The sequence below is a fragment of the Sparus aurata genome, chromosome 23, assembly GCF_900880675.1.
Source record: "Sparus aurata chromosome 23, fSpaAur1.1, whole genome shotgun sequence".
Classification (NCBI taxonomy): domain Eukaryota; kingdom Metazoa; phylum Chordata; class Actinopteri; order Spariformes; family Sparidae; genus Sparus; species Sparus aurata.
The window spans coordinates 18,192,774-18,336,952 of record NC_044209.1 but is presented as its reverse complement, the minus strand read 5'-3'; the positions used below and the strand labels follow the sequence as shown (position 1 = coordinate 18,336,952).

The following is a 144,179-nucleotide window of genomic DNA, read 5'->3' as shown; positions in this document are numbered from 1 at the left end:
GTGTAAGCACAGTCGTGTGAAAACAAATTAGGACTATGATTAATGAACACTTCTAACAACTCCCAGACTGACCACAGTGATGGGACTCCCAGTAAAGACTGCCTCCTGCCCTCAGAGCTGACATTAACCCCCTCAGCATCAACACCGATGCTCCCTCGACTCTCATCAATGCAGCGCCGACAACTGTACAGCTCATTCTCCCCATCAGCACTTTATAGTTCCTTCACTTCCAGGGTGCCTGTCTGCTGTGAGGCCTCACATGTCACAGAGTTTTCTCTCCGAAACAGAAGAAAAAAAGTAGTTTTGATCGGCCGCATAGAAAGCTTCTTTTTTTTTTCTTTTTTACATCCTTCCTTCTTTTACACCTTTCAGTGTATTTTTCGCTTTGTTATGAACTGACAGGGTTTCATTACCTCAACATGGGAACACGCTAACACACAAATAATCAGCGTCCACACATAAACATCCTCGAGCAGGATCCACGTGTGCCAACATGCAGCATTTATTTTGATTTATATCCCTGGTGGTGATGATCCTTCAGCACTTTACTTAAATGCAATCAAACTGAGTGCGTGTCAATACCGGCTAAAAGACATCTTTGTCTGCTCTACAGTGCTCTTGTCTCTCGGCCCGGTCCGCTGATACTGTACAACTGGCTGGCAGGGATGGTGCGCTCTGTGCTGACAGCCGTGTTAGGGTTGATAGACGTGGGGTGTCAGCACCCCGAGTGCCCTGGTGGCCTTTACAAGGATGTCTTTCTGCAAATCACTCGCTGGGCAAATATACAAAGACTGCCCAATGCCTGGCAAGCAGGTTGTCCATCAGTGCTCGGAGTCCCTCAGTGCCAGTTTGGGTAATTACTGAGCCTAAAAAGGTCCATTTAATATTGAAGAAGACATCATATTAGCTTGATCTACCTCCTGCTACTTTTGAGCATGTTTCATCACACAGTAGCATAAATCTGGGAAAAAGAGAGGCAAGCTAAAATTGGCGTGGTGTAAACTGCTGTCAGACACCTTAAACATCAAAACTAATGGAAAGTTAGTTCACTGCAAAAGGTAATTCAATAAAATCCATCCTCAAAAACTCTTTGAACTTTGAGTGGAGCACATACTGGAAACAAGAGGGAGCAAACTATTAAAAACACACAGTCTATGTGTGTGAAATCCAAATTATAAAACAGTGTGAAGCTTTAGGCGGTGAAGTATATTGCTTACAATACAAGGTAATTACTCACATTCATCACTCTGGGTTTTTAATGGAAATCTTTCCCTCCTCAAGGCAAGCTGTAAAATAATGTAAACATTTACCTATAACCCAGCTACTTTATTAGTATAAAACACGCCATATTTTCTCAACCTGCAGCTCTTTTCCAAGCATGTATTATGCAGTAATCTGCCTATTTTACAGTAATAGGTTTTAAATGTAATAAAAGAAACACCAAGGGCACGTTTTGCTGCATGGGAAAAGTCATAAATCATAGTGTGTCTGCAGAGTGACAAATTACTGATGTCATCAACACGGCATGCCAAAAGCAGAATCTTGCATTGGCTGGTGAGCGCTGACTTATAGGCCAACACTGCCTAACTGTGTGGTACTTAAAGAGCGAACCTTAAAAAGCATGAAGCACATGTAGCGATTGAGGATTTGGATATTTGGATTGAAATATTTAATAATATACTATTATAATATACTCATAAACAGCTATAAATATAGCCTATACATATATATATATATAGGGTTAGGGTTAGGGGTTAGGGTTAGTGTGTATAATATATATATATATATATATATATATATATATATATATATATACATATATATATACACACATATATATACACATATATATACACACACACTAGTATTTAAGGTTTGTAGTTGGTAGCTGCACAATATGACATCTTTACTTGAAGGTACACAAAAGGAGTATCTAATGTTTGTGTAATTAGTAATAATGGAGTCATCACTAATTTGTGCTGATCAGCAGATGGTTGATAGGTAATCAGGAACAACACATAAGAAAAGTGATCAGTATGTTGATTCACATATATTAATGAACTAATCATTACCTAATGATTCATTAATGCTGTATCTCCCAGTCTGTTCTAATCAGTAACTCATTATCGACTATATATTCCTTGAATCCCGGTTATTGAGAAATTTCTCATTAACGACTCATTACCTATCAAGTCATTCCCAGCACCGTAACGTAAACGTGCGGGGCGCCCCCGCAACTATCCTTGAGTGGGCCCCTATTGAAAACATTTTTTATTTTTAAGGTTGACGGGGTGGGGGGCTGTCTGCGGTCTGCAACATGTGTCTTAGAGGCTCTTTACACCTAGTATTATCACTTTTTTTATCACCTTTGTGATCAGATGACAAGTGGAAAGCTCTAAGTACGTCTGTTCACACAGACATTAAAATACATCTCGACAGACCACTTGGATCTCACTTCCCTGCTGATAAGCAAATGCAACATGTACATCATGTCAAGACTGGTGGGACAGAATTGTAATCAGTAAATTTACCGACCAACACTTGCTAGATAACACACATTAAATCAAATTTTTTTTGTATGTGGTAAACTGCGACTGCTGCTACACATAAAGACACACATCATTAGTGCGTGTGGCCGGTAATGATGCCAGGAGCTGCCTGTGACACTGTCCATGGTCCTGTGAATTTTACTCCTCCTCATTACTAATTGTCGCAGAGTAGAGGATTTCATAATGAAAGGTACTGTAAAAAGCCCATTCAGATTGTTACACAACTGTACTGTGAGGACAAAACAAGCTGTTCTCTTACAGCCAAGTTATTTTTATTTCAAATCACTTAATCCAACAGGTCAATAAATTGTCAATTGTAAATACACGTTCACAAGACAACATGTTTTTTTACCGGCTTGCAGGTGAGTATACATGCTTTGATCTTTGGGCGTATCGATGAGCAAAAAGTTTAAGTATTGAGAAGGATCTTTCAGCCCTTGCGACAGTTACAGGTAGAATAAGATATAGTTCCATAGCCGTGGATACATCATGCACACTTGGTAATATGGAGTGGTGCTTTATGAATAGAGTGTGTGCCAAATCTTGAGCTTAAGTTAAGCTCGATTTCTTTTATGGTGGACACGAATGCGCCTCTAAATGAGAGAACTTATTCTGGAAAATCCACAGACAAGTCATCTTTGTATTGGTCTGCCAAAGCACTTGCTGATGTATACAGTTCACCATCGGATTTTAACAAAAGTTCAACCTCCGTGCCACCTCTTGCATGCCCTGAAACCTGTGTGTTACCTGCGCAATGGCAGTGTCTAGAGCTGCTTAAAATACTGACACTTTGAAGTGCTCCTCTATATTTGATAACCTTTCATCCTCGAATAACTCATCAAAATGTCTTGGTGTGGATGAGGGCAGGGCCCAGGGATGCGGAGCCCCCCGCATGACAGGGGCGGCCTAGGTCATTCCTGATTCAATTACTACTCAAGTAATTTTCTGTGGGTACTTTTGTAGACTAACTCAAGTAGTTATTTTGATGACTACTTTTGCCTATATAAAGCAATCTTTTTGAAGAGTAACATTACTTTCACTTGGCTATTCTACCTACCCATGCATAATATATATAAACGGTAATTAATATACAGAGTAGCCTCTGACATCCTGTTATTAATAGTCTGTAAAAACTTGCAAAACCACCAGTCGAAGCAGAGCTGCCCCTAATTTCTTCACCGGGAAAGGGAATATTGAAATGAGCAATCCCACCCTGGTAGATGGTTACAAATGACGGAGAACCGCTGGAAAGATTTCCACTCAGCACTCTACCTGCATAAGTGCGACTACTGTACAGACCAGAAATTATACAGAGACAAAAAGTAAACATTTATAAGCGATGTTTACTTTGCAGCACACCTCATTTACCATGAAAAAAACGTTTACTGAATTGAGCCAAGACCTGGTGAGAATGGGAAGTGGCAGAAGAGAAAGGAGAGCCAGAGGGCTGAGGAGAGATACTGGCCATCCTGTGTGCAGACATAAATCAATCTTTTAAGAGATATGTAAGAAAGTGTGAGGTTGTATTTTACTGGCAGGAGGCGATATCGCTCATACAGGTGTGAGTCCCGATTCTCTCAGATGCATGCTCGACCACGGCTCCTCTCTGCCACAAACGCTCAGACATGTTTATTTGGACACATGCCATAAATCCCAAGCTGTCGAGGAGGCAGGGGTGGCCCTGGTTATGGTGCAGGAGGCCTGTACTGCTCCAATGATAATTTGTGGTTTGGTGCATGTTCGACTGCCTACAAAGAGGCTTCAGACTGCCACTGGCTGGCTGCAACTGTGGCCACGTCCACTACAAATAATCCAAGGACCCTTATTCTGCGGAGGGAAATATCATTAATTTACCTTCAGGCTGTCTTAATTTAAGTGTGTGCATACTGTTTAAATTATAGAACAAGTTCGGTGAGAGCAGGAAGGAATTAACTAAAAGCAATCTGGAAGCTGATTTTATCTTCTTTTTCATACAAAATAAAAGATTTTTTGAAATGTTGACAGTGACTGAGTACTAGTTAGATAATAATGGGGTTTATATATGAATGTTCACTGGATGGTAAAACATCCCAAGCCTCCTCCTCGAGCCCTCTTAACCTCTGCTCTCCTCCCAGGTCAACACACTCTGGACAAAGTCAATTTCCTCCCAACACTCCCTCATCCACTCGCAGTGTTTACAAACCTCCCTCTGCAGAAAAGGGCCGCTAATTTAAAAGCTATGCCCGCGTCACCTGGTGAACCTCATGCCCCTGGACCCCGATCGGAACTGCTATGGGTCAGAGGTTACTGTCTGGCCCCTAGCTTATCAAAGCTGTGTTTATTTAAAGTCTATGTGCGGCAATGGGCGACAACAAACAGAAGGACCACAGGCAATGGAGCAATTTGGAGACAAATCCTGCTTAGGGATACAGATTAGGCATGTGTGTTTCAGAGTGCGTATCTGGAGAAAACGTCAGCGTTGTCACTCTCAATCCCGGTGACAATGGCTTGCTTTGCTCTGGATTACTGTAAGGTGAATGCTCCTCGGCACCTTGTGAGAACCTGCAGAGGGACTGAACTTGGGTGCACGTTTACAGGCTTTTCCTGGATAAACAATCTGTCTTGATTGGCACCCACTAAAATACCTGACTTAGATCTGATCCATGTGCATTTAAACCTGGATAGTCCATGATTTTCAACCTCTGGTTAAACATTCACGGCCAGAATTATCTGTCAAGAGGAAACTCCAGAGCTCTCCAAACCAGATTTTCCCATCACATGGTTTTACTAGATAAATCTAACACTCCTTCACACTTCTTGCACCTTTAACCCCACAGCATAAGATTATGGAAACACTTCTAATGCTAACATAAGCCCAGTCGTAAATACATCAGCTGAGCAGCTCGAAGCACCATACGTTCATCTGCTCCAGCCAAACTTCAGTAATTTATCAAACTAATTTACAATGTGCTTAAAGTCTATCTACAGACTCTTACAAACTATTTGCTCTCAATCATCACTTATAAACTCTGTTATTTGCCAATATTTTCTTAAAATGTTGCTGTTCAGGATGTAAACCCTTGTGTTGTGTCGCCCCAGGCAATAACAGTGCTGGGTGAGGACTTTAAGAACATAGCAACCAGGTCACAACGCTTTCTTGTCCATCTCATTCTTTGTCTATGTGAGCTGCGGGTCGGGGTTGAGCAACACGCACACACACAGAGCAGAGAGGTAGGTAAGCTGTTGATGGGGGGCAACTTTTGTGTGTGTGTGTATGTGTGTTTTCAAGCAGCAACAGATAAGTGTTTCATATTATGCCCCTAAGAATTAAAAAGAAGACAAACATCACAGAATCAGTCGGTCTTTCCCAGACCCTAACAAAGTCATTTTGGTTTTTGTGTTGAAAAAACTTTGATTTACTTTTTGGTTGATTGCTTGACAAATGATGTCGACCTGCCAGAAGGAGCATCAGATCAGAGAACACTTCTTGAGGGCATGAAAACCAGAGACAAAATATGTTTCCCATTGTTCTGATACCATGTTTCCCATCACCATAATTGTACTTAGTCAGCAATTATCTGCTGGAGTCTCTTGCACACAAACTAAATTCAGAATACTTAGATTATTTGAAGGTTTACGTATAATTTCAAAGAACATAAAATATGTAACAACACATTTTTTTTCGGGGATTTTACACATGAATATTCAACATTTTAAGATTTTTAATGTTATATTGGTAAAGATCAATTGTAAACTGACAGCGAAGTCGACGGATCAAACCGCCACACACGACCATGACGGAGCATCCTGAGAAAAGGTGAGGTGTTAATCATGCTTGACCCAGCTTTGTTTTCCCACCAGTCTGCACTGTACGCAGCCACACATGGTGTCAAGGATGGCTCCCCCGGTTTATTTACTCTCATCTCGGGGATCTCTGGCAGCTGTGTGTGGCCTCCATGCCTCTGTGTTGTAAAGGCACTGCCAGAGGAAACGTAACGTTTTACAGTACTCTCTGCTGGTGACAGATCCAGCACACATGGCTGGCGGAGCTCGGAGACAACGTAGCGAGATGGGGATCAGGATTCAGCTGTGACTGCATGTCTGAGATGAGGGAAGCATCCAGAGGTCAGGGCTGTAAGCTAACCTCTGGATGTTTTCTTTATGTTACATGTGATTATTATTTTATATCATCATATTTAAACCCTCATATGCATGGCATACAAAAGTGCACTGTATAACATGAAACTGCTGCCGAGCCAGTAGTTTGACTTTTTTTTAATAATGAACAGATCCATGTGGAGCGAGGTGGAAGAAAGTCGCCCCCTTTGTGCTTCACTTTGCTCTCTTTCAGCCAGCAGTATCAGGTCGCCCATCGTCTGTTGGATTGATTTTAGATGATCTCTCCTTCCCGGCCTGCTGTGATTGTTTGGCAATGGAGGCAGGTTTTTATTATGCAGTGGCAGGACCTGACTCCGTCTCATTATGAAGGGCAGGGGGGAGGGACGGAGGGGTGCGAGGGAGAGGGCGGGGGCCTCGGGATAAGTTCTCCTTTGTGTACACCCAAGGAGGTAAAAGGCAGACTGTATGCGGCGGCTAGGGGATCACTCGGGTGGCTCCACAGGTCCTGTCGCGTGGCCCGGAGGGCTTCCTTTGGTTAGCACGCTCAGCCCGCCCTGTTCACAGCTGCAGAATTGCGCCGCACTGTACGGCCACCCATCGCTCTGCCTCTCGTTGACACACATACAGTGCAACTGCTGTGGAGAGTAATTAGACGGAGAAATACCAGCTGCTGTTAAATTATAATAGCGGTCATGAAAGTGGGCATGTTTACTGTATGTGCACGGTTAAACTCCTGTTACTTAAGGTTATGGGAAGGTTACGGCGAGGTCAGGGTCCATGGTGATTTGTGTTTTACGTGCACAATGGTGATGTAATAACAGGGAAAACTCAAATAATGTGTCGACAAGAGATAAGCAATTATTTGATTACTTGGGGGGGAAAGTGTATCCTTTAAATAATGTAATATTATGCACTCTTAATATCCAGTTCATCATTAATTTTCATAGGGATGTCAATGGAGACAACATTTAATCATTACTTACTTAAATACTGCAGACATACAAGGTTTACTGTGAATGTTATACAAGCTCAGCAGCTGAATACAATATGAGTTAGCAGTGAATTTGTTTCTGAGTCACATCAACCTGTTTTTTTTTTTCTCAGTTTATACACCAGAGAGACCCAACGTAAGTGTTTTGAGACACTTTTGTTTTACGTTCCCTGCTAACTGTCTCAGACATTCCCCTCTTCCTATTCAGAAGAACATTTGTGGGCACATGTGGTCTAAATTATGATGTTATATGATGCAAAAAAAACGCTGTGGCACGGAGAATCAATGAGGTATGAAGCTTTGCCATGTCTAGTGTCGGACCCCATCATTCAATCCAGGAAACTGGGCAGAATGCAGCGTTCTTGTGCCCTTCCTCAGCACACGCACCACTCCCTGCATTCGACAGTAAAAGCTTAATGAGATGTTAGATGCATGTAATCACTGCAAATTATTATTGAATGTGACTGTTGTCCTCTTTAAAGAGATCACACCAGTGTATGGCAATAAGAGAGCAAATTCGTCATTGAAATTTACTTCATCATGCAGCAGTATTTACAAAACTGAAGTTCCTCTACAACAGAGGTCTCAGGCAACGGAGAAGGGCTAACATGCCTCACCTTTGTCTGCGAGCTTTGGTACATGACGACCAGCATGATAGTGGTGCTCCGTACAGGTCTGCCACCCTCACCCTGCCTTTCAGCACCTTCTGGCCCACAGAAAGGGCCTCTTTGTTCAGTCTTGTGCTTGTGACGTCCACTCGAGACCATGCTTCCATTAGCAGCAGCCTGCCAAATAACCAGGGATTGTGATGGAGCCTAATATCCACTGCATATGTAGTATTTACTTAAGGAGGAATAGAAAATTGTCCCTCCCATGGCGTCCACACACAAGACCACTTTTATAACTCACCTTAGTCACACTCACTGGCTTGTGCCGGGGTGATTGACTGATTGATTTTACTAGCAAAGGGTCTCCCCCTTTACAATAAAGTGAATATTTTTGATTTATCATCATCACCCTCCTCACGGGGTCGACAATAGTTATAATGTTAGATGTCAATCAGTTTTGATTATAATAAAAATTATAAGGCAAGAGGCCAAAAAACTGGTGACCGACATTCAAAAATAAAAAGTAATTCATAAAAATATATATATATATCTTTAAAAGGCATTTACTTAATATTATGCCTAAATAATTAAGAAGCTTTAAAAGAGAAAAAACTTACACTTTTTAAAAATGTGTTTAAAGATGCTTGTTTACAACAGCCTGAATACTCAGTTTGTTCTGATTGGTCAGCACTAGGGATGTCCCGATCCGATCTGTAGGATCGGGATCGGAGCCGATCTGGGCATTTTTCCGCTGATCGGAATCGGCAGTTTTGAACGTGGACCCAAGCCCGATTTTTTTTTTTTTTTTAACGTCAGAGCACAATTTGTGGCGGAACACAGACGCGCGCGTGGTGTTACTCTGTGAAAACCTGTGAATAAAATGTCTGCCGTGTGGAAATAACGTCAATTAGAAAGCGAAAGCAGTCCAACGGTGACATGTAACATCTGCTTTACGGCCGTTTCGCGGAGCTGCATTTTACTACTCATTTGATACAGCATATACAAAACAAAAACTCAAAGAATACAACGTGTTCACTCGAGAGTGAAGGCAAGGAGACCGAAGCAGCAAACAGTCGCGGATACTTTCAGTTATGAGAAATATCCTCAGCGACATGTCCACAAATAATACAGAGAGGGTCATCAAATTAATCGCTCTGGAAAACCAGCTCATCTCCGTGGTATAGGATCAGGGTTTTCTTCGTCACCTGGAGTTTTTGAATCCCCGGTATGCCCTACCATCTCTGCATTACATTTATTCCACTTTCGAGTTACAACATGCCGGTATATGCGCACTAGTTTCGTGGGTCCCATACAGCAGAGCATGTAAAGCAGGCAATCCAGGAGATGCTGAACGCGTTAATAGACAAGCAACGTGTCCACGTCATTTTATGTGACAACGTAAAGTACATGAAATAAGCAAAGGATTATATGGAGGTACCAAGCGTGAGCTGCGTCTCACACACACACTTCAGCTGGCTGTACACGAGGGTCTGCTGTCACAATGCAGCATCACACACTCACCTGCTAACACAAGGAAGGTGGAGGCCAATGTTGTAATAGCATATGCAGAATAATTAAGAGCTATATTAAAGTATATACTTTGTTTCAACAAAATAATAAAAACCTATTAAGGAACAGCTTGGATGCAGGTACTTTTTTTCTTAATACAGCTGTATTATCTAGGAAAATATTAGTTAAGGCCAAGTATCGGATCGGGACTCGGTATCGGCAGATACTAAATATTAAAGGACTCGGATCGGGATCGGGGTAAAAAAAACCTGACCGGGACATCCCTAGTCAGCACACACACGCCTGAGACTGCCCCACTAACAACAACAACAACAACAACAACAACAACAGAGCAGCAGTGCTAAATCTGTTTTTACATTTCAAACTAGTTGCTAGGTGTTAATAATGTGAATGTGTTACATTGTGACATAACAAAGTCACGGTATTAAAGGTGAGACTACTGTCAAGCAGTGTTTGTGAAAAGACATAAAGAGATATTTGGAGGCACTTGAGTGCATGACTATAAAATGACGATTGTGTTCATGAACATAAAAATAAATACTGTCCTACAGCTGGCCAGCAGCAGCAGCCTTTTGAGTTGTACAATCTACCATTTAGACAGAATTTTAGTTGAGTCAGCAGTGGACACACAAGAACTTCATATTTTATTGGGTGTACTCAAAAACGTGTTTTATTGCATATGAAACACAATCCTGTGCAAACCTCAAGAAATGGAAATTCAAATTCCCAAACAAACTTTTAGAAAGACTAAAGAAGTGACACCCTGGTTTGGATCTGAGGTGTTTTTCCACCGGGCAGGGCTGATATTCAGTGGCCATGTTCGAAAATAAAGTATGCCAGTCTTGTGCTTATTTAACTTGTATACGGTGACACGGATTCTCTTATCACAGCTTTCCTCTTTACTCACATTGTCCCCGGTACAGGTTCTTACAGTATATGAATTGAATCCAGGCACTCATTTTAAACAAGTCTCAGAGAGAGAGACTAACCTGCTGAGCCAAGTCCACAAGTATATGGAAATAAAACAATATTCAAACATCACTTTTAAAATAAACATTTGCACTTGGTCGACATACTTGGCAAGTGTTCCTCCATGCTGTCTCTATTTGAGGAAATCCAATACATGTGTCTCTTCATATTTTCATGGATTCATAATGATCTCCATGCGGCATCGAATCATCATGTAATATAAACCCACAAACTCACTGGTTTTATTTAGGATACTTTTTTTTCTCTCACTATGTGAGTTATGCACTGGGCCTAAACACACTTGTAATAAAGGCTAAAGACAGCAGTTGGCATCAGAAAAATGTAAGATACTATAAGTTATTCTACTTTTATTGTTAACAATAATAACATAAACCAAAGGAGCCCTAAGAATGAATTACCATTGCAAAAAGCAAACTGGATTTTCATAGTATATTAGCTTGCTAGCTGTCAATTTAGTCAGCCCCCCATGGCAAGAGGATGACGTTCAATACAACCAACAGCAAAACGACTCCACCTTCCATGGTCATATCCCTTCAGCCACCTTATTTACGTTTAGTTAAAGCTGCTGTAAGCATTGTTTTTGATGTTTCATCTAACTTCCTGTCCATTTTGCAGTTAGCAATCCCCTCCCTCCTCTCTGCGTCATCACATTAATTTAACACGCAGCGGTAATCGGAAGACAGGAATCAAACAGGGGGATCCTGCACGTGACGTGCTCGTGAGCAGACAGGACCGCCTCTTTATAGAATCCTGATTGGGTGACGTGGGCAGGGATACCAGAAAATGTATTTTCTCCTTTACCGAGCAGGGGGAGGAGCAACAATGGTCTCTGACCAAAGTTACGGCCACAACAAAACACAGTCAGCAGTAACATATTGAAAAATACCTAAGTATAAGTTTACAAAAGAAAGTGCTTTTTTGATCTGGAGGCCTGTCCAAAATGAACAAAGAGATGGAGGAAGCCTGGGTCGGCCACGTAGTGGGCTGTAGGACCCAGAACTTCACTCCCTCAGCTCAGAAAAGACTACAACTTAACTTACAAAGCCTGGATAACAGGACTACCAGACCTCCGTTCTCAAAAGAAAGCTTCTTCTCCACCCTCCCTTAAATATGGGGCAGGGCTAATTGCCTGATGAGCAACACCTGAGAGCAAAGGAGGGGGGAGCATGTCACACCAAACACTCTGTAACACTGAGTGATATTGGAATAAAGAGCTATTTAATGCTTACTTTCATACATGATATCACTTAGAGCAGCGTTAAGTGAGGCAGGTAACTCTTCATTTAACGTCATGAATTAACCATTCTTCATCCATGATGCAGCATTTTAAAATGTGAGCCACTGGAATTAACTGAAACAATGCGTCTGGCAAAAAATTGTAAAGATTCGACTGAATTACTGTCACCAACTAAGACGCAATGGCTGAGAAACTGTTTGTACTGGCTTCACCAGGAGTATGAAGAAAGAACGAGCGATCATTAGAGTACACAGGTCGACTTGGGGTGGCATCTTCCTCGCTGTCTCGTTTCTTTTTTTATTACCTTCAACTTCAATTTTCCGCTTTCACAGCTCAACCAACTTGCGCTTCATTGAATTTCCCCGGGAAAATAATTAAGGTGAAGGAGCTTCATAAAGAGGCTTATTCTTGAAAAGTCTGTTAATAGAAACAAATCGAGGGTTTATTTTTGTGTATTTTTCTCCAAGACGGGAAACCCTGCCCATCTCTGCTTTTACTGGAAGTCTGTTCAGGTGTTTCGCTTTAAATGTTGAGCGGTTGACAATATTACGGCCCTTCCTCCCTCAAGGTCTGATGATGCTGGCTGTGCATGTGTAGCACAAGTCGTGTAGTATTAACTGCTCATCTCATACGCGTTATTGTAATGAAACCAAGCACATACTGCACAGTCTTAGTCCTTTTTTCTTGACTTAAACTTTTTGGGGAAAGACAAAGTGAAGAAGGATTGAGTGCACATTTGCAAATATTACGTGACAGCACCACCAAGAGCCTGGTGTTTTTGATATACTGTGCCTGTTTTGTGCGATGACAACCAGTGTGTGTGGTTCGGCAGCCACCCACCCGTTTGGACATAATCTGAAAATATTTTAAATGCAGTACAAATTTAGGCAGAGTTCTGGTGAAAAGTAAATTGTGGTTAAAACATAAATTGGCTTATTCAAACCCGGGCATGGCCGTCACCACAGAGACTATTTTGGTTCATTTTCAAGACCCTTTCAAATAGTGAAAGAAAAGGAGCGAGGTTGTTTATCGGTGGTAACTGGCTAAGTAACCAAGTGTCAGATGTTGAAATTAAGCCTTGTTTTACATGCTTCTCAAAAGTCTGACCACTGTGGTGTGTCCGACATACTTGGTTATAAATCTTGCAGGTACTGCAGAGGGATGCCATGCATGCATTAATTCTTCAGGCCCACCACACACCTTTCCACAGGCCAGAAAAACAAGGAGTGTGGTCAGTTTTTCCAGTCCGGCCTAATTAAAGGGGAGGAATATGAAACATGTGTCCTGTGCTTACAAAAGGGCAATCGAATGCATCACCAAGATCAACACACCTTTCGACAAGCAACAGCCATTTCATTGTTTACAGAGAATCACATATCATAATGGAGAAAGGGTAGGCTATACTTTGAATGCAACACCTCAGATGGAATCAAGCAAGAAAGACACGAGAACTCACTATTTATTAAAAAAGTCTTTCAAGATAAAACAAATCAAATGAAAGAGTTTTGGTAATTTTAAAGGGACGACAGTTTCTAGTCGACCCCAGCATTTCTTTCTGGGAAATCAGGAAGAAAATCCTTGTTATTAGGTCAAATCTGCACCTCGTTTGTTGGGTGCTAAAGTTTTACTTGACTATTCTATTTCGTGTTTATAACTAAGTAACCACAAGTTATTGCCTCGTAAAAGGAATTACACAGTTGCTTGCAAATACATGGCCTTACTCTAAAACAAATCCCTTTACGTGTCATTGTAATGATCATGCTTAAAGTGGGCTGGTACTCACTCCGTCCTCAAACAACGATTCGGTAAGTCAACCATATTTAAGTTTGTCGTTAGGTGGAGACCTCTAGTGACTGATTATTAAGGCAGCAATGGAGGATATCAGGCGAAAGTATAAAACGCGACAAGTCCGTATAAGGACAAGGTTTGGGACAAATAGTTGGGACAAACAAGTCCAGGACTTTAATCCAGCACATTGCCATTCGCATCTCAAGTCACATAAGTAACCTTTTTTTTTTTTTTTCTACCCAATCCAAGATCTTTCCCAAACACCTGTCTCTGCAATGGTCATGTTTGTTTTGGGAACAGTGACGAATGTTGTTTCAGGAGTCGCTGTCAATCAACGTACTCAGTTGTTTCAGCATGACGTGTTGCACCAGCAGTTTTACATTTTACTCTTTGTAAACAGCACAGTGATGTTTTCTTGCTTACAGGCACATCTCACAAGCTGCCAGCACTCTTCTGCCCTCTCTACATGCTGGTGGTGGAAGTGTTGCCTGCTTCATATTGGGGCCCATGTTAACCAATTGGGATGTTCATACAGAGGCTGCTGGAGATCCACAGCAGGCTGACAATCAGCAACAATCGTTTCAGCGTCTGTTCTGTATTCGTCTCGTCACAAGCAAGCATGCCAACATAAGGCACTATCCAATTCCAGCACTGATTACAACTACATTTTAGCATAAATGGAGTAAATGTTATGTTAAATATATGAGTTAAAATAAACAGTTCCAAATATTTTCAGTTATTCCAATAATTAAAAGCACTTTATCTTATCAAAAGGATCATTTGTAAGAAATTATGTACACAGAAAAATGTCAGTTTAGGAATGCCGTATGCTGCGGTACTTGTGGCTTTGACCTGGAGTAGCAGTCCACCTTCATGTATAATAAGTTTATTCACATAATAATTGCTGCATGGGAATACCTTGGGTAAACTATTCGAGACATATCAAAAACAATCGGGTGGTTGCAGTAAATTCCTGCTTCACCATGAGCACTCTGGAACAGAGGTGCTCAGTGAGAGTTTCAGTCCCATCTGCCAGCGAGCCCATCAGGACCTGGAAACCAGACTGCTTTCTCTCACAGAATGTCTGGAGGAATAAGGCTGCTGGGAGGTTGTGGCAGAGCCCAGCTCACCTCAGATCATCTCAGCAGTACATTTGTAATATACTGGTGTTTTTGAAGATACTCTTTTACTTATAGTACAAATGCACACAGAATAATGATAAAAATGCAAACTTGAATGTTCTTTTGAAAGCTGCGTCATGATGGGAGTGCCATTTCCATGTTTCCTTGGAGGAGGGTCAAATCATATTTTGAGCCCCGCTGTGAGGTGAGCAGTATCCCATACTCATGATGAATGAGGCTCCTAGCGGGAAGGTGGCAAGGAGGACAGCTCCAGTGTTATCGCACAGCGCCTTGAAGCGCTGCACTTCTGAGGGCCCGTTCACCTGGGAGGGCCCGGTACATTAGGGCCTTCATCAATCACACCTAGGCAGGTTTCCACAGGCAGGAGCATGGACAGGCCTGCCACAGCATTAAACAGGGGGCTGCTGCCAAAATATAATACAAGAAATCATGTTCTGACCAGGGAAAATCAGGGTAAATGTATGACCATCGTGTAGATGAGCAAGCTACTGCAAGCCATATGTATTTTGGAGGCGTTGTTATTGTTAATTTAGCTCCAAAAGCACAAAGAACTTTTACCGACTCTTGCACAATGAAGAAAAGTTACTGGTAATGCAAAATAAACACCTCCTTGTTATGATAATTTGTAGGTTAATAGCAATCATTAGTCAAACAAGACTTCTCATAATTTAAATTGAAGAAATGTGCATTTTATACGAGGCACACCTTTAAACCTTTACAAACCTACTCGTCTGTGCCATAATTAGTCTTCGGGGACTCCCAATGCCTTTTCATTGAGTCATATTATCCCTGCCGTCGCCGGACGTTTTCAAAGCTCCAGCAATCAATGCAGAGTTAATGAACCCAGTCCTGGGGCTCCTGTAGCCCGCTGGAGGCACACGTTGAGAGGCCCCAATACCTAAGAGATCCATTTAAGGGTGAGATATCCAAGCGGAAAAGCCCATTGGTAGCCAGGCCATGGTTTATAGGGGTCAGAACAATTGGGAGAAAAGCACACCCAATCTTTCAGGGGTCCGTGTGCGCAGTAACACTGTCAACACACAAGGGAGAGCAGGACCCCTGAGGGTCGGTCATGGGGCAGAGCCTATGCCAGAGCCTCTCACCTTCTCTCATAAATCCTTACAATCTGAACTCCCACTGAATGTTGTGGGAAGGTCAGGTGTTTGGTGCTCGCCCTGGAGAGGTTATCCTGTTCTCCCCTATTACTGCAGAAAAGAAACTCTTGACCTCAGCACGCTACTGGTTTCATCTGATACTTAAGGCACCACAACTTGGTCCTGAATAGTTTCAGTAAAAACATAGAAACTGAGAACATGAGCCGAATTACCAAATGTAAGAAACAGAAAGCTGAAGAAAAGACACTGATTACCAGTAAGGAGTCAAATTATCAAAATATTCTGTAGGCCTGTATTGTATGGTTAACATAATATATTTCTCATTTAGATTGGCCGTGGTGAGAAAAAGAAACAAAAATGCACTTGTGTTACTTCTTGTAATAAAACCTTCCACCAAATGGCCAATGCTGTCAAATGACTCTTCCAGCACACTGTGGTACATTGTGGTACACTGTTATGTACTGCGAGCAAGGTGTGCTGTGGTATCTGGACTCTGGTTTTTCTAAGAGGTGGAGCGTGCCTGTCTGCTGTCTGCTGGTCCGGCTCGGAGGCTGTGGGAGAATAGGAGGGTAAGCAGTTGTTTGGCTTGGCCCGGACGGGATATGTGTACTGCAGCTACAGTTCGCTGGATAGGTGGATGTGGGCACTGGAAGTTGGCATGGTACATACATACTCATTATGACAGGCACACACTCACATGTCCACACACAGGCTACACCACACACAGACACTCTCACACTCTGGTGGATCCATTCCCAGAATATTTTGGAACCGAACCAGCAGCATGTACTGTGTGGACTGTATGCAGGTTGGCCGTTTGGTTTGGCATTGGCAACAGACTGGAAACATGTCATGTGACTTCTGGAAAAAGTGGTTCCCACCAGCCTTATGTCTGCATGCCAAACTTTAGACATGGGCGATAGAATGCAGTCAGGTCTGTGAGCTCCAAAGCAAGGTCGGTAATTTTATATATCTGCTGAAAGTAGGTGGGTACATTCAACTATACGTTTTGTAAGGTATCCACAATTGTTGTCAAAAGTTATACGGACGCTCTATAATTCAAGCTCTTGACTGACTGCTTGTGGATTTGTATTACCTCTATGCCCAATCCCAATACATCCCTTGACCTGACCACTTAGTCCAACCCTACAGTTTCTGCACTGAAGCCTACGGGTAAGGTTCCCCAATTCTCATTGGGATAGAGGGGTAGGGTGAAGGGCTGCAGCCACATGGCCCTCCAAACCTCAACCAAAGGTGGCAAAATTTTTTTGGCCCAGATCTGGCGCGTACCAGACGCGTTCATCGGGCCCACATACCGTGTGGATGATGTCACTTGGGCGGTCCACTCCTGTATTCCAGATCTGAGCCACAAGCAGGCAATACCATGGCCACATGTCAGCAAAGAGCAAACTGAATAAACCAGAAACGGCCCAATTTTGGGTCCGATGGTGTGGTTCTTTTCTTTAAAACAAGCATAAAACAATCAATAGCTGATGTTGCGGTAGCTAACTACCTGGCCAGCATCATGTTTGCGCAGTCATGCACTTTGTCGATTTCAATTTTGTACCCACCACTATCCGTTATATCACGCCCAAATGTGGACGTCCAGCAGTGAGGTTGCTGCACTTGGTAATGCTTCTCTCACAGTGCAGACTGGCAGGTTAGGAGCCCAGGTTGCAAATGTTGGCCTGTACAGCACCGCCAGTGGCAAGTGATAAAACAGCATTCATTTTATATGATGACATGGTTAATAGCCTCAAATTGTGAACAAATTCCGAGCATCCATGTTTTTCTATATGCATCACATGCATGGCAGATGGCATTGCAATAATACCAGGATTGCCACAGTAAAGCAGGAGAATTCACCACAGCTGAAGACCACATTGATGACCACTGATAACAGATGTGGATCCATTTCATAGGTGGAGGCTTCAACCACCACCCAATTTTGCAACTCTGTTCTGAAAGGCAAGGAGTCCGTCGAAAGGTATATGTTAAAATCAGCCTTGGAATAAACTGTGCTGGAGCTTGCTTGAGTTGAAATAGCTTATGTGACTGCCAAGAAACATGGTGCTAACAGGCCTACAGCACTTAGCTGACCCAGCAAGGTGGCAGTTCATCTGAGCTGATAAACAGGTCCACAGAAACACAAGTGTGTTGCCTTTTAGAGGGATTTAAACCAGCAGACTTGCAGGGGCCTACAGTGACACTGACAGCTTTATAGAGGCATGACACTGGCAGACTGAAACACTAAAAGCACTAAGACAACATACAGTACACCTTAGGAAATAATGATTCCACCAGCAAGTGTACCCATGTGTGTGTTAGACGGCAATTATTTGGCATACAAATACACTAATCTCCATGTGTACATGTGTGTTCATGCAAATGCAAACCGCTTGGTGTGGAGAAAGCAACCTCTCTGTTCGCTCAGGGTCAAGTGAGCGAATAATTATAGGAGGTGGCCTTCTATGGAGTCCGTTTATAACTCTAATAACGGAGCATGTGAGTGGCAGAATAAATGTCATGCTTGCTTCATAAATACAATGCATCCTTGCCTTTTCCGAAGTGAGCTAAGAGCGTGACAAACCTTTAAGTGACACCCATGCTTCCACAGAAGCACACACACACACGCACACACACACACTGGAACACAAAACCAACAATTTAAGTCTAAATCAGTGAACACAAACAAAGAGGCACGCACACGCGAGCACGCATGAAAATACAAACATGGTGGTAAAAAATAAATAAATTGGCTGATGTCAGAGTCGCCGGCACGTTTGGGCTGACACCTCCTGGGTGACACGCTGCTGTTTGCAGGCCAGGGCTGCAGTGTTAGCGAGCTACATTACCACAGCCACAGAGGACAAAGACGGCCTTCATGTGGTGTTCATTCAGCCCTGGAGACTACTTCTGGTTTTGTGTGTCTGGAAATGAGAATGTGAGGTGGCAGTGAGGCTCAATCGTACACAGGAATTATTCATGCATTTGTGCTGGAGTTTGCGTTGTCCCTCTTCACTTTGCATGTATACACTACCTATATATAGGATGGAATAATAGCAAAGGAGCAGGAAAGGAAACAGTGTGATTTCTCCAACGTGCAAAGACTGATTTCCCTCAGTGGGACATGGTTTCAGTTTTCAGTAAATTCTATAATGACAAAGACAAGGCCATCACCAAGGTAACTCCAAATTTCAACAAGTAACGGTTTCGATTTCTGATACACAAAACCTCCCTCCATCTCGAAACACCACTGAGGAGGAAATATTAGTTCCCTAATAAAACATAATTTTGTCTGGAGGCTGAGCCCGGAGGCCCAATGAAAACAGATGTTGTCTTGTCCTGTTAGCAATACCAGGCGTACGACCGGGATCCATTTCATTCTGTTTTCATAATGAGAGGATTTCTCCCTCGCCGTCCGCTGTCTCTCACGTCAGTTTGTCTTGAAATGGAGCCACATTCCACGCACACTGTCTCCTTAATTTGCCAGCCTGATTTGAGGCCTGTACTTGAGATGACAATATTAATTAAGGGCTAATTAAAGTTATGCAAACAAAAGCTCATATTCATATTTTCTCTGCAAAGGTAGCCATATTAAACCAGATGAAGGCTAAGGGGTGGCCCCCGTAGGCGGACAGGAGTTGTAAGCTGTATGTAATTAAATAACGTGACACCTCTAGGAAACCCTCCACAACATGAGACACATTCCACCACATGCGTTTGTATGTCTTGGAGTCAGTCAGCCCTCAGCCATTGTTAAAGCATGACCAGGCCACCAGAGTAGGGAGGGAGTAATAGAAAACCTCCAAACATATGACATGACTGACGAGAGGGATTCTCCTGCGCTCAGTGTGGTGGCTGGGCAGCAATGCTATATTTATTTTGACGGGATCTTTTCTCAGTGCGGTGTGTAGTTTACTGGCTTCTAGAAATCTGTGTCACTGCATTGTCTGACTCATAAGTCTTGGTTGAAGTGTCCAAGATTGCTGCAGGGAGAAGGGGCTGACATTTCTATTTTCTTACAAGACCCGGCCAACAAGAGAAGCAACGAGAATCCTGCAATGGCAATGTTAGCACGGCCGCCATTTTCCTCTGACGTCGCGCTGAGGGTGGGATGCTCAAATGTTTTAATGATGTTACGCTGCACGTTCCAGGTTGCAAGTCATCTAAATGTTGGGAATCTGAAAAACTGTTATCAATTTACTGTTTACTAGATGATGGATAATGAAAATCTGGAGGGACATCAGGCCTTATTTCAAATTAAAGCGATATCTTTGATTAGACACATTAGCTAACGTCAGCGTTCAACCACTTCCAAGCTAACAGTCACATTACATTCAGCGTGTTTTCCTCCCGGAATTAAATAAATGTGTTGAAAATGTGAGTTGATATTTTAGAATCAGTTTATATCGTGCTTTGGCCATCATAGCCTATCATGCGACTGTCATACAGCATTGCTAATGTTAGCTGTTGGCTGATGAAAGGTAGCAGTTTATCCCTGCAGATTTTCGCTATTCAATATGAAAGTGTTCCCTGTTATGATTACTATCCGTCAGATTTTGCAACCTGGAAAAAAGCAGTACGTGCTTCCCATCCTGACTGTGATCTCAGAGGAAAATGGCCGCCGTGTGAATATGGTCTATTGCTAAGGCCGGGGCACCTCAGACTAAACACACCGCCAACTATTGTTTTTAAAGTGAGCCATGACTCAATACCAAAAGGCTAAAACCAGGTCAATATGTCTGTGAAGAAGGACCCACAGGACAGTGCTGTGGTCAAACATTGGTCAAAAACAGATGAAGGCAGATGGTCAAAGGTACCGAATTATATGGACTCGACTGCAGCTATCTTTGCAGGTCCGTCTTTGAAGTGATCCCACAAGAGCAGCTCGAGACCCCGTCAAAGCTCTTCCCCGTCTCTTTTCCTGTTTCCTTTGATGTGAGTCCAGCTGAGACATCTCTCTCTCTTTCTTTCTCCGGAAGTGATAGGGGAAGGAGGGGGTGGAAGCTGCAGGCCTGACCAGCAGCGGAGACAGGCTCCGTGGTGTTGAAATGCTGTCTGAGCTTGTGCAGGGCTTCTCTCTGGAAACACCAAGCGTACTAAATAAAGAGAAGTTGCAGGCCTCTGGCTGTCCGCCCACGCACCTCGGTAAAGGCACCGATGGCTGTCATAGGAACAGTTTAGAGTGATAAGACGCCCGATGTCCCCAAAGCCTTCCTCAATAAGACTGTTATCAACGGCTCCAGAGACCTGTTCAGCTTGTGGCCATTCAGTCTCAGTGAAGTCAGTGAGGTCACATGGGTAAGAGTCGGAGTCTGAAGTACAATAGAGTATATATATTCGCTCTCTTGTGTACATTGGCATGATCATGCAGAGTGTGTATGTTTAACCCAAGTCCGATGCTGACATGTAAGGCTTAACACTAAGTCTTACAGCTGGACCTCTTACCAGCCCATCGTCCTCAGCAGTTCATCAGGCCCAGTACTGCACTCTTCCTGTTTTGCTTAATTAGCACATGGCTACAAATCAAAATATTAGCAGTGTCAGGTTCCTGCTGCCCAAAATGCTTGTCTCTGAAACAAACTGTTGCTGGGAAAGCAAAACGGTGGTGTGGCGGTGCCAGTAAGTGTTGTGGGCGGTGCTTTTGGCAGCAGTGCGGCCCTGTGGGCTTGGAGGTCCACTGTGTTTATGCTTTTGTCAGACACTGTGTTGGTCCCCGGGCCAGGCCCCTGGAGGACACCTCCTGGCTGCCGCTCTCGCTCCTGTCTGCTTGCTCCATAGTAAATAAGCAGCTGTAGGCCTGGACCTGCGCTCTGCATACTCTCACACAACTAACTGTAAATGAGAGGGAAAGCTGCCCCAGCCCCAGCACTTCACACACTTACAGCTTGCCACACTTACTGTGTTACACAACACTGGATGAAGCCAGCGCTTGAGTTGCTTTATACTGAATGTGAATCATATACTGAACATAGGGCCCTCTCCTCCAGTAGGTCGCAATTCAGTGTCAAGCGTGTCAATCTCACTTGCATTATGTTGCAATTTAAAGGGCATAGTACCTGTTTGATAATATTATTGGCCAGTCATCTGTTAAAAAATAATGACAATGAATTTAATTTGTATTACACTTATTCAAATTCAGCTACATAAATGTAATGAAACCAAAAATAAATAACTTTATCAAAGCCTATTTATTTTCTTCATTTCCTCAAATTCAAAAAAGACTCCCAATCCATCAACTTTAAAGCCAGATATAAAGAAAATATGGGAAATATGCTGCCTTCTGGACCCATTTACACGTCACTGCAGCATAAACTGCGGTTTCAACACCTCTTTAGAGATCATTAAGCTCCAGAAATCTCTTTTGTGAAAATTGTTTAGTTTGAACACCATTTCCACAATCCTCTGATCCATACTCCCCTGGACCCTATCAGAGCAAGCTAGCCGGAGGGCTCTTCCACGCATCAGAGAGGTATCAAAACTTTGACATCAGCAGAGGAGCCTCCGTCACGGCGCTGAGTCTTGCCCTTTTCCTGACAGATATAAACACAGAGATATAAGTCGGCTCCTCGCAGTCAGGGGTTCATTTACAGGGAAGGCCCACAGCTGGCTGGAACCACAAAGCAGTCATATAATGCACACAGAGCATAAAAGCTCTGGTCAAATGGGCCCTGGAAGGCACCTTGGGTGCGATTCCCTTTCAGTCGAAACTCACTCTGGATGCTGAGGGGTTAACCTGGTCTTATAAGAGCCCCTGATGACATTCACACTGAGTTTAGTTAGAAACGTGAACAAGATTTCATTGTGGTTAGGGCTGTCAACATTTAGTTTTACGATGATGTTAATGTGTGACTAGAATTGGTCATATGTCAAATTCCTGCTCCAAACAAGCAGAAGCACAGTGTATAAAAAGAGTGAACATTAACTGTAATGCAGTTAGCTAGTAAGCTCAGTAAGCCATGCAGCTAGCAGTCTTCAAACAGGACTCTCTGGCGCATCCAGAGGCCTTAGCGCTACTATCGAACTATCACCTCTTTAGGTACAAAGCTGTATTATGAGCGTGGTTGGGCCGGGGCTAGCTGATTAGCATGCTAACTTCAGTAGATATCATTGCGTCACAACACTGAGATATCTTTGACATTACATCAAAACTGTTTTTTTTTTCATAATCTGTTGATAATGTTAGGTTATGTTCTGAACTAATGGCTGTCATTTCAGTGTCATTATCATTGTCATCTCTTCACACAATAGCCCCGTCAATAGAATCAACTTTTCATGAGTAGTTAAGGGTAATAAATGGCCACTTAATATATAAAGTCCACGGTAGGAGAAGGCTGACTAACCCTCCCTGACCCTCCACAACCTACCCACATTCACACATTCTCTGGCACGCCGCGTGAATATAAAATGCAAAGAAAACTTCGGGCTGGGTAAGCATCATTAACGTGTTGCTCGTTATTCCAAGAATCAAATGCCCCCCCCCCCGCTGCCTCGGTTATTACATAACATGTAAATCCTGTCTGCTCCTTCGTTTATGGGACCCTCGCGTTTTATATGTTTTTCGCGGTAGTTGACAACGACAAGAAGCCCGGATCTCTAGGTGTGTTTGTGTCTGCAGAGCTGAGCCGGCGGCGCAGACCTACTCTATCATGCCAGATGTGTTGGAGTTAGCCCACGCAGCGTCCACTGAGGCTCAGGGGACAGGCCAGACGTGAGGGAGAGGATTGTGAGGCTTCCTTTGCATGAACATCTTTCTAGTTACTGTAGCATCTAAGGGCCAGTGTGGCGTAGCGGATATCTTTCAGAATAGCTGGTTTATAGTCCTGTGTGAATCCAATAATTTCTCCCTCGCAATTAAACTCAGATTGTGGATGTTGCAACACAACATCTGGTGCTGGTGGCGATCAGCTGGGAGATGTTAGTATCCGTGTGTGTGTGTGTGTGTGTGTGTGTGTGTGTGTGTGTGTGTGTGTGTTTTCCCCAGCCTGTGAGTATTTACATGTGTACACTTGAGGGAAGCAAGGGCCTCCAGGAATTTGATACACCGTCCCACTCAGGAAGAAAGCCCAAGTCACACACCAGATAACACCCCAGTAGAGTCGGGCGCTGGATGTTTGGTTAAAGCTGCATGCATTATGCATGCCCTCTCACTGTAAAAGTACACATGTGTCAGAAGGCTCCCATCATCATCACTCCACTCGACAGATCCGCTTCCATGGTACAGGGGGTCCCTCAAGGAGACCCGAGCTCAATATCGGAGGGGAAATCAGTCATGACACTAATGAGGCCCAAGAAAAATGCTCTGAGATCCAGTCAAATTCTCCTTCTTCATAATATTCTGTGGAGCGGGTTGATTCGCAGATTGATTTCATCTGTCAAGTCATTTTCAGAGAACATCCTGTACTCCAAACATAGTGTATTGTCAAGACAACAATCATGTGACGTGTCCTTTCCATCAGCGCTGCCTTCTTCCCACCTGGCGTCTCTCTCCTTTACGTCTGCTCACCTCCTCCTGGTGTCAGTCGATGGTTATTAATTCTTTGTTTGTGTCTCGGCTTGTTTCAGTGAACGCATCCGTATTTGCATCAAGATTTTATCAGGTTTGTGCTACACAAAGTTTACTGCTGCTCTCTTCCACCGCGTAGGTTTCAGAGTGAGTCCAGAAGAGCTGCAGTGGGAAACGCTTCGCCAGCATGCCGTCGCCTTTGACCTGCAAATAGCAGGAAGAGGAGGAAGAAGCCGAGGTTTGACCCTCAGGGGGCCATTCCCAGACAGGGAATCTGGAGTGCTGAAGGAACATGTGTGGTTTTGATATCCGCTGTGTTGCAGGACAGGAAGCAGAGGTGAGTGGCATGGGGGAATCATCTGTTGATCATCTGGGATAATGGGCCCAAAAAGGGCGCCACCTGTAGCCTATAGAGAACCTTGACACAAGAGTTTTACAGCGTGTGAAAAACAGAACATTCAGGGACTACTGTTTTGCTACAGAAGACTTGAAGCTTACATTCAATGTCAGTTTGGGATCTTGGGTCTTCCGAAGACTTGGATTGTTTGACAAGCTTTCTTTTCCTGTTGTTGTTTTTTTCTATGTGTCAATCAAGTCAACTTCAACTTATCCTTTAAAGACTGTCGACGTAGCGACAACAATCTTGCTGTAACTTTTCGACCGCGAGAGTATGAGGCCTTCGACAAACTGAATGAATCCATCCAAAAAAAGAAGTCAGAAAGTACAGGTTACAGACATTTAGACTATAAATTGTGTATGATTGAGACGCCCAGTAGACTTAAAATTGAAATATCAAAATCATGAGAAAGCCAAAAAAAAAAAGCCAAATCAAGTGTATTTCAGCAATGAAAAAAATGATGGACGAGCTTTGAATCCTTTGAATATTCAGATTTTTATATGCTAGATGTGAAGCCATGTCTCGGTGTGAGGTTGCTTCTATTTTAAGGGAGGCTCGGGGGCTGCAGCAGACACTGTGGCGCTGAGACTCCCGGGCAATGTTAGCCTGGCTGTGCTGCTCGAGGGGTTTTACACCTGAATGTGAGAGGGCCTGGGGACGTCAGGAGCTTGTATGCCAGAAGACCCCCTACGGCGCCTGTCCCAGCCTCAGCTGTGCCTGACTCCTGAACGCCTGTCAAAACAGGGATTTCTAAGTGAGTCGCTGCTCTGACAGTGATAAATGGCCTTGTCCGTCCAATATGAATTCGCGCCCCCAGAAATTACAAGCTATATAACTCTATTTGTACAACGGGGCTGACGATAAATATAAAATCCTGATTCAACCCTTGATGAATCAGTGCATGAGTGATCCGCGCTCTGTAAGGAAGTTCTCCTCGTGATCCAGAGAACAGAAGAGCGACAGTGTGGTGTTTCTGGTGTATAATAGCCTGTTTGCTTTCAGTAGCTTTTAGAGTGATTAGCCTCCTCTACGCTAACAAAAGCATGTCTGTCACTCGCAATAGAATCGTGCTACGGTTAGAAAAACATTCTGCTGAGCTGTGAACTGCGCCTTTATTGATTTTTTTTCTCAGTGGGAGGCGGCTGATATTGTCACATTTAGAACAAGCCGGCGTATATGTTTCACGAGTTTAGCCATGTGCGCCAAAGCAAACAAACCGAGTGACTGGGGTATACGGCAGGGTTTTCGCAGGGGGTGGTGTCACGCTGTAGGTTGTGACACTTGCACATCTTGTCAGGATCGGGAGGAGCATGTTGGGTTGATGACAAGGCAGAGGTGGTCAGGAAAACATGATCCCCTCCCTCAGGGAGGACCAGTGTACTGTGGCTTCCTGTTTAGGGGGGCACAAAGCCGCGGTGTACCTCGAGACGCTGTATCACCTCGACTGTCCCACGTCAAGCCGCATCACCTCCCACTCTACCCCATGCATCCCCACCTCCACTCGCGCTTTGATTCCCGGCCAAGGCAAACACCGAACCTGCTGGCAGCCGAAGCCCCCCCGTTCCCATGGCGACGGCGCACAAGGGCACAGCGTTGGCCTTGATGATTTGGATCTGCAGGGACAGACAAAGAGGCCAATTCAGAGCCGGGGCGCAAGATCTGGAGGCAGGCAGAGCGTTCTGCTGGACACCGGGCCTGAATACACAAGAAAAAAAAGAAAAAAAATCAGCAGCGTGCAAAGACTTATCGCATCCAATCAACCAAGTGATATTAACACATCCTGTCACTTGGAGGAGACCCGGCGAACAAAGAGGGAGCTTGTCAGGGTTGGATGGGACCAGTAATAGGGGTGTAATGGGTAAGGATACAACTTCAGCAAGTGTAATCAACTCTGTGTACTGTTGAGAGAGTCATGCTGTGTCTGGTCTAAAAATACAGCGGGGTCGTCACAGTAAGAGACGGAAAAAACTTACAGTGAGCCATCTACTCTCTGGCGTCAGTTTATAGAGATTTGTGTGACAAGAAAATCTGAAAAATATAAATCAAAAGGACCACTTACAAGGATTTCATCTCATTTCTTTTTTCTTTTCTTTTTTTAAGAGTATGACCACAAATAAACGTGATTTGTTTGCTTTCATTTTGAAAGCATAAGCGGCTTATCTAAATTTTGTTTAGCTCATTCTTTGTTTAGATCGACGATGCATCGTTATTTATATCATCGAAAAATATTGACGCCGTTACTCGCGTTGTGCTTCTTACATTACTATAAATCACAATTATTATCTAATTAGTATCAAAAACAAGGACATAGGTGTTTTTCTTCATACCCACCCAGTTACAGTAAAATGGTAATCCTGTAAAAATATTAATTTTGATTCCAGTAAAAAGGGGTTTCGAGGGTCAATACGGCACAAAACCCCCCCTTTCAGAAATGTCCATGAAACATCACTCAGGTCTGCACGTTTCCCACAAATTCCTTAATACCTATTAGCTGAAATGTAAAGTTATTCCAAGTCTGTTAAAGTTCTCCAAAGTTATTTATATCCTGGGTGTCATTCTAGAAAAAAGTGAAGGAGCCGTAGTCTGAAACCAGCAGACTATAATAGCAAAAGTGCTCCTCTGACAGCAGCCTTCCTTTTTTTTTTGCAATTAAGCACAGCTCAGAGCACTTTCTCTTAACGGCTGGGGTGAAAGGGGCTGAGCCATGTGATCTGTAACTCAGACAATTTGTGCCAAATAAAACCTGAATAAATCAAAGCAATATTTCAGCGTTGCCTCAGTGAGATGTAAATCTGGGGCTCAGAAAAGGCTCTGTGGCCTCGCCCTGGGACTGGAGGTAGTGTGTTATTGTTGATTAAAATGGATTAAGGGTGAGATTACGGTCTGTCTCCTCCCAAAGTCCGATCTAAACGAGCCCAGCGCCAGCAGCCCGGGTCACTCCGAAGAGAAATAGACTCAGTGAGAGAGGCTCTTTCAAACCGGCTCTGCAGCCCGTCTGGCTGAGTGTGGTTTCAGTGACACGGTGGCTTTTTTTTTTTTCGTTTTTACTGGACCTCTGGAGGGAGTGGGGTTGATTGAGAGAGGTGGGGAGAGGATGAAAAGAGGATGAGGGTAAGGGTGAGACAGAAGAGAAGAGTGATATATGACACCCAGACAGAGGGAGCGTCAGTCATCGACATGTGCTTGGGAACTCTTCGGGCTGACCGTCCTGTCTGTTGGTGGGCAGAGAGTCGTCACACATCGGGAGAGATTGTTTTCACATCTCTGCTGGAACACTAGTTCACGTGGCAAATGCACGGAGGAGCCCCATCAGCTAATAAAATGGCTGCATGATGATTAAACACAGGCAATGTTAGCTATACTGTTCTTAAAGTACACAACTAACCGATTGCATATGTACAATGAAACATGAATAAAAAGCAAGCTAAAATATACACAGTAGTTTTGTCCGTTTACCAATATCTGCCCAGAGTAATCTGTCCATGTAATCTAACCCTGCAAATACATTTGTCTATAACTACTTAATATATGGTAACATTTTAGCAATAAATGAAAAGGGCAGTTATTGGTGTTTGTCAGCATTTAAAGAATATATCATTTTCTAAATTCAATAACACATAATTAAAACTATACATATGAAAATACTAATCTCAAAAAGCCTGTGTCAACTGGTCATATCAGTGTAATGTGTAAGTACAAGGTAGATATATTGTCTGAACACAATTTAATTAATACATCAGATTTAAATATAGGAAAATTATATTTCAGGTGCATAAGGAAGGGATCATCGATAAATGCTTTTAGTTCTTTTTCAAGCAAGATGTCAAATATTTTGTGGTTCCAGCTTCCTTAATGTCAGGATTGGCTGCTTTTTGGGGGGGTTTTGAACTGCTGGTTGCAGGAGCACTTTACCCAAAGCACAACTGAGTCTAATGGAAATGTCAATGCTGTTGACAACGAAGTTTGGACCAAAGTGGACTAACTAACCAGTGGACCAACATCACCATCCCTATAGCTGATATGGCTGAAAAATTCTCACCTTTCATCTTTTATTCAAGACTGAAACTCAATGCTGAAGCTCCACCTAATGCTACTCCTGATTGATGAATGTGAAACAGTTGCCATGTCGCGCTAATCCCCCTCTTAAGCTCTGTACAGCTTGTAGACATAGTCAGATCATTGTTGTTGATGTGCTGGTACGAACAGTGTGGTTCAGCGCCAACAGCTCCACCCTGAGAGTGAGATTAAAGGTTTTACAGAAAAAACAAACTGAGTCAGAAACGCAACATACATTTCAATTTGAGGAGTATTGTATTTATAAGACATAACTTTCTGAGTGCTGCCAGAAGTCTCCCTCATGATGCAACTCTTCACACACATTCAGTTTTGTATGTATCACAGCTACAATCACCTTACCAACATAACCTCAATGATCTATTTTCTTGTAGCCTACTGATACTTACCGTGTGCGGTGACGATGTTGAATATAATCTTTTGGCTTCACCTCTGACTTGCTTAATTCAACGTGGTAGTTTAGCCTTCTCAACAGCTGAACTATGCTGAATGTACATTTTCAGATTAGACTTTGTACATAACTACAGTCAATGCTAGAAGATGTTATTGTCAGATAACTATTTAAAGGTGTAATGTCTAATATATGGCCACCTGTCCAAGGTGGCTCCAAAAATATAGCAGCAAATCACCAGTGTAACCTCTAACTGCTGCTCACTCCACTCTTTGCTGTAGTTATATTTGGTGTAAGCGACCAGCTAGTTAGCTGAGGTAGTTGTCCAGCTAAGTGGCCCTATTACAGTCTGCTGAGAGAAAGGCAAACCAGCCATAACATCTTTATGGTCCTGGTACTTCCTGCTAAATAAATCCAACAATTTGTAGAGAAAGCGAGACAAGTAGCAGGTCACCTGACAGGCGCCTTCTTTTGTTGGTGTGTTTACTGAGGAAACTGCACCTAATATTCAGCTGTATCACTGTAGCCGCTTACCAAACTGACATTATAACTTAACAATATGAGTCAAGCATAGAGAGCACAGCCAATTAGATTCAGAGCAGGGCAAGAAATGCAGTAGGATCCATAATGAGGCGGGATAACAAGACAGGACGGGTCGGGCTAGCTGGTTAGCATGCTAACTTCATGAAACAGTACATAGATGTCTTTGACATAACATCAGCACTGTTTTTTTCTTCACATTCTGTTGATAATCATGGTTTATTTAATGTTTTCATTGTTACCATATCTTACACATGGCACCTTGAAAGAAACCATGTCTGCTACACACGTCTTTTCTATTAGCACTCAACTTAAACTACTTTAACAAACTGGAATCTGATTTTTAAAATATATTTACAATAAAACATGTATTTTTAGCCCTATATGTCTCATTCTAAAGGTAACGTCATGAGATTCAAGGTCTAATTAAGATAACAGGCACAAGGTCTCAAAAAAGAAAGACACCCTGCAATTGGCCTGATTACCCCTGGCTTAGCTAGAAAAATCTTGAGGGGAAAGGCTGAAGTGTGTATAACAGCCAGAGTGGTTCTGTTGTCATAAGGCCGTATTTATTTCTGTTTTTAATTAAGGAAAATGAGTCCCATCTGTTAAAAGGTTATTGTTGTGCTCGTTATAAAAGGTTTCGGCAGAACAGTTGATTAATTGAGCATGTCTTCGGTACTGCACTCCAGACGGGGCTGACCAACCAATTATCATAATCCAGGGCTGTTTATTTTCTCTCCGCTGCCAGTCACGGCGCGGCGGCAGAGCCCCTGGTTTTACACTGCGAGGCCCGGTGACAGGAGATGCTCAGTGGCCTGTTAGGAGGAGGGAGGAGGCAGGACGAGGTCCGTTCAGCCTGTCAGTCATCTAAAACGCTGTTATGACTGAAAGGTGATCCGTCTAGGTTTGGCCGAGCAAGGCTGCACACTTTTGACAGGGACGAAGAACACTGACACGCTCGGATCACATTAGGTCAGAGCTAATTTACTGTATCACTTTTGATTTACTGTTTCTCATTTTCAGCTTCATTTTGTTGCCCGTTAAAGATCCGAGGCCGCACAATGAGAGGACTTCACGAGTTAGACTCCGCCTTTGATTTCATGCATTCTAATGGAGAGGAAAAGTCGAGCGTGCATCGACAGTTAGCTCCTGAAAACATTGGAAATGTTCAATCGACTGAAATAGCAACATCCATACTTTTACTGGCCCCAAAGCAGAAAACGTCAGGTTTTCAACAAGGCTCTTTATGTCATTTTGTAAGCCACCATGTTTAGATGACACATCTGCTGTCTCCCATTCCAAACAAGTGAGCTTAGTCACATTCGGTGCCCAATGTAGCTGCGGCATGTCGACAAACGTCTAGTGCATTAATCAAAATTTGCCCACGATTGTTTTATTTTCCGAGAAAATGAAGTATTTACTGTACGTCTTCGGCTTTAATTTTTGGCAAGAGAGAGTAAATGTCAGAGTTAATAAGAGGTTATCGGGAAGGAAAAAGTAATTAAACTCCCTCCCCTCAGAATGAGTCCTTTTACTGTACGTGCTGGAGGATATTTCTCCCTTTTCCTCTGTCTAGACACGCAGGGCAGGACCACGGCTAACATACTGGACAAAAGAGCCATACAGGTCTCTTGAGAGCTGTGAAGACCAATCAGGCGTTTTAGATTCAAACTTTTATTTCTAAATTCTACGTTTGAACATAAAACATACAAGTCAGAGAAATGTATAAAATGAACAGCAAACATACAATTAACAAAATGAATAAATAATTCATGCTTGAGTAAATGAATGAAGTCCTGCAATCTTTTTTAAAACTCATTTCTGCAATGGACTTCTATCTACCAGGATTATATAAGTATAACTGAATGGGGTTATTTCCAAATGACTTCCAAAACTACATAACTGACCATGGAGAGAACCAGCAACAGGCAGCGTATTGACCTTTGGTGTCAAATGGTCAGTGTTGTGAAACGAATGGGAAATCTCCAACCAAACATTTGTAATAGAAAGAGTCGTGATTTACGTATTATGGAGTTTGAGGTGTCCTGTCAGCAGTTTAACAAGTGTTCCTTTTATAATAGTAGTCGAGCAAAATTATTAAGGCCCAGATCTTGTTAGAACCTCTCCTGAGGGCAATCCATGCATACCGCGTGGAATGATGGCATGATGGTTTGCCAGGTCTGAGCCACGTGCAGGCCAAAGCATGGCCACATGTTAGCCGAAAAAAGCGAACTGAATGAACAACAACTGGCCCAAATCTATGTGTATGTGGGTCGGATGCAGTCAGTTTTGCTATCTGGGTTGGGAAAAAGCTTTTTTGGTTTGCGTGCAAATTCTTTTCTCAATTGAGAGGCCAGAATAAGCAGCGTTGCGCTATCCACTGCGGTTCAAATTGGTTTAGCAAAGATATAACTGTAACATAACGACACAAGAGTCAAGAGAGATCTGCAGTAGTGGAGCTCCATCGCCCTGAACTTGCCCTGGTAGTCTGGTCACTTTTAGCTACTGTGTAAGTAGCCGGTATGAGTCTCACAGTGGCCAGCAAGGAAATTCAATTTCCTTTCCCACTCTACATGTCTGATTCTGGCCTCTTCCAGAAATCTGCTCCCTCCTGACCTTTGCTTCCACCTGTTATAGTCATGGTCTGCCTCGTGTCACTCACCTCATAACATTGACAACACCACTCCGCCAGGCGTTAATTGCGACATTCACTGCTCCCAGCTAATAATCCTGGACGGCTGGCAACATGCGTGCCCTCGCATTAAACCAGTGGTACAACTAGTATCTCTGTGCTGAAGTTAACGACAGCAGATGTGATCATTTTCCCAGCAAACACCTCTTTTCTATTGAAAAAAAAAACAGAAAAAAAAAAACAGATTTCCAGGTTAGCGCAACAGAATCAGTTACTACCTGCTGACCGCCTGTAAAAATGTTCTCAGGAGGAAACACAATATATTGTTTGTTTCCTTCAGCTTGGGAACAACGTGGTGGGAAATCGTTGCTATATCGAGTCTGAAAGCAGCCGTTGTGCCAGAAGGGCTTGAAAAATCTTGTAAAATGAAATTGAAAAATGGAAATTATTGATTTAATTTTACTGGAAAATAATTTACTAGGCAAATTGTCACTCCAACTCTGTTAAACAAAATCCAACCTGACTTCCTGTAGTCTTAAAGTTTGGCCTGTTGTGTAAATCGGAGGTTCAGTCATCCATGGAAGAAGGCACGAGGCTGTGACCCCTCATATTTTGCTCTAACGGAGGAATGAAGGCTGCTGAAAGCGTCATTAATTGTCAAATCACACAGAGACCCTAAACATCGGTGGCCTGCGAGGGGCATCCCACGAGAATCTTGCAGCAAAGATTAAAAAGAATGTACTGAGAGCATGTTGAATTAGTTTTTTAGTTTAAATCCTGCCCTGAAAAGCCTCATTTTCAGGGAAAATTCTAATATTTTTGAATGGTTGCAGCTTTTTATATCAACGCAAGCACTTTCTGAGATATCACGTTACACGTTAAGATATCTGTTAAAGTGCCACTTTCAGCAGCTCATGAATTCAAACACACCGCGCTCTCGCTGCCAAGAGACTCAGCTATTTTTCTTATCATGTACAGTATCAGACTGTGAAAGTGGAGCAATAACATCCTTGAGTGTTCCTTGCCAGGGCAGCAGCAGCAGCAGCAAGTCTGCGGAGGAAATTAAAGTGAAATACATCTCCCTGCCTGGCTCTCGCACTTCACACGCCCGTAAAGCACTCCTCTGCGATTGTCGTCTTTACAGCCTACACATCGTTTAAGGAGATTTTTCACGTGGCCGAATAAATCAAAGTTTGAATATTTGAGATCTGCCCTATAGAAAAATGGGGCTCAGTGTGCGATTGACAATCAGCAAACTACATTAATGCTAGACAAAGTGCAGCGAGGGCTTCAGTTTACTGTTAAAAGTGTATTTATTGGGCACTAAACACAGCTGAAACCTGACAGAGCTGAAAAGTCTTTATCATAAGAATAAGTAAATAAGTCTTTAGTGTTTGTGTCTCGAGCTTGGGTTGGTCAGCACCCGCCTGTGCTCACGCTGAAAGGACCTTTTCATCATGACAGAATGAATCCGATGCACAATTTGGGAGAAAGCTGCTGACAGAAAATCAGCTAGGAAAATATTAGGATGTTTCATTCAGTCCCCCCCCCCCTCCAAACACATCACATGTTAAAAATACAGACGTTCCCCCGCACATGCGTGTGGGATGCAGGAGACAGGGCGCCTGGCCACCCTCTGGTCTCACTCCACCCGCCCCACACCGCTCTGTAAATATCCCATCATCCCCAGGTGGCAGAGACACTAGTCAAGGCCAGGAAACTGCCAGCATGACGGACACATGTCTTACACTGCTCCCACCGTTCCATGCTGCAGACCCCCATCCTCAGACATCAGACTCCTCAGTGGGTATAGACACATGGGAGAATTAAAGGGAAGTTCTATAAAAGTGGACCATTGTGACTCTAATTTTGCACTTGCTACCTCTTAGCAGAAAGTCAGGGAACTGCGGACGAAACAGACAACTCAAAATGACCGCCTCGAAGGAGACTTACTGCATTTTACTTGAAAAAAAAGCTGCCACGCAAACAAAAAGGGGATCACGGGTTGCACAATTTCTGTAAGTGGTTTAAATCTGAAGTGGTTCATTTCCTGGCAGCCAGTACAAGGCACATAAATGTAGAAAAAAAGTAACTCTAACCCTCAATTTTGCCGACCCTCTAAAATAATTACCGTTCCCTCAACCGTCACCACAGGGACAACATTTATAATTTAACACACCAAAGAGCCAAAGCTGCAGAGTCATTTGGGAAAACATATTACATTTAAGAAAGTCTTGAATTTAAAAACATGAAATTAAACGTGACATTGAACATAATCTGAAAATGTTTTTTTTACAGATTTCTTTTTTTTTTTAATAGATTTTATAGATATTATTACAAAAATAAAGACACACGAAAATTTGCTTTTACACTATTACATGACAAAATAAGGCCAGTACACAATATTTGATCATTAAAGGGTACCACAGCCAATTTCACACATTAGAATGTGTTTACGGGTCTTCAGGAATAAGTAATTGGATAAATTCCCTCCAGGGTTGTCACTCAGTCGCTACATTGCATTGTGGGTAATGTAGGAGCCAAGTTTTAAAAAGTAGTCCACAACTAGCGTTGCATTCCTGTAAAACATCTATACAGCAAAACCCAAGATATTCACATCCATCTTCCCTCTCAAAACACAGCGCCTACATTACCCACAATGCAACTTAGCTACTGAGTGTCTGGACATATTATTAGATTACATGCAGCTTCCTGTGGAGCCACAAAAGGGTTTTATACTGCTTTCTACACATATGCAGCAGAACTCCTCAAGACCTGTAAACACACTTTAATGTGTAATTGGTGGAGTTATCCAAGATGCAGCAGCAAAAAGCAATCTATATCAATATATATTATAATCATTATATTAATTAATTATTATAATATTATATAATATATATATCAAATGTAATTATGTATTTGAATTATGCAGTAGTAGTTGTAGTTCTGACCATGGGAATGAAAAGCATATACAGAGTGTGAATACCTCACTGTAAATGGCTAAAGCTGTAAAACAATGGAGTAAAAAGTATCAAATGTTTTATTTTGAAAATCTTGAAAATAACATCTTCATACATCACAATAAAACCTTATGTATGTTTCTGTTTCATACGTGCTGACAGGGAGACAATAAAAGTGTTGAAGCCAGAGATACAAACATTTGCGCATTTAGAGAAGAGGTCTGTTTTTTTACTGATGCAGTGGGACTGTATACGGTGCGGCTGCCATGCTCCATAAATGTAAATCAGCATGGCTTTTTCTGAGAAAGAAATACACGGTCTGGTTATAACAGAGGCCTCTGAGGGGTTAGTCTAGAAAGCATCCCTCAAGATGATGCAACAGGGTCAGCAGGACAGACACTGCTGGCGGTCCGCCGCGACAGAAAGAAATCTGTTTTTAAATCTTTTCGAGTAGATCTTTGCTGCACTTTGCCAAACAGCTTTTAGGGCACTTTTCTTACGGAAGATTATTGGTTTCCTGCCCTCGTGAGAGACACGGCTGAAGCAGTTCCTCACAGACCATTTTAATGCAAACAAACAAACAAAAAAGTGTTCACAGCAGACCAAGGACTGAAGAAATGAACCAGAAACCTACGTGCATGCGTGTGTGTGGGCATGTGTTTGTGCACTTGGAAATTTGGCCAAGCAAATGCATATTGTTTCATTATTTGCTTAAAGCAGGCTATAAAGATTGCGGGAACGTAACTAGTACCAGTAAAGTACAACTTTGAGGAACTTTACTTGAGTATTACTAAGTATATACCTCCACTCTCCTACATTTTGGAGGTAAATGTTTAATTTACTTTTACTCGCAGTGATACTCAAGCACATTTCCAACAAATGTAAAATTGTCACTTAACCATATGCAGACCTAAAAACAATTGATTTCATATTTTCCACATGTTTAGATCATCCTGTAGTGAATGTCAAGGCCTAATGGCCTGAGTTGAGACCGCTGAAGTATTTGGAATCTAAGATCTGATGGTTATAGTCAGTGACACAGAGGGCCCCAGAGTGTAGAGGATATTTAAAAAGTCTGAATCTTTAACCACTGTAACCCTCTGCAAATGGACTGCAAACGTGCGCGATAGACATCGCGGAGATACCGAACATAATTCTCTGATGTGTGGACGCAATCGGCCAGGTCGGCTATTAGCAAAAGCAGGCTACATTTATGTGCTATTAGGGCCATTTATTTTCAAAGAGATGGAAACAACAAGCTGATTAGGCTGACATCGTACCACCCCTCCTCTTTTTGGTCGACAGTGTGAGCCTGTTTTGTGCATCGCAGGCCAAACTGAGAGGAACATATTCTGGCTTCAGATTGGATAATAACACGCTGGATCTGATAAATTCAGCCTATTAGATCTGGTGAGTTTAATACTGAATAATGGTCATTTAGCTCTGACCAGCAGATTTGGGGTGCATTCAGGGGTCGTAGTTCAAAGGATGACTCCGAGCTCATTATCCATTACTTGTTGCTCTTCTTACAAAACAAGAAATAGCCCAGACGACTTCTAATTTAAACCACTTTCCATACACCTACATGTCACTCTAGAACTATTGTTCGTATCATATTATACTACCTGCTTACTGTTACAACATGTTGGAAATTCCTAACGAATCTAACAAAACAATGTGTGTGTGTGCGCGCGCTCGTGTGTAAAATGTGCCTGTTTTCTCCGTGCTCATGTGTGTTGCTGTGTTGGTAAGAATTCCTGAGGGATAATCCCATAATTAGAGCAGATAGCACAGGAAGTTTATTCAGGTGGGCTTTTTAAAACAGGCCCGTCTACCTACTCTACTGTATGAGAGACAGGCCGAGCACAAAAGCCTCTAAATGAGAGTGAGAGGGAGTGTGTTTCGGTGCTTTCCACTGGCACAGAGTCCTATCAGAGAGACGGCTGCTTTTTAGCCGGTTGAAAATCTGTCCGGCTGCATCAGGCTGCAAATGTTTAACGTGTGTTTTATGCATCGCCAAAACCAGCTGTGCGGTTTTAACGATTTGATAGCGGCTTCTGGAAATCTGTTTGGTTGCTCTCATTAGAGCGTTCACCCAACATCACATCCATTTGTGAAATAAAAAAACAAAAACAAAATCTACTTTGAATATCAAGTTGTTTTCTTGAGTTTTATGTGAGCATTTTACACACAAACATGATGTTAAAAATGAAAAAAAATAGGAACATCTGGCTTGCGCTAAATCTACAACTAAAAATCATGGCAGCACTTTTTGGACACCCAAAACAAACTTTCTCTGGGTCAGAGACAGGAAGCAGATGGCCTTCCTTCACTCTCCATGTGGGATCATATACCCTCCGTAAGCCCATTAACACCTGCGGTACAGTAGCCGCGCCGCTGTGCTGTGCATTAAACCGCAGTTGCGCACATTTAATCCGCTCATCGCCGTTGTCTGTTCTCGTCGGATGCAAAAACAAAGTCACATTGAGGCTTGTGTGGAGCCATTAGCTGTAAATTACCAAGAACAGTGTGAAAACCCAGTTGAAACCATGTGGTTTTAAACTGCCTCCTTCTCGCCATGTTTTTGGAATCACTTCCAGCTGCTCCACAGCCACTAATGGCACCTTGGGCCCACATTGCCGTTTTAACACCGGCCAAGTCTCAGCCCCCTCCTGCCCACTAGGAGCTGAGGAGGTTTTCAACTACTGTTGAACAAATGATTTTAGCCCCATATTACGAGCAATAAAAAGACGTCCCGCTGAGCATCTTGAACGTTGTGTTCGTGCACATGAGGCCGATCCTACAGTATGTTAGCAGCAGTTTAAATAATTTCTTCTCTAATTGTGCCACTTCTATAGGCTTAAGGCAAGATAATCGGATTGCGATCTTCCCACGTGCCAGAATAAATGTTGGCAATGAACATTCCCCCACAGCAGGAGTATGTTGAAACTTTACATTTCTTTATGGTGTGAAACTGTGCTTATGATCTGGTTAGTCTTAGGCGCAAAAACCAGAAGGTTTGAGTTTAAAATACCTGGTTAGTCCCCACAAAGACAGCTGAAAATTGTCCTGACGTCTTGTGAAAAATATGTGTTACCACCACAGCTATAAAATGTGTCTTGACTTCTCCTCTGATCTTGTACGTGTATGCACAGTTTGCTTGAGAGTAAAATGCCAACGCTTAGTTTAAAACACAAGATACAGCTGCAGTGAGACATATTCACCCTTTTCTTTTCTAATATGCATGATTTCTTCTCATATTTGAATCCCCCTCCCAACGATATATATTTTAGACAATGTATTCTTAGGCATACGCAAAATAAATAGAAAACTGGACACATCAAAAAAGTACAAAAGACATCTTTGTGAGGCTCTGCTTTGTTTGTGCTCAGTGGTTGACAGCGGCTCAGTAAAAGCAAGTTGAGTTTTATTTACTTACAGCACCTTAACGGTCTCTGTTCAGTTCTAAAAATGTGCACAGCTGCACACACAATCTATGCTAAAGAGTGGTGTCAGATGTTCGGTCAGTTGATAACAGTTAGACCTCCGCTGTTCATCTGTGTGTGTGCTGCTTTCTGACAGTTAGCGACTGCGGAAGGATTACAGGCCGTGGAAATATAAAAGCTTTTGATGTAAACGATCAGACAGTTTAGAGGTTAACCGTCCCGTGAATGGATGCTTTAACAGATGCAAGTCTGGTGGTGATCAAAGACAAAGACCGCAGTTTGAGGGACGACTTCAGTAACCATTATGTAAAAACGAACATGGGATGGATCTGGAAGATCTGCATGAACAGCCTGGCAGGCAAATTTGTTTTCAGTCTGAGTTAATGTTGAAGGGCTCTCAGTCGGTCTACCAGACGCTATCAGTGACATCATCTGAGAGGGATGACTCTTGCTGATAACCCTTGATCCCACACACAGCTGTCAGTTATAGAAACAGCCAAAGTTTATTGTAGGGGGACAATAACACACTGGAGCACAACACAGCACTCACAGTTCACAAAACCGAACTAGAAAAAGTAGTTTCAAAATGGAAAATTGTGGGTTGACCAGTTATCTGTCCGACTATCATATACTATATAATTTAGTAAAAGTACCGCTTTGGCTAAGCTCTGCTATGCTCTGACATGTAATTATAAAATGTTAGATGTTATCAAATAAATGAAGTGGAGCAAAAAAGACAATATTTGCCAAAGTAGAAGAAATACTCATGTAAAGTACAAGTACCTCAAAATTGCACTTAAATACAGTACTTACATGAAATGTTATTGGTTACCAGTGTTGGGACTGTTACTTTAAAAATACATTCTGATATAGTCAATAACTGCCTGTTGAAAGTAGCATAGTCAGTAGAATAATCCAAATATCATAATATTAAAGTAATGTAACTTGATGACTTTCCATTACTTTTGATCACCTTAATACCAAACATATGCAAATAAAGACCAAAAGAAATATAAATAAGATGACTTTTACTTTATCTCTGCGTGAGACTCACTCATGTGTGCACATGTGCATGGTTACAGCCTAGTATATAATTCTTTTTTAAAGTTGTAATCCTGTTTGTAATCCACCTTTTTACTATCTGTATCTGTATTTTGATTATATATTTTGTGTGTGTGTGTTTGTAACTTTACCAGAATACAGTTGCGTTTTTTTTGTTTTGTTTTATCATTTTCCTCCAATAGTGGAGAGGAAGTATACAGCAGCAGAATATTAAAACAGCACAGTATTTCAAGGTTGCACTTAAATACAGTACCTTGTTAACTATTATTGGTTAAATGTTTCTATTATTTAGTTTCCCTGTACAAGTAAATGGGGGTGAAAAAGAAAAAAAGTGTGATTGTCATAGCATCATAGTCATAGTTATCATGGTGTCTTGGCTATGAAATCAGCAAAAACCTGCAAACGTGAGGCTACATGTGTGCATTACATGTATGTATTCATATGGGCATGTGTTAATTGACTGCTTGTGAACCATGTTGGCTGGTCAGATGGCCAATTAGTGCTTGAACCCTTTTTCTGCTCCATCTCCAAAATAGGGGCAGGGCACATCTGGTGTCAATATATCTTAATAACTTATTGTAATTCTCCTTTTCCTGGACTGAACATGCTGGGACAGAGGCCCATTTAAAAAATGTGTCAAGCGGCTGGAGTGTACCTGTTTGAATGGAGCCAGATTGCCATCACTAGATCAGCACAGGTACTGCAGGAGAGAAAAATCATCTTTTCTTTTTTTTTTTTTTTTTGCAACACAGCAGTAAAGTTGAGACTGACATAAAGTGTTTGATACATGTATACATCTAGGCTTTAAGTATAATGTGCATACTGATCAAAAGCCAATTGATCATTATCTGTGTGCTGATCCTTTATGTGTGCACAATTGTATTTATACTTTTCATCTGCACCATTGCAGGAAAATTAAGTGAAACTGTCTGTTAATTACATACATGCACTCTTATTTTGTGTTTTATTCTACTTTGAGGGGAAATAAACAACAGTCACTGCCACTAATTCACACTAGAGCACCAGCATCTCAGACAAACACTAATGTGCATGGCGACCACTCAATAAAGACAGGTTTTAAAAAAAAAGTTGATAGAACCATGTTTTAGTTCATCTCTAAAACAAGAACATTCATCACGAGTCAGCCACCATTTTGTGTCTTTTTTCAAAAGGAAGGCTCAGATCAAACAGGATCAAGATTTTGATATTACATAGCCTACTTTTCCTATTTCTCATCCATAGGTATTTTCGGTAACATATTTTCACGTATTGTTCACCTGCCGTATAGGAAAGTTCGTCACAAATGGTCGCCGTTTTGTGTTTTTTGCGTCAAAGCGGAACTCACCAAACTTACTAACTTAGGCGGTGCTGATCTGTTACCGTTCAAGATTCTGATCCCGCTTAGCCTTTTTTACACCCCATAGGTGTGTTTAAGTTTGATTGTAATGCAGGAAAGTTTATTCTCAGGCCGCCATATTGAAAATGGACACAGAGTATACAAAGAGGGGCCTCAGATGCACGCCACCAATCAGGCTCTCATGCCGTTACTTAAACACGAGGCCATTCCAACTACCAAAACAAAGAACAGAGAAATTCCGTAGACATACAGTTAAAGCGGGTGTCATTCTCTGTACACAGCCCCATTGGGCTACTCCACTATATCTGTATAGGAGCCAGGCCAATATGGCGACATGAGCATTTAGACTTTTTTGAGCTGAGGACCAACTACTTTTACGTTTTACTAACAAGTCAGCTTCACTTTTTGCTCTACTCCCTAACAAGAAAACTTTGGGGAAAAGAAAAGCCCAGCGTGCATTACAGTACAACCTTACGGTAAGCTATCATCTTTAAGCTGTTAGCTAACTAGCAACTGCCTGAGGAACATAATTACCTCGGCTACAGTGTCACTATATCTGTATTCAGCAAATAGATCTTTGCTGCTATCTCAATATTAAATGACATTTCACTGTTTATAATGCCTCATTTAAAACCATTTCAATGGCCTTTGTTTTTATAAAAAAAAAACATCCCCCGCCATTTACAAGCATCGGCATCATTTCTTCAGATGGTTTGATGACAGGATAAAGGGGAGCATTTTACTGCTTCAGTCTGTACATGAAAGTACAGACGAGTTGTGGTGTTACAGTTTGGCCTCAAGGCCCAATTTCCCACATTCCTTCTCTCCGCCTCACACATTCCTGTAACAAGAACAATACAACCAAGGTTCCCCGATCATAATGGATGTGTTCACTTCATTTGTTTTTTGTTTTTTTCTATGAGGTGTTTAATTGATGCTTTAACAGTGCCATTAATTTTTGCTGGGCACACAGCACTCGCTTGCTCAGGTCATTATATCCTACATAGAAAAAGGCTAGGAGAAAATAACAATGGCTAAATGTGCAGCCAATACTTTCACCAAGGCTAATGTTAACAGATGTTTCGGGGGGGTGGGAGTGAAATGCTTTCTGTCAGTGAAAGCCTTTGGATTTTCAAGGTCCATGGAAAAAATTAGATTAAAACATCAGATACACAAATGGAGCTTTTCAGTGTAAGAACCTGTGTCTTATTCGGCTGTTAGAAAACAATGGGCAATGCTGTTGGGAGTGGATTGGAGGATACATTCTTCAGGGGGCTTAGAGAGTAAATCTATCCACCGTGTGATTTACTGATCAGGCCTTTTGGCTGAACAATATGTTATGAAACCAGACAAATGTCTTCCTTTGTCAAACATGCTTATTTTAAGCAACCGAAGCCATATAGTTCGGGCTGTCTTGGATGTGACAGAGCATAATGTATGAATTTCAACAGTCCTGGCTAAAACCAAATGAGCCATCAATGTATCAAAGGAAAAACCAAATATTGACGTCAATGACGCAAAAGCTGGCTGATGCCAACGGTAACGCCTGGGCAGAAACGAAAGTGGTTTGCACATGAGCGGAGGAGACAGAAAAAATAAACCTCAGTCATCCTGTGACACTGCCTATTACTGGTCCCTGCCAAGCCCTATAGGGCAGAGCACAGGGAGGAGTTCCCCAGAGCACGGATTACCTCATGCTGTCCCACGCTGCGACAGCGGGGCATGTCATCATCCCCTTGGCGTCCTCCGTCTTCCTCAGGATGTGATGATTAGGAAGGCTGACGTCTCTGGGATCAGACAGGCATCCAGAATCACGCTGTCGACCGCTGGGTATGTGGGATGCTGTGGCGATATATACCGCTGGCAGTTTCCATTGCAAGCACAGAGAAAAAGCTAATATTGTAAGTGTTGCTGTGTCCAGTGGCCTGAAACCACCTCTTCGACTGCAGTATGGTGACGTATGCAATAGTCGAAAATATATAGTAACTGCCTAACCCATATGTAGAAACTGCTGTGTCATTAGGTTATGGTTAATTCAGTCAAAATGTGCTGAAACTTCCTCTTACTTCTATCTAATGGTGCTTCTGAAACACTGCCTAATAATTTTTTGTTTTTTTATCAGACCACTAACTTGTCTATAACCGGTCATAAATAGCACCATATTGGATGTTAGACTAACAAGCTGAGGGCCGTGGACCACAATCTGCGCAGAATAAAGCTCAAATTGCCGTGTCTGTAAGCTCAGCCAGTGCAGTAGATAATGTGTCTGGCCATTCCAAAACCACAAGCTTCAGCCGTATTACAAAAAAACCCAGAGCTCCTTGAGGCTGACACAGAGGAAGTCGAGTTGGCTCTCCCCAATAGCCAGAAACACAGCCGCCGTCACAGCTTACTGACTTTCAGAAGCGGCTTTTATAGGGGGACAGACAGAGTGACACAAGAGTTCAGGACCGGCGTCCTGACTTCCTGTGGCTCTCTGGACTCTAATCCCCTTGACCTTTAGGAGCAGAATTTTAGCTGACATATTGATTCACTATATTGGCGCAGTGAGACCCCACGGAGCTGCAGCGCTGACAGACTCACAGAAAACAGAGGGAGGGGTACAGGGCTTCCTCCCTCAGAGAATAATCCCACCTCCATACCATTAGGATACACATATACATACACACACACACACACACACATAAATACATTCCTCCACAGCTGTTGAACATGTGCATTTCCACGCAGCTCGGCTAAAGACGTGGACACGGTGACACATTCACACCTGTTAGCACCGGCACCACCGGCCAACTCTGACTGACAACTTCCCTCTGGCCATCATCACCTCTCAATCGCGGGAGAACTGTCCAAGCAAACAGTCCATCAGCAGCACGTCGGAAGGCTCTGCCGCGCTGCATTAGTATCAACAACCTTTCCACATCTCTGCTGATTACAGGACAAAAGGTCTGAAAAAACAAGAGAAAATGTCTTTTCTGTTTGTTAATAGAAGCTCGCTTACTGGAATATGAGCCACCGGTTGGGAATAACTGAGTGTTTGACACAAGTTACTGTTGGGTGCGTGGTGCCGGTGTGTGATAAACTGTTATGTGGGGTCGACCCAGTAAGTTATTATTGTCAGATTCATGGCCTTGAGCAATAATAAAGGCATACATTTTCCTTCATTACATCAGTCCCACAATGTTGTTTTCTTTGTCTGCTATATTTTTAGAAAAAGAAAAACTGAACCCAACAGATTACTTTAAATTAGGGTTTATAAGATTAGAGAAACACGATTTTGAAGTATCCAACTGGAAAAATCCCATCCGCTTCTTTCGGGCCTCCCTTCAAAGTCACAAAACACATGAACATTCACAAGCTCTCTAAGGCTAATGGATAAACTACTCTGTTCAGTGTCACAATCATATAAACACAGTGTAGTCTGAAAATGTAACCCAATCCAGCAGATACTGCTAACTGCTGTTGGTGTTAGCTTTGTGCTAACATTACTGGGTTAGCGCCACCTCGTTTTTCGGCTCAGAGGCTGTGGGCATTGTCATCGTTAACCTTTCCTGACTACCTCATGTAAATTGTAGAAGGACTTTTTCTAGTCAACAACACTTTCACCCATTCATACACACTTATACCAGTGTTTCCCACACATATAGTTCAATTGAGCGGGATGTTCCAGATATATTTAAGACCGCCCAAGTACATTTGCTGGCTTATAGGCTACTTTTTTAAATCTAGCCTGTCTGAGAGAATGACGCCACCCGCAATCGATTAACTAGCTGACTGTATGCCCACACTCTCCCGTCTACTGTCACACGTTCCTTGCAGAGAGAGAGAGAGACGCTTGTGAATGCACTGATTGTGATGCAACTTCTCCTATTTAATGTAGGCCCACTATTTGGGGTTCACTATGTCTTTCAAGAATTCTTACACATACTTAAGGGGATCATTGGATCGAACCACCAACCTTTTGATTAGAAGCAACAGCCGTCCCCAGTATCTTCTTCAAATGTAAGAAAACTCCAAACTCTACCATAATGACTGTAAAAAATTAACATGGCTATTGCTGTTACTCACAGTTGTCGGCTAGCATGTTAGTATTAGGGACATTTTGTCTCCAATTTCTCCTCCATTCTTGTCTGATCAGCTAGCTAACAGCTTAAGCAATCAATCTGCAGGGCCTTGAAGAAGACCGCGGTCATTGCAGCATTTGATTTGATGATTGCTGTTAAATGTTAAGAGTTCTTATAGAAATATATAACAAAAAATGCTTCTGAAATAACCTACCAAGCCCAGCTTTAAAGCAACAACATGTTTTTGCAGATTGCTCAAACCAAAGTTCTTACTTATTGCACCTTTGAGGAAATAACACTTCAAAAGTCCTCTGATCATTTTCACAAAGGATGTTTTCCACTTCACGACAGCTTCATCAACAGCCAAAAACAATCCATCTTTGCTGCTCACAACTGAGCCATACATTTACCCCCCTGTTTGTTTTCATACGTGTTTCAGAAACTGAGCAGAGCCGTGAGGTTTATTTAATGTGTTGGGAGGAATGGGCCCTGTCAGTGTTGAGAAATGAGGAGATAAATTGTCTGTTATCGTAGATAAAGATCATAGGGAGTGCAGAGAAAAGATGTATAGTCTTGGATGGGTATAAATCTCCAACAGCTCCTCTGAACTCAGGGACCATTCTGTTGATATATTAAGATCTCACGGTTCTTTATTCAAATGACAGATTTATATGGTTGCAAGGTAGAAACAGATCAACAGAATATCCTTTTTCAGCACCGAGGGCCACGGCGGACATAAATCCTACAAGGACCCAAACTGAATGACACTGCCCCTATCTTTCTCTCTCTGTCCTCTGTGTCTCAGATGATTAAATGGCAGCTCTTACTCTGCAGTGGGGGGGGGGGGGGGGGGGGGGGGTGGCGCGTATGTTAAACACCTCTCTGGCATGAACCCTGATCTCTCATTGTCTGCTTATCTGCACTAAAGACCTCCAGATGGATGAGTCCAAAGGGTGCGGGGGGGGGGGACGAAGACTGTGTGGTAAAGTCATCACGCGGTGATGTAAAGCAGGCGCACGACGAGGCTTCTCCACCAGTTCAAAAGGAAATGAAATACTTATTTGATTTTTGCTTCACTTTTTCCCCGAGCAGCCTCCTTCCCTTCCCATCCTGCCCATTATCAGATTTATTAATGTTATTCTTGAGATCGTCTGCATAATGTATGTCAGAGATTTACGTGGTTGACCAGATTTTGGTCCGGTGTCAAGATCTGACATAGTAAACCTGACTCAGAGAGCCCGTGAGTCCTTAGTTTGACCCAGAGGATTGAAAAGGATCCACTGATGTTTCGAAATGTCCTTAAAATGACAAACTGCTCGTCCCCTACCCGTGGAATCTTAAACTTGTTTTCAAAGAGGCTGGTAATATATTATACACTGATAAACTGAAATTTCACCTGATGATCAAAACCGATAATATGGAAACGTATTGGTGCACAGCTATAATATCTTGCATTGATATAGTATTGTATTACAAAATGTCTGCTCTCAATTTATATTTTCCTCTGAATACTGCATGCATCCATCGTGATCAGTGGAGCTCCTTCACTTAAGAAAATGCTAATTTTTATGTCCTTTATCACAGGAAGTTATCCCTGAAGTACCCCTTAAAACACTGTTTTAAAGGTCCAGTTCGTGAGAAAGTTGATTTTTTGGGGCCCCATCCCCTACTTGGCAATTACTGATGCTTTCAACCCAGATGAAAAAAATCCTTAATTCACTGACTTAGATGTGAATTTGTGACTGCTTTTCTATGCTGGGCGTGACCCATCTTCATCACGCTCATACCCCTGCTTCGCATTGTCTCAGAGGCTGTGTCCTGGTCCTAGCCCGGTGTCATGACATGATCACTGGCCCCATTGCTTGCGGTCCAGGCAGGCTCCAGTCAGCTAATAGGGCCACTAGCTGCACAACTAACTGAGCTAACTAGCTAATGGCAGCTTGAAGATTCAATCACAGATAACTGCAGCAAAGAGGTAGCGGTTACTCTGGTGATGTGCTGCCAACCTTACATTTTGTTAGGTTTCTAATCTTAATGCATTGCACCTCTGAGCAGTATTTAAACACAGACACTGTCTTCCACAAGCTAAGATGACCTTGGTTATCTCACAGCTAGGACACAGTTACTGCATGTGATATCTGTGTGCGTGGGCGGAAGGCCATCACTGGTTATCACCTGCGCCTCCCCCACTGCCGCTCCTCCTCTACGGCTCGAGAAGTTGAACAGTTTGCATTGAGCATCACTGATAAAGTCCAATCAAATTGTCAGTCGGGGTTAAGAGAATGTATGTCCTCTCTGAGATAATTCACAGCTCTGTTATATGTGCGATTGGGTGAATGTGTTTGGCTGTGTGAGTGGCGCTAGCTTATCTGTCAAATACATAATAAATCGCAGCTTTAGAGTTGCCAACCAATGAAAAACATAAAATCAAGAGGAGGGTAACTTGCAGAAGTTTTACAATTTATGTATTTCCGTTCCAAAGAATGCCACAGGCTCTAATTTCATGTATGGTATCTTCTGTTTTTATGAGCTCATCGTTGTTATCCGCTGCAGAAGCTCTCAGCTGAGCCTCAGAACCCGTAAGGTCAAGAGACCGACACCATCCTTCCTCCCTTCCGTGAACGGTCAAAGTGTATTCTGACATCTCAGGGCTGCTCTTTAAATGTCTCCATTCACAGCACGGAGGGAAGCAACTGATTCACTTCTTCCGTCGTCATGATTTTGAAAGTGCATGGAGTTCAAACACATATACCCTCATGTGATCGTGTCAATTGTTTGATGGGCCCAGCTGCTTGTGTCCAGTAATTCAGCCATTAGTCCTTTGTTGGCTGACGGCCCACATCACCGGCTGTGCTGTCAACCAAGCCAACTATCTGATGACTGTGGAATACTGATGCTCAGCTGTGGGGCCCTGTGAGGGTGAAAGTCCTGCCTTTTAAAGACTTCAAGGATTTCTTTTTGTGTGCGTGTGTGTGCCAATCTCTTTTGTTTAGCTTTTTTTCTTACTAATGGGAGACCAAAGCGAAATAAATTGCCGGTAAACCGGATCGAATGAGTTGAGGCTTAGATGTTTTGTAGACGTTGAGTGTTTTTGGAACTCTGTGACTGATCATGTTGTTCCATGAAAAGCTTTATTACTGAATTTGTATTGGAAATCTGGCAATAATGATCACAATTTTTGTTTTTGTCTGATTATAAATCTAAATTCACAAAAGAACATCAAACTGTTTCAAGTTAAATTTTCCCATCAAACAATTTGTCCTTGTGTCACAAGTAATAGACCGTACTCACCCCACAGCTATTTTCCAAGGGTGGGAAGCTCAAACGTCGTACCGTGGTCCAGGTTGCAAGTCCAGTAAACCTCGGAAATCTGACAAATGTTCTCATCTCACTGCTTCCTGACTGATCAGCAACTGAAAAGACAATGGATAGTGAAAATCTGGAGGGACATCAGGCCCTATTGCAGGGTAACTCAACATATTTGATAAGCCATTAGATTCCATTAGCCAACAGCTAACGTTAGCATTCAACCTTTTCCTAGCCAACATTACTGTTTGAAAAGAAAAGTTTAAATAAGTTTGAAAATATCAATGCACATCTTTAACAAATGTATTTAAGCCAGGAAGTGAAATGTACTTGTTGTTATAAACAGTTGCTGGGACGTGACTGAATGCTAATGTACGAAATGTCAGATTCTCTACATTTATACAACTTGTAACCTGCAACACAAAAAATGTATCTCGACATTCGAGCTTCTTACCCTAAAGAATATGGCCCGCTGTGTGAATATAATCTATATGAGCCTCAGACTTCACATTAACCATATTTCTGTCACGGTTGAATGTAATCTAAGAAGACATTTGCCCGACCAGGCCCGCAAATTCTACAAATTACATTCTGTAAAGAAATGTCAAGCTCATTCACTTTAGATACTGAACGTTCAAACAACATTCATTTTAGTCACTGTGCTCATTAATAACATTTAATTACATGTGACCCTCCTGTTATCACCAGCTAAACATCATGTAATTCAAGATACATTGTAATTAGTCTGTATTGTTTGTGCAAGCTTTGTGTATACATTTTGGAAATCCATCCTATAGGGCATTACAAGGTAGAGTAAACAGGCTATTTTTCAAAGCCAAGAGCACTTATGGAGCGTATTTATAAACGGTCCGATTCCGACAGTTCATACATTTCATTATAAACTGAAGCTTTTCTGAGACCTCAAACCTTCTCGATCTGTAATCTTGATTTGCCTGGAAATATTGCTGCTGTCGACAAAAGAAAAATATACATGTTTCATTTTGGGAATCAGAGACAGAACATGAGCGGGCTGCCAGTGAGCAGCAGTAATAACCAAATGACTGCCCCTGGCAGGAAATTACACACATGTCGTTCCTGGGCATCTCAGTGTAGTGCTGACTTGCCCAAAATAGGCCCTGCCAGTAACAACAATATTACACACAGATCTCTCTCATGTGTGTGCAGGTTAAAAAAGCAGAGGCTGGCAGCCGCTCCTTCCCCTCATTATTTCCATCTACTTCCCCTTCTAGAAAATCCTCAATCCTCTGATGAGGATCTCTAATAGCCAAGACAATCAACAAATCGCAGGCTGATCCTCAATAAGAGCTCCAGCTTTAGTGGATGCTGGCTGAGCAGAAATGAGACGATGATCTCAAGACATATGGGGTGCCACAGTCTGAGGCAATAAGGTCCATAGGTAATGGGATGCATATATACTCTCTGATTGGCCAAGTTAAATATTGTTCTTTATGTACACAGATTGGAGTTTTTACCCAGAATACACACCATGTTATGAGTCGCCTTCACAATCACAGGTTAGCCTGACGTCATGTAGTAAAGGACTGCTAGCTAACATGACAATTTGGGTCACTGAGTTTAAGGCAGCACATTAAGCACGTGGTAAACCTCATATGGGCTAATATCAATGCAATTCATGACTACTCAAAGGGTCACTGCAGAGAATTATCACCTGACTTTGAAGCTCTTCTTAGGTATAGAGCACTGTAGTGTCTTTAAACTTATTATTTTGGTTTTCAGGCCCTGGACTTTAATGTTTTGGTTGACTCTCTCTGCTTTCATGTTGCCTGTTCAGACGAAGTAGATTAACTTGACATGTCAGATGTTTTGTGCCACAGAGGCATCTAGGAAGTCATCCTTTTTTAAAACTGGGCAGGCACTTGGCAGGTGATTGAAAGAACCCTCTGTCTATAACTGTCTATCACAAGCTAACTCCAATCAGTCGGATCAACAATTGGAGAAAACGAAACAGTGCTGGTCTTTGTTCCTCTTTGAAACAAATATGCTCTCCAGTTCTGATATGTAACAGATGGCATAGCAGCATCTATGCTAATTTCATTGTTGTTTTCAAATGAACAGTCACTTCTCTCGCTGGTAGTCACATCTAAACCACCAGTAGTTCCTCGTAGGTCTTTAAATGGTCGGACTCCTGTGGTTCTTGAAGCCTGGCAAGACAGATTCGCAAGATCACAAGATCATGTGACCTCGCAAATCCAGCTGTATCACAACGCAAGAAGTACATAGCTGCTTAGTTGTTATCAAATGGTAAAAAGACAAGGGAAGTAGCTGATGAATGTAGTGGAGTATTTAACAGCTGAAAAGCCATTGATTTCCCTCAGTTACAAAGGAAAGGTGATCATACTGAATATATTGAGTTCACAGCCTGTTTTCGTGTGGCCGGAAAGGTTTTGAAGGTTTAATATGGCAGTTTTATTACTGGACATTTTGGCCAGATGTTCTTTGGAAATGTTCGGCTAGTGACTCCGTGCACAACTTAAGCCCTCTTTTGTCTTTAAACGTAGCACAAACGCAGTGATGGAATGTAACTAAATGCATTTCCTCAAGGTACATTTATTTGATAACCTCAGCCACTTTGCAGATTTCACGGTTTATTTATGGCGTTCTGTTCAACTCAAGTCGTTATTAAACTTACCTACATTGCCTTCTTTTGGGGGTCAACGCAGCCGAGGCTCTCAAGAAGCTAGATCCATTTATTTAAACTGGGACCGCCCCTCACATGCAACACTTAGTGTGTATTCAAGCCGGCTTCTCGTTTCACTATAGCAATACATGCACTCATCACAAGGACAAATATACAGCCAAGTGTTTCCCCATTGCACCGGAGCTCTTAATGGCTGCATTGCTTATTTGGCCCCACTGCTGAAAAGAACATGAATTGTCTGGGGTTCACGCGGGAACCCACCTCAGCAAGGCCTTGTCTGGGCCTCAAGGCCGCCCAGCTTTGTCTGCTGCCACTGTACTCCACTCGAGAATCCATATCTGTGGAATTATAATTGAGGATAAATATTATCAAGTGCAATCGGAGAGGGTGTTGTGTATTTGTGCTGGGGCCAAAGAGCTGTGAAACTGAACACCGGCCTGGGCCCTGACCACAGGAGAGCTTAGTTGGAGGCAGAGGAACCATATGTCTCTATGGGCCTCCGCAGGCATTGGGGATTACACAGGTGAAAGGTCAAGGTAAAAAGTGACGTCACTTCCACAATCACGCCCCGAGACTGCGTATTACGGGCTACAGCTAAGACGACTCTGAAGAACGAACAAGTTTAAAACAAATGTAGAGGCTGTGGATTACTTTCACTCAGGATAGCCTCGCTCCTTGGGGTCTTGGCATTGTGACGGTCATTCTTTTTAGTCTCTCATCACCAGGTGGAGAAAAACAGCCCATAATCCAAGTTCTCTAATCTTGTACAGGATAACTGTCAGCACCTCCATACACCGTGGAAGGCTTCCCCGGCTTGTTACAACAGTGGCACCAGTAGTAATCACTCTAATCCTTCGGTATCCATGGTAAACAAAACCTCTCGCACAGTCATTATCTATTCACAGCCAAAGGCCGTCAGATAACAAAGCACATCAGGGAGAAGAGAATGAATGAAGGAGAGGACGGAAAAGACAGAGGAGTGTGAGAGAAAGCAAGGGAGACTAAAAGGACAAGGGGACAAAGAGGGAGAGAGAGAACAGTATTTAATTGTATTATATAACACCCTTTGCTGTGTGCCAGGCAGCAACTGTATTCCGTCTTTCAAAGAGAGTTTTCTTTTGTAAGAGCTCCAGGCATTTCTCAGCCTCGATGTAAAACGATACGCTGCTGTTTGAGTTGTGTTACACGATCCAAACCCCTCCAAGAATGAAACACTCCACACTGTCAAATGTCTGGAAATCTTACATAACAACAATTTAGTGACATTAATGACTAAAACCAAGAAGTATAAGGGTGGCAAGCGTTTCAGTCTTTTTATAAAGAACATGCCATCCGTCATTGGGCAGAGAAGAGAAACAGAGTCAGGGCTTTCAGGGACCAACACACACACACACACACACACACACACACACACACACAGAGCAGAAAGGCAAAATCTGGGTGGGAACCTGACAGGTCGGTTAAGTCCTCTTCAGTCAAAGTTGGACATGTTTGCCAAAGGCTTGAAAAGTAGGTGGCTCTAAGCATCAACGGTAAGGTGAAGGTGACATGCTAATTCCTCATGCAGTATCTGCTGGGAAACTGGGAGAAGCAGAGGATCTGACGAAGAGTAGCAGAGGGATTAGCATCTGCCGACTGCCGAATCAGGACTGCCATTGGGCAACCAAAACAGGAAGAGGCATGGTTTTCCCCGATCAGTATCCCCAGGTAATGGTGGACTAACTACAATTACTGTGGAAACTAACACCGCAAAAGAAAAAGAGTGAATGGACGGGTATTCAGTCAGTGGAGAGCGTTGTGGTGTTGTGTCAAAGCCTGTTCCCCCGTTCATATGTGTTCATCTCGGCACTTGGTCAAGAAATCTGCCGCATCCGTAGTAAAAGTATAACCTGCAGGAAAAACTATTTTGAGGCAACATTTACAATCTTTTTTGTTGGATTTGACTGTTGACTCTGTATATGCAGTTTTTATGTCCTTGTTTCCATTGAAAGTGTAGTTCTTGCTCTCTCGCTCAGGTCCTACCCTCAAATAACTACCTGTCGGCTTTACCAAGATGGCTGCTGAGCGGCGAGCTTCGCCTCTAAGGACATTGTTCCAACTGTTGACTGAGGAAATAAGACAAGTGAAGAAACATCTCTATAATTATAAGATACTTGCAGGACAATTTGCAGCTGTCCATGCAGGACAAAAGTCACCTTGATATAGTGTATCTCTAAAAAAGAAATGCATACAGAGGTGGGAACATCAGCCATGACTGTAGCTCACTGGTTCCTGAAAGCAAAAAGGACCGACTTGAGGAAGAGACTGGTATCAGCGGAAAACAGATACCACTCTGTAACATTAGCTGTTTTGTCTCCCAGCCTTGATACAGCCCTCCAAGTTGCGTCCCTACAAACATAATGCACAGATTCTGGCTCGTATCCAACGCCTTTACCTTTGTCGCCCTTTTTCCTCCCAAAACAAAAGTCAGTGAGATGTACCATGTAAATGTAACTCAGTAACCCTGTCGTGCCTTTGCTTCCTCTTATTATTTGGGAAATGCAAGACATACTTCTGGGCTTCTCAAACACGTTCTCATCTTACCATAACAATCTGATTCAATATGTGGTTTTATTGTTATGGAACCCAAAAGGTTGAGCCGTCTGCCTGTAGCAGACAGTTTGGTATTGAAATTCAAGCTGTAGTAAGGAATCGGGTACAGTTAAGATTTCTCAGCCCAAGGTGAGATTTGCAGCCGGCTCCACCCAAACTGGGGCCTCAGTAACATGCAAAATAGCCATGTTCCATTGAAGAACGTCAAGGTAACTGCTTTTTTTGTATCTGAATGAACGACCAACGAAGACTCCATTTAGCTGATGACCTATTTGTGCCTGCGCAGTTCTGCCTTTTAAAGGAAATCTCCATTATTGCTCGTTTTCCACCATCTGTTTGCATGCACGTCTTACAGTGGTGTTGCTGGGAAACCTGTTCCCGTGCATGGCAAAAAATGTAACTCACTCTGAACTCTTGAAACGCTGCCCCTCTCATAATCCCATGTGGTATGTTCCCACTTAACCAGTAATTGTATTTTCTCTTCACGTATTTAATAGAACAACATGGCAGCGGTGCTCTTAATTTCTTCCTTGTGCTTGGAGGACAACCCAAGTGTTGAGTGCAAGGAGAAGTGTACACAATTAGCTAATATAATTCACAGATGTGCTCGCTGAGGCTTTTCTCTCTCTCTCTCGCTCTCTGTTTCTCCTCCTCATGTCGGCGTTGCACAGCAGGCTGGGCGACCTGAGCGTTTGGACACGGTCTCTGCTCTCACCCCACTGTGACCTACTGGCACATACATTTCAGATGACGCAGTAATTAAAATACACTAATTTGATAATAATGCAATAACAGCAGCACCCTGAAGGGCTAATTTAAAGAAAACATTTTCCCAGACCGCCAGTAAAGCACATGTAATGCCCCATAGCAAATACAGTAGCCTGTTGGTGTGCTCTCCTTGGTCTCGGGGGTGTTTCGGGGTACTGATTTCATACCACAATCATTAAAATCTTAGCTCCCTTTTGGCTGAAAGCGCCTGACTGGCGATGGCGCCTGTGAATGATATTGGATCCCCAAGGTGTAAACCTTGATGAATATCTGAGGCTGTTTTGCAAAGGCTTAAGTTTGAAGCTCCTCCACAGATCAAGGCACAGTGACGATTCAAAGTTGAACTTAATATTATTTTAACTGGATTTTAAAAGTTCATAGGGCATCGCTGACGGGTTAGTAAATAAAGCGGAGTAACTCAAGACGAGTATGCAGAGGAGAATTGATTAAGACTGCTGACCTAGATTTTACATTGCTGAATTTTTAAAGATGTCATATGTAACATTTCTGTATCAAATTGTCAAATACTCTTCCCTGCAGAGACAAAAATCAAGTATACTTTTTGTAAAAAAAAATGTGTTATGATGTGTACACTCTACAATGTTCAAATCCAAAGAAACCCATGAATTTCAATGGTGCATTTCATTTGGTCGCCTGATGCTATAGCTTCTAGAAGAAAGTCAGAGAGTGAATAGATTTTTATCACTGTTTGTGCTTGTTTAATAAGACAACAAGTCCCATGATCCCATACTACTCATGCCTTTGTCTTAGTCTCTTGTCTAGTGATAGAAATAACAAATGTGCCTGTAAGTATTTGGCCATTTTGTGACATACACCTTTCCTTAACAGCTCCCATTAAGTCCCCATGAAACGGGTAATAGAGTGCTATGCACTTTGGCCACCAAGTCTCTGAGGCTGACTTTGAATGGGCTGGCAACTCCCATCAAATATGGTCAGAACCGGGACGGAACAACACATCCTCCCTGAAGATGCACGTTGACAATGGGAATACACTACTGGGGACTGGTTACTGAACTAACGGCAGCTAACTACATTTAGCAGCAGTTAGCATTTACCTTAGAAACAAAGCTATCTGTCAACCAGGAAACTCCGTAAATCACCTCGGTAGTGTAACTCACCTCCATCGTTGTTCACGAAGGCAGTATACAGTCTCGGTGGGAGGCTGTTCATTGAGCAGCTGCTGGTTATAAGACTGTTTGTTAGCAGTTATTTTAGCAACAAGTAAAGCTATCTGTCCAGAGCAGCTGAAAGCTGGAGGGCAGCGGAGTGAAAACCAGCAAATATTTTCTCCATAACACATGACACAGTTTCAGCCAAATCAGAATAAAGTTAAAAAGTTGTGTTTTTGTACAGTAATCCTTAAGGTCTAGTTCATAGCAACACACTGCAACATCTTTCTTATACATCCATGGCAGCAACATGAAATAAAGAAGACATCTTTTGGACAAGTGATATCAACCCACAAGTGCAGGATGAGTCATTTTCCAGGAAGTTGAAACTCTAAATTACCATTACAATAACATATACGAGCTTTGTTGCCATTATTTGGCCTGATACTAGTGTAAAGGTGAGATATGAGCAAGACATATGTGATAAAAACATTTAAACAGCGTTTTTTGACTTTGTTGGAACTGCGGAAACTCTCTCATTTTAGTTTGGAGTTTGCATAATTACTTATTTGGCCAACGGTTTTTTAAAAAGCTGACTGAAGACTTGATGCCAGTATGCTAATGACTCAGCAGAGCTACATATTTGGAGGCAAAATACCCCTTAAAATCTTTCACTCAGACTCTTGTGCAACAGGTTTTAGAACAACGACGCATACGGTGTCATCTGTGATCGGCCAACAAACCAGTTCTGCTTAGAAAGTTTGCCGAGCGACACCCTGTAGATGCAAAACCAAAAGAGGCGAGTCCTGCTCATCATTATCTAGTACCCTCATGCTTGGGACCTGGTCCCCCAACTGTCCATCACCCATGAATATCATTAAATGCGAAACACGATGCACCAGCGCTGTTGCCCCTAATTTCTCCTCATCAAGAGAAAGAGATGAGAAACAAACAGGGAGCAGGGAGAAGAATTTGGCCCCTTTGTATCCTCCCCTTTGTGTCCTGAGCATGCTGGCTTTGAAGCCTACAGAAGTGGAAGTTGAAGTGATTGAACTTGCTCAGTGAGGCTTGTTCTGCGGGCTCGGGTTGCGCAAATCACGCCTCATGACCCATTTGTGGGTGTGTTTATTAACCCCAGGTACAGTGGTTCCACATTTGGGTTTGCTAATGAGCTGCGAGGACATGGCTAGATGACACACCAGAAATACCTTCGCCTGGTGGAAACCACTCCGCTTTTTAGTCCATTTACTTGGCGCTTATCTATTTCATCATGTCTCATAGATGAGATTCTCTGCTTGATAAATGGCTGCCACTGAGATTAAGTGAAAACATAATGGTATTTGGTTGAAATCTGGAAACCCCACCGTCTGCAGCCACTCTTATGGATATTGTTTGACTCCGCTCCCAGAGGGTGGTCGCTGGCATGGTTTACTTTCACAGGCGCATGCTTCCATTTGTCATTGTTATGCTAAACACTGCTTTGGTACGGAGGAAATTGAATTAAGGAGCCGTCCAGCAGCAGTCTTGCGGCTGTCTTGTCCTTATCATTTTCATCAGCCTGATCAGAAACACATTGAGCTCCCACCAACAGAGGGTCACAAAGTCACGTAACCTTAGGGCAGGCGGCCATTTCCTGAGCACTTCATCACGGAGAGACGCTGCTGGCTGTTGGCTGTGATGTAACGCGTAAATAAGGAGTGATTTATTGCAATCTACAGTAGGAGTGCAGCTGGGAATGTACTGTACAACTCATGCTTTAAAACGGTATAGACATTAAGTACAACTCAATTTAGAGCTACCCAATTCCGCTTAAAAAGAGTTCTAGTGAAATCAAGATGTCGGTGGATTAATCAGCCATCAGTGGGCATTTTTGTAGAGAGACAGATCTTCCACACGAATGGGCCTTGGTTTCGCAGGACGTAGCAGTAGATGCTTTTGACCTCACATCTATCAGGTTTTCAGTCACAGTTTGGTTCAGGGAAAGACCATCATGCTTGCATTCAAGTGTTGCTCCACTGTCACATCGATTTGGCAAATATTTAAACAAATTAAAGGGTTATTACGCAGTGGCTAGCCAGAAAGGACAGAAAAAAGGACCAAGACCACTGACACAACAGCATGAGGTGAATAAGACTCCACATTTGAAACATACATAATGTAAATCATCATTATCTCATAAAACACAAAACACACCTAAGTACACAAAGGTGAAATCCACTCTTTACTGAAAGCAGTTTCCCCATGTTTTACCAAGCCCACACAAAACATCAGAAATCAGATAAGTAAGACAATAAAGTTTTTTGTAAATATGCTGAAAATTGAATGAAAAAGTCAAAACTAAAAAGGCAGTTTTAAGACAGTGAGAACTAATAAGACCCAACAGTGATTGGAATGACATTATTCTTGATAAAGTGATTTTTGTCGGCATGATTGTAAGTCCCCAGAGTTTTTCTACATTTTGTACCTGAGTAGGTTTCAGACGTTTTTTTCTGCCTCTTCGGGACAGACAGATTCACATTAGAACTGAAGTGCAAGAAAGAAGATTGTCAACTCTACGGAAACGCCGTACATGTTGACGATCAAGAAAAAGGAAGCGATGGGAAACAAGAACGGATAATGGGAAAAAAAAAATGGAATCTTCACAGGTCACATCTTAACGAGCAGTAAATGTGAACTGCACATTTACTCTGTGGCACTACGCAGCTCAACATTAGTGCACCTAAGGCACATCTTAAAATACAGATTGTATAGCATCCGTACAACTTCAATACTGTCGATTCAACATGATTGTAAACTTCTGAAGGATCTGATTTGAAGAAGACCTCGTCTTCATTGTCTCTGACGCTCCTGCTTGAAGGCCACAATGAACTTCCAGGCTTCGACGTAGCTGGACAGCAGGATCTCGTTCGGGAAGAGCTCCTCCACGTCAGGGGGCATGTCCAGGTCTTTGCGCTCCATGTAAGACCCCAGCGTGTCTTTGATGCTTTTAAGAGACGAACAATACACTTTACTTGTCGTACTCACACATACATAAACACACCTACCCCTATCCAATTCTTCGTTTTACTTTACGGTCCCGTGTTATGTTCATTCTATGGTTCATTATTATTTTTCTAATACTGTCTATTGCTGCAGCAACTAAATTCACTCTTTAATCCGTTTTCACATGATTTCTACATTTAGAAAATCTAAAATGACATCATTTATCTTTACAAATGTATAGAAAGTCGCAAACTCACAAATAATTTGATACAAAAAAAAAATAATAAAAAAAATAATGTCTGTTTTACCTCCAGTCAGGATTGAAGGTCTCCAGTGCATTGGGCTTTTTCAGGACCAGCACCAAAAACTCGTGCATCTCCAGCAGGAAGCTGTCGGCGCTGTTCTTTGAGAAGAAGCCAATCAGCAGCCTGTGCTCGTCCTCACTCAGGGCCTTCTTGTACTTCTCCGAGACTCCCACGAATGGATCCTGAAGTACACAGGGAACACGTGAAGCAGTCAAAATAATGACAATAACCCTACACTTTTAAACAGAACCTTTGTTGAGGCCTCTGTAATACTACTTTGAATGATAAATGTGTACTGGTAGCAATGGTTGATGCCTTACCCTCTTGAGCCACAGTATGTTTTCTGATTTGAGTGAGGCCAGCAGCTGCCACAGAGCCACGCAATGCTTCAGACAGCACATGCTCAGGGTCTGCGGGCAATAAACAGGGAGAACATCAAGTTCTCTACACATAAAAAAAAAGACCTACACCAATTAAGACTTTGTTTTTTAAATCCGAAACTCAGCTCAGCACAAGTCGGATAACAAAAGAGCTGCCCTCAAGGACACGTATTGTTGGCATACAAAGAAAGTGCAGAACCAAGAGACGGGATAAAGTAACCGGTGTCTCAGATAGGCTGACCTTGAGGATGTGCGGAGCCATCTGGTTCTCCATCTGCAGCACCTCCTCCAGGTAGCGGGACAGCTGCATTTGAGGCTCTCCCCCAGTCATGGCGAGGAAGCCGAGGGCCACTTCCAGTGTGGACAGAGCCTCGCATACCTCGCTGTAGGAGTGCAGCTCTCCCGCCACGGCAAACAGGGTGAGAGTCTGGAGAGGCTCCTGTCGGCACGCAGACACGTGTTGTGTGATCTCATGAGGGCGACATGTTTAATGCACTGTATGTGATAAAACGATGGAACTTACTTGCTGCACTTTTGCTTTCACGTCCTTCAGGATCATCTCATAGTTGCGATCGTGTCTGTTCACTAGTGTTGGAATGCCCTGTGGGGAAAACGGACAGAGGCACGAGGAAAATGGGCTTTAACAATTTTCCCAAAGAAACAGGAGTCATTTTTTAGGGCAAAAGCGACCGCATTCTCACATTAAGGGTGAGGAGAGGTTTGCCCAGCAAGAAGCGGGAGATGATCTGATGCTGGATCTTGGGCAAGTCGTACTCGTGAAGCGTCTCCTGGCCTCTCGTGATGCTGTACTGCATGTTGGACAGAACCAGGGGCATCAGGTCCCTCTCCAGCTCGTAACGGATGACGTGCAGGTCAGTCAGATCTGCGGGGCTCACTTTGTAGCTGCAGGGAGGAACAAACAGTCAGCAAAGGGACATCATGGAAGTATTTTTTTTTTTTTCTATTTTGACATATTTTCTTGCTGTAACTTGCTAATTTCTGACACTATTTCAGTAAATCAGATCCACAAATGTGTAGCAGAATGCCTCCGGAGGAGTCATTCACACACTGTCCTCTCACAGCCAAACAAGTGAGAAAAATGTGGCAAGAGCGCCCCCACCTGGTCTCCTCTCCAGTGTGTTTATCCACACAGTAGACCAGGTCGTTGTGCAGGGCGATGAGGTAGCTGACGAGGGCTGTAGAGCACAACCCCGGGCCTTGTCGCTGTGGCAACAGCACCTTGAAGTCACTGTTGAGGTCCAGGTCGTCCTGGCAGAACTCAGCCGGGATCTTAATCTCGCCTGAACGACAAAAAAGTCAGATCAGGATGTCGGCCCAGGAGGGTGTTAAGTGCACTAAAGTGTGTTGTGTGTAAAGTTGGTGTTGGTATTTACCGTTAGTTGCCAGAGACACTCTGAGCTGATTCCAGGTTGTCAGGAAGATTTCGATGTGCTTCTTATACCAGGCTTTGAGGGAATCTGCACGCATGCACAAGAGAAAGGAAAAATTGAATCCAGAGTGTTCACATCCGAGGCTCCCGCGTGTGGAAGACATTTTGCCCTTTTAAAAATACTCAATCACTGTCTCCTTCCAGGTTAAAACAACTCACTTGTTGGCAGGCAGGTTTTTAAACCGCTCGTTGCCAGCTATTTTACTATGACATTTCCGAGAAACGGCAATTAGGAGCTGCGTGGGACTCTGCATCTCTTGTGCGAGTGAGTCATACAGTTAACAGAGTTGAGGAGCATTGGTGTGGACATTCGGTTTCAGTACCTGCTTTCTGATTGATGAGGAACTCTTCAATGGTGCGACAAGTCAGCTCAGTGACGTTTTGAAACTTCTTGACCAGATCTCTCTGGAGCGTGAGGATGTCAGGAAGGTGCTTCACCAGCCGGAGCTCTGCTTCCTGAAAACAAGCAGTGTCTCAGTGACTTGTTGAGAGATTTTTGATCTGTGATGAATGTGTGTGAAAAGTCCAGAATCAGCGTCTATATATGCATACTTTCGTAATCTTTCTGGCTGGTTCTTCTGCCATACAAGATGATATATGATTTCTGGGAATTGCGAAACCTTAAATAAACAAATCCATCACTTTTTTAGGTACACAAATCTTCTGACCCTAATGGATGCATTCCTCAGTTGCATTGATCATTCTGGAGCTTTATTTGTTGTTTTCAGAATCAGCAGGACATTCAAAGTTAGTCCCTCCTCCCCAGCTCGCAGCCTCGTCTAGGATGTCTGCATTCGATCTGACACCTTGAGTAAATGCCAGTTCCCTGAAATTGCATCCACTTCTCCCTCACTTGCATTTGTTCATGAATGTTGAAAGATATTTGTGGCTGCTGCTGTGTATCCTCGCTTAAAGGTCCTCAGAGAACCCTCCTCGCTCCTCGGAACTCAAATAAGCCCTCTGGGGAGATGGCGAACCAGAATGGTTTACAGTTCAAGTGGGGTTCAAATATAAAATAAGGCAATTGAGATGTAGCCATGGTCCAGCCCTGTTGCTGGCTCGTGGCTACACCCAGAAACATCCCACAACAACAGTTACAGACGCCGCCAAACGTTTCTAGTGAGTCATAAGTGATCAGTGAGAGGGATTATTTTTGTGTAAGTCTAACATTGTTTCTAAGATCCCACATCCTATTATTATACATATTATTTAAATAATAGTTGCCCATAAAATAGGTAATTATTCAACTGATTATCATTCATTCCACAATAATAATAAAGTCACATAAATTGCTGCATTAAAAATGCAATAACAATAATAGGAATGGATTCCTTTTACTTTTTTACATTGTTATATCGTTATTGTTGTATAAGAAATGTTTGAAAACAAATTCAAATGATTCCAAATGTCAATAATGAACTTTAAAACTCAACTCTCTCTATCTTCATTTATGAAAACCTCTGCATTGTCTTTTATCGATTACCAGTTTAAGCATCCTTTGAGGGGAATTATGTGTAAATAAAAAACTGCTATTTACACGGAAAAATGCAGTCGCACTTTTTTCAGCCATAGCTAGCGTCTTTAGTCCGTCTCTTACAAACTGCATACAAACTTCTCCAAGAAAGTAGGGCAGCTCGGACACTGCATGAGAGGCTAAATCCAGGGCAAAAAGCTCTGTAATCAGATCAAGTGATGACCTTTTGGACAGTTAGAGGACAGTTCAGTGCTCTTTCAGTGCACAAATCAAACTGAAACTGTAGAAGTTCTTTCATATGTCGCAACACTATGTTACTTGTGACCTAATTTAAGGGAGAAGCAACATTTTTGTACCCTTCAGTTTCGGAGTAACTTCTCCAAAAACCTGCTACGATAGATAGGACACATGTTGGGGGTCACCATTTTCTTACCTTGTGCAGGAATCTCCAGAGCACAGGTAGGGTATCTTTGCCGTCATTCTGCACCACAATGTGGGTGAGGCTCAGCAGAGACACTTTCTCCCTGCAGCTCCACACGGCATTGCCATGGATCAGAGAATTCGGGGGAACTGAGGACAAGAAGAGGCGAGGATCGCCAAACAACAGCTTCATGATTGGGTTGGCGGAGATGCGAGAGTCAGCTCGGATGATTGTGTTCACCTCCTTAAGCTGTCGATCCAAATGCTTTAGGAGAGAAGATGATAAAAGAAAAACGTGCAGTTTGCAGATCTCGTTCGCCAGGCAGAGTTATTTTCTGAAACGGTGTAATTTAGCAGTGTTTCTACCTTCAGCTGAGGAGTGATGATGGCGTTGCTCACTTCCATCTCCCAAACATTTCTCGCCTCTTTGGTGGAGAGCCGATTGTTGTGATGACCAGGCCCTGAAAGAAAGAAAAGAAGTGAATCTTGTGAATCTAGCGTCCAACTTCTGGAGTTAGGCAGGTCTCACAAGTTTATATAGTTACCACCGTGATATATTATCCTGAACTATTTGAAGTGCTAGATATAACATGGCAAAGAACAATCCTGCTACATAAATCCAACTTAGTGTTACTCTTTCCTGTGACCACTAGAGGGCACCCCTTCCTCTCTTTCCTCATTTTATGTCACTGTCCTGCAACTAACACATTAACAGTACTGAGGAAGGAAAGGGTCGTGGATGATCCAACTTTAGAAACATGCTTTCAACACCTTAAGAAAAAAAGATAAAACCGTAACATGGCCATTAGATGACACCTATTCAAACACACAAGCACAAGACAGTTCAACAGTGAGTTTGTTGTTATGATGCTCCTTACATTGTTGTGGCTGGAAGGGTTGCAGGAGGCTGCTGATGAGCAGGTGAACGGTGCTCACTGTGTCGTCCGTCCCCTTGCCCAGGGATCTGATGAGATGTTGCAAGTCCTTTCTCAGGTGAGCAAGAAGGAATGCACCCGGGTCAGGAACTGAAGGCTTGATGATTGCGGAGATAGACTGGAAGCACAAACAAAGATAATTATTGTCACACCTATAATTATTCATACTTTTTTGCTCTCACCTACAACTGCACCTTTAAACACTCAGTAATATATAACAGGAGGCACTAATGTCCATTTAAACTGTACACATTATTTTGTCCTAGCTACCTGTAGGTGGCGGCCAGCACCAAGCAGCATGGTCATGTGAGTGAGCATGCGGACAACCGTGAAGGGAACGGGGGACATGCTCTTTGTGTCCAGCATGTCTGGATTGTCCCTGCGACTGACGTCGCCGAGGATGTGGCCTGACTGAGTGCGGTCACCTCTGTCAGAGGACAATTAACACATGCAAATTAAAATAAAATATACACTATTTTACTTCCGAAATTGTTCTTCATTAAATGTTTTTCCCCAATTAAGGTGTAGATGACTTACTGGATCTGAGTAACTTGAAATCCCTGCACAGGATGGTGATCGTTTCCTCCAATCACAGCGCCACAATCCAAACAACGACTTGTTTCCATTGGCATGCCACACTACAGAAAAAGAAACAGGATGCATGGTTTCATTGTATGAAAAGAATACTACAAAATAAACAAATCATTACAAACAGACTTGACATGACGTACCTCTCCAATGGTGCAGGGGTGACCATTTGGACAATCTACGGTAAAGATAAAACACAATTAATCGTTGATGTTTGTCATCATGATGTTTAGACTCTTCAACTGTATTTCTAATATGAGAGCACATTTTTGGTCTGTTACTTACTGTACCACTGCAAAGGTCCCAGAGCTTGTTGAGCCACAACTAACATATCGTCCGCCATGGTAGGCAAGAAGGCTCTCTGTACCGACAGATAAAAACACTCAGTTCACCTCATGAAGAAGAGGAAGCCTTGTTGCCGACACTGAAAGCAGCTGACGATATACATACCTGCATGATGGCGGGTTCCAACGCCAGCTGCTGCAGGGGAGCCAAAATCCCGTGCGTCCCACAAAGCAAGACAGCAGCCAGGTGAATAGTTAAGTCCACCAACAAACACTGAGCACTGGAGGTCCTGGGACGAGCAGCCAGCGGCCCGAGTTGGTTGATCACCAGATTCTGTGCAAAGGCCTTCACCTCTGGACTGGGAAGGAATTTGGAGGTCTGGATGTAGGCCACCAGGGCGTCCACTTGCTGTAAGTACAAAGATTACAGTTTGCCCTTGAATAACAACCACAGCTCTTCCCAAAAGACGTCCCTGAGACTGTAGGATAACAAACAGCAGCACACTGCAAAACATGGACCAATATATTTATCCAGCGCCTTTTTCATCAGGTGTCAACTTCATGTATACATGCGTGTTGTCAAGAAAATACACTCAAAGCTTAACTAGATGCTTCAGGTTGAGCTGTGAGATGCAGCTGAGATACAAGTCTGCAGAGCTGGTGCAGACTACGGCATACATTAAAATGAAAATGTATCTGCTGAGAGTGTAGACACAAGATGTGAGTGGCTCATTGGGCCAATTTTAGAGTCTACCTCAGGTTTGGGATGAAAGCTTGCATTGGCTTCTCTGTAGAGAGTGGTGACTTCTCTGTACAACGCCAGCAGCAAATAGACTGTCGTCCACTGTGGTAAACATCCGCACCCCTGTGAATAAAGGAGCAACAAGATACCCGTGTAAACATGTACATAATGTACGAGCAGAATCCTGATGTGAGGTGCTCAGTTACCAACGAGAAAGTGATGTAACATTACCGCACAAGTCTCGTCCAGTCCGTCCACTTTTCCTTCCATAACAACCTTCTCCACAGCATTTCTGATAGTCTTGTAGTGTTCCCCACACACCAGATAATGGTCTATTGGAGTGGCTTCTTCACTCTGGGAGTAATGGAAATCAAACCAGATTATTTCAGTACTGTCTGGATCACATTCAGAATGAATACTCGCCTCCATTAAGGCACTGACGCCGAAAATAAAGATGTGAATAGATTAACCTTTTGTAGAACCTCTTCAGGGAAGAGCCAGCGCGTTGGCTCCGCACTGAGGAGTTTCAGGACAAACTCCACTCCATATTGGCTGCAGATCTTACGGATCAAGTAGACACGATACCAGTTGTTATTGCTGCGTCCACACAAGTTCACCACACTGGTCAGGAAGGCTGTGGTTCCATTCTGACCACTTCTTTGAGCGTCTATCATGATAAATACAGAAAGAAGACATTTTTGTTAAATAAACACTTTTGGAGATATGTACCAATCACAAACATCATATTTCAGTTCAGGATAAGTGGACATCATGAGAGAAACTAATACTGCATTCCACCAAAATTACACACCTGATTCTCTCAGTCTGTCTATGATGAGGCTAGCAGCCATATCCAGGTCCAAACGCACTCTGGCCACCTGCTGCAGGTACTCCACAGTGGCTGCTTCAGCAGACTGTGATTGCAGGTAGTCAGTGAGGAAGGTACTCTCATCCTGCAGACAGACCTGCTGGTCTGCTGTGGATCTGAACTGCAACCTTTCAAACATGGAATCCTAGAGAAAATGGAAACGGTAAAACATCTATGTACCTTATGAAAACAAGTCAGAAACTACAACACAAGGGACTATTTATTTTTACTGTTGCTGAACAAAGAAAAGGCTTTATTTAAAATATACAGTAGCATCTGATTTCATGTGTACCTCCAGGCAGTTAATGTACATCAAGTAGAGTTCAGTTTTGTCTGTCTTCTCCAGGATGTTGCTCTGCTCAACTGCCACCAGGTGCTGCTGCAGGTAATCTTTAACTTCATCGAAGCTTCAGACAGAGCACAATTTGTACAGAAAAATTAGAAACACGCCTTAAACTGTTAAAAATGTTAATAAGCAGGCCTTAATGTAGTGTGTGACCACCTCACCTGTACTTCAGCAGAAGTTTGAGCACTACCGAGCGAACCACAGGATTTTTATCCACAGAGTCGTCAAACGGGGAGAGCACCTTTGTCATTTGTCGAGTTTGTCGATTTCCTGTCACATAAACCAAAAGAAAAGGTAGTCAGAGCTGACGAAACATGTATAAGAAGAAACATGGTCTTGGAAAAAATGTCCTACCTCCGAGAACGGGGAGAGGGCTAGTCTCCACCATGAGAAAGGACAGCAAATGGAGGATGATATCTGAACTGGGGGGCGAGTTGTCCTTGAAGCACACGGTGGACACCAGGTCAATGAAGAAAGCATTGCACTGATTCCTGAACCGAGCGTGTTGGTTGATTAGAACCCTAAACAAAACAAGAGACAAACAAGTTGAACACACATTTTAGTGAAAGATTAATGAGATTCGCACAGCATGAAGTTACCTCGTTCCCATGTAGGGACAAATGACACCACACAGTACATCAAATAATTGTGTGTGTGTGAAGAATCGCACCATAACTGTGACTTTTATGAGCAACAACACAATTAAAATCAGTTTCTGTGGCTCTAATTCACATGCAGTTACCAACCTGATGGCGTCTGACGGCACGATAGGGAAGTCGTCTGCAACCTGCTGCATGCAGAGAGGACAGTACATCTGACCAGGGACCAACCACTGCTTGATGCAGGCTACACAGTAGATGTGTTCACATGGCAGGGAGAGCGGATCCTGGGGGTCGCCCATGCACACTGGGCACAGCCCAAAACCGAACCTGGATAAAACATGACAGTTGACCCAGGGTGGAGGAAGGGGAGCCTCCGATAAAATGCAAATATTAGAAAACAAAATGTCTACCTGAAGATGCGTTCGATGGCTTCATCTTTGCAGGTTTTGAGCAAACCAATTACTGCTGAAAATGCCTGATGAGTTTTTAGGTCTGAGTTCTTTTCCAGTACCTGAGGAATAAACAGACAATAGTGTATTTTATAATGGATGGAGGATTTCATGCGGTTATGAAAAAAGTAGGAAGAACCCAGACTAACCCGACAAAGTCCTCTTGTATGATCCAAGACTAAAGGTGTCAGCTTCTTCTCCACCTCTTCAATGCCCAGCAGGACGTGCTCCACAAACAGAGAGAGGGAAAATATCCGATTCCATCCAGCTCTAAGGGACAAACAAACAAACAATCGTCAAACTCAATACAGCTAAAGTAATATCTGAAGGCAATCTTAAATCTTAAGCAACTGGCCCACTTGGACCACTTGAATATTTTAAGTTCAGTTTTACTTACTGGACTCTAAGGACCATCGCCTTGCTTCTCTCTCCATAACGTCTCACACTTTCCTCCGAGCAGATCAGCTCAATGGGAACCTGGTGTTTTTTCACTTGTCTGAGCCAAGCCTGTCTCTGGGCGTCTGTGTCCAGGACTTGAGGTTCCAGGTACTCCACGCATGCTAAAGCAGCATACACATCCAGTACCTTGGAGACAGGGAGAATATGATCATTACACATTGCAGGCTCAAAAATCTTGATGAAAGTGGAGAAAGAGAAGTATTGTTTAAAATGCGCATATAGTCAAAATATGCTCACCAGTTCGACACTGTCTCTGGTATGATGATTCTCCAAGAGGTGCTGGGTCACCTGCGGCTCAATGCAGATCATTCTGGAGAAGTTCTGCAGTCGGTTCTTGAACTCATGATAGGCAGCATGGACCCATGGAAGAGATGCTGCTGTGTCGTCGGCTTTGAGCTGCAATCGCAGCTCATTAACACAGCAGTTCAAGGCGCCACACAGGAGCTAGAAAGGAGAATGATGTGCATTAGTATATAGGTGCAAACACCACCATAAAGATGTGGCCTGAAATTAAAGTGCTTCAAGTATTACAGAAAACCAACCTTCAGATCCTCCTCACAAGTCACGTTCATTGTCATGCAGATGAAATCCTGAAGGTAGCGGTGAAAAAACTCTGTCTGCATTTCTGGGTCGGCTTTCTCAATGTATCGTCCCAGTGGTGTTTTCCAGAAGAACTCATCAAACTCCAGTTGAGTCTGGCCTAAAAGACATATATACATTCAATGTTTAAGCAAAATTCAAAACATCAACACTGTAGTGACGTAAAAATTATGGATGGCACCTGACAAGGAGCCAATACCTTCATGTTGAAGTGCATGAACCCAGAGTTCCTCCAGGTAGTTCTTAATCCTCCAACTGAAGGGCATGCTGCACCTCATGTTCCTGTCTTGGGCAATGTAGTTCTGAACGAGGATTGTTCTTGTCTCGGACCTGTAAAAAGAGAAAAAAATAAAGTTTGTGCAAAGTAAACAATATGTAAAATATAATTAGTTATAGGAATCTGGTATTCTTCTTACAAACTGGAATACAACCACCACTTACTTGTGGTCCAGCGTTAGTTGGGGGATTGTCAGCAGCTTATCATTGCCAAAGATATCTAACCACAGCCTCTTGACAGATTCACCACAGTTTATATCTAGTAAGATGTCCAAGTTTTGGTCACGGTCAATGACAGAAACCAGTTGCGCCAAGAACGGAATGACCACAGCCTGAACACGCTTCCATAAGGTTTGCCTGTCAAAAACACCAAAAAGTTAGCAGTGCTCTTCAAAAAACATAGGAATATAGGCAAACATAGCTATGTTGAATTCTGCGAAGCACTCACCGGAAGGTGCCTCCTTCTTGCAAGGCATCAATGTTTGAGGCCTCCTTAATGACCCAGTTGCTTTTGATGGATGATAAGGTGTTGCCATCATGAATCGCCAGCAATGAGTGAATACGCCTCTTCACAGTCTCCAGAAATTCACCTGAGAGTTAGATAACACGTTAAGCAATGCAACAGCTGTAACAAAAACAAAGTCCTGAAATAAAGTTGTGGTTGGTACCCTTTGTTTCGTTATTGTCACTGAGCAGCGTCAGCAGGATCTCAATTCTCCGAGTACTGCGGAAGCCACTTTCCACCTGGTCCCTCAACATGCTGACTGCACTCTGCACACAGCTCCGCACCAGTGCTGTGGTGTCCACGACGCTATCACAGCCCTGCAGCAGAAGGACACACTGGTCAAAAACTAGTGTCTCAGGTAACCCAGAATAAAATGACATGTCACTGTAGTCAGGGAATCAGACTACAACACTTTTTTCTAATTTTTGAGGTTTTCCCACAATAGCGAATGAAAATACGTATGTTGTCTACACTCACATTTTCCTCAAACTCCATTTCCTCCGGCTCATTCTCAGAGTACATGTCATCCACCTCCATGGCTGTAGGAAAATAATTTTGTGATTTAATGCCCCAAAACACAACCAAGAAATGTTATGTATAGACAAAATTATAGTTTGCTATCGATCACTTATCAGTTACCTTCAGACTGATTCGTCTTTGTTTCAAACATTTGACTGAATGTCATGTTTTGCAAGGCTTTGATGTCTGACACGATGTCCTTTGATCGTCTGAGGTCATCAATGTGAGCTGATCTCCAGGGGCCTGTAAATATCAAAATGTCTTTAGATTGTTCTCTATTCTTCATGCAATGTGATAACAAATGTAATATTTACAAGTACAAGTTGTAATACCTCCATGAAAGCCGACATAGGAAGTCCCTCCTTCCATTCTTGGAAGTCTGGTGATAAAGTAGACAAACACCTTGCTCGCCATGCTCTCCTGTGTTATCTTGTTGATTTGATTTATGGATGAATACCTAGAAATGAACGGTAAAACTTAATATGGCAAAATGACAGTGGTGCATATTCAACAGAGAGGAAACGTTGGGCTTACTTTGCGGATGCAATGAGATTGGCACTATGAGAGGCTTCGTCGTAATCACACTGAATGATGAGGATCTTGATGCAGGGGCCAGTGTTACTGCCTCCATTTTGAGCTATGAGGAAGTTCCTACAAGAAAACAGGAATTGAGATCATACCTCAAGTTCAAACAAGTTTAGTATATTCCTTGCTAATACACTACACAAAATAAGTTAGGGATATTGGGATGTGGGTGCATATATGCATGTGCATAGGTGTGCAATTAAAGTTCAATGAAATGTGTTGCATTATTTTTAGGGACCAAAAATATTAGCAAAATACAAAATAAAAATTCAGATATGTCACAAAATAAACAAAGTGAAACACTAAAATAACCCAATATCTGTGAATCTTCAGTAGTTTTCTGAAAATACACTATGTCCCTACTAACATACTCTAACAATACAAGTAACAAAAAATTACCCTGTCTGTTTTGTATAGATTTCTTCAAGATTACCAGTATTCACCAGAGATGTAACAATTCTCATAGCTTTGTAAATTTACCTTGTTAAAATACCAACCAATTGTTAGTGTCATTTGCCATAATTGTGACCAAAAGCAAAATTATACATTCCCAAATATATCAACAAACCTGATCTTCTTGAGGAAGGAGTGCTCTGTGTCAAACTGCTGCAGCGAGAGAAGCTCAACACAATGCAACACTTGCTCCAGTGGTTCCAAGTCAGATGCTGTCAGAAGTCTGGAGAATGTTGTCACCTGTGGTTTAAAATTACAATTATTAAGGATTTATAAGGATTTAGAAATTCATTACAAACAGTTTTTGAAACTGGTATTGAATAGTAAAGTTGTATGGTAAATGATTAAGGTTACCTCTGTGAAGGAGGAGTTGCAATGCACTTCCTGTCTAGTGTGTGCAAGAATGAAGTCAGCTAAACAGCTGTTGGTCTGCTCTTCAAAGAAGACCCTGGCCAGGTGTGCACTCTCCACTTTGGGAAGGCCTGTGCAGTCCAACCGCACCACTGAGTCTGGCGTAGCACATTTGAGCAGTATGAGTTTTGCCTCATCCAGAACCCCTCTCTCAGGATCTGACATCTCCGAAGTGTCCTTCTGCTTCTCAATCACTTGAAGTATCACGGAAGCACATGTGTCTGAGTGGTAGCCAATGAAAACATCTGGTGGCTTGTACTTGTAGGTCTGAGCTGCTGCTGTGTTTTGACTGTTGAGAGAAACAAAAAGTTTCACCCATTTCTCCAATTCATCTACCATCCTCTTCTGTTCAGTTTTAAGGACAGTGTGGATGTCTAGGTAGTGCTTCTCCAGCCTGTTGATTAGAGGTATCGGGAACTGTTTGTAGACGACCTCTCTTTCCTCAATGACAATTAGCCTGAAGTCTTGGTGCACCCTGCATTTCACACGGTGGGTTCCCAGTCCAAGGTCCACATACTTCTGTCCTCCCAAGCAGACATAGTATTGATTGAGTGCATCGTAGAGACTTTCATAAAGGTTCTGCAAGTTTAGGAGCACAACTGTCTGACCAGTCTCCATGCAGATCTTGACTCTGTTGATGTTGCGGCAGATTTGGGTGTACTCTTGGTCTTTTGGGAAACTGGATCCAAAGATTATTTCTGGCTGACTGTTTTCTGAAAAGAAGGTTTGCTGCAGGATCTGCAGGGCTGCATAGTTCTTTGTTAGCACCAGCAGATACCGACATTCTTCTTCCAGTCCAACTGCCTGAATGTTTTCTCTCACAAACTCAATGGTACTGATGTTCTCCAGGTTGGGTGCGATATGCAGTCTTTCTGTAAAGACGTTGACTGCATCCACCTCATTTTTGCCACTGAAATTTCTCAACACAGCCTTGGCAGTTTCCTCTGCAGTCGGCTTCCGTTGAGATCCCTTGGCCACTGCAAATATCATCTTAATCAAGCTGTAATAGTCACGCAGGCCAAAAAATCCTTTGCCTTGTTTGCGGCAGATTTTCAAATAGGCTCTAGCAAAGGGTTGGAAGAAATCCCTGACCTTCTCCAAAACCATTGCATCTGATCTGCAGATGCCTTTCGCACTCTCAACAAGCTCCTTCTCATCAGGATCACCTCGGGAGACAAAAATGCCTCTGTTCATCTTTGCGGGGTCTAAAGCCCAGTTGGAGATGCCTATGAATCCAACTTTTTTGTGTGGTAGTGGCTCATCATCAATGCATCCCTCCTCTAGCAGCGGATGAAGGGTTTTCAGTGGCATCTTAGGAGAGTCCTCAGCCAGCCCAATCTCGTCGAGGACCACCACTGAAATGTATTCGTCCAGGTTCTTGCCTTCCTGGAAACGTCCGCATTGCTTGAATGTATTGATGATGCCTTCTGGTGTTGAGTGAGGGCTACACTGGAAGGACACCAAATGGATCTGTTTCAGCATTTTGTAGAGGTCAGAATGAGCAGCTTGGCCCTGCATTGCATCTGCCACCAGAGTTTTAGACAGAGATTTTGAACTTCCAGGTTTTCCAACTAGGAAGAGAGGGATCCTTAGCTCAATGCAGAGAACCATCATGAAGACATTCTCTTTGAGGGCATAGTTTCTTGCAATGGTGTCTCCCATTGGCACGCCGCTCAAGAGTAAATCTTGCATGAGTGAGATTTCCTGCATTACCTTTGCCGGGCTGTATTGTGGTAGGCTTCTGCTGACTTTCTGTCTGTATTTATCTTTATTTTCGAGGCAGGCATGATAGCACACTCCTATGGCCATGACTAGAGACCAGAGCACAGGGTCTCTGACCTCAGGCTGTCGCTGATGTCTTTCAGTCTTCTCAGCGTTTTGTTTAGTCTCAAAGTCTTCAAGCTCTGCAAACAACTTGGCGTGGTTTTCATAGAACCAAACAAAACACTGCATGCAGCGTTCTACATCTCTCAGGCTGACAAAGCTGCATTCATCCTTTCTTGTCCGCATATACTTCTGTGAAGCTGAAAGGACATCTGTGATGCACTTGATGTAACTTTGATCCATTGCTTTGCTTTCAACCACTCTTTGCACAATCTGCTGGATGTATATTTTCTCTGTGTGATCATTTAACTGTCCAAAGTCCCACACCAGAGGGATCATGCTCGGAGGCAATGCCTGGACTCTATAGACCAACTGGCGGAGAGGAATGGACCCAAGCTTTTCATCTGTCTCTTCAGCTCGAACTCTGTACCCAAGGCCAGCAGATTCCAACCTCTGAATCATCTCATCTGTGTGTTTTCGGTAAGGGTTGCATGCAGCGATGATCTGCAACCCATAGTCTTGTGTCAAACTTTCCCCCTTTACCGTCTTGTCACAGAGGACCTCCTTAATGCTGCTGATGGCCTCAGTAGTGTTGGCCTCATCAAAGAAGAGAACAGAGTCAAATCCATAGTCTTGCTTGTTAATAGAGGCAATGTCTTCTGCATCTCTGACTTTGGTGTAAATCATCTCCGAAGTAGTCCCTCCATGCACCTTGACCAGTTTCATGTTCTCAGTGGCCACCCCACTCCTACGGAGCTCACAAAGGAATTTGATGAGCCTCGTCTTTCCACACCCTGTCTCTCCCATGATAATGACAGGGATGCCACACCTGAACCGCATGTGGATTGCCAGCATCTTCAGGATGTTGTCAGTTGTGAGCTCATATGTTTCATCTGGGTCAAGAGGCCACTGGATACCAAGAACATTGCAGATTCGCTCTATTTTCTCCCCTCTTGGAAGGCAATCAAAGTCGATGTTAAAGGGGACTCTCTGGAGCTTCAGGCCTTCATACAATGCCCTTGTCATGACATTCTTTTTTATCACCCTTCCAGAGGTGGGCTCAATTGCATCAACAGAGTTCTGTTCATTGGGCTGAAGATGGAAACCAATGAAGGTCATGGATACATGGTCATCATTAAAGAAGATGTATGGATGTGGCTCTGTTTCCCATCGCTTCCTAATCAGAAAAGGAGCCAAGTCTTCATCTTGGACACCAGTCAGGTCCATCTGCTGCCTGCCAGGACTCTGGTCAGAGATGCTGAGGGATGGAGTAGCAAAGTCTTTTGCCATCAGAATCATGAAGTCAACCACAAAGGTTTTGAATCCAGTCAGTGTGTCTCCAGTGAAAGTAGCATCACAAAACACAGAGGTCTCACAGTCTTGCAGCTGAAGGTTAAGGAACCATGCAAAGTTTCTCAGTTCTGCCCATGACGGGTCCATGATTCCACAGTACATGAGAAGCATCTGAAGACATTCCACGTGGGATCCTTCAACACCTTGATATGTAAACACATCAAGATCACTGTGGTTGTGAAACCGTGTGAGGTACTGGTATGGCCGCTGAAAGGCTGCACTCTTGAATTCTTCCTCATCCATCAGTGGGTCATCAGAGCTCACAATTGTGGGGTCTTCTTGCTTCCTCATCTCGATCTCTAGCACCTCTTTGGGTGGTCGGCAGAAAATATTTGGAAACACATCTGTGAATGTGCCACTCACAGTCTGGTCCTACGAAAGAATAGAGATGAAAGTATGACATAGAGTAAGCAGTGGTTTAAAATCAGATGTGGATTTCATCAGTTGTAAAAACTCCTACCTGCCGTGAAGGATTTCTGGTTGATTTGACAGTCGGCTCTAACATTTCCATGAGATACAGGTGCCTGTTGCTGCACTTCCACATCTTCCCCTCAGAGTCCATCATATAGCGCAGAATCAACAATTTGAAAAGGAACTCATGGAGACCTTTCTGCACCTTTTAAACCACATAAAACACAGTCCATTAACATAGCATGTAAGCTGTTGAGACATATCCTACTAAATAGGTTACAGCATACACCGATCAGCCACAACAGTAAAACCAGTGATAGACGTCAATAACATTGATCATCTAATTACAATACAATGTTCTGCAGAGAATCCTTGGGTCCTGGCATCTATACTGATGACATTTGCCATGCACCGCCCATCCAAATAACATTGTTGACCAAGTTCACACTCTCATAGCAAGGACACTCCCCATGGCAGCTCAAGGAGTCGAATACCCAAGTTCCCAATTGAGAACATGTACGACCCATGGAGGCCTCACCCACAAATATACAGGACCCAAAAGATCCACTACAAACATCCTGGTGCCAGACGACGCAGGATATCCCCAAAGTCTTATTACCATGCCTTGACAGGTCACAGCTAACAGTATTAAGCATGTGGTTTTAATGTTGTAGCTGAATAGTGTATGTATCACTCAGCTGAGCATTAACTTGTAACTCATTGTTACCGATGATGTGATGTCAAAATGGAAGATCATGACTTCTTTTGTCTTTGGTGTGTTCAACAAAGACTGAAGGATGACGTTCTCATCAACATTAGGTTCAATCAAGCGAATGCATTTCATCACCGACGACTTCTTGGTTGAGTGCTTCAGGTTTTCATAGAGCCTCTTGATGTAGAGAGATTTACCTGGAATTTATAAAACAAAAAAGTTGTTTTGAAAGGTATCAATAATCTCTGTAGATAAATATCAACCATGAGTGAAATGAGGAATAATAAAATAGCGGAATAATGTAAATGTATACACACCAACACCAGCCCTTTTAGATGAGATGACACCAACGCACAGTCGGTCTTTGAATGCAGCTGCAGCACTGCATTGATCTGCTGGGACAACAAAGTGTCTGTGGAGGTATCGTTGGATCCGCGCCAAGGACTCCTGGGGAATCATGTGCAATCTGTACTGACTGAAGGCTGAAGGAAGGTAGGCATGTTCTCTTTCTGAGCTGCAGATGATCACAAGTCCGTAGTCTTTCCTGCTCTGCATTTTCATTCGCTGGAAAAAGTTCTCAACTTTAGAGCTCACATCATAAGTGAGCAGGTCTCCATACAGTAAAGAGTATATCTTCTGTCCACTGTAGCCAATGCTGAGACAACGTCTGAGGAATAGCTCCACCTGTTCGTACGGTGTCGAGGAGTTGCACACAAGGACTTCATCATAGGTGGGCAGTGTCTCTCCTTCACTACTCATGTAAATGGAGATGCAAGCTGTCAAGACCTCATCATGCGGGCACACTATGAGATTTGGATGTCCAGTGGCCAGGCCTTGAGGCAGATGCCTCTTTATGAGATTCTCCATGTTATCGTCAGAAATGTCTTCTTCGCTCTCGTCTTCTTTGCTCTCATCTCCTCTGTTGGCCAGTAACTCCAAAAGTCTTCCAAGACTTTTTACATCAAGAATGTCTGGAAGAAAATTCTTCATGTCTCTCATATAAGTATTCCATATCAGATCAAATTTTTGCAAACCATTAGCCTCCACAAGACTTGGCAGAGAATCCAATCCACTGGGGCAGCCTGGGACTCCTGGCTCACTTGCTGGAACCACAACAAACGTCTGGAACTCAATGTCCTCATTTTGCTCTTCTGGTTTGGTCAGGAGTTCATACTGGAGTTCATGCCCGACCTGCCTTAAGTCTAAGGTTGTGCAATTTGGTTTGACAAAGGAGAGCATCATGAGGACTTGGTCCTCCACACTGGTTCTCTGTGTCAGCTGGCTGCACAGGTAGACAATCTGTTCGGCTGTATAGTAGTTCAGGTAGTAATGTTGAGATCTCTGTTTGTCCACAAAATCCCTCCAATAACCCAAGCATTTCTCCATTTTCCGGCAAAATTCTGGAAGCTGCTCTTCTATGCTGCCATCCTCAGTGACAACACTGACAACATTACCCAGGTTGAAGTCCATCATAATGCTTGGTTCAAAGCTGTTTAAACAGCAGTTGATTTTTGCTTCCCATTGTCTGAACAGAGGATTCCCAGCAGTGTAGAGGGCAATGAACGCGTCAGCTAGTCTTTGAACACTGGCAAAAACCTGAAAAAAAAGGAAAACCAAGTCAACACTGTTAAGGTCAACATATAATATTAGCTATGAGCCTTTTAATTGTGATTAGCACATCTTCTTCACATAGTTTATTGTTGATTTTATTTTGCATTCTATTTATTATTTCAAGAATTGTTAACACTGTGGCTTTTGTTAATGTTTAAAACCATTTGATGCATCTTCAACGATAGAAAACACTTAACTAAACTTTTTTTGATTATAAATAATTATCAACAGTATGTATAGAAGCTGCATTAGAATTACTGGTAGTATTAGTATTATCATTAGAGCTTATATGCTTAACAAAATCACCTATATTAATGAAATAGGAGGGAGACGTTTTAAAATACCTCTGCAAAATGATCAACTTCATTCTGGCCTTGGTCCCCTTTCCCAGACATGAGCATGAGTTTGTTCTGCAACTCCCGCAGGTCCTCGAGAGAGTAGCAGCGCATCTGCTGACCCTCATCATGCTCCTCTGGAATCTGCAGCTTCAGGACAGTGTCGAGACTCAACTGGATATGAAAAACAGAAACACAGTCTTATATATCATTTTGTAGAAACTTTGTTATCAGAGACCACCTCTGTGCTGCATGGAAATAGGGATTCCATCATCTTTTATATCATTATTCACCTTGTTTACACCTTGTGCGCTGATGAGGTAGATACCCTTGCTGTTGATGGCCGACGCTAAAGACAGAGATGACAGCTCCACTGACCCATGACTGTCTTTCACAGTCTTCAGCCATTCCAGATGGCGTGCACTGTCCCGCTAGAAAAGAAGAAAACATTTCTTAATACAAGGTATATCTTAACCAGGAAGGCATTCATAAATTATGTGTGAATGAGAGTAAAAATATCTTAATGTCTGGAGTCTTTCTAGTTGATCTTTGCACATATTGCCCAGAACAACATAGTAGGCAAGTAGGGAAACAATTAGTAGTATTAGTAGTTTTGAATGAATGAATGAATGAATGAATGAATGAATGAATGAATAGTTTTCATAAGGCATCCTCTTACCAGTTTTTTTGGTAGGTTGCTATCATTCTCCAAAGCTCTCCAGAGCTTCTTCAGCACCTCTCTGAAGCCACGAAAATCAGAGTCCTGTTTGAGCTCATAGAGCACTGAAGAGTAGCCAAGGACCGCATCATGGAAGCAAGCGACACGATCAACATCCATGTCATTCTCCCCCGCAGAGATTGAGGCCAGGTCAACAAACACCTTCAACTCATTGATATCTGCAAGGAAATTACATATTTAATTTAGTAACTTGCCTGAGTTAGTGTTAAAATAAATAGTTATTCTTTCTGCAGATTACAAACACTTACCTTCAAGTGCATCTTTTACCCATTTGACAAAGTGCTTTCTGAGTCCCAGCTCCTCTAGACACAGTCTGCGAGGCTCAGTGATGTCCACAAGAACCTGCTTTGCCTGCATCAAGTCATTGTCAATCCGACTGAGCTGCTCTTTCTGAAAGTTGGCATGATTCTGAAGACAGGAGATAGTCAAAAGTTCAAGTTAACCTTGCCTCAATACCTCTGAGTAGCTATCAGAGACAATCATGAACGTCACATTTCTGGGTATAATATGGCAACTTACAACTTTTGCAAGCGTCTCCAGAACCTTGAAGTCCCCTTGAAGACGAAGTGTCCTTTTGACCTTCATTATGATTTCGGCTGAAGCCACAGCAAGATGAAGCTCATGATACTGTTCGATCTGTTGAACCCTGCTGTGGATCCACTGTTTGTCAGTCGATTTATCAATTCTGCACATGATGTCCAGGTCCTGTGCAAGCTCTTCGTACTTGCCCTTGAAATCGCCAAAGAGCAGTTTTACCTCCTCAAGAGTTATAGTATTATTCTTCAGACTGGTGTAGATGTTATTATAATCAACATAGCAAGGCTGAAAAATGTCATCATGTATCGTCTCTGGTGTTGCCATAATGTCCGCTATGTCATGCTGATCAGGATCAACATCTTCCATTTCTGAAGCGGCTAGGTGTTTGGCTTGTTTCTCCCAACACACTTTGAACAAATAACTCTCTCTGAAGGTGTACAGGACCTCTGCCATGTTTCTGATTTCTTCATCCAGATTGAAAAATGTGACAACACCAGCCAACTGTGAGGGTATCTGGTCCAACTGATGAACCTCCATGAAATGGTTCAGGGGCATGACCTCAATGTTGACCTGTTGTCTCTCTTTTATGTTGCCAAAATCCACTATCATGGAAATAAAACAAACATGTCAAATTGGAGGCCACTGCAATAACTGCATAATAAAATAGATTAATTTTCCTGACATGATCCCCATACCTGTCATATGTTCCTCAAGTTTTTGACACATTGTTAAGAGGACATCCACAAGCTCCTTCTCATGGTACACAGCTTTTACTTCATCTTCTCTCCACTGCAACAGCCTCTTCATCTTGGCATTGTCCTTGTATTGTTCATTCTCCGAGAGGCAATCTGTTAAAATCATGTCACACACACATATTTTAATATTTCAGCACAGGCCAGTACCTGCTATTATATGAAATAAACGAGAAGACTGCTTTTTACCGATCTTCAGCAGATCTAAGAAGGCATTTCTCCTCTCCAAAATGATATTGAGCAGGCTGATCTTAATGCGTCCTTGGACCAGCTGATTGTTGATGGCTGTGAATGCTGATATGGCGATAGCAAATCTGCCCCGGGCATCTTCAGAGAGTTTCTCAATCAGCTTCTCATCTGAACCTGGAGAAGAAACAGAAATTACATGTCAGCACTTTCTCAGGTTGGGTCTTATTGGGTCGAATTATTTTCCAACCAGTTTGAGGCCTAAGATTGGACTGGACCTGAAATACCGGATTTCACCACTAGATCTGTACAAGACTCAGCTGCTTGGCATCTTGCACCTATAACGCTTTGAGGTCGGAAGTCGAAAGTTTGAATTTGAAAATTCTGACCTCAGGCATTGTCTGGTATGCACCAAATGTAGCAGCACTCTAGTCCACCAGAGCAACTGCAACACGTCATGTTTCCATTTCTAACAACAATAATTCAATTGAACTTTTCTTCTTCTCAAGTTTAACATCAGAACGATAAATCAAATAAGAGTTCAGCTGAGTGTAACTGGAGAAAATATGGCACATGATCATGCCAAAAAAAGATGGTGAGCTACTTTTAGCAGGAGGTGGGAAAATAAAGTTACTATAGCTTGTGCACATTGTAAATACAGCATACCATGTAGTTGGAAAACGTTTTTGGCGGCAGTCCAGGAGAGGAGGTGTTGAAGGACCACTTCTTCATCTTCCTCATACCTTCCTTGACCGTCCCTGGGCCAGGATTTCTCAATGATGGCTGAGATGAGCTTTCCAAACTTCCAGTTTATCTCAAGCCTCTCAAGGAGTCTTCCCTCAAACTTGTTCTGCATATGAAGAAAAAACATCCATTAATATTACCATGCATCTTTTTAAGAGAAGCATTAAGATTTTATTTGTAATTTCTGCCTACAGAATAAAGTAATTCTTAAAAATGGCCATGATCATTATATGCAATGCCATTAATATATGTGGAATTATACATTTCATGAGAAGTCTTCATACCTGACACAAAGATGTGACAGCCTCCAGAGCACACTTCTCAACACTTGCAGCAACATGTGGATGGGTTTCACGTAATTCCTCTATCTTTTTACAGTAGAACTCAATTTGATCTAGAGGTGATTCCTAAAACCAGACAGTATTTAGTATTTTATAGATTGCTCCAAAAAATGTATGCCACACTTAATCATCATAGTATTGCAACAAGTCAGTCAAACTTCAGGGATATCAATCCGTCCATTAAGGAAGCACAACTGATTGTGAATCTATTTTACCTACTTCAGTGAAAAATGACAGGGACAACAGGTGCCAAGCACAGGCAAAAGCGAGACAACCCCCAAAATGGGAATGGCAATTTCTCATTCCTTATCCTGACTGATTCTTCTCTAGTTTTGTGTTCTGCTAGCATCCTTGTCACTACTGGTAGCATGAGGTGGTAATGAAGGCACTGATGCCACTGACTGGCTCTTTCATTCTCATGACTTAAATCCAATTGAGCACCTATGGGACATTATGTATCGGCGCATCCGACGCTGCCAAGTACCATCAGGGACTGTCCAGGAGCTCACTGATGCCCTGGTCCAGGTCTGGGAGGAAACCCCCAGGGACGGCAAGTTGGATCAGTCTGTGATTTGAATTTTTTACTTTGATATTTGGCTTGATTTTGAATCCAACCCCTAATGATGATGATTTTGGTTTCCATTTACTGTTGTAAAATTATTTTGTTCTCAAAAAATTATACTATGTACATCAACAATGAATTTCAACTTGGATAATAAGTTCATCAAGATCTGTGATTAAAGTGTTCCCTTAATTTTTTCGAGCAGTATATTTTGAACAAAAAATAAGGGTGCCTTACATACCTTCATGTACTTGCCCTCAAAATCCATTGTGAATTTCTGTCTCCATTGTTTTGTGCAAAGTTCATCTTCAAAGTGGATGGAGATTACGCTGTTCCACATCTGTCAAACACAACCGACAAAAGAACCATTTTCCAGCTTTCTCTACCAATGACTGCTATGAGCATCACCATGTATGACTTGTGTTTTACTTAGAAAATATAACAAAAACACTCACTTCAATCTCTGCTGCGGTCCCATCTCGTAACAGGGATGACCAGCCTCTGTTAAGCAAACGCTGCCTAAAGGAAAGGCTGATCCAATTTCTCATCATGTCCAAAGCCTGAGAGATGGAGTCATTTGTATACTGCTGCTCTGTTTCCATTTCTTGATTCTCCTAAGTGAGATTAGCACAGTATTTGAGACTAGCAAGACTTAATAATGTCTGAAACGCTAACAGCTCACCCTATAAGATTCACTTGACATACCTGTTGCTCGTTACAGTGAACAAAGTCTGACACTGATGCAACCAGATTCATACAGGCCACAGGAATATCAGGGTAGTTCTGGGTAAATGATTCTGGTTTGACTCCTCTGCAAACCTTCTCCAAAAGTTTCACTGTTGTCACTAGGCACGCTCTCCTGTAAGCCTCAGTAAAACGACTGTGAATGAAACATGAATAGAAGAAATAGAAGAAGAAAATAAAATGACGCATATCATAAACATGTAACCTCCCATGCATTAATTTGGTGTTGTGATCTGCACAGCAAATGGTCATACAACAATATTGTCTGAAAAAACACAGATCTAACATGTAAACTATCTGTACAATAACAATTTAACCAATAAATAGAAATGGTGTCTTTATCTTTCACAGCATGCCCTCAAGATTCAATTTAAAATGTAGAAAATTTAGAAAAGAAATAAATCACCTGTATTTTCCCTCAAGGAGATTACCTTGGATATGTGAGAGGATGTCAGACACTGTCTGTAAAACAGAAATCCAAAAACCTTAATTAATTTATAATCACACTAAAATGTTTTGTTTTCAACTAGGGTTTCTACTTACTGTTACTGTACTGGCAGTAATATCGCCGGGAGCCTTGTTGAGAAAAACATTCAGCATGTCCAAAAGCTCAGTGTTAATATTGATGACACACTCCATCAGATCATCAAATGTCATCAAGTACAAGCAGGACCGCACTAAAAGTGCATCCACTTCCATTAGGTGACCGTTGTTTTTCACCGCATTCACCAGTGCTCTGAAAACAGAAGTGTAAGCAATATTTACCAATCAGCCACAACATTAAAACCACCGACATGTGAAGTTAATAACTGTGATCATATTGCTGCAATGCCATGTTGTGCTGGGAGACCTTGGGCCCCGACATACAGCACCTACACAAATATTTTCACAGGCCAAATACAGGCACCCCCATTAGCAACTATTCCCCCGATGGCAGTGACCCCCACAGAAGGACAATGGGTCCTGACAGACTTTAAGAACTGCTCACAAATGGCCTGAATAACCTGACAGAGAGCTCAAGATTTCGACCTGATCTGAGGAATGTGGAGGTTGGGTTTACATCTTGAGCTCATTGTCACATTCCTTGGGTCATTCATGAGCAGTTTTTGCATTGGCATGGCTCAGAGTCCTGCTTGGGAGGGCCACTGCCATCAGACAGTACCGATGCCATGAGGAGGTGTATTTGGTCTTCAACCAAGTTTGGGCGGATGGTGTTTGTCAAGTGGCATCAACACGAATGACAGGACCCAAGGTTTCCCAGAAGAACATTGCCTTGTAGCGAGATGACCAATGTTGTTCATTAGAACTATGTTGTGGCTGATCGGTGTATGTACAGCAATGTCCATTCATTTTCATTCAAATGCACCTGAGGACGTTTGTGTAAGCTGAAATTGTGCAAACATAGGTGGATTCTTACTTCCTCTGTTGGCTGTTCATGTGTGCCACGGGACCAATATCAAGGCCTTGCAAACCTGCCCAGGATGAGCCAAACTTCAAGTTTCCAGGAACTGGTACCTGAAAGGGCTTTGCGGTGCCTTTTAGGAGGTGGAGTAGCGGCAGTACCAGAATCCATTGGGGCATTGCTGCCCTTTTCACAGCATTTATCAGATACTCCAACTTTTCAGGCAGACTAAAACAAAGATAATTTCATGAAATCTAAACAGAAAAGAATCATTTGAATTAATCTATATATAGTATATGACTACAGAATTGTTGAAAAGATTTGTTACCTACTTTTTGAGACAACCAACATCCTGAGAAAATTGTGTCCAGTACTGGAGAAAGTCTTCTTTGCCTAGATGTGGTAAACAGAGCACAGTGCAGAGCCGAGCAAGCTCACCATTCTCCAGTCTGATTTGAAACTGTCTGCATACTTGAAGCATGATCACAGCCGCTTTCATGCGATCCTGAATGTAGTGCATCTTCCCTTCTGAAGGATCTGTCAGCAGTTGAGGAATCAAACTTGTCAGCATGAATTCCTTTAGCAGCTTCCGCACCTAGGACATTATACCAGACAGACAGTAAGTTAAGTTGGCCATAATTGGGTGCATCTGGGCTCTGAACACAAAGATTGTGAACTTACATCATCTTGCCCATAGTTTAAAGAGGACCATCTCTTTTCTCTTTCTTCATACACATAAGGCTCCCCATAAACCTGAAAGAACTGATTCAGCTGAATCTGAAAACTTCGGAATTTTTCATCAGTCCATTTCCTGAGAAGATCAAAAATGGCATCCAGCATTACGTTCCCTGCAATCTCTCTGCCTTTAACCAGATTCTGGCTTTGGTCAAGCCACAATGCTTCTTTGATGGTTTCTTTAACTCGTTTAAACCTTGATGGCTCTGCACAGATGATGTCGTCATATTGATGCCAATCCCCTTTACAAAAAGACAAAGCAGATATTTAACCATGTGTATAACACAATGAACACATACATCATTGCATAATGATCAGATGCCAAAAGGTCACATTACCAGCATCATTGAGGAGGAGGTGTTTCACGAACAAACATCTGTTGGTAATGTGTTTTGAAGAATCCTGTTTGTATATGAACTCATAGTCATATTTCTTCTTTTTAACGTTATAGACAACATATTTGTACGGTATCGACACAGACTCAGCTTTAGCTCTGGTTGTCAGCAGACTGCCCTCCACCAGAAAACCATGATCGCCAAGATCTCTGCACAAAAAAAGGAAAAGAACTGATTTGTAAATGTTGTCAAGTCAGAGAGATGGGATATTAAAAGCAGCCCAGTTTGTTCTTGTAGTTATCCAAAGCCACACCCATTCCCCACTCTACGACTAGAGGAAGCAGCTAAACCCTGACTTCTGGATTGCATAGACAGCTAGAGCCTTTTGGACAAATAGCAAACAGCATAGTTTATTCTGAGGTTAAAATAAAAAAGTACATAGTCTTGTTTTAATAACCACAATGATTGTGTGGGAAAGGTGTACGCTTTAGAAATTAACAAAGAAAACTAGTTCCAAGTGATAACTGGGTTTTGGAGGATTTTTTTTTTTTTGGGTATGTATTGGAGATCTAAGATGGAGTAGATCTGCCTATGTATCAATGTTTCTTTTGCCCATACACATGGCTTCCATCTGAATTATATTTACTTCATTTAAGAATAAGTACCTGGTTGCTGACAGTTCAACTATATTGTCATCCCATTTCCCAATGCGGTGCCCAGCCTGGATGAAGATACGATCTTCGTTTGGATCAAATTTGAAATCCTTTGAAAGAACTGCATGGAAGTAAATTGTGAGTCTCTCTCGTGCAGCAATGGTCGTGTTCCTGGTCAGCCTAAGATGCAAAAACGAATAAATACACATATAGTGAATACAATGCATAAAACATATGACTGGTGATTTAAAATAAATGTGTAATAGCATCAGAGCTTCATCACTTTTCGGGTGGTGGGACAGCTGCAGATTTGGATTCTTTCTTATCCTTGCTGTCATCTTTATTTCCCTTGTCAGCGTCCGAAGTCTGTTTTGCGGACGAGTCATGCCTGCTACCGGACTGCTGAACCTCCATTGACTCTACTTTCACCTCTGGGTCCACACTGGAGCCTTTGCTGTCACCCTGTATAAGTAGCATCACATACGTCACCTCTTTCTCCATGAACAGAATAACTATTAACAATAATTACTTTTTTAAACATTCAGTCAGCCTTACCTTTGATTGAGCTTGAGAGCCAAAAACCATCTTTTGTCCAGCTGCCGAAACTTGTTTCTGTTTCTGGTCCTGCTGGTTCTTTCCCTTCTGTTTGGTCTGGCCTGTCTGTTTCACATTCAGCTCCTCGTTGGCGTTCTGGTCCGAGGTAGATTGTTGTGTGGAGGCCGTGTTCTTCTTGTTCTTTGAGTTTTTCGAAGTGCTAAAGAGCAAAAACAAATACATACACATACAGTGAATATAATGCATAAACATAAGACTGGCAGTGATTTTGAAAAAAGGGTACAACCATCTGAAAGGGCTTCATCACCTTGTGGTTGGTGGGCCAGCTGTGGTGTCTGATTCTTTCTCATCCTTGCTGTCGTTTTTATTTCTCTTGTCAGCAGTTTTTGTTGGGGCCGAGTCCTGCTCGCTACCAGACTGCTGAACCTCCATCGACTCTACTGTCCCTTCTGGGTCCACTTTGGAGTCTGTGCTGGTAGCCTGTACAAGTAGTATTACATATGTCACCTCCTTCTCCACTGCCAGAATAAATTGAGGACTCCTGTAAGTAGTAATATTTACTTTTTACAAATGTAGTCAGCCTTACCTTTGATTGTGATTGTTGGCCAAAAACCATCTCTTGTCCAGCTGCCAGACCTCGTTTCTGTTTCTGTTCCTGCTGGTCCTTTCCCTTCTGATTGGTCGGTCCTGTCTGTTTCACATTCAGCTCCACGTTGGCGTTCTGATCCAGAGTAGCTTGCTGTGTGGTGGCTGTGTCTTTCTTGTTCTTTGGGTTTTTCTTGTCAGTCTTTTGGTCATTAGGGTTCGTGGCCTTCTTCTCTTTCCCTGAATCTGACTGAGGAGTTGTACTCTTAGCATCTTCTGACATGGGCTGTTGAGCCGGAGTATCTGCCGGTGCTGTCTTGAGTGTCTGATCTTGAGATGATTTTCCTTCATTGCTCTCTCCCTCATCTGGGTTACCTGGAGCTTCCTCTAGGTTTCTTGCCTCTTCTGTGGCAGCGGTCTTTTCATTCTGACTGACTTTAGAGTCTTCAGATGGTGCAGCAGGAGTGCTGGCTCTTGAAGAACCAGGCTGGCTCTCTAGGGAGGACAGCCCATCTTGGAGTGAGTCGACTGTTTCATCCATTGCATTATCTGAGCTTTCACTGTCAGAGGACTCTCCGCCACCCTTCCTCTTCCTTCCCCGGTCATCTCCGAGGGAGACATGGGACAGGTCGGACTGGTTTTGATCTGGGTCTGATGACAAGGTGCCATCTTTCTTCTTTTTGTTCCTCCTCTTCCTTTTTTTCTATGATGACCAGGAGGTGGATCAGTGTAAGAAATCACTTATCTGCTAATGTTTAATCTAATAGTGAACATATTGTTATTGTTATATAGTGTTACTGACAAAATAAATGTTAGCAAATCCAAAATGCTGCAGCTTTCTTTTTACCTTGGAATCTTTGTGCACAGAGTGTAGCTGCTTCGTACTCTGGTTTAACTTAAGATAGACCTCATGATAATTCAGAATTTAGGAAATAATAAAAAATGACGATGGCATTCTGACTCAGCTCTGACTCCCATAATAATATGCTGTCTTGTAAACCAGCTTTTGTTAAAGGAGAACGCCGGCCATTTTCAACCCATATCTTTGTTGATCGAGGTTACCGAGTGCTGTCATTAGGAAAAATAACGAGAACATTTGGCACTATATTTACCGAGTATCAGAACGGCAGCTAAAGCGAACCTATGGGGGCAGACATAACCAAAAGTGAAACTTAAGGATGTCTGCCCCCATTGATTTGCTTTAGCTGCCGTCCTGATATCTGGTCAATATTGTGCAAAAAATTCACATTATTTTTCCTACTGACAGCACTCGATTACCTCGATCAACAGGGATATCAGTTAAAAACGGCCGACCTTCTCCTTTAACTCCAGTTGGTAGCAGCTGACCTTTGCAAACACTTGAAAAAAGAATGAACAATCTGCACAAAGAAAAAAGCCTGTGCAAAAATGACTAACAGGAAACAGAAATTAGAATAGAAATCACTCCATGAAACTCACTCACCTTTCTTTTAGGGTTGCTGATGGCCTCCTCATTCTGTCGTTTGGGAGATCTACTGGATCCCCGCCGGTCCACATCCGTAGTGTTTTTCTGTGACACCGATATCTCACGTGTACCCTCCGACTCTGATACCAAGGATTTTGGCTGATCTGTTGTATCTGGATTTAGAAAAATTTGGTTTAGAAAATCAGGCTGCTTCCAGGGACATGTGAAAACCACTGTGACTGTTAGAATGAACTTAGAATGATAACTTCACAGCGCTGTACGCTCTGGGAGTTATCAGCAGTAGTTTATTGCCGTAGGTTGATTTGCATTCCAGTCAAATCCAAACCAAGTCATGTACCTGGTGAAAGATGTGTGGGATTCATTCAATGCTTGCAAAGAACATAGTTTAGACAGCAAGCTCCAAATTAATTCCTATAACCAAATCGTAGAACTACAAACTTAACACCTCCGTTTGAACATTTGATCACATGGCCTACAGTATGATCAGCAGAACGAGGATGATCAGTTTTATATACTGGGGATGTAATCTAAAGAAATGCTGCTGCTTCCACTCTTGAAACTCTTCGCATTCTGCCCTCAGATTTATTACTAGCTGTTACGTAACTCACCATTGTATCCCGCATGATCAGGTGGGCTGGTCTCCTCTGGCAGAGAAGCGTAATAAACACTTGTATTTGTTCTTCTATAAAGCCTCTGTTGGAGAGCTACCACCTTACATCACAATGATACTGAACTAATGAAACTGGAACTTTGGACCATATGAAACTCACTCACATGAAGAGCTCATGCTTAAGGTCTGAATTTGATTTCAGTGCCCTGAATTCTTGGAACAATATTCAGCAGACTTCTAAACAATACTCTCAATAACCTATGGACACCTTTTTGTATTCTATTCATCTGTGTTTTCTTCTATTTATTTTGAACTTCTAAGTTACCAATGTCAAATATAGCCGGGTGAATTAAGTTTACTCGCATTGAACAAATGGAACAGATAAGATAAGAGGTATTAAAAAATAGCCTGGTGTGTGTCAGAAGGTCACTTTACACTGTACACTGGGTGAAATGGTTGTTGTACAGTGTCGCTTCTATGGTTGATTCACAAACACGTCCGTTATTCCGTGTTTTCATTTTGATATTCCATTCAATTATTTAATTATTCTTATCGCTGTGGCTTTATTCTTTACTTTTTCCGTTATTTTACTGTTTTTTATTGTTGCATATGTTTAGGGCAGACATGTTTGTTATTTAATGTTTCTCATTGATCTGTTTGCTCTTACATTACCATGGTTATTACCATATGTATCTCTCTAGCCCGTATGGATGTGACCTCAGGGCATGCTCAGTCAATTTCTCTGAATAACAACGGTTAATGACGGCGATGACTTAGGAGGAAAGTGAAAGTTAATTTTGTCTGCACAGTTTTATGTTTTAACAATGAGGCTTAACGTAAGGTGGTAAAGACACACTCATATGGCGTCCAGTTCATATTCTGAATGCTGCATTTAACATTGAACATATGCCGACCTCACTGATCATAACCTGTAAGTAAAAGTATGATATCAAACCAATTTTCTGAATGAATCTACTCACCCTGTGTGTTTGCTGGTTGGACGGACAGCCTAAAACCGCACTCACTGCAAAATTTGGCTGTCTTTTCCACAATATTATGATGGCAATCTGGGCACTTCATCTTCAGACTTCAGTGATCTCTGTAATGGAAAAACACACAGGTTTATCTAGAATGTGCATTAAGGTCACACCCAGCAGCAGAATCCTTTCACTTTCCATTCTGCCAGTCGAGGCCTCACGAGACAGTGTTCAGCGCTGTAAAACAGCCGCCCCAGAGCAGAGTCGCTGTTCCCCCTTTCATTTGGACTTTGAGCTCCATTACTCAACAAACTGACAAATACACATTTAGTCTAGAGACCCGGATGGAAATAAGTGTAGCACAGTGTCAGTGGGCCACTCCACTGCGCACACACACACACACACCTTCACTATCCAATGATACACTCACAGCAGCCAAAGAGGAGAAAAACTAGGAGGTCTCACTACACACTACTAGAGCACAAAGTTCCTAAAACAAAACAAAAAAACCTCCTTTAGAAAAGAAACACTGACCAAACCTTATACAAAATAATACTAATTCTCAGGTGCAAAGGGCTGCAGGTTGGTTGGTGGTATAAGACACCTTATCCTTTGTTCTTATCCAGATAGATGTCTGGAGTTAATGTTAAAAAAACTAAAACAGCTCAGTAAAAGAACCATCCTTATAATAGATGTCAAATAACACATTTTCAAATACTTAACAATTCTAACCCTTTATTACACTGTTAGAGTAGAATGCAGATTGGGTTATCAGTTGAGATACCACTGAATATTTACTTACTATACCCCGAGGAAATACAGTCATTTGCTTAAAAGTTCTAGTGCTGCGTGCACCTTGTCCTGACATGTTAATGCAAATATGTTGTCGCATGTAATTGTTTCATCGGGGCCAGTGAAAAAAGAGGGGGACATACACATTTCATTCAGAGGAACCCCTACAGGACACCTTACATTCTCTATATGAATTAATGTATTTTGTTTTGTTTTTTCTCAACAAAATACACAAACATATATATATATATATATATATATATATATATATATATATATATATATATATATATATATATATATCTTAAATCTAGCTGGAGATATGCTTAACAGTGTACTTACTGTATAAAAACACAGTATAATTGTGCTCCAAACTATCAAAAATCAATTGTTAAGAGAAGAACAAACACAATATGAGTCACATATCAGTGCTAATGTTAGTGAGCATGGAAAACTACAAAGAGTTGCAGAAGAAGAGTGGATGGCTGGACAACGTTTTTCATATATGAAGTGATATCTCTTGTTGATGATAACATCTTCGGCGCAATCGTTCAGCCAATCAAATATCAACTCCGTAAATCTATGCTTCTAGGTCACTTCCTGTTTCGCTTCCAGCCTTTAACCTCCTTTGACAGCAGCAAAACGGGGAATTTTACGTAAACAAACACAGCTGCCATTATTATAAATGTGCATACGACACGTTTAACCAGCTGCGGTGCCCAACACACTTTAAAAGCGTCCTTGCACCGAGCTAGCAGCGAGTTAGCTAACTAGCTAACGAACTCGCCCGGTAAGTGCGAGTTACCTGAGCTGCGCATGTTAGCTAACATCAGTCGGTTACACCCAGAGAACAACTACAACAACAACAACAACACTAAAGTGCAGGCGCGAGGACAGGTGTACACAAACCACAACACATTAAACCCGCTCATTCACAGACTTACTCAGAAGTGTCCTGCGACAGTGAAGTCTGATAGCTGCTGCTGCTGCTAAATGGGTTAGTTTCTTGCTAGTTTGTCATCAGATGTGACGTGATCGCCTCCATCTCTCTGTAAAACACACGTTTGAAGAGTCCCACCTGAGCTGACTGCTACCTGCTCCTCCTCCTCTGCTTCACAAGATGAAGAGCACAGAGGTGATCCCTGCTCATCCTGCGGTGCGCCCGGCTCAGTCTGAGTCACATGCCGTCAACTCGTTTCCGCGTGTTGTCCTGTAAAGTTTCGTTTTGTCAGAAATGGGCGTCGACTAATGTTAACAAAGTTAACTTTCCCAATGAATCATACTTCTTATTTTCTGGAAAGCAAGTCTCCATGCACGGGTGTGAAAATAATCTCAGTAGGACCCTCAGTACTGTGACCAAACCTCACCAACCTGCTCTGTCCACATTCAGTAATTAGAATAGAATTGTATTCTTTTTTTTTAAGTTATGTATGAGGAACAGTGTGTTATCTCACACTCCAGCAGGGAAAATGTGTTTATAAAGTTTCGTTTTTATCAGAAATGGGCGTCGAGTCACATTGATAGTTAATTTTCTTATGACTCACGTTGTATGCCCAAGTTTTCCATGCACAATTGTGGATATATGTATGTAATTATGTCACTGTACTTGAACCAAACTTCATCAACCTGCCCTAATCACACTCAATAATTCTATCTTTAATTTAAATAATATGTACTTTTTTAATAAGAATAGATTCCAAGTGGAACGAATGTGCTTATTTTTAAATAGAAATATAACTTTTAAGTTCATTATCATCAGTGATTGGATGTAACTAAGTACAATTACTCAAGTAGTGTGCAGCACTAGTTTTGCAGAAGAAAAAACAGATTAAAATTATATTATGAGGTAATAATACAAACTCAGACATTTTTTTTTTTTTCCATAACTGAATAAACAAGCTGTTCTCAGAGGAAAATAAGGTCCCCAGAACACTGTTTGGAGCTAGAAAGGTGGCAGGGTCCGCCACATGTAAACAAAATGTAAATGAAATTGTGTTGTCCTTTAAGGTCATTCTATTTACTGTTAAGATTTACACATTTTAATTTCAGCTGTCAGAGCATCGCCTGACCGCTGTGACAAATCGCTATGAACCTATGAACCTCTCACCGTAAAGTATTTTGCACTTATATACACCTGTCAGATTTATGTATCTGTTTTTCGGTCTAAGACACTGTGACTATCACTGCCATGTTCGAGCACACTGTTCATTAAAAATGTGAAGTCTGACACACTGTGACTTAATTGCTATGATACAATGAACTGTATTATTGATTGTGTTTTTACCAATAACCTGCATTAATAAAAGAGTTGTACATATCCTGTTGACAAATGAGATAGGTCGAAAGCGTTAGTCCTTTTTATGAGGGGCTGATACATTGGAAAGAAAAGCCAGGATATGAGAGAGAACACGGCTACGTTCACGGTAGAGGCCTCAAGGTCAAAGATAACACTTGTTTTAGCCAGAACCATTGAGGTGTGCTTTAGGGAGTCAGCCGATAAACTTAAACAAGTGCAGATGTGAGCAGGAAGACAGGACAGGGACGTTTTTTTCTCAACAGGTCGCTGGACCAGCCCTACAATGGGAGAGCTAAGTTAAAACCACGGCTCCTCCCCACCTGTTTGACCAATGAAAGTTATTCACCTTATCTATTTGCTTTAACCAATGAGAAATTATGCATCTTCTGTAACTAAAAAATATAAAATACATTGAAAACTGAAATTGTGCATCTTTTTTCCTGGGTGATTTGTTGCAGTTAACAGCTTGCTGCCTGCGATTTTTTCCAACAGAGAAAGTCTTTGATCGATCGAGCTTTTACTTAATGATACAATTCTAAATAAATGGTAAACAGCACGTCGTAGTCTGTCTTCTCTCAAATAAAGGAACATGCCTGACAATACTCAGTCATGAAAACGAAGATTTTGTTCATTTAGTTTGTTTAGGCAATCTTGAGGTTTTTGCAATCCCCTTATGCAGCGCTTTCATGCAGCGCTTTCATGCAGCGCAACGGCTTGTGGCTCGAAAGCACAGATCTGTTTAGCTGCACTTTTAAGAGAAAAATATTCAAGTGTGTGACTGTATCTTACTTTTCTTTTGACCTTGAGTAAGGGCACTCCCAGCTGGTCTTTCATCTGTGGAAACTCCCCCATGATGTGCTGAAATGTGTTCCCTGAAAGTAAGAAATCCAGGGCCTCTCCATAGATCAATAGAAAGTAAAATATTCAGCCGATAACACACATAGAAGAAAAGTAAAGTGACATAGAAGGAGGTGTATCACATGAATACAGGCTGATAGGAGGCTAACATCTGGCACTGAAGCATGTTTGTAGCTCCTTCATAATGCTCTCCTGCTAATGACGCTTTTTGATTTGTTGTCTGTGAGAAATCTGCCCTCAAACTAAGATCCACTCTGTCCTGTACATGTTAATTCTCATTAAACTGAAAGACACTCAAACCTGCACGTGTTTATCGTCACACTGTGATGCCTGTTCAATGACCTTTTATCCAGTTATGAGCTGTGCTCCTCTACAGCTCTCACCTGACACCCACTCATCCGTTCAGAGGAGGTGGCTGTCGCATGGGAGTCAAGGGGGGCCTCAAGGATGCATTGCTCTTAAGTGGTCAGCAGAGGGCAGTGTTACCCTGAGTTCGAACAAGTTTAGGACCACACTGTGCCACACGGCTCAGTGCCTCTGCAATTTCAGATGTCACGCGATGCTCGTCAAAAAAAGAGAAAAAAAAGGAACTAATACTGCTCAGACACCCAAGATTGGAGTTACAGCAAGTGTTTCAGTTTCATTTTGAGTGGGAACGTCACCTTGGTAACTCACTCTCAGGTCAGTGGGAGTGTCAGATCCAAAGACTTTGAAACCTGTCTTGCATCATGTAGGCTGTGAAATTATAAACTAGTGACACAAAAGTAGAAAATCCTGCATCAACATAGCAAGTTAAAGGTACACTATGTTTCTCTATGTCTATTTGCTTCTGCCTAAACAAACTAAATAGATAAACACTCTTTGCTTTCATGACTAAATAGATTGAATAAACAAACTGACCTTGAAGGACAACACAGATTTATACCGTTTTATATTATATATTTATATATTGTACATATACAAATTCTGAGTTGGAATTTCTTCTCCAAAACTACATAGCGCCCCTTTAAAGGAGACATATTATGCTCCTTTTCAGGTTCATAACTTTATCGAGTCTGCTCTGATTGGTCGAATCACACATGCCTGAGTCAGAAACACTAACACCAGAGCAGCTGTGTTAAATCAATTTGTCCATTCGAAATTTGCCACAAGACATAAATTATCCACATGTGTGAAATGGTGACGTAGTGTAATGTCATAAAGTCACAGATTTAAAGGCGGGACTTCTGACAAGGCGTTTCAGGGGCAGTGTTTTGTGTGGGAAAGCGGAGCTCCTGTTGGTGCTGACCTTTTTATTTGATATAAAATCTATATAAAACACAAAAAGAAATAATTCTGTCTTCTTTAAAAATGCAAAGGACACTGGTGAATTCATAGTAGTAGCAGGTGTTTGCAGGGTGTTTGGAGATGCACAGATCCACATTGTTTTCCAGGGTTGTTTATTGCCATTTTGCCCACTGGGCTGCAAGTAAGAGCTTCCACTGACTGGTGGCAAGCCTTCTTTTTTAGTGATGAATGTTTGATTATTAATTGCAATATAGGCTTCACCTACACCCATCACCGAAGCTCTGGAGGACAACCAGGCAGATGTAGTGAAAGTAAAATGTTTAAAATGACAGTGTAAAAGAAAGACAACTGAACCTTAATGAGAGGCATGAGGGAAATTGCTTCTCTTACTCTAAGTGTGTTTCCTCTTAAAGCTTTTTTACAGTTAAGCTGCTGCTACAGCATTTTCCAATTTAATATTTTCAACTTTTCACATCTTTCCATCTTTTTACAGCCTGTTTGATGGTTGCAGTTGTCTCTAGCCAAAGTTGGGTATATTACCTTCCTCTAGTAAGCGACTCTTGGGAACCTAAGCCGCTACAGACTACAAAAAACAAATTAACTTTTACACAAAACCAAAAAAAACCCATTCATGATTTAAACACCGAGCACCAGAACTTAACAGCCAGCTGGTGCACGTTTGATCCAGAGGCATGATGAAAGAAATACTAGAACATGCAGTAAAAGGGGAAGCTGAGATCATCATTATCATTTTGATATTGAGTTCGGTTGCTGTCAGACTTCGCCCTCCTGCAGTGAGAGGGAGGACATCATCCGAGATGTGTCATCAGGGTCTGAGCCTCACAGTCACTTGTGTGGGATCAGGCACCAGGAGGAATTAGATGGCACGCTCTACGCTGTAGAAATGATGCATGTCAAAACCCTTATTCCCCGACCAGCATGTTTCTCTAAATTTCCCTTTAGATTAAGCTTTGAAGTCGAGATGTTCATCACCTTTATAGACCTAGTGAACAAAACACCTCGAAGTGAGAGGATGAAAATGACACATTTTATTTCACATGCTCCAGAAGTCAGTTTCATGCCTCTTATTTTCTTCATTTCAAAGGCTGAACAAACAATAAAAATATTTTAAAAAATTGTCAAAACTATCACAACGTGTTTTTTTTTTCTTTTTCAGATCAATCTTTTTAATGAAACTTTTTTTTTCATATTTACCTAATAACAAAGTAGGCTGTCGTCACTTGTATAATGTATATAATCTCACAAATGATATGATAATAATAATCACTTAATTGATATGGCATTTTTCGAAACAAGGTTACAAAGTGCTTCACAGAAAAGAAAGAACAAAGATCAGATAAAAGCAACACCAACGCAGGTGAAACTGTCAGTTGTCAGAAGTTACATCCTGTGTCATTTTTATTTCCTCCCTTTGTTTTCTCCCTGATGTGTTTAACATGTGTCCAATCATCCCTCCCTCCCTTGTATAAATAGTCAAACAGCAGAAAATTGAGAAAAATCACAGGATAAAAACAAGGAATAATTGATGAGTAAAATGATAAAACCCAAAACTTAGCAAGAATTTGTAAATGCCTTCCTATAAAAGAAGGTTCTAAGATAATGCTAATGATGCAGCCTGCCTGATTTCAGTAGGCAGAAAAGGTCCATCTTACTGCAAAGGACCAGTCACCATTACTTACAGTCTGGGATCTTGGAACAACTAGCAGAGCAAACTAGGTTTTCTTTATTGTATTCTGGCTCTATAAATGTATAAACCGGGGTATAAATGTAATGGAAATGTAAAGTTTAACTAACTTATAAGCATAAATAGCCCACGGCAGAGTGGCCACATGTGAAAATGGTAACGAATGCTTACTGAAGCCTATTAGTAATATTGAATTTAGACTTTTTAGGCTGTGTTATCGTCATTCTGAGGCTCAGATATGTTTTGCAAATCCAGAAGTTTTTTTTTAGTTTTTTTCTGCTGACCCCTCATTTATACCTTCAGTGCTGATGCTAAGAAAAATATATTGACTGCAAACTGTAAAGATGAACATTCAGTGAGATTTTGTTGAACCCGTTTTGGTCGGTGTCTTTTCTCTTGAGTTACAGGTATTGGTGTTAAGGGGAAGATGTGTTTGCACTGTGATGTTCCTTGATGTTTTCACATGTTTACTTGGGGTCTGGATTAATACAGATTCGTAAAACACCGGGACATAGATACAAAAATAAATTCTTACAAAGCGTGTTGGTCATCAAATAAACAGTATCTGGATATGACAGATTCGGTAATTGGTTCCTGATAAAGGGAAAAAAAAAAAAAGGAAATACGTTTGCACTCGAGCTGCCCTGAGCTAGTCATTACTCACTGACTATGTGGGTTCTTGCTGAGCTTCACCTGCACACTGTGCTGTAAATGACATCACCATCGTCGTCATCATGATCAGTCTGTGGCTCCCTGCAGGTGAGACAGTCGATGAACACGTGTGCCTCTAATGCATTATAAAAAGTTATCTGGCAAAAACAATTAACAGGTGCAAAAAACGTATACATGTATCTCACGTGTTTTGCTTTTGCTTGAAGTGGAAGGAAACAGTTGCGTAGACGAGCTCCGTTGTTGCCCCCTCGCAGCAACTTCTCCCTTCTGATTGGTTCTTGTCAGCAACAGGCCAGTTGACATAGACTGCATCCTGAAACTAACACATGACGAATGAGTGTGGATCGTCTAATTAGGACCAGGGTTAAAGTCACTTCTAATAACATCTTACTCATGATCTATAGCATAAGGTTATTATGTTACACAGCTTTAATTCACATACAAAATCAGAAACAAGTCAGAACCATAATAAACCAATCTAATGATGGTGTCACCTCTATGTCCTCTTCGCAGTTGGTCTCTTGTGCTCTTGGTCTTGTTTTTTTGAGTCTAAAACAAATAAAAAGTCTGTGAAACATCTGCGTGTGATTGGTGTTTTGTGATGTAACAATGTGTCAGTGGAAATTCATGTTACCTTGTGACGGCACCAACAGTGATCACAGTCAGAAGCACGGCCACAGTGAGTAAGATAATGAGTACAGCTCTGTTGAATAACGCCCGCCCATCTGTGTAGCAAAGGCAGAGTGTTAGCTTTGTCAGAGCGCAAGAATGATATCCTGAAAATAAAGTCAGAAAATATGTGACACAACATAATCTAGTAAAAAAGAGAAAACACACTGCGGTGCCTTCAAGAGCGTCCTTAATGCTAGAAATCGGTTTGGAACTGTTTCAACAGAAATGTATCTTCATTTCCTGCAAGCTGATGCATTTTTTTTTTATTTATCTGACACCTCTTCGTAATATGCAGCCTGCAAACGAACACTGGCAGATGTGTCAAGATTGTGCTACGAGCGACGGGCACAGGTTGAGTGCAAAGGCAGAGTGAGAGCTTCGTGAGAGCACAAGGATGAAAACCCTCAAATCAAAGTCCAAGTGTGTGAAACAACATAATCGCATCAGATATTAAGTTAAATGATCGATTGAGCAATTAGACCTTGATGATTTTGAACACCGGATGCATAACAGTGCAGATGGAAGACTACCCTCCATTTTAGAGAAGCTGCCGCTTCACTATAAATGGATCACCACTTTCTACACACTCATACTCATACCACACACACCGCTGGTGCCTTTTTTTCTTTTATCACCGCTGCCCCTCAGAAAGCCTGAGTCCACCACTGCTAAAAGACGAGTAACATGAGCGTGTAATTCAACCTACCTTTAATCTTTATGGTCACAACAGAGGAGTTTTGACTTTCATGTTTGTTGGTGGCGCTGCAAAAATACTGGCCCCCATCAGCAGAGAACAACACAGGCTGGTGTCCAACATCAAGAACATGACTTTCGTTTATCTTAAACCAGGTATAATCCTCCACTGGGGGGTTTGCGTGGCTGCTGCAGATCAGGGTGATGTTGGTGCCGGCCTCCACCTCCATCGACGGTCTGACGGACACTGATGTGTTCTTCGGGCCATCTGAAAGAAGACCGGAGCTGTTATCTGTCAGAGAAATCATGTGGCGAACTCAGGTTGATAGATTACTCACATTCAACGTGGATGTTTATGACTCGTGAAGCTGTTCCTGTGTGAGTCTTTAGAGAGCAGGAGTAGTTTCCAGAGTCAGTGGAGGACATGTTGCTTAAATAAAGAACAGGTCCTTCGTTTGTGGGTTTTCCGTTCTTAAACCAGGTGAAAGCAGATGAAAGGTGATCGCCGTCACAGCCGTTTATGCAGGTCAGATTCACAGAGTCGCCTTCCTTTGTTGCTCTGTTCTCAAGAGGTCTCGTCATCAAAACATTCAAATCTAGAAGAACAAGGTACTACTTCAGTGTCAAACCTGCAAAGATTCAAAACTATAATTACTTTATGCAAAAGAAAACTTACCAATAACCTTTAATGTCGAGCCAGCTTTACCAGTCCATTTGTCCTGTTCAGTTTCCGATCTGAAGGTATATTTTCCTGTATCGTTATGCTCTACGTTGTGTATTTTGAAAGAACAATTGTGTTGTTTGTTGCCAATGTGCTTAAATCTCGAGGCAGTTTCCTTCATCTCACTGTCAAATATGAAAGGACCGTCAAAAATGTTGGACCTTTCATGACCCCACATGACTCTCATCACTCGCTGGTTTTTAGGATAGTAAAATGAACATGGAATGACAACAGACGAGCCTTTCACTGCACAGATGTGCGGCTGATGATATGTCACGTTCCATTCACTGCAAACAGCACCTGGAACAAATGTTTGGCACATAAATCATTTCATCCTTTGAACGTTCCCTTAGATAAGATTTAATTGTTGTACCCACCAGACAGAAACAGCAGCGTCAGCGACAGGTTTACACACATGTTGAAATTCGTGACAAGTAATCACAAAGCTCCTGTTCTCAAGAAAAGGTGATTGTGTCTGCTCTCTTCTTCCTCTACCAAGCAAAGCTTCCTGTAATGTAAAGTTTTGGATGGTACTGAGCCCCTGAAATCAGGTCATTCACACCGCACACTCAATGCACAGCATATATTTGGATGTGAGGGTTACAGTTATCAAACCAGGGCCTGTATGGAGGAAATGTGTCACATGCTGTTGACGCTGCTTTGTTGTGGGCAGAGAACAGAGCAGAGCTGCTGACAGTTTGCTCAACTAGACCTGGGGTCTGCAACCTGCGACTCTTCTGCCCCTCTGCAGTGGCACCCTGTGGCTTTGACACTTTACATGGAAATTAATACCACATCGGTGGTATGTGGTGACAGACATTTTTTTTCACATCATCATCATCACTGTTTTAGGCCTACAATGACTTTTAAATTCTCTGTCAGTAAAAATATCTACCCAGAGAATTGTATCTGTTCTCTCAAGTTGGGATTAGTTGAATGATCCAGAGTTAACATCATTGTGTTTTATGCTTGTTTTAATAAATTAGTAAAATGCAACATTATATGTTCTGTTTGGGTTTATTCAACTAAGTTAGGCATGGTGTGACCCATGTATTGTTTTCTTGTTGGTTTTTTTTTTTTACTGCAACTGACCTCCAAAGAGCAGGAAACAGGGACTTAGTAGGTGGTCCTCCATAAAAAAACTATAGGGACCATAGGCCATGTATTATTTATGTTTATGCCTCCCTATATTACTACAGAAGAACTGCTCCTGTTGCCATATCTTTTGATAGCCTGCCCTCAAGTTCTCTTCTCCTGGATTCTTCTGGGCTTAACAGCTGCAAGCTACGTTTCCAGCAGGCCCGAATAACTTCTCCTCACTGCAAGTACTCCAGATCAGTAAACACCAGTAGCTGTGACGCAAAGCTTGCCAGCTAACTCCACAATCCGAGGGACATGAAGTTAAGTTAGCACTGTCCCTGCTGCTGTCCCTGCAAAGGAAAGGAGCGAGCAGTTTCCTCCACCTGCTGTTGTTTATCAGACTTTGCACAGCAAGAACAGCATTTCTGGCATTACAACCCTCCCCTTCAACCACCAGCGGCTTTGCTTCAAAAACTGGTAACATTAAACTGGGCCTAGATAGCACACAGCATAACATAGCAAGGCTAAGCACAGGACCTTTAACTCTGGTTGACGTAATGCACGTGTGTTCATTGTATGTGTTCACTGTTACTGTTACTGTTAGGTCAGGTGATTGGTAGTTTTTGCTTTGCTAAACAGATGCTAGTTGAGTAATGCTTCACACTGACTCAGGGTCTTTGCAAGCAGCTAACTAACTTGGCATCACTTGACACACACACACACACACACACACACACACATTCCTTCAGCATGGAGAATATAACACCAACATGGGATATCAGTGAGCACCACCATTGTTTCTTTGTTGTCTCCTATCAATGAAACAAGGAGTAATCCACCATCTAGTCCAGCCCTTCGATCAGCTATCTAATCCTTTTGATCAGCCATTTTGTTTGTAGTCTTCCTTTTTTCCATACTGTGAGCTGTGGTACTTTGAACCCTCACCACAATTTGGGGCTATTATTCTTACACACACACACACACACACACACACACACACACACACACACACACACAGATCAGTTGTTGAGCATTGTTAAGCCTGATTATGTTTTATTATGTATATTTACTTTTGCTGAGAAGTCTTTCACAAGTGACTCTATCAGGTGTATATTCCTGTATGTGTATACACACTGTAGGTGTTTGTTGGACCAGGTGAGTTTGTCCTCTCATATTACAACACACTGTTGCATTAATAACAACAAAAGACCGCTGAACAGCTGTAAGCAAATTGGTTTTATTTTCCATGACTTCTGCTTTACGTTATGAGAAATACAAAAACATACATCCAAATTACAAATCTTAAATTTTTTTGCACTGATGAAACCTTGACACGTTTATCTCAGAAATGTGTCAAATGTAAGGAAATAAAAACTTAATTTTAAAAATACACTCAAAACAACATATCTGTGCACCTGTGAGACATTCTGAACATGACTGAAAAATGGCACGTGATAGTTTTCACATCAGCGAGGCACACATATAAAGGATCACACCTGACCAGGGTTCACCGAGACACAACATGAATACAGCTCATCTTCTCCGAGTCCCAAACAGCCGCAGACTGTTGAGAATCAAGCGTTGATTTATTTACATTGAGTCTTCACATGGCTGGAGCTGACGATGGTGGAGAAGAGCCAGAAAGCCAAAAAGAGTAACACGGTAACACAACAAAACACCACCATGGTCAAAACTAAAGGGTCCAACAGTCGGCTCCTGAAAAAATAAAAAATAAATCACACTGAGCTGCCTCAGAGGCCAACAACCACTGATGGAATGTGTAAGTTCTTGTTGAGCTTTACCTGCACATTGTCCTGTAAGTTACACTTTCCTCATCATGGTGGGAGTCTGTCTGCTCCTTCCTGCAGATAAAGTCCAGACAGAAATATTCCTCTAATGTCATGCACATAGATATTTCAAAATAGACATAAAAATATGTTTCATGTGTTTGACTTTGTCTTAGTGTGAAAGTCAACGGGTGTGTTGACGATGTTGCTGTAGCTCCCTCACCCTGGCTTCTCCCTTTTGATTGTTTTTTGTCACAGTCATAGTAACATAGACTGCATCCTGGATAAAAAACACATGATTAATGAATGCAGAACGACGTAAAAAATTGATTGATTGTCAAAATAATGATGGTGTCACCTCACTGTCCTTCTCACAGTTGGTCTCCTCTGCCATTGTCCTTTTTATCTCGCTCCTTCCTGCAGAAAAAGTCTGTACCGTCATGCTACTTTAAAGCCATGCACATACATATTTCAAAATAGGTATAAAAAACACATCTCATGTGTTTGACTTTCTCTTAGTGTGAAAGTCAACAGTTGTCTAGACGACTTTTACTGTGGCTCCCTCACCCTGGCTTCTCCCTTTTGATTGTTTTTCGTCACAAACAGTCATGGTGACATAGACCGCATCCTGGATATAAAACACATGATTAATGAGTGCAGAACAACGTAAAGAATTTGAATGATTGTCAAAATAATGACGGTGTCACCTCACTGTCCTCCTCACAGTTGGTCTCCTCTGCTCTTGTCATTTTTATCTCGCTCCTTCCTGCAGAAAAAGTCCGTACCATCATGCTCCTTTAAAGCCATGCACATACATATTTCAAAATAGGTATAAAAAACACATCTCATGTGTTTGACTTTCTCTTAGTGTGAAAGTCAACAGTTGTCTAGACGACTTTTACTGTGGCTCCCTCACCCTGGCTTCTCCCTTTTGATTGTTTTTCGTCACAAACAGTCATGGTGACATAGACTGCATCCTGGATATAAAACACATGATTAATGAGTGCAGAACAATGAAAAGAATTTGAATGATTGCCAATATAATGATGGTGTCACCTCACTGTCCTCCTCGCAGTTGGTCTCTTGTGCTCTTGTCCTTCTTTTCTTGAGTCTTAAACACATAAACAGACTATGGAACATCCTCATGTGATTGTTGTATTGAGATATAATGATGGTTCAGTTTAGATACATCTTACCTTATGACGGCGACAGCAGTGATCACAATCAGAAGCACAGCCACAGACAGTATGATCATGATTACATCTCTGTTGAATGACGGCCACCTCTCTGTGTAGCAAAGGCAGAGTGTTAGCTTTGTGAGAGCGCAACTATGAAATCCTGAAAATAAAGTCAAAATATGTGACACAACATAATCTACTAAAAAGGGCGTCCGGTGGAGAAAACACTGGGCAGTGCCTATAAGAGCGTCCTTAATGCTAGAAGAGGTGTTTGGAAATGTATCACTACTTGCTGTGAGCTGTTGCCATTTTATGTTCATTCATTTGACACCTCTTGCTGATACATATAGTGCAAACAACACTGGTAGATAGTGTCAACGGTTGACAAGAGAGATGTCGCAGTGTGAGCACAATTTCAGGTTTATCAGTGCCACTTGTGATTTCTCCACTGTATGAGTTATGAACTAACATAATTTTCTGATGCTCTAATTATTTCCCCACTATAAAGTTGGTGCTGATGATCATCTTATATGGGCTACTTCTCAGTCTCACAAAATTAGTCTCTCATCTTCCTTGTTGACCGCTTACTGGATGGAAAACTAAAACGTCAGACACATCAGTGTTGGCTTTGACATTCAGAATAGGTTAGAGATGATGCAAATGTCCAAAACCTTGAAAAACAGAACCAAGGCACCATTCTTCTTTTGTTTTATTTCCTTCATCTGTCTGTTTGCATCTCTTCTACCCAGGAAACAAGGACAAGTGTGTGAAAATTAACTTACAGTACCTTTAATCTTTACGGTCACAACAGAGGAAATTTCACTTCCATGTTTGTTGGTGGCGCTGCAGAAATACTGGCCTCCATCAGCAGGGAACAACACAGGCTGGTGTCCAACATCCAGACTTTCGTTTATCTTAAACCAGGTATAATCCTCCACTGGGGGGTTTGCGTGGCTGCTGCAGATCAGGGTGATGTTGGTGCCGGCCTCCACCTCCATCGACGGTCTGACGGACACTGATGTGTTCTTCGGGCCATCTGAAAGAAGACCGAAGCTGTTATCTGTCATAGAAATCATGTGGCGAACTCAGGTTGATGGATTACTCACATTCAATGTGGATGTTTATGACTCGTGAAGCTGTTCCTGTGTGAGTCTTTAGAGAGCAGGAGTAGTTTCCAGAGTCAGTGGAGGACATGGTGCTTAAATAAAGAACAGGTCCTTCGTTTATGGGTTCTCCGTTCTTAAACCAGGTGAAAGCAGATGAAAGGTGATCGCCATCACAGCCGTTTATGCAGGTCAGATTCACAGAGTCGCCTTCCTTTGTTGCTCTGTTCTCATTAGGTCTTGTCACCAACACATTCAAATCTAGAAGAACAAGGTACTGCTTTAGAGTCAAACTTCACACATCGAAGTGTAGTGAAGATTCACAGCTAGAGTGGGTTCATGCAAAAGAAAACTTACCGACAACCTTTAACGTCGAGCCAGTTGCACCAGTATATTTGTTTTCAGCAGAAGTCATGAATCTGAAGGCATAATGTCCTGCATCGTTGTTCTCTACATCATGTATTATGAAAGAACAATTGTGTTGTTTATCACCAATGTACTGAAATTTTGATGCAGTTTCATTCTTATCACTGTCAAATATGAAAGGACCGTCAAAAATCTTGGACCATTCATGACCCCACATGACTCTCATCACTTGCTGGTCTTTAGGATAGTAAAATGAACATGGAATGACAACAGACGAGCCTTTCAATGCACAGATGTTCTGCTGATGATATGTCACGTTCCGTTCGCTGCAAACAGCACCTGGAACAAATAAGGCACTTAAATTATGTCATCCTTTGAACGTTCCCTTGAATGAGATTAAAATGTTGTACTCACCAGACAGAAACAGCAGCATCAGCGTCAGCGACAGGTTTACACACATGTTGAAACTCTTTACAAGCAATCACAAAGCTCCTCTTGGGTCTTAAAGCTTCTTTACTTGTTTTCAACTCAAAATACAGTGATGGGATTTCTTCTCTCTCCTTCCTCTACTCAGCAAAGCTTACTGTCCACCACAGACTCAATGCACAGCCTATATTTGAATGTGGGTGTGATTGAAACGACACAACGTCCTTTTCAGAAGAAAAAGTCACACATTTGTGATGTTGCTTTACTTGAGGTCAAAGAACAGAGCAGTTAGTAGGACTATCACTGTGTGTAGCAGTGGAGGCTGGTCCACAGAGGCAGAGGAGGTTACTGATACACAGATATTTGAAAAAGAGATCCAAGTATGAAAAAGTTTGGGGTTGAAATTTGCATTTGCATTTTTACATCTCTGCATCATTTATGAAATTATTTTTTTCTTCGCTTTTGATAATGACTTGATTAGGTTTGGAAAAGATGAGTGACTGTGTGTCTTCTCACTTCTTACTCCACTCAGCAAAGCTTCCTGTGCTGTTTGTTTAATTAGACAATAGTGACCAAATGTTAGTGCATGATGTGGAGTAAAAACTGTACCCAGTTGTTTAGCATTATTAATCCTGTTTGTTATATTATGTTATATTTACTTTTGTTGTGAAAACTTTCACACGTAACTCTATTAGTTGTATATTCCTGTATGTATATACATGCTGTAGGTGTTTGGTGGACCAGGTGAGTTTGTCCTCTGGTATTTCAACACACTGTTGAAATAGTAACAAAGAAAAAACACTGAACAGCTGTTCGCAAATTTGCTTTATTGTCCATGAGATTGGCTTCATGTTAAGAGAAATACGAAAACATATATCAGAAATAAAAAACTTAACCTTTTTCTCTTTTATGAAACCTTGAGACATGTTTATCTTTGAGATTTTAAAATGTAAGGAAATAAAAACTTAATTCAACAAAACATCACATCTGTACACCTGTGAGACATTCTGAACATTACTGCAAAACAACACGTGATATCACATCAGTGGAGGCACACATATGAAGGATCACAACTGCCCAGGGTTCACCGAGACACAACATGAATACAGCTCATCTTCTCCGGGTCCCAAACAGCCACAGACTGTTGAGAATCAAGCGTTGATTTATTTACATTGAGTCTTCACATGGCTGGAGCTGAAAAATGGCTGAAATAAAAGACCAAACCAAGTCGACCAAGAAACCAGCGTAACCTGAAGACATGAGCCGTCTTTGCTCCTCACACAGCGGGTCTTTATCTGGGGGGGAAACAATAACTATCACTTGTAGGAGTCAGTAGTTGGTAAACCAGTCTCCTCCTTGTCCTGACACATTAACACGTCTAAACACCACTGTGGTCATAACAGAACAGTCCAACAGTCGGTTCCTGAAAAAAAAGAAAAATAAATCACACTGAGCTGCCTCAGAGGCCAACAACCACTGATGGAATGTGTAAGTTCTTGTTGAGCTTTACCTGCACATTGTCCTGTAAGTTACACTTTCTTCAACATGGTGGGAGTCTGTCTGCTCCTTCCTGCAGATAAAGTCCAGACAGAAATATTCCTTTAAAGCCATGCACATAGATATTTCAAAATAGGTATAAAAACATATTGCATGTGTTTGACTTTCTCTTAGTATGAAAGTCAACAGTTGTGTGTAGACGACTTTTACTGTGGCTCCCTCACCGTGGCTTCTCTGTTGGGATTGTTTTTTGTGAAAATCAGGCATGTTGACATAGTCTGCATCCTGGATATAAAACACATGATTAATGAGTGCAGAACAACGTAAAGAATTTGAATGATTGTCAATATAATGATGGTGTCACCTCACTGTCCTCCTCACAGTTGGTCTCTTGTGCTCTTGTCCTTCTCTTCTTCAGTCTTAAACACATAAACAGACTGTGGAACATCCTCACGTGATTGTTGTATTGAGATATAATGATGGTTCAGTTTAAATACATCTTACCTTATGACAGCGACAGCAGTGATCACAATCAGAAGCACAGCCACAGACAGTATGATAATGAGTATATCTCTGTTGAATGACGGCCACCTCTCTGTGTAGCAAAGGCAGAGTGTTAGCTTTGTGAGAGCGCAACAATGAAATCCTGAAAATAAAGTCAAAATATATGTGACACAACATAATCTACTAAAAAGGCTGCCCGGTGGAGAAAACACAAGGTAGTGTCTTCAAGAGCATCCTTAATGCTAGAAAAGGTGTTTGGAAATGTATCACTACTTGCTGTGAGCTGTTGCCATTTTATGTTCAGTCATTTGACACCTCTTGCTGATACATATAGTGCAAACAACACTGGTAGATAGTGTCAACAGTTGACAAGAGAGATGTCGCAGTGTGAGCACAATTTCAGGTTTATCAGTGCCACTTGTGATTTCTCCACTATATGAGTTATGAACTAACATAATTTTCTGATGCTCTAATTATTTCCCCACTATAAAGTTGGTGTTGATGATCATCTTATATGGGCTACTTCTCAGTCTCACAAAATTAGTCTATCATCTTCCTTGTTGATCGCTTACTGGATGGAAAACGAAAACGTCAGAGACATCAGTGTTGGTTTTGACATTCAGAATAGGTTGGAGGTGATGCAAATGTGCAAAACCCTGAAAAACAGAACCAAGGCACCATTCTCCTTTTGTTTTATTTCCTTCATGTGTCTGTTTGCATCTCTTCTACCCAGGAAACAAGGACAAGTGCGTGAAAATTAATTTACCTTTAATCTTTACGGTCACAACGGAGGAGTTTTGACTTCCATGTTTGTTGGTGGCGCTGCAGAAATACTGGCCTCCATCAGCAGAGAACAAAACAGGCTGGTGTCCAACATCCAGAACATGACTTTCATCTTTCTTATACCAGGTATAATCCTCCACTGGGGGGTTTGTGTGGCTGCTGCAGATCAGGGTGATGAAGGTGCCGGCCTCCACCTCCATCGATGGTCTGACGGACACTGATGTGTTCTTCGGGCCATCTGAAAGAAGACCGGAGCTGTTATCTGTCAGAGGAATTATGTGGCAAACTCAGGTTGATAGATTACTCACATTCAATGTGGATGTTTATGACTCGTGAAGCTGTTCCTGTGTGAGTCTTTAGAGAGAAGGAGTAGTTTCCAGAGTCAGTGGAGGACATGTTGCTTACAGTTTTTGCCTAATGCTTAAACACTAAAAGTGGTTGCTATGCCCAAAGCATCACAACCTCTAGCTTTGGTGACTATGCCCTAAACAAAAGCACCAACCCTGCAATCACAAAATATGCTTTGCACTGTTTTTGAAATTCTCCAACACACTTCTTTCAAAACACTACACACGTTTTGTTTTTTTTACATAAGACACATTGTTCAAAAAGGAAATCTCATGCGATCATTGGGAAAACACATCTATTTAAAATACAAAACTCAACTAAAATTAGAAAAGTACAGACTCACACACATGAAAACATTCACAATCTAATTGTAGACCAATCAGTCTAAGCCATAGCACTACAAATACACCTGATGTAAGCTCAGCTCTTTTGTGCCAACTTGGAGGCAGAAAGAGGGAGAGGAGAGTAAGAGCAGCAGCAGGACGAGGAAGAGGACGATGAAGGGGAGCAGGCAACAGTGACACTGCATCACCACTCCATCCTCGGTTCCTACAACACAGCCCTCATTATTCGCTTTCTGGACACACTTCATGACACAGTAGTCCAGGACGGGCCAGAGCAGCCCCAGTTTGTTGTTGTCTGGGATAATGTCTGTCAGTTTCCCTCGGGCTGGTCTGGTCCGGGACTGGTTCACCAACCATAATAGATTTAGTGCTCTCAACTTGCCACCATACACCCCATTTTTGAGGCATAGACACCTTTATTTGACAGTGGATAGACAGGAAAGGGGAGGGGGGGGGTGACATGCAGTAGAGGTCCTCTGGCTGGATTCAAACTGGGGTCCACTGCATACATGGCACTTACTCTAACCACTTGACTACCTGCGCGCTACATACACCCCATTTTTTAATCCAATTGAGGAGCTCTTTTCAGCATGGCGCTGGAAAGTTTATGACCAGAGCTGCCAAGTGTCACGCTTTGAGTGTGGCAGTCACGCAATTTGACCCATTCTCACACCACACGCCACACTTGACATTTCTCACGCTTATATTTCCCCATTCAATACTCTATATTTATTTTTTTTCATGATAATAAACTTTGGTCCTCAGCTTGCCGTAGTTCGAGTTACTCTGATTGACTGACCGAGATAACCAATCCCAGACAATCCATCAGTCCTTTGTGCCTAAGTCTAACCAACCACGGAAGGCACCACGCAATATAAACCAATCGAAACCAACGTAAGGCGGGTCGTGGCGTCTCTAACTATCTTTCACACACAACAGCACCGACATTTAAAACCCACTCGACGTTCTCCTGTGTGTGTGAGAGAGAGAGAGCGCAGGTTTTTGCAAAAGTTAAAAAAAAAAAAAAAACACAAAGAAGTGGTACAACTAGAATGTTCTACAAAACATAGTGTTGTAATGGAACTATTGGAAGATATTTAGGCTATGGCTCCTGTCTCTTGTTGGCATTTGGCTACATCACCTCATCTACATCACAGGCAATGTCCTCCCTTGCCAAGCAAAGGGGGAAATATCGCCTTGCATGTCGTATCCAACCCTGTATGGACCTCACCTCAATGTCGCCACATGCCTCTTCCATGGCTTGTAGAAGAGGCCTGCGGGCATGTGGTTGACGTTCAGAAACTTTCCAGCACCATGCTGAAAAGAACTTCTCAATTGGATTCAAAAATAGGGTGTATGGGCTGCACAGGTAGTCAAGTGGTTAGAGCGCATGCCACGTACGTAGTGGACCCTGGTTTGAATCCAGCCAGAGGACCTTTACTGCATGTCACACCTCCTCTCTCTCCCCTTTCCTGTCTATCCACTCTCAAATAAAGGTGTCTATGCCTTAAAAAAATCTTTTAAAAAACGGGGTGTATGGTGGCAAGTTGAGTGCAATAAATCTATTAGTATCTGTAGTGCTATGGCTGGGACTGATTGGTCTACAATTAGATTTTAAATGTGTGTGAGTCTGTGTGCTATTCCAATTTTAGTTGTGTTTTGTATTTTAAATAGACTAGTGCAGTGCCCGTAAGAAAAGTGTATTCCTATAAAAAAGTGGGAGGTTAAGGAGCTTTTTCATGGATGGCCAAATGAGGCTGTGTTTGAAGGTGGGACGTCAGGAATATTTAGGTTTGTTGTGAAATCCGATATTCCAGGATTCCATTAGTTTTTTACTATTTTTGATTTTGCCATTATATTTCACCTTAAAAGCTATTTACTTGGTGTCATTATTTTCAGCACAACCTCACATGTGTGACTGTACAGTTATTTTTTTATTTTGACATACTGTATTAACACAATGGACCTAAAATCACAAAAAAAAAACCATAAAAACCGAGTAGAAAAAGTTAGATTTTTTTACTGTGAAAACCACAAATATGTTTAACCATTTTTTTTTTTTACTTATAATGCAAATATAAATTGTTGTTTGCTAAATGTGTGCATACATTTAAAAAATTTACAAAGTTATATGTAACTATTTACATTTAAATGCAGGCAATGCTCAGGTCTGCCTGTACTCCTTCCTGCTCCACATTCAGCTTCTTCTCATTATTCTGACTCATTAAACAAAAAACCGACTCCACTACACACTAAACACACTACACCAAACACTACATAACACACTAACTACACACTCCAAACACGCTAAATGTCACAAATCTCTCAACTCTCAATATCGCTGTCTACACACCGACCGTCGTTGCATGTCAATCATCCGCCTAGGTCCCTCCCACAACTACCTGTTCCTTAACAACCAAACTTGCTGCTTGGACACTTTCGTGACAAAAGCCCATTTTTACCATTTCTTCCTGCACCAGACACAAAGCAAACGTGACAGCAATGTTCGCCAAAAAGCGTGGCGGACATTATTTACCCTAGGTCCGGTTTTGGACGTGCCAGTGCATCCGGTCCGTCGCCTCGGGATGTGGGCCGTGTAACTAGCGGCTAGCAGCTAGCTGCTAGCTAGCGGCTGGCTACACACGAACATCCACAGATCCCGATTCCACTTTGTTGTCAGCGCGTCTCCAGATCTCCTCAGACCCGAACAGACTCGGTCCAGACTCGTTTAATCTCATTAATCCACAACAGTCAGTTTAGATGCACAGAACAGAACAGAACGGGACCGAACTGCCGGCAAAATCTCGGTCCATCTCGCGCCGCTGCAGGTATAAATCCGCTTGTTTCTTCAGGTATGTCGTGGGCTTGAGCTTTTCAGTGATTGGATCTGGTGCGCACGTGACTGTGGTGGCTCTGGTGGACAATGCTTGGCGGAATTTGTAAAGCATTTATGAAATAATTTATTCACGGTATCATTGCAGTCCAGACAAATGCTTAGATGCACACCACTGAACCATGCAGCAGCCATGTTGAAAGTCTCAGGTCAGTGTGATCCTGATCCACAGAGATATTTGACCAACAGACACATACACACACAGACAGACAGAGATTCCTTGTATTTATAGTTAGATGTGTTTTCCCAATGATCGCATGAGTCTTCCTTTTTGAAGAATGTGTCTTATGTAAAAAACAAGTGTGTATTGTTTTGCAAGAAGTGTGTTGGTGATTTTCAAACACAGTGCAAAGCATATATTATGTTTGCAGGGTTGGTGCTTTTGTTTAGGGCATGATCACCAAAGCTAGAGGTTGTGATGCTTTGGGCATAGCAACCACTTTTAGTGTTTAAGCATTAGGCAAAAACTGTAAGCGCTGCTATTAAAGAATATTTTGATGCAAGACATGGATTTGATGATGTTTGATGTTTTATGATGTTTCACCTATTTCAGCCATAAGCGGTCATATTGACCGCACCTCATTTTGAGCGGTTTGCTGCTTTCATTGTCTCTTGTCTATAACTTTGTTAGCGGTCTCCAGCTGCACTGCTTTGTGAATTAACTTGTAAGTTAATTATTACAGAGTTGTATTATATCGCCTGTTTGGCACTAGGGCTGGGCGATATGGACCAATAGTCATATCCCGATATATTAGGCTGAATATCGATATACGATATTTATCCCGATATTTTTATTGCAAAGTGAGAGCGAATGTTCAGTCAAAGTCAAAGCCAAATATGACATGTGGGTGGGAATTTTGTCATTTTAGGGCAAGGCCATTTGGCCTTCACTTTTTTTTTTTCAGACTACTAAGTAAAATTTGTTGATTTACCTTTCAGACTGATACCATAACATCCTAATTTATAATAAGACATGGATTATGTATTAAAACATTTTTTAAATACCAATATCAAGTTGATGTTACATTAGAAAACTTTTTTTTTAAGTAGAGTTAGGGTGAGGTGAGTTTTGTGACACTACACTGAATATTAGTGTTATTGAATATTTCTACCAATAGAAATTCCCCAAAATTATGGCAAAGCACATTTTTTTCCCAAACAAAAAAATTGTAGAATAACCAGCAGGAGACCATGGATGTGTGGAGTGATTTTGGTGACACTACACTCTGAATAATAGTGAAGTTATTGAATATTTTTTGAAGTATCTCTTTTCGGTGCTGCACTTTGTAGACGGTCCCTGCACCCTCGTCTCACAGACGGCTGATCATCGAGATCAGAGTTACTGTCCAGACGCTCATTTTGATGAAAATACGGTTGTAGCTCGTTGTCTACTGTACTACGGTAGGAAAGAGCCGTCGTTTGTGTTTTAACAAGGTTTCACTTATGAGTTATTGATCCGGGAAGTTCGAATCTGTGAATATATTTCCAACTTTACCGGACTAAATCCTAGCACATAAGTCAGTTAAGTATCATGTCAAAACCGGCTGAGCTCGCTTGCGCACCTGTGCTGTAAGTTTTGTTCCTCTATTTGGCACCATGGGCAAACATAAACAGGAGTTCCCCTCTCCGTGGAACAGCGAGCGGGGCTGTTCAACATGAAGGTATTGGAGTGATGCGACTCTGACTGTGTACCAGGTAAAGCCGAGGAAGAATGTCTGCATCCTGAGCACACAGCCATGGGCATAACCACGCATTCTTTGAGGGGGTCGTGTCCCCCCCAATATTGAGAAAATGGCAATCTGTCCCCCCCAGTATACAGTAGAAAATATGTTAATTATGCACTCTTTTATAAACACTGTCAACAGATCGGTCTCGTTATTTCTTATTTATTTTCAATTAATTCTGTTTTTAAGGAAAACACAAGTGTGTGAACCCCCCCTCCCAATTGTAAACTTGGTTGCGCCCATCCTAAGGTATTACAGTTTTTCTCAATTGCTAAAACACTAAAATTCACTGGCTGAACAAAGTTTGCAGTTGCCTGAACTCATTTAGCTAATCGTGCAGTCTGTTGTCAATACCTTAAACCATTTCAGATGGTAAAACACAATTTGCAGATCTCACTTAGACTTTTCAGCAGAACTCTAAACACATTCTCGTTCTCAAAACACATTCCAATTCACATGTCATCCATACTGGTAAACACAAGCGGCAACAATCAAATACAAACAGAAAACACATGTCATTGATTAAACACAACCACTTAAAATTGATTTCACTTGTTTAAAATCATGTGACACAACCAATATAAGCGAGTTCAGAGAGCAAACCGCCTGTGGTGACATAGGTGAGGAACCATGTCAGGGCTGGATACGGCACACATGAGGCTTCTTCCCTTTGGCCTCAGGAGGGAAAATATACATTGTATTGTATACTGTAGTACAATGCATTGTAGGATGTATACTGTCCAATAAACACATTTTCTGGCCCTGAACATTGTGCTTTCCATTTGTTTACAGTACTGACTGCTCAATAGATTTTGGCTGGTTGCAGGTTCATATCAACAAAGAACAAGAATTACAGTATCGCCGAAACAAAGGACACGTTTGTGAAATGCAGGGTACAGTACTGTAAAAATAGGGGTACAAAGAGGAGGAAGAACAAAAAAAGTTGCAAAGAGCAAAGTAGAGCATAATTTCTGATCAATTTTGAGCTACTATGATAGAACATGTTTTCATTCATCGAAAGACAATGACAAAAAAAGATGAAATTTGTTTTGAGTTTAAAAATGTACTTCTCGCTGAGAGCTATATGTTTTGAACGTGTTTACTATTCTTTGGTTCATTGTTTACTGACTGCTTGATAGTGTATATCATTCTGATCGCTTTGTTTATGATTTGAGAGCAGTGTTTGGTTTTGAGCACAGGTAAATCTGTTTTGTACGGTGGCCGGGAGGTGCAAACCAAAATTACAAAATGTGAAACACTTTTACGAAGCTTGAGACAAATTTACATTTTGGAAAACATTTTTACATATCATAAAACAAAATTACATTACCGAAACAAATTTACATTTCAGAAAACACATTTACATTTCAGAAAACAAATTAACATGATACAAAACACTTTTACAAACACCGAGACAAATTTACAAGTGGTGAAACACTTTTACAAGTCCCAAAACAAATTTACAAATAACATCAACCGGAAAGGGAATGTACCAACTCCGGGGTTGAACCGGAAGTGATAACCTGGCAGCGGCCAATTCGAGTTGTTGGCTGTGTCCCAATTCAGGGTCTGCACACTTCGAGTGCGCATTTGAAGTGCGATTACGTCACTATGCTGCGGCGAAGGGTGTCCCAATTCAAAGTGTTCTCATGATGCACCCCACAAATGCGCACTCCTTTTACCTGTTTTTGGAGTGTGCACCGCTACTACACTTAATGGTCTCATATATCCCAAGATTCATTGCGCACCCGAAGAGAAGAAATAAATGAATAACCTCAAGTGGCGCAGATCTCGTATTTAAATGTAAGTATTGGGTATATACTTTACTTCTTTGAACATCCAACGCCAGATATGTTAAACTTCAAGGTAAAAATACGTTAGTAATGCTCAGCTAAATGCCTTTGGAAGTAAAACCTTAAAGGCTTCACTTTCAAACGTTAGACGTTCAGAGGTTGACTTGTATTTTATATCTAATTGTGACTGTGGAGATGTTAGAGACTTGTTTTACATAAATGGACCAAGATGAACAGATTCAGATCAGGCTGTGATCCCTGCTTTATTTCCAGACTGTAACACTGTAAAATCTAGTTAAACGTCTGAATGAAGAGCTAAGTTTATGATTATCCTTATGATCATATATATGTATATATATATATATATATATATATATATAGCTGGGTTAGAACCCTTTTTTCTGTTGACATAACACAAAACGTCTTTTACATTTCATTGTGTTTTAGGAGCAAACAGAGAGAATGAAGGTGGACACGAGGCTGCAGAGAGGATGGAGAGGCTCTTCTCTGCTCCAAAGGACAATCATTACATTATTTCTGTTGTTATTTACTTAATTTATGAGTTCCTTTTAAATTAGTTGTTCATTTTATATAATTCATGAAATAAAATATTGTTCTATTATTACACGTTGTCTATTCCATTCAGTATTTACAACTTAAGAATTATTTATGACATGCAGTAAACAGCATCAAGTGTTACTTTTCAGGAACAACAAGGGATTGAATGGTGTATTTTATTATTAAGGTCTTAACAATTACTATTTACAGATTATTATTCACTATTAACAAAAACAATTAGCCTATCATTAAAAACAGTATTAAAACAGTTACAGATGATGGACAGTAACAGGCTGAGCAGGAGTCCCTGCAGTGCTGCTGGGCTGGATGGTGTCAGTGGGACATCATCTGGGTCGGTACTCGGGGTGTTTGGGGGTCCAGTCTCCTCTGTCCACCACATCGTCCGTCAACTGGGTCTGCAGTTCTGACTCCATCGACGGCTGCCATGTCACTAAGAATGTTTTAAGAAAGAGGCAATTTCATAATATAATTATAATAATGAAAAATCATTACAACAAACAAAACTATCTACCAAACATTTTAAATAGAAAAAAAATGCATTTGAAATTTAAATAAAACCCTAAGTGGCGATCAGTAGTTTATATGTCAGCATTAACATAATGTATCGGTATGTTAATGACCCCAAACTGTTAGCTAGCTAATAATGATAACATTGATAACATTACTGTGGGTTCAATAACAGGTTTACCTCTCCACGGTCCTCTCAGCCGCAGATAAACCAGAGCCGCTTCTCCTCTTCCTCCACAAGCAGGAGGATTAAAAAAGAAATCAGGAATTCCTGAAGCTCAAACAGATCTGACAGTCAAAAAATTTACTCTTCTTGTCACTTTCACTGACCTAGGCTGCAGAAATAGTGACGTACGAGTAGGGGCGAGAACATCTGGTGACACAACTAGGAAATGCTGCGAAGGGTAGACCGTCCCATTTAACAAAAGTTGACGCGGCCTGCAAGGCGCACCGAAGTACACTCATTCGGTGAGACCGCAAAGGGCGGGTCCTTGAAGTGTGCAGACCCTGAATTGGGACACAGCAGTTGTTGTTGTTGATGGAGTTAATGGTGAGTTCAAGATGGACAGCCATCGAGTGAGGTTTTGCCCATTTTGTGAACAACAAATGAGCCGTTTAACGCGGTTTTGTTCTTCATGTGGTCGGTCTTTAGAGTTTTTAAGGGGCATGGACCAGATCGACGGACCAGATATGCTGCAGCAGTGCATAAAATATTTTAATGAGGGACACTCGTACACTGTAATCGTGGACATGATATCATGTTTACACAGTGTTCACATCAGGAGAAGAGGAGTAAGCCTTTCTGCGATATAACCCGGCTCCATTCAGTTTGCTTTTCAGAGACCTCAAGCTGATGTGAACAGCTTGGAATATTCATACTGAACAGAGGGGGAACAGTATCTGACAGTAATATTCCAAGCTGTTAGGATGCGTTCCCCCTGTTTAAATGGTCAAATTTAATGATATCAGCCTGAAAATCACAGGACTTATCCGTTGTGGGGAAAGAAGTCAGGAGTATGAATTTGAAAGATGTATGAACCTCCTTTCATACTGAACAGAGGGGGAACAGTATCTGACAGTAATATTCCAAGCTGTCAGGATGTGCTTTACCCGCTATAATGGAACTGGATTTAAGACAAATATGATAACATAGCGATTTATATTTGCCTATAAATGAATGAGCACATTTTGTTTTTTATCAATAGAAATAACAGTAGTTGGTTGTGTTAATAAAGACATAAAAACACAAACATCTGTTCTGTTGTCCCAGTTTAAAAATATAACTTGACAGTCATGAAATTTGGATTTCACGTCTACAATTAAACATCCTCAGACAAAACTCGCTAAAAAAAGGTCAGTTTTGAACCGCACCTCTCTCCACAGTGCCTCTGTGGTACGAGCACGACAGCTCGTGGGCGAGCTTTTTGTGAACGCGCGCTTCTTTCGCCCTTCGGGGCATTTCGGATGGGGGCAGGGACCAGGGGAAACAAACCTCGACGATGAAACTGAGCTCGATACATCACCGGTCGCCCGGAAGAGTAAACAATTACATGCTAACACTGAGCTGCCGTCACTCGCTGCTGCAGACAGCGAACAGAGCAGAGGTATGAAACGGTTGTTTAACTAGTTAATAATGTAGAAGCAATCCAGGTGGCAAACAATTGGGCCAAGCCAGGTAAAGTTAATGGTAACTGACAGATAGTTTTCTATAAACATCCACTGATTTTGATATTATTCAACATGACCATGAATGCCAAAAAGGAAGAGGCAGCAGAAGATTGACTTCTTTTTTAAATCAAGTTGTCATGTAAGTGGAGTTATGTGACAGGAGTACATTCATGTTCTTTCATTAATGCCATGTAGATGTTCATTTACGTAATTTAAAGCTATTTGTTGGAGCTTAAAACCTTCTCTTCAATGAAGAAAATCTCCTACATCAACTCATCCCTGTTACTGCTCTCATTTGTTACACATACAGCTCCTCCAGGTAATGTCCAGATAAATTCAGGTTAGCAGTGCATGTGTGAAAGGGGCCACACTACTGTACATTGTACACTGTTTTTTATGCACTTACTATATAGCTAAAGCAAATAAACAAGTAACACATGCAGAAAAATCAATGTATCAAATTAGAATGATCATCAAGGTCAGTCATTGTTCTTCTGGTAAAATAATGGTATCTGGTCACAATGTAGGCAGCACAGAGACACAGGGAGAGAGAGAGACACAGTGAAAGCAGTGGTCAGGCAGGGACATGCTCTGGGGATACAGATGATCAGGACCAGATGGTGAGGACGTACTCCGTCAAAGGCGGTACGGAAGATGGCCAGTGGCGTTCTTCTATAACACCCTCGACCTGGCTGGGATCAATGCCCACATCTTATTCAAGGAGCACCAGCAGCAGGAGAGCCTGGAGGAAAGTCCTGCAGCAGCTGGCAGAGGAGCTGAGGGCAGAATACACGGAGGGGAAAGCGACCGCGGCAGTCAGCACAAGGTGGGCAGCAGCGGAACCAACCACCGCAGCAGCAGCAGTCACGGAGACGGAGGCAGTGTCGGTCCGAAAGAGCTGCAAACGGAACAAAATGTCGGGCACTTGAAATGCCACAAGGCCGTGTGTGAGGAGAGCAGAGGTAATCTGCGAGACTGTGACCAGTGATCACAATGGCTCTTTTTTGGTTTAGATCAGCTCGTTTCCTGCTTTTTCGATTATTATTTTTTAAAATATATGTTATTAAGTGTTGAAATAAAATATTTCGTAATCAAATAAGTTACTTTTGATTTTAAGAATGTTCTCTATTAAAATCTTGTGTAAATGTATGCAATAATTATGGTTTACTATGTGCGATGATATGAATATTGATAAATGTATAATTAAAGTTACAATGTACATTTTGGTGTAATTTCGTTTTTTTTTTTAATATCATGACACAATGAATGATACATTCACTTTGTTAGCAGTTTAATACCCAATTGAGTCAATCAATTGGGTATTTAACCGCTAACAAAGTTAGAGACAAGAGTCAGTGAAAGCAGCAAACCGCGTGAAATGATGTGCGGTCAATATGACCACTTATGGCCGAAACAGGTGAAACATCAGAAAACATCAAACATCATCATATCCATGTCTTGCATCAAAATATTTTTTAATAGCAGCGCTTAAGTCGTCACTGTCAGCGCTCTTATTTTGAAAACATGTGAACTGTGTCCTTCCGGTTCAAAGGACGGACCTGTCCAATCAACGAGGATTCGTGTCGCCTGAGGGTACCTACCTCTTCCAGTTTGGTTAATGTGGTTGTGTTTTCTGATTTGCGTTTTGCACTTCAGGGCCACCGTAGGATTTCGACTCAAAATACAGTGATGGGGTTTCTTCTCTCTCCTTCCTCTCCTCAGCAAAGCTTACTGTCCACCACAGACTCAATGCACAGCCTATATTTGAATGTGGGTGTGATTGAAACGACACAACATCCTTTTCAGAAGAAAAAGTCATACATTTGTGATGTTGCTTTACTTGTGGTCAAAGAACAGAGCAGTTAGTAAGACTATCACTGTGTGTAGCAGTGGAGGCTGGTCCACAGAGGCAGAGGAGGTTACTGATACATAGATATTTGAAAAAGGGATCAGTGTATAAAAAAGTTTGGGGTTGAAATTTGCATTTGCATTTTTATGTCTCTGCATCATTTATGAAATTATTTTTTTCTTCACTTTTGATAATGACTTGGTTAGGTTTGGAGAAGATGAATGACTGTGTGTCTTCTCACTTCTTCCTCCACTCAGCAAAGCTTCCTGTGCTGTTTGTTTAATTAGACAATAGTGACCAAATGTTAGTGCACGATGTGGAGTAAAGACTGTACTCCACACACTGTACTCCACACGTGACTCTATCAGGTGTACATTCCTGTATGTGTATACACACTGTGGGTGTTTCGTGGACCAGGTGAGTTTGTCCTCTGGTATTTCAGCACACTGTTGAATTAATAACAAAGAAAAAAACACTGAACAGCTGTTAGCAAATTTCCTTTATTGTCCATGAGAGAAATACAAAAGCATATATCCAAAATACAAAAACTTAACCTTTTTGTCTTCATGAAACGTCAAGACATTTTTACCTCAGAGATTTTTTAAATGTCAGGAAATAAAAACTTTATTCAACAAAACATCACATCTGTACACCTGTGAGACATTCTGAACATGACTGCAAAACAACACATGAAATCACATCAGTGAGGCACACATATGAAGGATTACACCTGACCAGGGTTCACCGAGACACAACATGAATACAGCTCATCTTTTCAGAGTCCCAAACAGCCACAGACTGTTGAGAATCAAGTGTTGATTTATTTACATTGAGTCTTCACATGGCTGGAGCTGATGATGGTGAAGAACGTCCGAAATAAAAGACCAAACCAACTTGACCAAGAAACCAGCGTAACCTGAAGACATGAGCCGTCTTTGTTCCTCACACAGTGGGTCTTTATCTGGGGGGGAAACAATAACTATCACTTGTAGGAGTCAGTAGTTGGTAAACCAGTCTCCTCCTTGTCCTGACACATTAACACATCTAAACACCACTGTGGTCATAACAGAACGGTCCAACAGTCGGTTCCTGAAAGAAGGAAAATAAATCACAATGAGCTGCCTCAGAGGCCAACAACAACTGATGGAATGTGTTAGTTCTTGTTGAGCTTTACCTGCACATTGTCCTGTAAGTTACACTTTCCTCAACATGGTGGGAGTCTGTCTGCTGCTTCCTGCAGATAAAGTCCAGACAGAAATGTTCCTTTAAAGCCATGCACATAGATATTTCAAAATAGGTATTACAAATATATTGCATGTGTTTGACTTTCTCTTAGTGTGAAAGTCAACAGTTGTGTGTAGACGACTTTTACTGTGGCTCCCTCACCCTGGCTTCTCTGTTGGGATTGGTTATTGTCAAAAACAGACCAGTTGACATAGTCTGCATCCTGGATATCAAACACATGATTAATGAGTGCAGAACAACATCATGAATTTGAATGATTGCCAATATAATGATGGTGTCACCTCACTGTCCTCCTCACAGTTCGTCTCTTGTGCTATTGTCCTTCTCTTCTTGCTCCTTCCTACACATAAAGTCAATACAGAAATGTTCGTGTAAAGCCATGTACGTAGATATTTGATGAAATAGTGAATAGGTATAAAAAAACACATCTCATGTGTTTGACTTTCTCTTAGTGTGGAAGTCAACAGTTGTGTGTAGACGATTTTTACTGTGGCTCCCTTACCCTGGCTTCTCTGTTGTGATTGTTTTTTGTGAAAATCAGGCATGTTGACATAGTCGGCATCCTGGATATGAAACACATGATTAATGAGTGCAGAACAACGTGAATAATTGATTGATTGTCAATATAATGATGGTGTCACCTCACTGTCCTCCTCACAGTTGGTCTCCATTGCTCTTGTCCTTTTTATCTCGCTCCTTCCTGCAGAAAAAGTCCGTATCGAAATGTTCCTTTAAAGCCATGTACATACATATTTCAAAATAGGTATAAAAAACACATCTCATGTGTTTGACTTTCTCTTAGTGTGAAAGTCAACAGTTGTCTAGACGACTTTTACTGTGGCTCACTCACCCTGGCTTCTCCCTTTTGATTGTTTTGCGTCACAAACATTCATGGTGACATAGACTGCATTCTGGATATAAAACACATGATTAATGAGTGCAGAACAACGGAAAGAACTAAATGACTGTCAATATAATTATGGTGTCACCTCACTGTCTTCCTCACAGTTGGTCTCTTGTGCTCTTGTCCTTCTTTTCTTGAGTCTAAAACATATAAACAGACTGTGGAACATCCTTATATGATCATTGTATTGAGATATAATGATGGTTCAGTTTGGATACATCTTACCTTATAATGGCAACAGCAGTGATCACAATCAGAAGCACAGCCACAGACAGTATGATAATGAGTATATCTCTGTTGAATGATGGCCACCTCTCTGTGTAGCAAAGGCAGAGTGTTAGCTTTGTGAGAGCACAACAATGAAATCCTGAAAATAAAGTCAAAATATGTGACACAACATAATCTACTAAAAAGGCCGTCCGGTGGAGAAAACACAAGGCAGTGTCTTCAAGAGCGTCCTTAATGCTATGAAAAGTTGTTTTGAAATGTATCACCAGAAATGTATCACCACTTCCTGTGAGCTGATGCCCTTTTATGTTCATTTATTTGACACCTCTTCCTGATATACAAACAACACTGGTAGATAGTGTCAACAACTGTTAAGCTGTACTGAGAGTGATGTCACAGTGCGAGCACAGTTTGAGGTTTTTTTGAGCCACTTTGGCATCTTCTTGTTGACCGCTGACTGGAAGGAAAACAAAGACACCACCAGTGTTGATTTTCCCATTCAAAAAGTTTGGAGGTGATGCAAGTGTGAAAAACCTTGAAAAATAGAACTAAGGCCAGCATTATTTTTCTATTTGCTTCATCTGTCTGTTTGCATCTCTTCTACCCAGGAAACAAGGACAAGTGTGTGAAAATTAACTTACCTTTAACCTTAACAGTCACAACAGAGGAGATTTCACTTCCATGTTTGTTGGTGGCGCTGCAGAAATACTGGCCTCCATTAGCAGGGAACAACACAGGCTGGTGTCCAACATCCAGAACATGACTTTCATCTATCTTAAACCAGGTATAATCCTCCACTGGGGGGTTTGCGTGGCTGCTGCAGATCAGAGTGATGTTGGTGCCGGCCTCCACCTCCATCGACGGTCTGACGGACACTGATGTGTTCTTCGGGCCATCTGAAAGAAGACCGGAGCTGTTATCTGTCAGAGAAATCATGTGGCGAACTCAGGTTGATGGATTACTCACATTCAACGTGGATGTTTATGACTCGTGAAGCTGTTCCCGTGTGAGTCTTTAGAGAGCAGGAGTAGTTTCCAGAGTCAGTGGAGGACATGGTGCTTAAATAAAGAACAGGTCCTTCGTTTATGGGTTCTCCGTTATTAAACCAGGTGAAGGCAGATGAAAGGTGATCGCCATCACAGTCGTTTATGCAGGTCAGATTCACAGAGTCGCCTTCCTTTGTTGCTCTGTTCTCATTAGGTTTTGTCACCAACACATTCAAATCTAGAAGAACAAAGTAGTGCTTTAGATTTAAACTTTACACATTGAAGTGTAGTGAAGATTCACAGCTAGAGTTCATGCAAAAGAAAACTTACCGACAACCTTTAATGTTGAGCCAGTTGTACCAGTATATTTGCCCTTTTCAGTATCAGTTATAAATCTGAAGACATATTTTCCTGTGTCGTTATTCTCAACATTGTGTATTTTGAAAGAACAATTGTGTTGTTTGTTGCCGATGTACTCAAATCTTGTGCCACTTTCATTCATCTCACTCTCAGATATGAAAGGTCCGTCAATAACGTGAGCCCTCTTATCACCCCACATGACTCTCATTACTCGCAGGTTTTTAGGATAGTAAAATGAACATGGAATGACAACAGACGAGCCTTTCACTGCACAGATGTCCTGCTGATGATATGTCACGTTCCATTCCCTGCAAACAGCACCTGGAACAAATAAGGCACTTAAATTATTTCATCCTTTGAATGTTTGCCTTGAATGAGATTTAAATGTTGTACTCACCAGACAGAAACAGCAGCATCAGTGTCAGCGACAGGTTTACACACATGTTGAAACTCTTTCCAAGCAATCACAAAGCTCCTGTTGGGTCTTAAAGCTTCTTTACTTGTTTTCGACTCAAAATAAAGTGAAGGGGTTTCTTCTATCTCCTTCCTCAACTCAGCAAAGCTTACTGTCCACCACAGACTTAATGCACAGTTTATTTTTAAGTGTGGGTGTGATTGATACGACACAACGTCCTTTTCAGAAGAAAGGTCACAGCTTGTGATGTTGCTTTACTTGTAGACAAAGAACAGAGCAGTTAGTAGGACTATCACTGTGTGTAGCAGTGGAGGCTGGTCCACAGAGGCAGAGGAGGTTACTGATACATAGATATTTGAAAAAGGGATCAAAGTATAAAAATGTTTGGGGTTGAAGTTTGCATTATTACATCTTTGCATCATTTATGAAAAATACTTTTATATTACCTTTTAAAAATGACTTGGTTAGGTTTGGAGAAGATGAGTGACTGTGTGTCTTCTCACTTCTTCCTCCACTCAGCAAAGCTTCCTGTGCTGTTTGTTTAATTAGACAATAGTGACCAAATGTTGGTGCACAATGTGGAGTAATGACTGTACTCAATGAACTAAACTTCCACACGTGACTCTATTAGTTGTTTATTCCTGTGTGTATACATGCTGTAGGTGTTTGTTGGACCAGGTGTGTTTGTCCTCTGGTATTTCAGCACACTATTGAATTGATAACAAAGAAAAAACACTGTACAGCTGTTAGCAATTTTGCTTTATTGTCCATGAGATTGGCTTCATGTTAAGAGAAATACAAAAACATATATCCAAAATACAAAACTTAAACTTTTCTCTATCATGAAACCTTGAGACATGTTTATCTCTGAGATTTGTAAATGTAAGGAAATACAAACTTAATTCAACAAAACATCACATCTGTACACCTGTGAGACATTCTGAACATTACTGCAAAACAACACGTGATATCACATCAGTGGAGGCACACATATGAAGGATTACACCTGACCAGGGTTCACCGAGACACAACATGAATACAGCTCATCTTCTCCGAGTCCCAAACAGCCACAGACTGTTGAGAATCAAGCGCTGATTTATTTACATTGAGTCTTCACATGGCTGGAGCTGACGATGGTTGAGAACTGTCAAAATAAATGACCAAACCAACTTGACCAAGAAACCAGCGTAATCTGAAGACATGAGCTGTCTTTGCTCCTCACACAGTGGGTCTTTATCTGGGGGGGAAACAATAACTATCACTTGTAGGAGTCAGTATTTGGTAAACCAGTCTCCTCCTTGTCCTGACACATTAACACATCTAAACACCACCGTGGTCAAAACAGAAGGGTCCAACAGTCGGTTCCTGAAAAAAGAAAAATAAATTGCACTGAGCTGCCTCAGAGGCCAACAACCACTGATGGAATGTGTTAGTTCTTGTTGAGCTTTACCTGCACATTGTCCTGTAAGTTACACTTTCCTCAACATGGTGGGAGTCTGTCCGCTGCTTCCTGCAGATAAAGTCCAGACAGAAATGTTCCTTTAAAGTCATGCACATAGATATTTCAAAATAGGTATTACAAATATATTGCATGTGTTTGACTTTCTCTTAGTGTGAAAGTCAACAGTGGTGTGTAGATGACTTTTACTGTGGCTCCCTCACCCTGGCTTCTCTGTTGGGATTGTTTTTGTGAAAATCAGGCACGTTGACATAGTCTGCATCCTGGATATCAAACACATGATTAATGAGTGCAGAACAACGTAAAGAATTTGAATGATTGTCAATATAATGATGGTGTCACCTCACTGTCCTCCTCACAGTAGGTCTCCTCTGCTCTTGTCCTTTTTTTCTTGCTCCTTCCTGCAGATAAAGTCCATACAGAAATGTTCGTTTAAAGCCATGTACATAGTTATTCGATAAAATAGTGAATAGATAGAAAAAACACATCTCATGTGTTTGAATTTCTCTTAGTGTGGAAGTCAACAGTTGTGTGTAGACGACTTTTACTGTGGCTTCCTCACCCTGGCTTCTCTGTTGGGATTGTTTTTTGTGAAAATCAGGCATGTTGACGTAGACTGCATCCTGGATATAAAACACATGATTAATGAGAGCAGAACAATGTCATGAATTTGAATGATTGTCAATATAATGATGGTGTCACCTCACTGTCCTCCTCACAGTTGGTCTCCTCTGCTCTTGTCCTTCTTTTCTTGAGTCTGAAACACATAAACAGACTGTGGAACATCCTTATATGATCACTGTATTGAGATGTAATGATTGTTCAGTTTAAATACATCTTACCTTATGACGGCGACAGCAGTGATCACAATCAGAAGCACAGCCACAGACAGTATGATAATGAGTATATCTCTGTTGAATGACGGCCACCTCTCTGTGTAGCAAAGGCAGAGTGTTAGCTTTGTGAGAGCACAACAATGAAATCGTTAAAATGAAGTCAAAATATATGTGACACAACATAATCTACTAAAAAGGCCATCCAGTGGAGAAAACACAAGGCGGTGTCTTCAAGAGCGTCCTTGATGCTAGAAAAGGTGTGAGCTGTTGCCATTTCATGTTCATTCATTTGACACCTCTTGCTGATACATATAGTGCAAACAACACTGGTAGATAGTGTCAACGGTTGACAAGAGAGATGTCGCAGTGTGAGCACAATTTCAGTTTTATTAGTGCCACTTGTGATTTCTCCGCTATATGAGTTATGAACTAACATAATTTTCTGATGCTCTAATTATTTCCCCACTATAAAGTTGGTGCTGATGATCATATTATATGGGCTACTTCTCAGTCTCACAAAATTAGTCTCTCATCTTCCTTGTTGACCGCTTACGGGATGGAAAACTAAAACGTCAGAGACATCAGTGTTGGTTTTGACATTCAGAATAGGTTGGAGGTGATGCAAATGTGCAAAACCCTGAAAAACAGAACCAAGGCACCATTCTCCTTTTGTTTCATTTCCTTCATCTGTCTGTTTGCATCTCTTCTACCCAGGAAACAAGGACAAGTGTGTGAAAATGAACTTACCTTTAATCTTTAATGTCACAACAGAGGAGTTTTGACTTCCATGTTTGTTGGTGGCGCTGCAGAAATACTGGCCTCCATCAGCAGAGAACAACACAGGCTGGTGTCCAACATCCAGAACATGACTTTCGTTTATCTTAAACCAGGTATAATCCTCCACTGGGGGGTTTGCGTGGCTGCTGCAGATCAGGGTGATGTTGGTGCCGGCCTCCACCTCCATCGACGGACTGACGGACACTGATGTGTTCTTCGGGCCATCTGAAAGAAGACCGGAGCTGTTATCTGTCAGAGAAATCATGTGGCGAACTCAGGTTGATAGATTACTCAAATTCAACGTGGATGTTTATGACTCGTGAAGCTGTTCCTGTGTGAGTCTTTAGAGAGCAGGAGTAGTTTCCAGAGTCAGTGGAGGACATGTTGCTTAAATAAAGAACAGGTCCTTCGTTTATGGGTTCTCTGTTCTTAAACCAGGTGAAAGCAGATGAAAGGTGATCGCCGTCACAGCCGTTTATGCAGGTCAGATTCACAGAGTCGCCTTCCTTTGTCCTGTCATTCACATTGGGTTTTGTAACAGAAACATTCAAATCTAGGAGAAGAAAGTATTGCTTCAGTATCAAAGGTCAAACATTTAGGTTCAGCGAAGATTCAGAACTGTAGTTGGTTTATGAAAAAGAGAACTTACCAACAACCTCTAATGTAGAACCAACTTTACCAGTCCATTTGCCCTTTTCAGTATCAGTTATAAATCTGAAGGCATATTTCCCTGTATCGTTATGCTCTATGTCCTGTATTTTGAAAGAACAATTGTGTTGTTTGTCGCCGGTGTACTTAAATCTTGTGTCAGTTTCATTCATCTCACTCTCAAATATGAAAGGACCGTCAATAATGTTGGACCTTTCATGACCCCACATTACTTTCTTCACTTGCAGGTCTTTAGGATAGTAAAATGAACATGGAATGACAACAGATGAGCCTTTCAATGCACAGATGTGTTGCTGATGATATGTCACGTTCCATTCACTGCAAACAGCACCTGGAACAAATAAGGCACTTAAATTATTTCATCCTTTGAATGTTTACCTTAAATGAGATTAAAATGTTGTACTCACCAGACAGAAACAGCAGCATCAGTGTCAGCGACAGGTTTACAAACATGTTGAAACTCTTTCCAAGCAATCACAAAGCTCCTGTTGGATCTTAAAGCTTCTTTACTTGTTTTCAACGCAAAATAACGTGATGCGGTTTCTTCTCTCCTTCCTCAACTCAGCAAAGCTTACTTTCCACCACAGACTCAATGCACAGCCTATATTTGAATGTGGGTGTGATTGAAACGACACAACGTCCTTTTCAGAAGAAAAAGTCACACATTTGTGATGTTGCTTTACTTGTGGTCAAAGAACAGAGCAGTTAGTAGGACTATCATTGTGTGTAGCAGTGGAGGCTGGTCCACAGAGGCAGAGGAGGTTACTGATACACAGATATTTGAAAAAGGGATCTGAGTATAAAAACGTTTGGGGTTGAAATTTGCATTTGTATTTTTCTGTCTCTGCATCTATTTATAAAAATGATTTTTATCTTCGCTTTTGATAATGACTTGGTTAGGTTTGGAGAAGATGAGTGACTGTGTGTCTTCTCACTTCTTCCTCCACTCAGCAAAGCTTCCTGTGCTGTTTGTTTAATTAGACAATAGTCACCAAATGTTAGTGCACAATGTGGAGTAATGACTGTACTCAGTTGTTTAGCATTATTAATACTGTTTATGTTTTATCATGTTACATTTACTTTTGCTGTGAAAACACACGTGTCTCTATCAGGTTTATATTCCTGTATGTATATACATGCTGTAGATGTTTGGTGGACCAGGTGGTTTGTCCTATGGTTTTTCAACACACTGTTGAATTAATAAAATTTACTTTATTGTCCATGAGATCGACTTCATGTTAAGAGAAATACAAAAACATATATCCAAAATACAAAACTTAAACTTTTTCTCTTATATGAAACCTTGAGACATTTTTATCTCTAAGATTTTTAAAATGTAAGTAAATAAAAACTTAATTCAACAAAACAACACATCTGTACACCTGTGAGACATTCTGAACATGACTGCAAAACAACACGTGATATCACATCAGCGAAGCACACATGTGAAGGATCACACCTGACCAGGGTTCACCGAGACACAACATGAATACAGCTCATCTTCTCCGAGTCCCAAACAGCCACAGACTGTTGAGAATCAAGCGTTGATTTATTTACATTGAGTCTTCACATGGCTGGAGCTGACGATGGTGGAGAACGGCCGAAATAAAAGACCAAACCAAGTCGACCAAGAAAGCAGCTTAACCTGAAGACATGAGCTGTCTTGGCTCCTCACACAGCAGATCGTTATCTGGGGGGGAAGCAATAACTCCTCTTCTCCACTTTTAATATTTTAACGGCTTCTAACTCTAATAAAGTTTTTAAGACACCCACAGACGATCTTTGCGAGAACTTTGCAGACCACTTCAGAACCAAAATCAAGGACATCAGATCCTGCCTCTTATCCCATCAAGTTTTATCTGTTAACGCATCTGAACTGTTGTCCTTGCCTGAGGAAACACTGGAGAGTTTTGCCCTGGTTGATGCAAGGACACTTGGTCGAGTATTCTCCCAAGTAAACCCAACAACCTGCCCTTTAGACCCAATTCCCACATCACTCTTAAAATCATTTTATGGATTCTTTGAGGAACAGTTTTTAAACATCATGAACTGCTCTCTTCAGACGGGTGTCTTTCCCACCGCCTTTAAAATGGCAGTGGTGAAGCCCCTTCTTAAGAAGAGCAACTTAGACCCCAACGTTTTTGACAACTACCGACCTGTATCCAACTTACCGTTTTTAAGTAAAATTTTAGAAAAACTGGTTTTTAACCAAGTTAATGACTTTTTAAACAGAAATAACATCTTAGAGAAACATCAGTCTGGTTTTAGGAGAAACCACAGTACCGAGACAGCACTTTTAAAGATTTTAAATGACATCAGATGGAATTTAGATAACAAAAAGCTCACAGTGTTGGTTCTACTGGATCTAAGCGCTGCTTTTGATACAGTAGACCATCACATTTTATTAAACAGACTCAGCCATCTGGTCGGCCTCTCTGGTACTGTCCTCAACTGGTTTTGTTCCTATCTCACAGATCGATGCTTTTATGTAAGTATGGATACATGCTCCTCAGGAACCCATGCAATTGGATGTGGGGTTCCCCAAGGGTCAATTTTAGGTCCACTTCTTTTTAATCTTTTCATGCTTCCTCTTGGGGATGTCATCAGGAGACACGGCATCAGCTTCCATAGTTACGCTGATGACACACAACTGTACATTGCCGTGTCTCCTGATGAAACAGATCAAGTTGATGCCCTTCTTAACCGCATTGTAGACATCAAGTCATGGATGGCAGTGAATTTCCTACAGCTCTACCAGGACAAAACTGAGGTTTTAGTTATAGGTCCTGAAGGCCAGAGAGAGAAACTTTTTCCAAAACTACAACATTTTAAACCAACACAATCAGTAAAAAATCTGGGAGTGATTTTTGATTCTGAGCTGAATTTTATTCCACATATCAGAAATATGACAAAAATAGGTTTTTATCATCTTAAGAACATAGCCAGAGTCCGTCCGTTTCTCTCCCAGGCCAGTACGGAGGTGCTAATACATGCTTTTATTTCCTGTCGCTTAGATTATTGTAATGCCCTGCTCTCTGGTCTTCCCAAAAAGAGTACTCTAAATCTCCAATTATTACAAAACTCAGCCGCACGAGTGCTGACGAGGACCAGAGGGCGGGAGCACATTACACCAGTTTTAGAGTTACTGCATTGGCTCCCCGTGCGCTTCAAGATCGATTTTAAGGTTCTTTTACTGGTTTTTAAATGTCTTAACGGCCTTGCGCCCTCCTACTTATCTGACCTGCTTTTACCATATCAACCATCGCGGACCCTGAGGTCCTCCGGCTCTGGCCTTTTATCCCTACCAAAACCAAGAACTAAAACCCACGGTGAGGCGGCATTTAGCCACTATGGCCCCCGCTTGTGGAACAGCCTGCCGGAGAACCTCAGGTCTGCAGAGACTGTTGATATTTTTAAGGGAAGGTTAAAGACACACCTTTTTAATCAGGCTTTTAACTAATATTTTAAACTCTTATTCCATTCTTATGTGGTTCTATCGTATTTTATGTTGTTGTTCCTATCTTGTTTTTTTTTTTTGATTTTTTTTAAACTATTTCATCTTAAAATTTTTTTTTTTTAATTATTATTATTATTTATCTTCGATACTATTTTATTTTATTTATTACTATCTTATGCATTTTATCTCATGTATGAAAAGTGCTTTATGAATAAAGTTGATTGATTGATTGAACTATCACTTGTAGGAGTCAGTAGTTGGTAAACCAGTTTCCTCCTTGTCCTGACACAGTAACACGTCTAAACACCACCGTGGTCATAACAGAATGGTCCAACAGTCGGTTCCTGAAAAATAGAAAATAAATCACACTGAGCTGCCTCAGAGGCCAACAACCACTGATGGAATGTGTTAGTTCTTGTTGAGCTTTACCTGCACATTGTCCTGTAAGTTACACTTTCCTCAACATGGTGGGAGTCTGTCTGCTGCTTCCTGCAGATAAAGTCCAGACAGAAATATTCCTTCAAAGCCATGCACATAGATATTTCAAAATAGATATAAAAATAAATCGCATGTGTTTGACTTTCTCTTAGTGTGGAAGTCAACAGTGGTGTGTAGACGACTTTTACTGCGGCTCCCTCACCCTGGCTTCTCTGTTGGGATTGTTTATTGTGAAAATCAGACCATGTTGACATAGTCTGCATCCTGGATATCAAACACATGATTAATGAGTGCAGAACAACATCATGAATTTGAATGATTGCCAATATAATGATGGTGTCACCTCACTGTCCTCATCACAGTTGGTCTCCTCTGCTCTTGTCCTTTTTTTCTTGCTCCTTCCTGCAGATAAAGTCCATACAGAAATGTTCGTTTAAAGCCATATACATAGATATTTGATAAAATAGTGAATAGATATAAAAAACACATCATATTTGTTTGACTTTCTCTTAGTGTGGAAGTCAACAGTTGTGTGTAGACGACTTTTACTGTGGCTCCCTCACCCTGGCTTCTCTGTTGGGATTGTTTTTTGTGAAAATCAGGCATGTTGACATAGTCTGCATCCTGGATATCAAACACATGATTAATGAGTGCAGAACAACGTAAAGAATTTGAATGATTTCCAATATAATGATGGTGTCACCTCACTGTCCTCCTCGGAGTTGGTCTCCTCTGCTCTTGTCCTTTTTTTCTTGCTCCTTCCTGCAGATAAAGTCCATACAGAAATGTTCGTTTAAAGCCACGTACATAGATATTCGATAAAATAGTGAATAGATATAAAAAACACATCTCATGAGTTTGACTTCCTCTTAGTGTGGAAGTCAACAGTCGTGTGTAGACGACTTTTACTGTGGCTTCCTCACCCTGGCTTCTCTGTTGTGATTGTTTTTTGTGAAAATCAGGCATGTTGACATAGTCTGCATCCTGGATATAAAACACATGATTAATGAGTGCAGAACAACATAAAGAATTAAATGATAGCCAATATAATGATGGAGTCACCTCACTGTCCTCTTCACAGGTGGTCTCTTGTGCTCTTGTCCTTCTTTTCTTGAGTCTGAAACACATAAACAGACTGTGGAACATCCTTATATGATCATTGTATTGAGATATAATGATGGTTCAGTTTAAATACATCTTACCTTATGACGGCGACAGCAGTGATCACAATCAGAAGCACAGCCACAGACAGTATGATAATGAGTATATCTCTGTTGTATGACTGGCCACCTCTCTGTGTAGCAAAGGCAGAGTGTTAGCTTTGTGAGAGCACAACAATGAAATCCTGAAAATAAAGTCAAAATATATGTGACACAACATAATCTACTAATAGGCAGCCCGGTAGAGAAAACACACGGCAATGTCTTCAAGAGCGTCCTTAATGCTAGAAAAGGTGTTTGGAACTGTTTCAACAGAAATGTATCATCACTTCCTGTGAGCTGATGCACTTTTATGTTCATTTATTTGACACCTCTTCCTGATATACAAACAACACTGGTAGATAGTGTCAACAACTGTCAAGCTGTACTGAGAGTGATGTCACAGTGCGAGCACAGTTTGAGGGTTTTTTTGAGCCACTTTTGACATCTTCTTGTTGACCGCTTACTGGAAGGAAAACAAAGACACCACCAGTGTTGATTTTCCTATTCAAAAGTAGTTTAGAGATGATGCAAGTGTGAAGAACCTTGAAAAACAGAACTGAGGCAAGCATTCTTTTTCTATTTGCTTCATCTGTCTGTTTGCATCTCTTCTACCCAGGAAACAAGGACAAGTGTGTGAAAATGAACTTACCATTAATCTTAAATGTCACAACAGAGGAGTTTTGACTTCCATGTTTGTTGGTGGCGCTGCAGAAATACTGGCCTCCATCAGCAGAGAACAACACAGGCTGGTGTCCAACATCAACATGACTTTCGTTTATCTTAAACCAGGTATAATTCTCCACTGGGGGGTTTGCGTGGCTGCTGCAGATCAGGGTGATGTTGGTGCCGGCCTCCACCTCCATCGACGGTCTGACGGACACTGATGTGTTCTTCGGGCCATCTGAAAGAAGACCAGAGCTGTTGTCTATCAGAGAAATCATGTGGCGAACTCAGGTTGATAGATTACTCACATTCAACGTGGATGTTTATGACTCGTGAAGCTGTTCCTGTGTGAGTCTTTAGAGAGCAGGAGTAGTTTCCAGAGTCAGTGGAGGACATGTTGCTTAAATAAAGAACAGGTCCTTCGTTTATGTGTTCTCCGTTCTTAAACCAGGTGAAAGCAGATGAAAGGTGATCGCTGTCACAGCCGTTTATGCAGGTCAGATTCACAGAGTCGCCTTCCTTTGTCCTGTCATTCACGTTGGGTTTTGTAACAGAAACATTCAAATCTAGAAGAAGAAAGTACTGCTTTAGTATCAAAGGTCAAACATTTAGGTTCAGCGAAGATTCAGAACTATAGTTGGTTTATGAAAAAGAGAACTTACCAACAACCTCTAATGTAGAACCAACTTTACCAGTCCATTTGCGCTTTTCAGGATCAGTTATAAATCTGAAGATATATTTTCCTGTATCGTTATTCTCTACGTCGTGTATTTTGAAAGAACAGTTATGTTGTTTGTTGCCGATGTACTCAAATCTCGTGTCAGTTTCATTCTTATCACTCTCAAATATGAAAGGACCATTAATAACATGAGCCCTCTTATCACCCCACATGACTCTCATCACTCGCAGGTTTTTAGGATAGTAAAATGAACATGGAATGACAACAGACGAGCCTTTCAATGCACAGATGTTCTGCTGATGATATGTCACGTTCCATTCACTGCAAACAGCACCTGGAACAAATAAGGCACTAAAATTATGTCATCCTTTGAACGTTCCCTTGAATGAGATTTAAATGTTGTACTCACCAGACAGAAACAGCAGCATCAGCTTCAGCGACAGGTTTACGCACATGTTGAAACTCTTTACAAGCAATCACAAAGCTCCTGTTGGATCTTAAAGCTTCTTTACTTGTTTTCAACTCAAAATAAAGTGATGGGGTTTCTTCTCTCTCCTTCCTCTACTCAGCAAAGCTTACTGTCCACCACAGACTCAATGCACAGTCTATATTTGAATGTGGGTGTGATTGATACGACACCACGTCCTTTTCAGAAGAAAATGTCACATGTTTGTGATGTTGCTTTACTTGTGGTCAAAGAACAGAGCAGTTAGTAGGACTATCACTGTGTGTAGCAGTGGAGGCTGGTCCACAGAGGCAGAGGAGGTTACTGATACACAGATATTTGAAAAAGAGATCAAAGTATAAATATGTTTGCGGTTAAAGTTTGCATTTGCATTTTTACATCTCTGCATCATTTATGAAATGATTTTTTTCTTCGCTTTTCACAATGACTTGGTTAGGTTTGGAGAAGATGAGTGACTGTGTGTCTTCTCACTTCTTCCTCCACTCAGCAAAGCTTCCTGTGCTGTTTGTTTAATTAGACAATAGTCACCAAATGTTAGTGCATGATGTGGAGTAATGACTGTACTCAGTTGTTTAGCATTATTAATCCTGTTTATGTTTTATTATGTCATATTTACTTTTGTTGTGAAAACTTTCACACGTAACTCTATTAGTTGTATATTCCTGTATGTATACATGCTGTAGTTGTTTGGTGGACCAGTTGAGTTTGTCCTCTGGTATTTCAACACACTGTTGAATTAGTAACAAAGAAAAAACACTGAACAGCTGTTCGCAAATTTGCTTTATTGTCCATGAGATTGGCTTCATGTTAAGAGAAATACAAAAACATATATCCAAAATACAAAACTTAACCTTTTTCTCTTTTATGAAACCTTGAGACATGTTAATCTCTGAGATTTTTAAAATGTAAGGAAATAAAAACTTTATTCAACAAAACATCACATCTGTACACCCGTGAGACATTCTGAACATTACTGCGAAATAACACGTGATATCACATCAGTGAGGCACACATATAAAGGATCACACCTGACCAGGGTTCACCGACACGCAACATGAATACAGCTCATCTTCTCCGAGTCCCAAACAGCCACAGACTGTTGAGAATCAAGTGTTGATTTATTTACATTGAGTCTTCACATGGCTGGAGCTGACGATGGTGAAGCACGGCCGAAATAAAAGACCAAACCAAGACATAGACATAGACATAGAGCATAACCAGCGTAACCGGAAGACATGAGCCGTCTTGGCTCCTCATTAGGGATGTATATCGTTAGGATTTTATCGATACCGATACTGATACCGATACTCCTTAACGGTACCGATACTTATCGATACTTTTATCGATACTACAACATGTAATTTCGTGTAAAAAATAAGAGACTTTCCAAAATGTTAAAAGATTCAACCTTATTTAGGTAATAATAAAGCTTCAACAGAACAGAAGCTATGCAATTACAAATACTCCGGAACAGACAACCTGGACTTTCATATGTGGCAGATGCCGGAGCACGACGCAGCAATTCAGCTGAATTTAGCACCAAGTAACTGCTAATCCTTCGGTCTTGTTGTTGTTGTTATAACACAGACCTGTAACTGTGGATGCGAATGATTATGTGATTATCGCAGAAACTCCTCCGCCTCGCAACGCCAGCTGTCTACCGTACTGCGCTATGACAGACTCAAAACGCAACTGGTGGAGGTTACCGGACGGCGGGCAGCGAAGCAAAACCGAGTCGGAGCCGTAATGCAGCGGACAGCATCCAGTGGAAATACGGTGTAAGAAACATCACCAAACTTGGAGCACGCGCATTGTATGAAGCTAAAGGAGTGCTGCGTGTTTGATTGCTATAACAAAGCGAGTAAAGTTAGCAGCCCGGCTAACGCTAAAGACTTCAGCACTGTGGCAGCGGCACCCGGTTTTGTTTCTGCGACATCAAGTCACGGTAAGTTTGTTGTTTAGTTTGAAGTCATTACTACGGAAGCCAAGAACAGCCATGGATTTTTCTTCTTTTTTAAGCACTGTATTATGTTGTTGTCTCGATATAACAAAGATTGTTTTCTCATGATAACGAATTAATAAATAATGTGTTTGTCTTGTTTTCAACCAACAAGAGCTGCCACGAACGGCTTCCGTAGCCACTGGCTGTAGCTGTAGCCTCCCGGTAAGTTACACTTAACGTTAGTTTGTTTACTTGACTGGGTTTGTTTAGGGGCTACCAGTTAGCAGATGAGAGGCTAACAAACTCCTATCTATCTGGCTGCTTCAGCTAAGGTACAAAAAATGTAGGCTAACGTTAACTGAGCAATGTAATGTGAAACGTACTTAAACGTTTATTAATTCATTTAATAGTACGGAAGCCGTTCGTGGCAGCTCATTATTAATTGATTTGTTATCATGAGCAAACAATCTCTGTTATATGGAAATAACAAAATAAATTAATTTCTTATCATGAGAAAACAACATTTGTCATATCGAGATAACGACATAATAGGTCGTTATCACAAGATAACAGTGCATAAAAAGAAGAAAAATCCATGGCAGTTCTCGGCTTCCGTACATTACAGTTGGGTAGACGTTCAAAAACCATCTATGACGAAAACCGACAACAAATCATCAAAAAAAAAAAAAGTACCGATAACAGTACCGTTTGTCCAGAATCTTAACGGTACCCTGGTACCGACCCAATTAGGAGCTGGTACCAAAAAGTACCGGTCCTTGTTATACATCCCTATTCCTCATACAGCGGAACTTTATCTGGAGGGGAAACAATAACTATCACTTGTAGGAGTCAGTAGTTGGTAAACCAGTCTCCTCCTTGTCCTGACACATTAACACGTCTAAACACCACTGTGGTCATAACAGAACGGTCCAACAGTCGGTTCCTGAAAAAATAAAAATAAATCATACTGAGCTGCCTCAGAGGCAAACAACCGCTGATGGAATGTGTAAGTTCTTGTTGAGCTTTACCTGCACATTGTCCTGTAAGTTACACTTTCTTCAACATGGTGGGAGTCTGTCTGCTCCTTCCTGCAGATAAAGTCCAGACAGAAATATTCCTTTAAAGTCATGCACATAGATATTTCAAAATAGGTATAAAAATATATTGCATGTGTTTGACTTTCTCTTAGTGTGGAAGTCAACAGTGGTGTGTAGACGACTTTTACTGCGGCACCCTCACCCTGGCTTCTCTGTTGGGATTGTTTTTTGGGAAAGTCAGGCATGTTGACATAGTCTGCATCCTGGATATCAAACACATGATTAATGAGTGCAGAACAACGTAAAGAATTTGAATGATTGTCAATATAATGATGGTGTCACCTCACTGTCCTCATCACAGTTGGTCTCCTCTGCTCTTGTCCTTTTTTTCTTGCTCCTTCCTGCAGATAAAGTCCATACAGAAATGTTCGTTTAAAGCCATGTACATAGATATTTGATAAAATAGTGAATAGATGTAAAAAACACATCTTATGTGTTTGAATTTCTCTTAGTGTGGAAGTCAACAGTTGTGTGTAGACGACTTTTACTGTGGCTCCCTCACCCTGGCTTCTCTGTTGGGATTGTTTTTTGTGAAAATCAGCCATGTTGACATAGTCTGCATCCTGGATATAAAACACATGATTAATGAGAGCAGAACAACATAAAGAATTTGAATGATTGCCAATATAATGATGGTGTCACCTCACTGTCCTCCTCGGAGTTGGTCTCATGTGCTCTAGTCCTTTTTGTCTTGTTCCGTCCTGCAGTTAAAGTCCATACAGAAATGTTCGTTTAAAGCCATGTACATAGATATTTCAAAACAGTAAATAGGTATAAAAACACATCTCATGGGTTTGACTTTCTCTTAGTGTGGAAGTCAACAGTCATGTGTAGACGACTTTTACTGTGGCTTCCTCACCCTGGCTTCTTTGTTGGGATTGCTTTTTGTGAAAATCAGGCATGTTGACATAGTCTGCATCCTGGATATAAAACACATGATTAATGAGTGCAGAACAATGTAAAGAATTAAATGACTGTCAATATAATGATGGTGTCACCTCACTGTCCTCCTCACAGTTGGTCTCTTCTGCTCTTGTCCTTCTTTTCTTGAGTCTGAAACACATAAACAAACTGGAACATCCTTATATGATCATTGTATTGAGATATAATGATGGTTCAGTTTAAATACATCTTACCTTATGACGGCGACAGCAGTGATCACAATCAGAAGCACAGCCACAGACAGTATGATAATGAGTATATCTCTGTTGAATGACGGCCACCTCTCTGTGTAGCAAAGGCAGAGTGTTAGCTTTGTGAGAGCGCAACAATGAAATCCTGAAAATAAAGTCAAAATATATGTGACACAACATAATCTACTAAAAGGCAGCCCGGTAGAGAAAACACACGGCAGTGTCTTCAAGAGCGTCCTTAATGCTAGAAAAGGTGTTTGGAAATGTATCACTAGTTGCTGTGAGCTGATGCCCTTTTATGTTCATTTATTTGACACCTCTTCCTGATATACAAACAACACTGGTAGATAGTGTCAACAACTGTCAAGCTGTACTGAGAGTGATGTCACAGTGCGAGCACAGTTTGAGGGGTTTTTTAGCCACTTTTGACATCTTCTTGTTGACCGCTTACTGGAAGGAAAACAAAGACACCACCAGTGTTGATTTTCCTTTTCAAAAGAAGTTTAGAGGTGATGCAAGTGTGAAAAACCTTGAAAAACAGAACTGAGGCAAGCATTCTTTTTCTATTTGCTTCATCTGTCTGTTTGCATCTCTTTTACCCAGGAAACAAGGACAAGTGTGTGAAAATGAACTTACTTTTAATCTTTACAGTCACAACAGAGGAGTTTTGACTTCCATGTTTGTTGGTGGCGCTGCAGAAATACTGGCCTCCATCAGCAGAGAACAACACAGGCTGGTGTTCAACATCCAGACTTTCGTCTATCTTATACCAGGTATAATCCTCCACTGGGGGGTTTGCGTGGCTGCTGCAGATCAGGGTGATGTTGGTGCCGGCCTCCACCTCCATCGACGGTCTTACGGACACTGATGTGTTCTTTGGGCCATCTGAAAGAAGACCAGAGCTGTTATCTGTCATAGAAATCATGTGGCGAACTCAGGTTGATAGATTACTCACATTCAACGTGGATGTTTATGACTCGTGAAGCTGTTCCTGTGTGAGTCTTTAGAGAGCAGGAGTAGTTTCCAGAGTCAGTGGAGGACATGTTGCTTAAATAAAGAACAGGTCCTTCGTTTATGTGTTCTCCGTTATTAAACCAGGTGAAGGCAGATGAAAGGTGATCGCCGTCACAGCCGTTTATGCAGGTCAGATTCACAGAGTCGCCTTCCTTTGTTGCTCTGTTCTCATTAGGTTTTGTCACCAACACATTCAGATCTAGAAGAACAAAGTACTGCTTTAGAGTCACACTTTACACATCGAAGTGTAGTGAAGATTCACAGCTAGAGTTGGTTTATGCAAAAGAAAACTTACCGACAACCTTTAATGTTGAGCCAGTTGCACCAGTATATTTGTTTTCAACATAAGTTATGAATCTGAAGGCATATTTTCCTGCATCGTTGTTCTCTACATCGTGTATTTTGAAAGAACAAGCGTGTTGTTTATCGCCAATGTACTGAAATCCTTGATGCAGTTTCATTCTTATCACTGTCAAATATGAAAGGACCGTCAAAAATGTTGGACCTTTCATGACCCCACATGACTCTCATTACTTGCAGGTCTTTAGGATAGTAAAATGAACATGGAATGACAACAGACGAGCCTTTCACTGCACAGATGTGTTGCTGATGATATGTCACGTTCCGTTCGCTGCAAACAGCACCTGGAACAAATAAGGCACTTAAATTATTTCATCCTTTGAATGTTTACCTTAAATGAGATTTAAATGTTGTACTCACCAGACAGAAGCAGCAGCATCAGTGTCAGCGACAGGTTTACACACATGTTGAAACTCTTTCCAAGCAATCACAAAGCTCCTGTTGGGTCTTAAAGCTTCTTTACTTGTTTTCAACGCAAAATAACGTGATGCGGTTTCTTCTCTCCTTCCTCTACTCAGCAAAGCTTACTGTCCACCACAGACTCAATGCACAGTCTATATTTGAATGTGGGTGTGACTGAAACGACACTACGTCCTTCTCAGAAGAAAAAGTCACACATTTGTGATGTTGCTTTACTTGTGGTCAAAGAACAGAGCAGTTAGTAGGACTATCACTGTGTGTAGCAGTGGAGGCTGGTCCACAGAGGCAGAGGAGGTTACTGATACATAGATATTTGAAAAATGGATCAATGTATAAAAAATTTTGCGGTTCAAATTTGCATTTGTATTTTTACATCTCTGCATCATTTATAAAAACGATTTTTTTCTTCGCTTTTGATAATGACTTGGTTAGGTTTGGAGAAGATGAGTGACTGTGTGTCTTCTCACTTCTTCCTCCACTCAGCAAAGCTTCCTGTGCTGTTTGTTTAATTAGACAATAGTCACCAAATGTTAGTGCATGATGTGGAGTAATGACTGTACTCAGTTGTTTAGCATTATTAATCCTGTTTATGTTTTATTATGTTATATTTACTTTTGCTGTGAAGACTTTCACACGTGACTCTATCAGGTGTATATTCCTGTATCTATATACACACTGTAGGTGTTTGGTGGACCAGGTGAGTTTGTCATCTGGTATTTCAACACACTCTTGAATTAATAAAAGAAAAAAAAAAAGAAAAAAAAACGCTGAACAGCTTCCAGCAAATTGGTTTTATTGTCCATGAGTTCCGCTTCATGTTGAAAGAAATATAAAAACATATATCCGAAATACAAAACTTAACCTTTTTCTCTTTCATGAAACCTTGAGACATGTTTATCTCTGAGATTTTTAAAATGTAAGTAGATAAAAACTTAATTCAACAAAAACAACACATCTGTACACCTGTGAGACATTCTGAACATTACTGCAAAACAACACGTGATATCACATCAGTGAGGCACACATATGAAGGATCACACCTGACCAGGGTTCACCGAGACACAACATGAATACAGCTCATCTTCTCAGAGTCTCAAACAGCCACAGACTGTTGAGAATCAAGCGCTGATTTATTTACATTGAGTCTTCACATGGCTGGAGCTGACGATGGTGGAGAACTGTCAAAATAAATGACCAAACCAAGTCGACCAAGAAACCAGCGTAATCTGAAGACATGAGCTGTCTTTGCTCCTCACACAGCGGGTCTTTATCTGGGGGGGAAACAATAACTATCACTTGTAGGAGTCAGTAGTTGGTAAACCAGTCTCCTCCTTGTCCTGACACATTAACACATCTAAACACCACTGTGGTCATAACATAACGGTCCAACAGTCGGTTCCTGAAAAAATAAAAATAAATCACAGTGAGCTGCCTCAGAGGCAAACAACCACTGATGGAATGTGTTAGTTCTTGTTGAGCTATACCTGCACATTCGTCCTGTAAGTTACACTTTCCTCATCATGGTGGGAGTCTGTCTGCTCCTTCCTGCAGATAAAGTCCAGACAGAAATATTCCTTTAAAGTCATGCACATAGATATTTAAAAAAATAGTGAATAGGTATAAAAAATATGTCTCACATGTTTGATCGTCTCTTAGCGTTAAACTCAACAGTTGTGTAGACTACTGTTACTGTGGCTCCCTCACCCTGGCATTTCTGTTGGGATTGGTTATTGTCAAAAACAGACAAGTTGACATAGACTGCATCCTGGATATAAAACACATGATTAATGAGTGCAGAACAACGTAAAGAATTTGAATGATTGTCAATATAATGATGGTGTCACCTCACTGTCTTTCCTCACAGTTGGTCTCTTGTGCTCTTGTCCTTCTTTTCTTGAATCTTAAACACATAAACAGACTGTGGAACATCCTTATGTGATCGTTGTATTGAGATATAATGATTGTTCAGTTTAAATACATCTTACTTTATAACAGCGACAGCAGTGATCACAATCAGAAGCACAGCCACAGACAGTATGATAATGAGTACATCTCTGTTGAATGACAGCCACCTCTCTGTGTAGCAAAGGCAGAGTGTTAGCTTTGTGAGAGTGCAACAATGAAATCCTGAAAATAAAGTCAAAATATGTGACACAACATAATCTACTAAAAAGAGAAACACATTGCAGTTCCTTCAAGAGCATCCTCATGCTAGAAAGGTGGTTTGGAACTGTTTCACCACAAATGTATCTTCATTTCCTGCAAGCCGATGCCCTTTTTAAAATGTATTTGACACCTCTTCCTGATATACAGTATGCAAACAAACACTAACAGATAGTGTCAACAACTGTCAAGCTATGCTAAGAGCGATGTCGCAATGCGAGCACAGTTTGAGATTTTGATTTCTACACTATAAATATAAAGTTATTTTTCATGAACTACCATAATTTTCTGATGCTCTAATTTCTCCCCACTATAAAGTTGGTGTTGTGGATTATACTAAATGTGCTACTTCTCAGTCTCGGAAAATAAGTGGTTAAGCAGGACAAGTAGTGTATGAAAATTAGTTTACCTTTAATCTTTACGGTCACAACAGATGAGTCTTGCCTTCCATGTTTGTTGGTGGCGCTGCAGAAATACTGGCCTCCATCAGCAGGGAACAACACAGGCTGGTGTCCAACATGCAGAACATAATTTTTATTTATCTTATACCAGGTATAATCCTCCACTGGGGGGTTTGCGTGGCTGCTGCAGATCAGGGTGATGCTGGTGCTGGCCTCCACCTCCATCGACGGTCTGACGGACACTGATGTGTTCTTCGGGCCATCTGAAAGAAGACCGGAGCTGTTATCTGTCATAGAAATCATGTGGCGAACTCAGGTTGATAGATTACTCACATTCAACGTGGATGTTTATGACTCGTGAAGCTGTTCCTGTGTGAGTCTTTAGAGAGCAGGAGTAGTTTCCAGAGTCAGTGGAGGACATGTTGCTTAAATAAAGAACAGGTCCTTCGTTTATGGGTTCTCCGTTATTAAACCAGGTGAAAGCAGATGAAAGGTGATCGCCGTCACAGCTGTTTATGCAGGTTAGAATCACAGAGTCGCCTTCCTTTGTCGCTCTGTTCTCATGAGGTCTCGTCATCAAATCATTCAAATCTAGAAGAACAAAGTAGTGCTTTAGAGTCAAACTTCACACATCGAAGTGTAGTGAAGATTCACAGCTAGAGTTAGTTTATGCAGTCAAAACTTCAAACTTCAAACTTCACATATTAAGGTTCAGAGAAGATTCAGAACTATAGTTGGTTTATGGAAAAGAGAACTTACCAACAACCTTTAATGTCGAGCCAACTTTACCAGTATATTTCCCCATTTTACTATCAGTCATAAATCTGAAGGCATATTTTCCTGTATCGTTATGCTCTATGTCGTGTATTTTGAAAGAACAATTGTGTTGTTTGTCACCGATGTACTCAAATCTTGTGTCAGTTTCATTCATCTCACTCTCAAATATGAAAGGACCGTCAATAATGTTGGACCTTTCATGA

At 41.6% G+C, this 144,179-nt stretch overlaps 3 protein-coding genes across 4 annotated transcripts; all 3 read right to left on the bottom strand.

The window, feature by feature from the left end:
* Positions 1–58,157: 58,157 nt before the first annotated feature.
* On the bottom strand, positions 58,158–91,779 carry rnf213a (ring finger protein 213a). Of its 2 annotated transcripts, none has more exons than XM_030407675.1 (69): positions 91,631–91,779; positions 89,764–89,882; positions 88,171–88,325; positions 86,710–87,411; positions 86,431–86,603; positions 86,124–86,322; positions 85,852–86,030; positions 85,581–85,748; positions 84,919–85,124; positions 84,527–84,822; positions 84,178–84,440; positions 83,861–84,073; positions 82,987–83,179; positions 82,850–82,905; positions 82,405–82,579; positions 82,155–82,313; positions 81,941–82,039; positions 81,081–81,203; positions 80,719–80,902; positions 80,056–80,229; positions 79,810–79,962; positions 79,097–79,716; positions 78,826–78,985; positions 78,518–78,735; positions 78,132–78,269; positions 77,848–78,012; positions 76,210–77,488; positions 75,908–76,089; positions 75,230–75,385; positions 71,536–75,141; positions 71,297–71,421; positions 70,678–70,794; positions 70,476–70,600; positions 70,264–70,386; positions 70,102–70,163; positions 69,788–69,941; positions 69,568–69,709; positions 69,285–69,476; positions 69,043–69,173; positions 68,786–68,943; positions 68,481–68,687; positions 68,182–68,369; positions 67,934–68,054; positions 67,746–67,846; positions 67,480–67,662; positions 67,088–67,254; positions 66,895–67,003; positions 66,680–66,794; positions 66,331–66,532; positions 65,990–66,186; positions 65,751–65,873; positions 65,532–65,642; positions 64,944–65,186; positions 64,779–64,854; positions 64,637–64,671; positions 64,443–64,543; positions 64,176–64,332; positions 63,849–64,023; positions 63,337–63,431; positions 62,984–63,235; positions 61,400–61,532; positions 61,021–61,104; positions 60,747–60,927; positions 60,328–60,529; positions 60,150–60,227; positions 59,868–60,065; positions 59,567–59,656; positions 59,250–59,428; positions 58,158–58,942 (listed from the first exon to the last, which is right to left on the bottom strand). In XM_030407675.1, exons 2-69 carry the CDS (start codon positions 89,861–89,863, stop codon positions 58,789–58,791), a joined length of 16,080 nt encoding a protein of 5,359 aa, XP_030263535.1. In that variant the 5' UTR covers positions 89,864–89,882; positions 91,631–91,779; the 3' UTR covers positions 58,158–58,788. The 2 variants fall into 2 exon arrangements, with proteins under 2 accessions (XP_030263535.1, XP_030263536.1); XM_030407676.1 differs by having other exon boundaries at positions 91,497–91,757.
* A 5,295-nt stretch (positions 91,780–97,074) lies between these two features.
* Positions 97,075–99,419, bottom strand: LOC115574861 (B-cell receptor CD22-like). The gene is made up of 7 exons (XM_030406485.1): positions 99,412–99,419; positions 99,074–99,331; positions 98,749–99,003; positions 98,005–98,095; positions 97,865–97,919; positions 97,556–97,689; positions 97,075–97,451 (listed from the first exon to the last, which is right to left on the bottom strand). Exons 2-7 carry the CDS (start codon positions 99,315–99,317, stop codon positions 97,388–97,390), a joined length of 843 nt encoding a protein of 280 aa, XP_030262345.1. The 5' UTR covers positions 99,318–99,331; positions 99,412–99,419; the 3' UTR covers positions 97,075–97,387.
* A 7,151-nt stretch (positions 99,420–106,570) lies between these two features.
* Positions 106,571–143,649, bottom strand: LOC115574860 (microfibrillar-associated protein 1-like). The gene is made up of 18 exons (XM_030406484.1): positions 143,533–143,649; positions 139,478–139,726; positions 138,845–138,935; positions 138,707–138,761; positions 138,568–138,628; positions 138,351–138,409; positions 138,211–138,271; positions 137,991–138,049; positions 132,583–132,643; positions 132,363–132,421; positions 132,223–132,283; positions 132,043–132,061; positions 126,185–126,224; positions 126,045–126,105; positions 125,825–125,883; positions 107,118–107,178; positions 106,907–106,966; positions 106,571–106,819 (listed from the first exon to the last, which is right to left on the bottom strand). Exons 1-17 carry the CDS (start codon positions 143,618–143,620, stop codon positions 106,926–106,928), a joined length of 1,185 nt encoding a protein of 394 aa, XP_030262344.1. The 5' UTR covers positions 143,621–143,649; the 3' UTR covers positions 106,571–106,819; positions 106,907–106,925.
* Between the last annotated feature and the right edge of the window lie 530 nt (positions 143,650–144,179).

Excerpts from the sequence above, each read along its gene's own strand:
- rnf213a (XM_030407675.1), bottom strand. The coding sequence starts at position 89,863 with ATGAAGTGCCCAGATTGCCATCATAATATTGTGGAAAAGACAGCCAAA. Across the intron at positions 86,323-86,430 it reads GCTGGCCCACCAACCACAAG|CACTTCGAAAAACTCAAAGA; the intron begins GTGATGAAGCCC and ends TTTGCTCTTTAG. Across the intron at positions 83,180-83,860 it reads ATGAACAGCCAACAGAGGAA|AGCACTGGTGAATGCGGTGA; the intron begins GTAAGAATCCAC and ends TTCTGTTTTCAG.
- LOC115574861 (XM_030406485.1), bottom strand. The coding sequence starts at position 99,317 with ATGACGAGACCTCTTGAGAACAGAGCAACAAAGGAAGGCGACTCTGTG. Across the intron at positions 99,004-99,073 it reads CATAAACATCCACGTTGAAT|ATGGCCCGAAGAACACATCA; the intron begins GTGAGTAATCTA and ends GTCTTCTTTCAG. Across the intron at positions 98,096-98,748 it reads TGTGACCATAAAGATTAAAG|ATGGGCGGGCGTTATTCAAC; the intron begins GTAGGTTGAATT and ends TTTGCTACACAG.
- LOC115574860 (XM_030406484.1), bottom strand. The coding sequence starts at position 143,620 with ATGTCCTCCACTGACTCTGGAAACTACTCCTGCTCTCTAAAGACTCAC. Across the intron at positions 125,884-126,044 it reads ATCCCAACAGAGAAGCCAGG|GAAGGAGCAAGAAAAAAAGG; the intron begins GTGAGGAAGCCA and ends CTTTATCTGCAG. Across the intron at positions 107,179-125,824 it reads ACTGTGAGGAGGACAGTGAG|GATGCAGACTATGTCAACAT; the intron begins GTGACACCATCA and ends TTTTATATCCAG.